This window comes from Aplidium turbinatum, chromosome 1 (genome assembly GCF_918807975.1).
Source record: "Aplidium turbinatum chromosome 1, kaAplTurb1.1, whole genome shotgun sequence".
NCBI classification, from domain to species: Eukaryota; Metazoa; Chordata; class Ascidiacea; order Aplousobranchia; family Polyclinidae; genus Aplidium; species Aplidium turbinatum.
The window spans coordinates 55,426,287-55,563,044 of record NC_137472.1 but is presented as its reverse complement, the minus strand read 5'-3'; the positions used below and the strand labels follow the sequence as shown (position 1 = coordinate 55,563,044).

The window sequence follows — 136,758 nt, the reverse complement described above, 5'->3', positions numbered from 1 at the left end:
AAATATAAAAATCGCAAGGTGATAAAACTCAATCTAAAATGTAGCTGATTCACTAGTGCTTTAAGTTCACCCAATTAAAATTTTCCAAAACAAACCGTTCTTTTGTAAAAGCGACTTAAGCAAAAAGGTGCTCATCTTACCCCACCCTCCCCTAATAGCTTAGTTAGTAAGTCTGATACTGTTGATTGTTGAAGTCAACCAATATATTAACGCAAAGCACAAGTTATATATTCTACATCTTAATTGTATCCTAAGGCTTGCTTCACGTCGTCTTTTGATTGTTACTAGGCCAGTAGGCTAAACGTTAAATAGCCGTTTGCTTGGGTTGTAATCAACGTGATTGATTCCAAATAGCGTTTATAAAACTCAGAAATGTGCATGGGATTACTTCCAGTTTTGTCTATGTAATAAACGACACGACGTTAAATCTATAGGGGATCAAAATTGCAAAAAAAAAATGTTTTTGCTGTAGGCTATCTCAAAAACTAGAACCAATTCGAAAAAAAAACAAGTGCATTTTCGGAATCAGGGGCCCGAAATACCCTAAAATGACATGCCGTGCCTTTAAAAAAAAAAAATTTGTTGGCCTGTGAATGATGAAATCTAATCTTCAAACTTTTCTGTTGAGCCCAACTGTTGATGGGCAGCACATGTGGGTGTGGTTGCCTGTGATTGGTGGAGTAATCTATAAATCAATCTAATTCTTCTCTAAGGTTAAAACAATGATAACATTACATATTATGCAGTGCATGCACGTAGGCCTACTATATAATGCTGCAGATTATATCTCCCAGATTGGTATTATAACTGTGCGTGTATTTTGCTATTTTATTTGTGTGCACATCGCCATATTTTGTACAGTGCTATAGAGCAATTTAACAATTTTGTAATTTGTTTGGCTAAAACGGAAATTTTTTGCTGGTTGACACAAAAGGCAATCATGAAAACACAATGCATAAACGATTTGAAGTATTAGGTTAATGCAGCAATATTATGGGGGGTCTGGGGGGCGAAGCCCCCCAGAAGTTTGATTAACTTTGACTCCTACGCCTTTGGGCCCACCTACTTTTAAAATGGTTCCTCCACCCCTGACGGCAGGCCTTCAATTATACACAATACGAATAAAATAGCACCATACAAATTTAGATACGACAACAAATGCATTTTTCTGCACCTCCTTCTGCTACGACAATGCGTTTGAAGATCATGTAGGTTGGAGCAGCCATGGCTGCTCCACTGTTACACAAAAGAGTCACTAATTTAGGCAAATATATCCAGTTGCTTGAAAAAATAAATGTAAAATGCATTGTCATCGAATTTGGACAATGTTGCATATGGTATTGAAATCTGGGCAGAATGTAAAGCTTTTCTTCAGCATCTGCAGGAAATTGAAAAAATGTTGCGTTTTTAGAAGTAGCCTATATTTGTAAAGACACGATTTGGGCAAAGTTTTTTCGCACCTCCAAAATGTTTTATTCTCCTACGCCTATGTTTAAAAGTAGGTAGCCAAGGCCTACATTGTTTCCTTAACCCGTTTGGAACTAATGTTAGCAATCGGCCAGATAACTTAGCCTACTGCAAAGAACAGTTTATTGATTTGGTGAATGATTGGGGAGCAAAACGTATTTTCTGTGAGGTGTGCTGCAATGACGTTTGGGTTGAAATGGCGCAGTCCTAACCTGATATCGCAAATATGACACTAAAACGGTAGGCACTTTTCCATCACCCACTCGTCGAAGAGTGCCTGCTTTTCAATGTGAAATTGCTTTGTGTTTTAGTCACAATTTCGACTTGCACTCAGTTCAGTTGCAGAAGAAAAAATAGTATTAGCAGAGGGTGGGAATCGAACCCACGAAATCGAAATTACTACTCCTCTGCCCTAACCATTAGGCAACGGTGGTTGTGGTGAAGCATTCAGTTAAATTTCTTTGTATCAAAATTTTTCGATCAGAATATCACGTGTCGAGTCACATGACTGAAATCAGCTGAATCGCGAATGAACATGTCACGCATGATTGCGTACCTTTTCGACGAGTGGGTACTGTTAAAGTGCCTACCCACTAAAACTGCTGATTCCATTTCCAACTACTTATGAATGTGAAACAGCATTTTTAACAGTAGGCCTACTTGCTATCAAAACAAAAACTTGAAACAGGTTAAATGTGATGCATGATATAAAAATGGCAGTACCGTAGCCTATAGGCTAGGCCTACAAAACGGAATCTAACATAGAAAGAGTGATAACAGCTAAGCAAGTGCACAAATCTCATTGGCGTGTAAATTTCTAATTGCATCTAACAAACGAATGATTAACCGTTTTTCTGCAAATTTGACTAATTTTTTGGTGGACCGCAAGTCATTAAACAATCGCAAGAGGACCTTTACACAATTTTTTTTTAAATGTTTGAGAACCACTGGGCTACACAAAGACTTGCTGGGTGTTAGTTGCTATTTGATAAGAGAAAAAAATTCTGTGATGAGAAATTAATGCACAACCCTGACAACAGCAGACCACTGCTGAGCGAAACGATTACTTCAATGACGAGAGAAAGCTCATGAATCTCAATTCTTTTGATTTTTGTGAGTTCGGATTGTTGATAGACGATGAATTTACAGTCAGGAGATAAACGTAGGCGGGCAGGAATTGAAAAAAAAAACACAAAACTCTTGTGGTTTTGATTTTCAATCGGTGTTCCATGGAAAACCAGCCAAACTAATAAATTTCTTGCGGAACACTTGACGACCTTTCACGTAACACTAAGGTTCCGCGAACACGTCTTGAAAATTATTGATTTAATGGCACTTATTTTTTGTCATACCGTATTTGAAATTTCGTGGTCATAACTTCCTAGGGTGGCACTCTTCTATTGTGTTGTGGCCAGTAGCGTTCACAGGGGGATTCAAGAGGTCATTTTTGGACCCGGGCTGGGGATGATTTTAGGGGCCCAGGGGAATTCCAAAGCGCGCAAAAATTTGAAAAGTCACCACGTTTGATTTGATATAGGCTAATGTGTTTTTCTTAGAAGTGTTGATTTGGGGCCCGATGAGGGTCTGATTGGTACCGGGCCTAAAATATCCTCTCAACGGCCCTGGTTATGGCTATGTGATGTTAACATCTGTATAGCCTACCAGTTATGCTCATTATTACCAACCATGGTTCAGCAGCCTACATATTAGGTGAAGGTTACGCATGGAAAGGTTTTTATTCATTTTGTCTGATTTATGCTGAGGATTTATGCATTATGCTGAGGAAAGACCAGTAGGTTATAAGTTATTAGTTTTCATACAGACTTCGAAAGAAATAAAAACAAACTGAACTGAACTAATAAGTAAGCTTTGTTATTTTGTGTTTGTTAAAATGCCGCTTCAAAGTGGCGTTCGGTCTTCAAGTTAGTTATTAGCCCAGCCCACATTATTTTCATTTCTGAAGGTGTTACTATTAATTGCATTTCCCAATGGTAGCCTATAGGCTACGCACCACAAGTGAACTTGCCTACTTTTCGCCACACTTCACACAATTCCGCCCCTATAGCTCAGTTGGTGAGCGCATGACTTCTGGAACGAAGAAAATTCAAGATCAAGCTGCATTCTCAACAAGCCCAATGTGAAAAACCACTCTGATATCGTGCTTTGCGTCAATAACATGATTTCTTGACGTAGACAATGACTCTGCTTTTGATAACTTCTACTGGATATCCACAAATCTCGATTTAGGCCATTATTGCCACGAGCAGGGCCTCCGAGAGAAATCAGCACTGGTCGGGAAACAATACGAAAAATGGGCCCCATAATGGTTTTTTAGCAAATGTATACAACTAATTTGTATCTTGTGTTGCATGTTCGTGTTAAACTGAAATTAGCCTACTTTCCTCAGCATGAAAAGAACTTCGTTCAATGTAAAAATCATCAAACTGGATTACACTTGCAGCAAAAATGCCATTTAGGCAAACTATTTTGTCTAGAAAGCTTTGCAAACACACAATAGGCCTACAGGCAACGAAAATAGTTCAACCAAGCATTTAATTCAGGAGTGTCCAAACTTTTTCCCACGCGAGCCAGATTTCATAAGAGTTCGCGGCCAACAGCCACAATAATTTTTCTCAAAACTGCAAGTTGAATTCATATGATTTTTGTGTGTTTGCAGGCCAAAAATAACACATGGTACTACAACAGGCGCGGGCCATACAAAAACGTCTCGTGGGCCGGAGTTGGCCTGCGGGCCGGACTTTGGACATCCCTAATTTAATTCAACCCTTTCTGGACTTTTTGCAATGCAAAGTTACGGATCATAGCATCAAATGATAAAATTTTGCGACGTCTGAATTGATGCACAACATGTATAGTTAGGCTTTTCAATCGGTTTTGAGTCATAGGCCTACTGGAGCGCAAACAATTCTTTACAAATTGCAGTAGCCTAATTGCTAAAACCACGTTTTCAAAGCGCAACCGTTGGAGGTAGCTACCGGAACACAAAAAAAAAATCATAACAAAAGTATTTGGAAAAACCTTTCGAAAGTTGCAATCAGTGATTCCTATTGTGTAGAGATTATGTGGTGGTTCGTTTTGGTTTGCAGCTGAAGTTTGCTGTGTGGCTTTCTGTCAAAAGTAGCCTACCAACTCATCCAAAATGTCTTGAAAAATGTCATTGTTGTAGCCTACAAATGGTTTAAATTTGTCCCACATGCCCGCAACTGCACAACAGACATAGGCCTACGATGAAATTTTTCATGGAACTTCAAACTCATCGACGATATGTTTGAGTTTGTTGATACATTTGTCAATTCCAACAATTATCGAATCCTTTACAATGTACGGTAGAATACATTTCCTTCGAATGATTCAGCTAGGTGGAGTTATAAAAGCGTTCTGTCCTCAGGAAAAGAAAATCATTTTCTTTTAAATTTATACAGTAATTGCCACTGCAACTTTAGCTTGGGAGTAATAGCCTACTCTTCTCAGCTTTCTCTTACTTAGATTACATCTTTCTTTAATTTCATTAAATTCATCAGTGAATCTTGTTTAGGACCATAATCCACATAATGCAAAGCAGCCACAAACTTAAAACTGCTAGTCGTAGGCTACTTTAGCATTGACTCAGCTTCCGATCAAGCTCTTGTTAGTTCCAACTTGATGCATGTAAGAAACGTCTTTAGAGCTTCAATTGCAAAAGGGTAATGTAAAGCATTGGGTTTGACTGCACCACGCCTTGATTACCCTCTCGAAGTCAACTTTCTTTGCAAGATGATTGGACAGCATACTTTACATTTTTCAGAATTTGTTCTCTGACTGGGCTATAACTTTAAAGATGCCACAAGCTTAGGGGCCTACAGATAATCAATTACTCCAAAATGATAAGATATTTGAACAACGCTGTCTGTAGGCAACATTATGCATTCCAACTAGATTTAGCCTAAGCAACAACATCCATAAACAAAAAACTCAAATAAAGAAAAAACTCACTACCTTCCAAAATCACATCATGAGAAGCATGACCAACAAAAAGCTACTTGACCATACGAAAACAGAAGATCTTTTAACTATGACAAAATTACATCCAATTGCAGCAATAAGTTAATAAAATCAAAAGTTTTAAAACTGTTGGGCCACACTAAAAGATCACAATTCGGAATCAGCAAAGTTTGCATAGAAGGAAAAAGAAAACGTGGCAGACAACCAAAACGATGGCAAGACAACATCCAATCATGGACCGGACTCAACTTGGCGACACTGAGCGAGCTGTCTCAAAATCGCCACTCTTGAAAGCAAATAACTCATGTTGATGAGCAATCTGCTGCAGGCGGAGATGATGACTGATGATGATCTATAAACAAAAACTATACAGGATTTACTTTCTTTAATCGTGCTTGGACTGATACCTTTAACTTTCCCAGATAACTTATGTTGGATACAACATCCTATGCCTGGCCAACGCAGATTTTGAAGTTAAGATTCAGCTGTCAAGCAAAAATAGTGCCCGCTTAGCTAAAACAGCACCAGTTTTCAAGTTGAAACTATTAGTACAATCGAAACCGTTCAGTGATACAGAAATCATTTCAGCTTCAGATTTTACGTCTTGAAGCTGTTCAACATTGCCTACCTTAACACGAAAATGATTTGTTCTTGATGAGAAGCATTGAGAGTGACATTTACAATGATTGAGAAATACTTGGAACTACGTACTTCATTTAAGAATTTTTTGATTATTTAGTTGGTACATTTTTACTTTAGTACTAAAAATGGGCCCCCTTCAAAAGTGCAAAAACAAAAAACTACTCGTTTTACCTTTACAATGTTTTGCTAGGGGGGAAACTGGCCCGACTTCCCCCCCTCTCGGAGCCACTGGCCACGAGCACGACCAATTCTATTGTCTGGATTTGCAAATATTAATATATTCTACTACTAGGCCTCATCAACATCATTATGTGGTTTCCTCGTATTGAGGGTTGGATACAATGCGCCATTGTTCTCGACCATGAGCTGTTCTCGACTAGGCCTAGGCTACAGCCTGCTATATCAATTACGCAAAAACGGATTTCTTTTGCAAAATTTTCAAAAGGTTCAATTAAAACATTTGTAAAATGTTGAGTCTAAATAACCTAATCTTTTAAGTAGAGAAACAAAAGTTTTATGGAATTTTGCTTGGTTGAGTTTTCTTCTTTTTGCTGCTTCTGACATTCTCATCTTTGTTCGGTACCCTCGATGGAGTAAAAATTCATCTTTCAAAATGTGAAACTTGAATCCTTTGGCTTGCAAAACGCACATCTGAAATATAAATAGGTTGCAAATAAATAAGTATCTTACATAGTAACGGTTTCAAAAAAACATATAAAATGGGTTTACCCTTAGGCCTATAGCACCATCAACAACAAGGCTTGTCAAAACCATGAAACGGCAAAGTTAGGACTCTTTTAGTTGCGTTAAAACCAGCAGATTTTTACGTCGGCTGTTGATGCAGCGGCATCAAGTGGATGCAATAATTTACTTGCTTTGGTTTGGAATCTTTATCCTCGGACTGACAAAGCCTTTGATAGGTTATTCCTCACAGTTTTACCTACTTGTAGAAGCTTTGAACCTATGACGCAGAACGGGTTATCGAGATTGACAGAGTGAAGATTCCATAGCTGTTGAAGTGTTGTTGTATGTGAGTTATTCCAACCACTACGTGCCGTTGAATAGAGAGCAGTCCTGAAAAGCGTTGCTCAAGCGCACACCCAGAGAGCCGTACTAGCGCCCCTTGATCTTGAGTCGGGCGCTTAAACCACTGAGCTAACGGAGCGGAGTCATTTCTCTTCTTGGATCATAATAATCAACACGTGCAGTAGGCTATTGGTTTTTGTCTTTCAGATTTAGCCTACTCGATACAAAAAGTCAAGAACAAATTTTATGCTCTGTAGCTAAGCATTTTGTGTATAAAAGTCAGACATTAATTTTAAAAAGGAAATCGTACAGTCTCAGAATAAGCTGCAATAACCAATCAGTCTATTTGTCCAATATAATGCCTAGGCTTAAGCAAGGCTACATTAAAAAAAAAACTAGAGCGAACCACATAGCTATATCCATATAAAAAGTAGCAATAGACTAAGTTGATACTGCACGCATGCATGCCGTGAAAAAATTCAAATACATTTACATCCAAAAAATACACTGTGATATTGTCAAGTTCTCAGGCCCATTGAAAGATTATGGATGGGCCTATACTATAACCCCGGGTAGGCTACAATAGTATTCCCTGGAACCTCTCTGTCAACACTACGAGCTAGGCTTTATTGAAAAAAAAGTTACTCACGTGTGCAAGACGATCCATGCCAAATGTCGTCACTCTTTCGTCATAAATAGGAGAGTACCGCGACGCGATAAAAAATGGTTCCCAGTCTTTTGCATAATCAACGGTATAAGACACACTTAACACATCGCCTGGGTTAGTTGAAGCACTAGTGATCCAATTCTCGTAGTCAATGGCCCTGTGACATCTTGGGCATGTTTCCTGCCACAGTTTGCAGCATGGTTAACAACTTATCTTACTATACTGTAGGCTATAGCCTATAGGTTAGTTGTCTCCTGAAATTCGAAAATTGTTGGGCATGAACAACCCCACGTGATGATGAGTCTACATTTTTTCTAATGTATGAAAAAATTTAGATTAAAAATATTGTTAATTGCACATGACATAATCTGCTTTTGAGTGTGAGCTACAAACTCGTAAGAAAGCAAATCGAGTAGCTCCATTGTGTTTTAAGTTAAGCTACTATGACTTCTTAGTTGTTATTTTTGTCTTTCTTGTGAAGCAGCAATCAATGTGGTAGGCTTTCCTCCACTTAGCCTATTGCAGCCAGTGCAGTGTCTCAGTAGAAGAGTCTGCGAGCTCCGCTGTGCACTTGCATCAGGTGCGAAAATGTGTTTTTGAGGTTCACCACAAATGCACACTGACAAAGTAGACAGCCACCAAAAAAGTATTTATACAAGAGAAACAAACAAGGTAAAGAAACACCATAAAGTAGAGTCTTTCATTTGTAGGTTTGTGTGAGAAGACGATTTTATATGTGTGGTGCTATAATGAGGCTCTATAGTCTATTCTATACAATATAGACTATGGAGGCTTACTTTATACATTATGGGAAAACTAATTGATTCTAACCCTACAAGTCTAAAGCACAAATTCAGGAGAAAAAAAAAACATGTTAGAAACTCTAGGCGTTTTCATTGAATGATGAATACATAAAATGACGTCATCACACCGAATACTATTAATTACAGATATCCTATTGAAGACTGAAGTTAAATTTTGCGATAAACTACAAACTTACCTGAAGAAATGGCCTTGCAATTTTTTCATCTACAGCTTTGATTAATTCACTAGTGTTGCTTAATAATGAACTATCTTGTCGTACCTCAAACACAGGGAGCACAAAGAGAGCCCTTGAATCTCTGAAAAACATTGGCAGTAAAATCTAATTTTTCTCATAATCTGAAAGTGCGTTTGCAGATCAAACTATCTTGTCCTATTTCGCTTGAATTAATTTGTGAATATTTTTGAATTACGAAATGATTAGACCTGTTTGAAATAGAATCACTTCGAAAATATCTTGAAACTAACGAAAATTTTGAAGCGAATTCTTTATGTCTTGATTTGGTTTTATTTTAAACATTTTCTCTTCCCAACAAAATTTGTTCCAAACCTTCATGAAAGTGACCAATTTAGCTATTGTGTTTGGAATAAATAAACCATTTCACGATAGCCTACATGAAAAAAAGTGTCAGGTAATCAATTTCTGTGCTTACCTCGCTTTTTCCAAGGTGTGTTTTCCCAATTTCTTTATAAATGTATTGAAACGGTCACGCAAATGTGACGTTGGTATCAAGTTGGAGTCCACGTGAAGTACGTAATGCGTCAAAACGCCACTCCTTGCAACGTTACGCATTACGTTGTGTGGGTAAGTTGTTGCTGTGTTTGAGCCTCTGCTTGGTTTTTGTCGCCTCATTCGTCTGATAATGTCTTTGCATGACAAATACACAAACGATCCCACGTTTGAAACGTTTGCTGGATTTGTTTTGGGATAAACGACATGGAATGTAACGCTACTTCTCAACACAGACCAACAAAGTCTGATCCCATCCACCGCGTCATCGACGAAACTGGCATCTAAGCCAGGAGCAAAAACGGACATTGAGATTGGGCCAGTCCATACGTCAGCTATTTCAAAGAGATGATACAGCTTGTCCACACTACCATGTAACACCAATGTTACGTCGTATGGATTAACGTCATGTATACCAAACCCTTCAGACTTGTAGAATCTGTGTACTGCAAACCGATCTTGAATCAACTCCCCAGCTTCACCAGCCATTACACGATCAGTTCTGGGCATGCCAGCGTTAGTGTTTACGGTGGGATTCCACAGATACACTCCTTCTAAATAGATACGGATTACTTGTGACGCAACAAGGAACAAGATGATTAGACCAACTTTGTTGGCTTTCGACATCTGTAAAAAAAATAATACAGAGTTTAATGCAAGTGCTTTTTCAACTCTGAGCAGATTTATTTGATTGATTGAATCTTTATCCTCGGACTAGGAAAGCTTCTTGCAGAGCTTAGCCTAATCCTGGCAGTTTCGCATACTTGTATAGGCTTTAAATCACTGACGCAGTCCCGGTCACCGAGATTGAAAGGGTAAAGTTTCCGATTGTTGAAGTCATGTTGCTGGGGAATTATTCCATCCATTAGATGCCCCTGAATGGAGATCAGTCCTTAACGTGCGTTGCTCAAGCGCACACCCCGAGAGTCGAACCAGCGCCGCTTGATCTTGAAGCTTCTTTGTTTCAGAAGTGACGCGCTAACCAACTGAGCTATCAATGCGGTCCCTATATATTTTTGATAAGATCAAACTAAAGCTCGCATTCATCTAAAGATCTTGCAATATTTTTAGTTAGCCTAGCCTACATATGTAAGTAACTATTTTTATTTAATAGTCACACAAGTCAAGCTTGCAACTTTTTCTGAAGAGCACAAATAGTATGAATTGGCATAGATTTTCTTTCAGTTTTTATGTTTTATTTCCGACCGACAAAGCGAAAAATATTACTTACCATAACATAACATAGGTCTGAAAAAGGTAAAAGCAGCTTTATAAGCTTCATTGTCACTTGGCAAATTTTTAAACCGGTTTCCGTGTGACCCAAGAGCCTTGTGGCCCAACAAAATGTGTCTCAAGTGGGACAAACATAGCCAAAGGCGGTCCACTGGGTATAATGTCACAAAGTTTAGTCTCACTTTTGACGTAAAATGAAAAGGTTACTTTGGTTTACATTTCAGTTGTCAGCTATGGCCCCCTACATCGATTGCCACCTTGATTACTTTCTGTTAGTGTAGGCTAAGAGTGAGAATTTTTACAAATAAGTTCATCAACGTAGAGATATTTATGTGCTTAGTCGGTTTAGCATAGCTCAGAGGTGTCCAAACTTTTTTCGAGGCGATCCAGGTTTGATAATGCGGAAGTTCCCGCAGCCAACAGCATCTGACAATTTTGCTTTGAGTAGGCTAAATAAAGATGCATATATTGGAACATTGTATCATTTAATGACATTTTCATGCAACAAAGCGAAGTGCAGATCTATATCAGCTCCAACAGATAGCCCTGGTCACAGGGGCGCGGGAAGTAGGGGTGCTAAAGGGGCTGCAGCCCCCCTAAAGCAAATTCAGCCCCCCCTGGAATTTTCAATAATTTTTTCAGCCCCCCTACAAAATTCTGACAATTTATGGTTCAGAAAATTGTTCGAACAATAATTGTTACAACGAACCAAGTTGCTGTTAGGCCTACGTGTGGTCGCGCTCATCATTCGCAATAAAGAGTGGTCAATCACAGGAAACTATACCTCGCAGTAGTGGTGCTAGCCACCCTCCGTACTAACACGGCGGTCCATCGTTTATTGGACATCATTCTGCAATATTTACATTTCAAACGTACTTCTGAACATTACAATAATGCATGATATTGCTTTGTCATATCTGACCGACATGACAGAAGATAGTGCAATGAAAGGAGACGCACGTGCAAAGATATTCATCTTGGTAAAACAAGCAAGCACGATGCGGCTTTATTTTGCGATTACCTGCAGCGGTGAAGTTTTTCAGCCTGCAGAAGCCGTCGCAAGAAAACTCCAAAATAAGAAGATCTTTGCTTCTTCAGCTTTAGAATCAATCACCATTATCAACGAATGGATCAAAAATGTCAGAAAAGATGAATCCCTTTCCAAGCTTATGGAAGTAGCGAACGTCTTTGCGTCTGTCAATAACCTGAAGACGCCAAAGGATCCCCGAGTGAGCAAAACTCCAGCAAGATTTCGAAACACAGAGGAATCGGATGCTTTGTCGTCTGTGGGAGAAGGAGCGTGGAAACAGCAATGCATCGAAGCCTTTGATTTGGTTCAAGCTGAGCTTGATCGAAGTTTCGACCAGGCGAATCTGCTTACAGCAGCCAACACAGAGAAGACCCTTTTGAGCTGTGCAAACGGTGAGGAAGGATCTGATACTGAGATCAGCTTACCCGATGCCATCAGAAAAGATCGCCTAAAAACGGAACTTACATTGCTCAGCGATGTTGTAAGTGGAAAAACCACAAACTCCGTTCAAAAGGTTGCTGAGATATAATCGCAACTAAACCCTCAAGCTCAAACACTAGATCTTTTCAAAGAAACGCGAAAATTCGTGAAGCTCTGCCTTTGCCTCTCGGTTTCAGCTGCATCATCAAAACGTTTTTTTGCTGCTCTAAGACGCCTGAACATGTGGTTAAGAAGCTCAATGACACAAAAAAGACTTACTCATCTTGCGTTGGTGTATGTCCACCAAAACATTTTGGACACTGTCGATATTAAAAAACTCATGACACAGTTCATAGAGAAAACACCTGAGCGAAAATGAATATTCGGAAAAAACGTGTGAGAGCTCATTTCCACAAACTGTCGTTTTCATACCACTTTCTAATTAATATGTTAGTTTTAATTTCTTGAACAGCTGGTTTGTTATTTGTCGTTCTTCATTTGTTACAATTTACAATGTGTGTGTTTATGGTGCCGTGTTTTTTTACACATGAGGTGATTGAATGCCCACGACCAATTGCAAATGTTCTCCCACATAAGGGGCGAAGCCCCCCCGAACCTGTCAACACTACGGCAGCTTCAGCCCCCCCCTAGAGAAAAATAGTTCCCGCGCCACTGCCTGGTCAGACCATAAATTGCATTAGGCTAGTAGGCTACTCTTGATAAAAAACATGTCAAGTTATCGAACGCTCCCTCTCCCAATAAGAAAATCTTGAAGACGCCTCTGAACGTACCCTCAATACGCGTAGTTTATTGGGTTGAGTAAGCTAAACGTCGTCTACGTAAAACATTATATGCGACCTTGAGTGTTATATCACAGTTTTTTTGTTTTCAATACAAAATCTATCCAAAAGAGTAAACTAGTTGCTGCAAATAAAAAAAATATCATCAATGCCAGTTAATTATGGCAGGCTAGTCTTACACAGTATGATTTACTGGTTTCTATTAGCAAATGAACGCTTTTTCAATTCGTTTCAAAAAAATTTCGAATGCCCTCCCCACCTTGATAAAATTCTGCGTACGCCACTGACTACGGGACTTATTTGATTTAACTAAAATGCAAAGTTGCGGAACCAAACTCTGAATCCACTCCGAAACGTTTGTGAAAAATAAAACTTCAAATCCACTCCATTTTCTGAAAATCGGGCATACTCCAGCCCTACTCCGACTCCACTCCATGCTCCACTTTAGTAACCTCCAGGCAATTAGTTTATTTCGCATAATGAGACAACATTGATTTTAATATTTCTCCCCGGCTTTTGTCGGAGAGAAAAATGCTGTCTTGATTAATTTAAAAAAAAAATGCAAGTTGAATTTGCATGATTTCTGTGTCTGCGTGCCAAACATTACATATTGTTCAACAACAGGTGCGGACCTTATAAAAACGTATCGCGGGCCGATCTTTGGACATCCCTGGTATAGCTTAAGCTACATCAGGGCGGATCAAACAAAAAGCCTTAAGAGGAGGGGGTAATTGCAACAAAACACAATGAAGTGTACGTCTACAGTAATCTGGCCTTGCAAATACACCCTGAATAAAAGTACTTTTTGTGTTTTAGGGGGGCAATTGCTTCAATTGACCGTCCTCTCTCCCCTGGATCCGCCATTGAGCTGCATAGCAACTTATTCTACCCTTACAACCGGTTAACCTATTTTAGTTTGAACTCAATGGTGCACAATAGGCTATACAGACTATACATTTGTTTACTTTAGAATACTACCTTATGTACAAACCTGAAGGAAATATTTCCATATGAACATCACATTTATATTTATTTCTTTTCAGCGGCAGCAGGCTAGGTAATGAAGCGCAATATGGCTAGATAATAAGAATCATTGGACTTGATAACGTATTGCTACCGAAAATATGCTGAAGATATTTGATACGTATTGAAGGCCTACAACGTTTTATTAACCACAAACCAGTGCTTCTAACTGAATGCATTCTCACTGAAAGTGAAATTTTTGTAACCATAGCCTACAATGTAACCAACAAAGCATGAAAACAATAAAGTTGCACAATAACGTACCTGCTTATATCTGCGTGACGGAAAGATAGCATTTTAACACCAGTTTTCTATTCTATTTCACCTATCTGTACCAATTATCTCAAACTGAGCAGGTAAGCTATAATATGAATTAAACTGTATTCGCCAATACTTTTTAGCCGGAGGCAAAAAAGCTTTTTAACTATTTGTTGGTAGATGGCGCCAAGTGGTTTCAATTATTTAAAATGTCAATAATGTTAAAAGTCAATTCTTCTCATTGATGCTGGTTGCATGGGTTGGTTGGTTTTAAATCTTGATCCTCGGACTGACAAAGCCTTGATTGGTTATTCCTGGTAGTTTCGCATACTTGTAGAGGCTCCTGACTCTTGAGGGCGGGTTACTGAGATTGACAGAGTGAAGTTTCCGATTGTTGAAGTGTTATTGCTGAGGAATTATTCCATCCATTAGGTCCCGCTGAATGGAGAGCAGTCCTTAGAATGCGTTGCTCAAGCGCATGGGATTTCTCTTTATGGGCTGTATGGGATTTCTCTTTATGGGCTTTCTTATTAGCCACCTTTGCGTCAATGTTTGTAGCCTATTTGTAATACCAGCCAACTCAGCTCTTCACGATTGTGTAGTTGGCTATAGTCCATGTAGTTAGAAGGTTTGATCAGCATAGAATCATCGATAAATTGCTTGAGTAATGTGACAGTGACAACAAAATGGTTTTGTTGAATTCTTTATTATGCATCAATTATTATGCAAACTACAATTAATAGATGAATGGCGGAGTGGCACCCCCTCTACTATAGCCCTTGATTTCTCTCATGACTGTGAACAGTAGGCTAGCATACGCCTTTCTAGATAGAAATGCCTACGGCCCTTTTTAGGGCTATGGCCTGCTGAACCGAACTGATAAATACTGTAGATGCAAAAACCTTCTTTGGGATCACAAATGTTTACGTAAACGTATCTACTAGGATAATTGCTGCAAAGAATGTTCAGTTCAGTTGTTCTTATTTCTGACCATCACAGCAAAAACAATACATGTCAACATAGCAAAGGTCGAGAAAAAAGTAGAAGCGATGTTTCAGTTTTAATGTTATTATTTTTTTTTTTTAATTAAGCAGTCGCCATTGAGCTATTAAAGGAACGTTAATTGTTGTTTATTGTGATGAAACACTTAAAAATGGATTATGTTAAATTGAATCTGTGAGTATTGTTGGGGACAGAGCCAAGGTAATTCCTATGTGCGTCTGGTCAATATTACTAGTTAGTCTTTCTGTATGTTTTCCGGAAGCTTCTGTGACTCTCACTAAGGGTGAAACAATGCAACTTCAAAATACAAGTGTAATTGCTTGTCAAGTAAATTTTTTTGCAAACATACCAAATTGTCAAAGGCAATAAAATAAATCAATAAGCGTACCGGTATAAATTACTCAAACAGCGATGGTAGTTCATGTAACAGTTCACTAACGCAAGACAGATCAGCGAGTTTGACAGAGAGAAGTTTCTGTTATCTGTGAATTAATCCATTCGCTCGGTTCTCCTGAATGAAGAGCAGTCCTTGAAGTGCGTTGCTCAAGCCTACATATCGAGAGTCGAACCAGCACAGTTTGGCCTAAAAGCAGGGGTTCTTAACCGGAAGTGCTCGCACCCCTTAAGGGAGCAAGAGCTGTTCCTAGAGGGCGGGGATGCTAAATTATTAAATTTAATTACAAAAGAATAATCAAGGAATTAAGATTTTTCTGCCTTTTTCACATCAAAACAAAAATTGACTGGATTCTTGACATACGCGCACAACCTACCACGATTTGGTGCCATCATCAACAAGAAACAACAGCTAAAAAGTCACTGAGCTTGTTGCTTAACCACAAAATAAGGAAATTCTTTTGCATGTTTCACATATCTAACGAAATAAATGTAGATTCTGAGCCAACTGATACTGACAATTGGTAATGCAGAATTTGACGTCGTGCCTGTCTTTTGCTATCTTTGTGACATGATAAGGCAATCGGGAGGCTGTGTGTATGCCATCGCAATATGGGTGCAATTGGCCTGGAAGAGTTTTCGTGAACTCATCCCTTTCCTTATGGACAAGAATATTTTCTTCGATAACCGCGGTTGTGGAAAGATCAAAGGAAAACGATTTCATGGAAAGAAGCGTTTCACAATCCTCAATAACCTCAAGGATCATCTTACCTTACAACCACAACAATTTTTAATACAGTCAAATACCGAGATAAATTGAAAGAAATAGTCATGAACGCCTAAGCCTGGAACAAGTACTGTATGTTAGACGAAAAGGAAGATCTGTGGGCGGGTGTATATTATGAATGTGAGGAGTATTCCACTGCATGCAAGTGAAACCTGGCCCATCACTGTTGAAGAACGAAATCGGCTACATTGCAACGGTAATGCAATGGTACGATGGATCTGTTCCAAATGCCTTTCTGACCAAGTGACGATAGAAGAACTGAGATCCAGGTATGGCATCCATCAGCTTGAAGATGTCTTGAGATGGAGAAGGCTGCGTTGGTACGGACACGTGCAACGCGTGGAAGAAGTCGTGTGGCCAAAGAAAATTCAGTCGCTTGACGTCATTGGGAATAACCCTCGAGGACTTCCAATAAAGCATTGTGAGATCTCTTATCCCGATGGACCCTCAGGACCGATGACAAGAAGAAATGTTATAAAGCAGAATAGAAGATTGTTGGCCACCAACCGAGAACTGGTTGTTGGTTTCAAAGTGGTGCCAACAAGAAAAACGGTTAACAACCACTGCCTTAAGGTAGCCTATCATTGTTAGTATCGTCAGGTGCTTAACCAACTGAGCAATCAGGGTGAGTAAAATTAGCAGTCGGATTTATGTAAAGCGAACACATGATGCAAGAACAGGAGTAGACATTGCTGTAAGAGTATGAAACATTTTGGGGTGCAAATAAAAATTTTCCGAATTTTTGTTTGCAAACATATTTTTATTGACGCAACAATTTACGATTCTTTACAATTTTCCCGAATAGCTACAGTAGACATTTTTGCCAAGGTTCACGATGTTCTTTAATGTGATTGAGCCCAATCGCATCATCACAAATGTCACCAAATTGTTACTTTGCCATAGGACAGCAAAATCGTATTTGAAAATCAGGACACTCTCCGCCAACTTGCTCTGCATTGAGGCAATCAAATCCCCACAGATGACTGTATCGTACGTTCATCCCAGACCGTCTGTAGTCCTTTCCATCTGTGGTACGCACATCTATACTCGATGGACTTGAGCAAATCTCCCCAACGTTTTCAGATCTCAAAGTGACCAAACCCTCATGATCTCCATCTCCATTTGGATTGTCACGATTGTAAAATCGCGTCCATCTATTTCGCCCACCACACCTTGGTTCTAAATGAACAAGTTAAAAGTTAGGAAATAATGAACCAAATAGTCTATCATACGCAGAGACTGATTGATTGATTGAATCTTTATCCTCGGACTGGGAAAGCTTCTTGCAGAGCTTAATCCTGGCAGTTTATCATGCTTTTAGAGGCTTTGAATCACTGACGTAGGCCTGGTCACCGAGATTTACAGAGTGAAGTTATGGATTGCTGAAGTCTTTGTTGCCAGGGAATTATTCCATCCATTAGATGCCGCTGAATGGAAAGCAGTCCTTCACGTGAGTTGTTCAAGCGCACACCCCGAGAGTCGAACCAGCGCCGCTTGATCTTGAAGCTTCTTCGTTCCAGAAGTCACGCGCTAACCAACTGAGCTATCGGGACTGCCATTAAGAGGAAATGTTGGGCCCGGTATCAATGAGATTCTTGGACCCAAAATCAAGATACTTTCAAGAAAAACGTTGTTCATCCAAAGAATTCGGTGTAGTTTCTTTAAACTCTGGAACCTCTTGGAAAGGCCACGGACCGGGTCCAAAATGTCCAAATTAAATAAACTCCTGGACCCCTCAGTCAACGCCAGTGATCATACGTCTAATATCCAATTACTATTAGTAAAATAGTTTTAAAAAACTTAAGGCAAGCCAGTAATCGATGGAATTTGCGTCGTGGCAGACTTAGCCTACCTGTTGGGATCAAATACTTATCTGGCGCATCTCAAAATATTGCCTTTTTTAACATAGCAAATGCAGTAAAGAAAGTTTTTTGAAGGAAACTAATGAATTATACTAAGAGAAAGATAAAACAGCAGAGCATGTGACACATTGATTTTTTCTAGACTAGCTTTTCTTTGTAAGGTACAAACTTTGTAATGTCATCATTTTAAAAATGTAATTCCACTGAAAATCTACTTGTTCAATCACAATCGACCGCACTATAAGAGTTATATCATTTAGCCTCCTCGCTCGCTACAGCTTACCTGGAGGACAACAAAATCGGACTTGAAAATCTGGACATCTTCCTCTGCTTCCTTGACGACTGTGATCGCAAGTTAGACCAAAGGATGGACCAATTTTGACCAATCTATATGCGCTTCTAAAGTCTAGAAAATTGTCCAGCCTTGCATCTATCCGGCTTGGTCTATCGCATATCTGGCTTGGGAACTCTCTATGCAATGATGCTAGTGGTTCAGCATCTCCTCCTCCACTGGGTGAATCTCGGTTGAAGAAAGGTGTCCACTTTCCAGGAGGACATTGTGTATCTGCAACAAATCATGAATCTGGGCAATAAATTTGTTATCATTCTCATCCTTGATAGAAAATAGGCTACTTAACTGGGCTTAATTGTTACCAGCAGCGGATCTATGAAACTCTTGAGAGATCCCAAAGTTTTGTCGAAGTAACTGTTGTAAAAGAGAACAAGTGATGAACAAATAAGTCTCCAAATCTAAAATGTTTAGATGTAGCCTAAGCATTGTCAATTTGTATTACTTAATTATATCACTAAAGTTATTCGACAAAAACCACAATTCAACAAACTTTTTCGCTTTCATTTGTAAACAATCATTTCAGCACATTCTGCATTTTATTTGTCAAGCGTAGGCTAAATTAAGCCGATATGTTAAAAAAGGTTATGTGGCATAGAACTAGGCGTATAGTCTACCTCACATTCATTTTAGATATTCATTAAGCTACTGAGCTAGATTATTACCTTGTCTATATGAAGCTTGAAATCCATTTCGAACAACACTAATACCGCTAAAAAATCGAAGTTGTATGCGATTTGAAATGCTGATATAAAGACGATTGGTCGCTTCGTGCAGTCTTATACCATCTATATTATCTTCAGAAATCTTTAAAAGAGTGAAAGCGAAGATGTAAATAACATAGAAGTTTAACTTTAGTCTAACATTCCCAAAGAGAGTGTCAAACGTGCTTTCAATTGAAAGTATAACAGAATAGCGTATCCTATCTGATAGCTTTGTGTTACCATGATTTTATGTACGGTATCATGTTATAAATGCTTTTGTGTTATGATGTCAAAACCAGGGCCTGTGGAGTCGGAGTAGAGGGATTTTGGCGTGTCCGAAGTCGGAATTGGAGTCGGCCGATTTATTATAGACCGAGGAGTCGGAATCCTATATTTTTTGCCTAACCACAACCTTAGTCAAAACAAGTGTAACATTTTGTGCTCTTGTAGAATATGTGAAATACATGCAGCAACTTGGTGCCCTATCGTAAACCTATCTCTCTCTGTAGGTATCATGGCTGATACAGCCCTCGATGTACAATGATGTTCCAGTTTGATCGATCTCGTGCGTCTTGCCAAATTTTAGTAGGGTTTTTGATATGTGATTGAAAATTGTGCAAAAATGTGAATCTTTGAGCTCCTCTTGACCGTTTTCCTAGTATTTTTCCGCTTAAAGATAAATCTTCAAGTTCGCCTTTCCTTATGATGCGTAAACCCATAACCAGTCATGAAGAAAAAAACAATGCGAATATATTATTCTCTAACACGATGAATAGATTGGTTTATCATTAATTGTTATAGGTCTAACAGGACATCCACATGTCAAAAAAATGGTTAAACGTAATAAAAAGGCTTTAGAATCGCAGTGCTATTATATGCATAAGCAATTCTTACTTCCAAGTAATCACAGCATCGTTCGGTGTCTACTGTAGCTATGCTGAGTAGTATTTGACTTCCATACGGGACTTCGACAGTGAAGTAACAATTTAAATTATTACTATAAGGTCCAGGCCAACCAGGAGATGTCAATGGTTTTGGAACATAATTGTCTTCATTGTAGTTGGTGAATAGAACGCTACTTCCACAGTTAGCTGAAACAACAACAATTAATTTAATTAAAAATTAGGGTACGGTACGCAATGTTTGTGTGAGTTCTAGCGCTTTCATGATACTTTAGGGCAGGGCTACTCAACTGGCGGACCGCGGTCCGAATCCGGACCTTCTGGGTGTTGATGGTGGACCTTGAGCGTTTCGAAGAATAACCTCATTGCCACGTTTCAGGGCTTCTTTAAACAGATTTCTACTGGGAGGAAGCAATTTTTGCTGTGATTATCCTAGTTTTTGGGGGGCTTCGAATTCCAGCCTCTCCAACACTTTCTCAGAAATCCAATTCGAGTTTTATTTTACCTAAAAAAAATGGTTTGGTACAGATAGTTTAACTTTCGTAGTTGCGTGGGAAATAACTTATTCACTGGACCGCTAAGAATACCCAACTTGTCAAACTGGACCTTTGTTAAATCTCTTATTAGATGATGCATATTGTGTTCATTCAAGCAACTACAGTATACCGTAAACTTGTGTTTTAAATTCTTTTGCCTCGCTTCTTTGATTGCTTCTTTTATATTTAATTTGTTACCTTTTCTTTTGTTGAGGGTGGCTGCTCGACTAGAAGACTTTCCAGGTCACTTCGCAGCCACTCGTTGCAGTATCCACACGTTCTACGTATCGTTTGTTTTATCTGACTTTGCTGAATGTGCGTATTTATACTCGCAACAAAAAAGTAAATGTCACTCAATCAATCAAAATTAGTTGAGTAACCCTGCTTTAGAATTAATAAACCTACGGAGCTAGGCTAGAAAGTAGACGCCTTCTGGTTGGCTAGCGCTTAAAGCAATCTAGCGTTTTTAGATTGCAACGTTCACATCTCCGAATTGAGCAAAGCATGCAAAACACGAGTTCATTTTGTCAGCCACCATGTAGCTTCCAGGGAAACGGAAAAGTCAGTTGCCGTTAGTGGCTGCAACTACCGACAGGGCCTATGAGAGGGGGGTACGGAAGGTACGGCGTACCCTTGAGGGCCCAGGCCTGTGATTGTTGGGGGGCCCGGAATTGTGATTTTATAGTTTACGCCCAAAAATGTTTGGTTAAAACCACCCTAAATGACTAAATTCAAGCATAAAAGTTGTTATTCTTTAGTCCTGGGGGGGGGGGGGGCCGTAATGTAGCAAGAGGGCCCGGAAAGGTAACTAAGTGCATTGTGCGCAAAGTAGGAGCCCAAAGTGGTGATTTAATGCTTAACTTTAAAAATGTTCTGTTAAAAGCACCCTAAATTAAATCATAAAAGTTGGTTATTCTCCTGTCCGGGGGGCAGCATAGCAAAAGCAAGGTTGAGATTGCCTAACCCGCCAGTTTTTTTTTTAAAAGCCTGGGTGTTTTTGGGCTTTTTGTGTTTTTTAAAAACTATTTGAAAAAGGTAGTTTCACGCTTATTTTACTTCAAAATGAATTTAAGACTCTGTTACATCCAAATGCCTTGGAGAAAAAAAAACTGACCAGAGTGTTGGTCCATTACATCAGAGTTATAACAGTAATAGCACATTATACTGTTATGTAGTTGTTAAACTGGCTGTATGTGGGTCCACGTCTTTTAGGTGCAGACAATTAGGCGCCGGTCAAATAGGCGCGCACACTGTGGTGTCAGGATATTTAGGTGCGGAGCATTGTGGCGCCCGGTCATTTAGGTGCTATTCTTAGTAAAGTCTACAATCTACATTGTGTTTTTTAGGTGGGTTATTTCATTATTCGCAGTGTTTAATTGCGCATTTTCCATATTTATTAATTGTTGAATAAAATCTTCATCCTTACACCTCATGTACCTTTTCAAACAAAAGGGCTTGCTAAGTGGGTTCTTTGCTGTACTTGCATTATTGCATAGTCAGTATAGTCAGGCACTGCACACCAAAATTTTTACCACCCGCTTGAATATAGGCTACGGTATGTTTTTTTATATATTTTTGGTGTAGTTATTATTTGACTTAACTAAAAGTGAACTCAGTCATGTTCGGAAACTTGAATATAATTTATTGATAAAGCTTTCGCCGGCGCAACCTGGACTAACAACACATAAATGCCGAACTCGCAAAAAACAGTAGGCTATATTTTTTCTGTTCAATGTAACATTTTGTGTGAAAAGCATTGCCCTACCTACCAAACTGATATAATATAACCTGAAGACTTTACTAAGAAAGCACCTATATGACCGGGCGCCACACTGCTCCGCACGTAAATATTGTGACGTCACAGTGTGCGTGCCTATTTGACCGGCTCTTAACTGTCCGCATCTAAAATACATGCTCCCCTGTATGCAGAGATTAGAGGCCAAAGAAACTTTTCTACTTGCTTGCCACCCGTCCCACTCAAGATTGACCAATCACCATCCAGTGTTGAAGTTAGTTGTAACATCACAATATTCAGTATCATATATAGTATTATTGTGTTCAAGAACCTTTGCTTTAAGTTACATTATGTGGTACAGTAATTACTGTACTGTCCAATACTCATTCTTAAGTCTTACCTACATTGTGTGCAGTGTAAATGTTTTTCTTGTAACTACCCTAACTTTTTTGATTTTGTTTATTACATTCCTAACCGTTGTATCATATTTCCAACTGTTTACACCTTCACTATTAGGGTTTGTATGCTGCAGTGAACTGTTATTGCCTGCTTATCAGCTTAGTGCTGTATTCTACACTGTTTAGCTGTACTTGCAGAATGTCTGGTATGTATATATTGTGTTTTGGTCTTCATCTTTTGCTATTTTATGTAACATACAAGTGCATTTTTCTGCTTTTGTCTTCAACATGTGCATCTTCTTTTTTTAAAAGTAAGAGGAGACATAATTCACATCAGGTCAATTTTCTCAGTTGGTGTAGCACAGCAATGTTGTCCTAGTTTCACACTTGATTCAAGTTTTTGGTATTTTTACTCATTTTTATCAGCACTGTGTTACTTACTGTGTAGTGTGTATTCACAACCTATGATATTCTTTCTTTTTCATGCTTGGCATTTCTATAGTGTAAGGACAATTTCAAGTTAACCTAAACCTTACATTACGTCATTATTCAGATGCAAAGGAATAAAATTTAATTTAGAATAGGCCAATCTCATACTCTGTTCCTATAAACTTGTATTTTATGATGCTCAGTCTTATCTTATCTGGCAGCAGGGCAGGGTAGGCCTATATCATATGAGGTAAGTGACATATTTATCTTTCATATTCAATATTATTGTGCATAGCCTATTAAAATTAAATACCGTAATAGTTTTATTGCAGCCTGATACTATTATATCGCACAGATGTCTAATTTTGCAGTAAAATGTTGTACGGTGTGCAATACGTCTAAGCAAACATCACGCGCTTTGCCGAAGGGGGCCCGGAGTGAGGGGGGGGCCCGGAATGACTCTTCGTACCCTTGGTGAAAACTTCTCTCAGAGGCCCTGACTACCGAATGTAGAAGCAGCTTATTTTTTGTTGAAGATTGTACTTCAAATTAAAAGTTTTTAGTCGACACAGGAGCAGAAATCAGCGTTCTGCCAGCTACATGAAAAGATCAACGTAACGGAACAGCAAAACCATCTTTGACAGCGGCAAGCGGCAGTACAATGAAGACCTACGGTACTAATCCAAGCTGACACTCTTGGCAGGTGCAGGTAAGTGACGTCCAAGGATGTACGTGGGCAACAAGCGTCTACAGCATAACGACAGCGCGATGGTAAGATGGACCTGCTTGGTCAAACCTGAAGACAACATCCAGTTTAAGAATCTTCTTTCCAGGCTCACAACAACACAAATTGGTGAAGTTTTCCAATTTGGCAGACTGAGATGGCTTGAACAAGTTAAACGCAGCTCCAGCTGGATCTCACAGGTCGGATGCGTCAACATTGCAGCATAGCGAAGTCAAGGTAGACCAAAACTGACTTGGGAAGAACTTGTAAAACGTGACCTGTAGCCCGGAATATGGACTTTACCAACCAAATAGATAGCGAGATGTTGAAAGGAAGACTTCGTTCTCAGACAGAGTGTGTGCGGCTCTGGCATTCCACACCACTTGCCTCCAGACACCGCACACATTGCCTTCAACAACCACGCGCGTTGCGATGCGGAACTCGGCCGCTCACCGGAGCCATTTTACTTTAAAGAGAAGAGACGTGGCAAGCACACCACACTTGTGACAATAATTTTTAAAATGCATTATTCGAAACTAGCCTACCATGAAATTTGTAAGTGTTTTTTTTCAAATGTAACAAAAACCTAAGTAACACAACCCATCCATGATACTGCTTCAGCAATATCACCTTCAGCGTAATGTGCCGTAAATCCTCGTCGTCCAACATTTCCATCACTAACGAACAGAACATTCACAGTTGCAGTAATAACATATCTCCTTCCGAATGTGGAATGTCCTTCAAGCCTTCCTAGCAGAAGTGTTCCGTTTTGATAAACCTGAATCAAGTGTAGCACAAATGTAACTTGTAGTTGGTTTAGTTCTAGTAGAAAGAGTAAAGTTTAAAATTTTAGCTAAGTGAGAAACTACTTCTGAAAGACGAGTTCGATTACACTTACAGGGTCGGATCATACCAGCGATAGTAGACTACCAATGGTGTTCAGTTTTGTATCGGTTAGAGGTTACTGTAAAGTAGTGAGGAAAAATTAGATATGCAATCACATTCTGAACATGACACAAAAGTATAAAGTAGCCTACAGCAGTTGCTGAAAAGTGTTGGTTGTTGCAAGACGACCAGAATAATACCCTGACGTTACTGTAATTAAGTTAGGGCTACCATATGTCCTCTTATAAGAGAATTCGTCCACTTTTTTCAAGAAAAATGAATGGTCCTCCGAGGACACTCAAAAATGCTCAAATATTTTCTTTTTTGGCATATTGAGTTTTCTTGCTTATATTTTCAACAGGATTTTCATGTTTTGTGACTTTTCACCGACGGCTTGTGTTTGATTTCCAAAAATTTTCTGCAGGCCTACTATTAGTAGGCCTACCATGTTGATTTATAGATTCAACACCAACACCAACGAATCAAGGACTTCACCAAAAACCGTAACCCGATGAATAGAAAACAAGTATGAGAGCATAAAATTTAATTCCATAAAATTCTTCTCAGTGGCGATAGATGAGAGCACAGACACGACAGATGCAGCTTAGCTGGCAACATTTGTGTGTCGAGTAAACATTTTAATGTTGAAAAACTTGTTCTGCTGATAGGAACCATACATGAACCATATGAGCCCATATTTTGAAGGCACTACGTCAACCCCTTGAAATCATAAATCAAAGCTGGTGTTAGTAGGCTATGGTTCGCCAAAACCTTGTAGTTTGGTTTTGGCCCGCAATTAGAAAAAGGTTGTCGACCACTGGTGTAAACAGTCTTAGACGTGCATTGCAACATATTAAGTGCCATTGTTTTGCGGTTATCGTAAGTAATGGCGGTCAGCGGTAAATGAGAGCAGAGCAGCAAGTCCACTTGTGCATCAAATTCTTGTAAAATGGAAAGTTGTGACGAAATTAGAATTGAGCAAATCAAAAACGATTAAAAAAGATATTAAACATATGACTTCAACACGAAAAAAAATTTTTTTTTTGTGGATATAGAAGTTTGGTTCTTGGCTGCCTCAAGCTGATCTGCCTGTCTTGACTTTCCTCTTGCTGATCTTGGAGCAGTCTAGGAGGTGGCGGGTAAAGCTCGAGAACTAGTTTAAAGGTACGATCTATTTCATATTGATTCAACGCTTATAGACGTTGCTGATTACTGATTACTAACTTGAGTTTGACTCGTTTCTTGTTTGAAGCAAATCGGAAAGAATGTCCAAAAGTGCAATGTGCATAACATAGCCTACTGCAAAACGAAATCGTGGCATGGATACTTAGCTTACACAGATGGAAATAGAACGTATTTAATAGTTTTAATTGTATTTTGTAGAAGGTATTTTTTATAGATGCAAAGGATTTCATTTTCTTGATATTTTTAATAGAACGGTAGCCTATACTAATAATTATATGCACAAGATGGCTTATGAACAAAGTGGTACTGCTTGTTGTAGAATAATTAATAATTCATCTTTGCAATTATTGTAATCTAGGCTCATTTTCCAATTGGTAAAAAATCGATTCATCAAAAATCCGATAATTTCGGTCCATGTTGTAACCTATATCCTTTTCTAACCTTGAAAAAAAATCAATGAACTGTTTTCCGAGGAATAGCCGAATGAGTAAGTTATGCCTGCAAGGCTGTAAGTAGATATTTCAGTCTTCATAAATAACTTTATGTTGTTTGCTTCATATAAAAGAAATGAAATAAAATAGTGATAAAAAAGATACTTTTTTTAGACAATGTTTGTTTACACTTGATAAAGTGTGTTTCTATATAGCGTTGTTTCAATTGGAAGGATATGTTGCTCAAGAGCATCAGAGTAAAAAATAACTTACTTCAACATAATCGAAGCCTTCCTCTAAGTCCCACGGTCCAAACGAGAGGTCTATTCTTCCGCCATTTCTAGCAACATGGGTCCAATTATAGACTACGTCATTGGCGTAAACGTTTGAGACCGTTGGAAGAGTAAAAGTTCCTGAAGGTTGGCTCAATGACAATAATGAGTGTTTACAACCTATTTTCGAAAAAAGTTGAAGTGTTTTGATCTGAGGTCTTAATTAATTTGATTTGTTTTTATTTTTGGCTATCATAACAAAAACAACACTTGCCAAACATGGCAGCAGAAGTACAGAAAATGCTAACATTGATTAATGCTCTGGAATGATCAAAACCTGGAGTATACTACTTAACAAGAAAGGGAATATAAAGTTTGTATTGAAAATTTAATGAGGCTGTTCAGTGTTCACCAGGCATTTAGTTAAATAACATGGTGCAAATTAAGCTAAACTATCACACGATGTGTAAAGTGACAATCTGCTTTTGTATAATGCAAAAAGCAGGTGTGTGCAACGTGCGGCCGCGGGCCAAATGCGGCCCGCGAAGAAAAATTGTGCGGCCCGCAAAGATGTGCCAATTTTGAATTGTGTGGGGCCCGCGAAACGTGTTTATGATTTAGTTAAGTCTAGTACATGTGAACAATTCGTTGTGGAGTAGATTATTATAGATTTCGCATCTTCTGTTAACCATTTTAGAAATCTCCCACCGGCCACCGCTAATCCATTGTGTTTAATTATTTGGAACTTAAAAATGTATGGTCACATAAAAGGCTTTATGAACAAATTACGACTTTGGAAAGCTCACATACACAAAGGAAATCTTTTCCACTTTCCAACTTTGAGAGAGTATGGAATGCATCCTGAGAATAAAACTAAATTTGAAAAATTGTTGTACGAATTTTTGGCTCGTTTCAAGGACTTCAAATCTCATGAATATTTGTTTGGTAGGCTATATTCTTTTCGCCATTCGACACAGTCATTGACAAAGCATCTGCTGATATCCAACTTGAACTGATTGATCTTCAAGAGAAAACGGATTTGAAAGCAAAGTATTTAGAAATGAATCTTGGCGATTTTTACCGAAAACATCTCAACCAAGATGACTTTCCACATTGGAAAAAATCCATGGCTTCAAAAATGGCTCTTTTTGGCTCAACGTATTTGTGCGAACAATATTTTTCTAAAATGGGCGTCATGAAATCTCTCTATCGATCGGTTCTGAGAGACGAACACTTGGAAAATGGACTTCGAATTGCGAACACTTCCATTAAAGTAAATTTGGAAAAAGCCGTCGGGAAAAGAAGCCAGCTGCAAACTTCTCAATGAACTCGTTTAAAAGGACGGTGTGACAATAAACTTGAATAGCAGTTTTCTTCAGAAATTTATGCGTCTTAACTTATTATTTCTGCAAGGAGATAACCCCTAATAATGCCATAAGAATAACATGAATAACAAAAAAACTACTTTTTTGAGCCTGCAACTACTGGAAATCATATGTTAAATAAACGTGCGGCCCGCGGTTTCACCCAGTTATTTATATCTGGCCCTCCTGTAATAAAGGTTGCACACCCCTGGCAAAAAGGATCCGTGACATCATCTCTTGATTGTGCATTTTTGTTTAATAAACCGAGAAGCTGCTGACGCCTTCGCTGCAAGATAATTTGTGGGCTGCCTAACGCGGTTAAAGTTCCAAAGATTGCTGATACAGATGTACAGTTGTAAACGCTACAGATCTATCATAGCTGGTTAGTTTTGGGTGGTAGTAGTCTATGCATCACCATATTTATCAATACTCACCAGACACTCCACATGGGTGTCTGAAGATTAATATCAACAAGATTGTAGCTGCTGATCCTATAAGGCGTTTTTCCATCTTCTGCAGGCAATTCCCTAGCGAGTAATGATAGCCTCCAAAGTAGCTATGGTTTACCTATAGTATTTGGCTTACTGAACTTTTAAACTGTTTTTCGACATTATCATGAGCATAAAAACTTGATCTTTACAAAATAGTGATGTTTTTTCTCATACAGGCAATGGTAGCCTGCTATCTGCTGGAAACAATTGTAGTTATTTGTGTGCTTTTTTGCAGGATTAAACTTGCGCAGCTTATGCGAGTAAGAGATAAAGTGCCTTAGGCGGGGTTTACACCAAGCATACAAAACTGTCTATACATATAGAATAGCTATAGCCTATGGCAGCAGCCTAATTCGGAAAGTAACTAGTAAACAAGCTGTCTACAATAAGTAACAATACTGTCTACACTCTACAAGTCTACAGCATACAAAAACGTCACACGAAAAATAGGGCACTTTTTCTTTCTTTTACAATAGGCTACACACCAGGAATCCAATTTATATTTTGTTTCTTAGAGACAAATTTATAGCCTATCAACAAAAATAACTTACATGTTTTCTGAAAGTAAAACTTGCTCAAAAGTCAGGGAAGGTCGTCCAGGTAACGTACGGAGATACTGACATAACGTAGATTGCTAGATTTGAACTTGGATGATATAATTGTTGTGGAACTGCAATTTCTTAATGGGAAAGGTATTTTTAGATCCAATGGTGGTACAAGAAAGAGTAAACAAAACTAATCGTATAAAACTGCTTTTTTAGACTGGGCAAGCTACGGTATCATTTAGGCAGCAACACCAGACCTGCTATCAACTATAGTGGCCTAATGCATAGCTTATTGACATTTATTAGAGCTGGGGCTTATTAGGCCTTGATATTGTTTAGACTCCAGTGAAACAAATTTATAAGCCTTCCTATACTCAAAAACCAACAGCCTACAACACCAAAACCAAAAAAACGTACGAACCATGACGTAGGTACTCAACAGAGGCCATGTCATCGTGCGTGCTGGAGTCTAAACTGGAGGCGAACATGTTTTCATGACTTTGACATACCATATTGAAAAGATATGTATAAAAAGTTGAAGTGAACGTTTTTCACCTTAAATATTTGTCTTATATGAAAAAGTTTGCTAGAAAATCAATTTTTAATTGTATATTCATTCGCCATTTGCGCAAGCATACTAAAACGATGCAGAGTTGCCAGGTGTGAAAACCCCAACAGATATCTGTGTGCTTTAATCGGTACTGTCCCGTTGTTCTGTTATTGAATTTGCAGAATTGTTTTAACATACCCTTCTTTGAACAGGAAAAATCTACAAGAACTATCTTTACTTTTCAAAAGCGCAGAAAAGTCTTAGTTTTTAAAATACTTTTTTTTTCTTTCAATTTTAAAGTAATTCCTATGTGATGAAACTTTACTAAACGTTTCATTTAGCAGCTTTATCTGCGGTTTTTATAATTTATATATTGAACAATTTTTTTAATTTTACTCAGCTTTGTTTTGAAAATTGCACTCCTTTTCATGGCATTTCCTTTAAAAAGTTAATTGTTTTAAACTTCTGGCAACACTGATATTGTGTTCAATAATTGAATTAGGTTTTGCGGTGGTTTTTAAGGTGCTTGCTGTTGAAATGTTATTTAGGGTAGGATATTTGGATAAATGAAATGTTGATTTATTGAAATACTGGCCATGCAAACAAATATTGAGTACCGAGGCTGAAGGCTAGCTAGCGAATGCCGGTAGCCGCGTCGGTTTTGGTAAAATAATGTTAGGCTACTTGAGGGCACACCCAGAAGTGTTATGAAATTGTGTGAAAAGTAACTTACTGTACGGTACCTTTGAGAATGATGGGAATTGTTGAGGCTAGCTTTGTTTTTTTTTCCAAATTGGTGTAGCTGTTTTTATTTTTAGTAGAGTTGTAGTATATTAAACGCATGATTGCAGGGTCAGCCTTCAGCTCTTGAGCCTAAAATTGCTTGCATGGTCAGTATTTCAAGGTCGCCATGGCTCAGACAAATCTAGAAATCCTATGCAGCATTTTGAAATTCTACTTTAAAAAAATAATTGCTTAGTCTGGCTAGACTTGTGCAGGCTAATACTTTGCTACACTGTAGAACAGTACAGCAAAAATGTGGCATGAAGGCACCCAGGAATTAAGAGACACTCTTATTTTCGAACCTGGTTTTAAAATTTTGTTGCCGTCTAAAATACCCGATTGTTCTATACTGTGCATGTAGTATAAATAGGAATGGTCTAATGTGGTATAAGAAGGAATAGTCTAACAAACGCTTTTAAGTTTGTGTGCATTAATAAAAATTTAGTCTCCAATTTTGAGACCAGCAAAGTTTTTTAAAAAAAAGCAAAACGTTAACATGTTTAGATTGTTCTTATAAAAACTATGCATTTAAATTGTGCTGCTTAAAGTTTGATAAGTTGAATTTGGTCAGTTCATGCGGTCTCAAAGCATCATTTGTGACCTTAATTTTGTCAAACTTGTGCCATTGCAAAGTGTAGCCTATAGTTAGGGGTCTGCTACTATTCGGTGAGTCTGATTCGGTGAGTCCGATTCGGTTTGTCTGATTCGGTGAGTTCCTAACTTCTAACCCCTAACCTTAAGCCCTAAACCCTAACCCTAAAACGGCAATGATAATTAGGCTACGGTACCCGATAATTTAAAAAAAAAATTGAAAAAATCCCCCGTTAAGGGATCGGACTCACCGAATCGGACTAACCGAATCGGACTCACCGAATCGGACTCACTGAAACGGGCCATTCCGATAGTTAGTGCAGGCATAGTTTTCATTACATCTTCATGTATATTTCACAGTATGTTAAGAGGTTATTTGATATTTAATTAAGATGGGTAGAAAATGTTGTGTGACTAATTGCCATGGAAATTATGATGAGGCAAACAAAGAAACAACTTTTCGTTTACCTCGAAATCCTGAAGAGAAATATACCATATATATGTGTGACTAATTGCCATGGAAATTATGATGAGGCAAACAAAGAAACAACTTTTCGTTTACCTCGAAATCCTGAAGAGAAATATACCATATATATGCATATACCAGGTGACACAGTTTGCCAATGGGTACTTTATGGTTATATCATGTTTCATGAAGTTGTTAACCACTGTTGCAGAACCTCGTTATGTCGTGTTTTTCACTTTATATCAGATCAATACCAGTTATCTGTGAACAAAAAGTATGCAGCTACATTGGCCAATATTATGTTTAAAAATTATTGTTGTCTATTTTCACCTGTATCAGAAAAGGAAGTAAAACAAAAGATTTTAAAACTTATGCATTAAAAACTTGTTTTTGTTTGTTTTTCTTTGTTGTTGAGACTTCTGTAAGGACTGTTATAGAACTTCTTTAAATGTCCATTTTCATTCCTGAGAAGTCCTTGCACTGATATTATTTAAAGTTGTCGTAACAGATAATTTTTTCGTTCATTATCTGAGCTAAAGTAGCACCACATTAGTTGCGCAACCAGGGGGGCTTGGTTTAGCCCCCCCCCACTTTACTAGAATTCTGGTTGCGCTACTGGCCACAGTCCTTTCATGTAGTAGTTTTGACCATGTAGGTACATTGTATTTTTGTGAATCAGCTCTATACAAAATAATAACTTCAAAGTTAAAACCTTACACATCTATTGTAATTGTTTTTATTATTGTAACACACACGGGAACAACTATTCATTGGAATAGACTATGTCAAGCATATGAAATGCCATGGATGAAAATGTATTTTACATTTTGAAATTTGAAAGCAAAATTGTCATTATAATCGTTTTAGGTTTAAATATACTGTGTTTGCAATGCAATATGGCAATGAAAATGTTCGCCTCCAGTTTAGACTCCAGCACGCACGTTGGTTTGGCCTCTGTTAAGTACGCCATGGTACGAACCAATGAAGCATTTGCTTTGGTGCATTGGTTACAAAAACTATAAATGGCACATCTGCGGTGACCAAAAAGTTGTTGGGCTGTTACTTGGTTTGCAGTTAGGTTTTCTTTGTGAAACAGACGAGCGAACAAACAACACTATAGCTTACAATAAAATTGTATCGCCAGCCATGCAAATTTTAACCCAAGCGATTTTAATGTGCAGCATGAGCAGGGGTTCCGAGAGCAGTGGCTCCGAGAGGGGGGGAAGTCGGGCCAGTTTCCCCCCTAGCAAAACATTGTAAAGGAAAAACGAGTAGTTTTTTGTTTTTGCACTTTTGAAGGGGGCCCATTTTTAGTACTTAAGTAAAAATGTACCAACTAAATAACCAACAAATTCTTAAATGAAGTGCGTAGTTCCAAGTATTTCTCAATCATTGTAAATGTCACTCTCGATGCTTCTCATCAAGAACAAATCATTTTTGAGTTAAGGTATGCGATGTTGAACAGCTTCAAGACGTAAAATCTGAAGCTGAAATGATTTCTGTATCACTGAACAGTTTCGATTGTATTGATAGTTTCAATTTGAAAACTGGTGCTGTTTTAGCTAAGCGGGAACTATTTTTGCTTGACAACTGAACCTTAACTTCAAAATCTGCGTTGACCAGGCATAGGATGTTGTATCAAACATAAGTTATCTGGGATAATTAAAGGTATCAGTCCAAGCACGATTAAAGAAAGTAAATCCCGTATATTTTTTGTTTATAAATCATCTTCATCATCAGTCATCATCTCCGCCTGCAGCAGATTGCGCATCAACATGAGTTATTTGCTTCCAAGAGTGGCGATTTTGAGCCAGCTCGCCCAGTGTCGCCAAGTTGAGTCCGGTCCATGATTGGATGTTGTCTTGCCATCGTTTTGGTTGTCTGCCACGTTTTCTTTTTCCTTCTACTTTGCCTTCTGTGCAAACTTTGCTGATTCCGAATTGTAATCTTTTAGTGTGGCCGAACAGTTTTAAAACTTTTGATTTTATTATTGCTGCACTTGGATGTAATTTTGTCATAGTTAAAAGATTTGCTGTTGTCGTGTGGTCAAGTAGCCTTTTATTGGTCATGCTTCTCATGATGTGATGTTGGAAGGTAGTGAGTTTTTTCTTTTTGAGTGTTTTGTTTATGGATGTTGTTGCTTAGACTGAATTTAGTTGGAATTCATAATGTTGCCTACAGACAGCTTTGTTCAAATGGGTTATCATTTTGGAGTAATTGATTGTGTGTATGTGTAAGCTTAGTGGCATCTTTAAAGTTATAGCCCAGTTATAGCTTAAAGTTATAGCCACATATTATGTGTAAGCTTGTGGCATCTTTAAAGTTATAGCCCAGTCAGAGGAAAAAATCTGAAAAGTCTAAAGTAAGCTGTTCTATCATCTTGCAAAGAAAATTGACTTCGAGAGGATAATCATTAATCAAGGCGTGGAGCAGTCAAACCCAATGCTTTACATTACCCTTTTGCAATTGAAGCTCTAAAAGACGTTTCTTCCCAGCAAACATTGTACTTCGGCTAAATGCATCAAGTTGGAACCAACAAGAGCTTGCTCGAAGCTGAGTCAATGCTAAGGTAGTCTACAACTAGCAGTTTTAAATTTGTGACTGCTTTGCATTATGTGAATTACGGTCCTAAGCAAGATTCACTGATGAATTTAATGACATTAAAGGAAGATGTAATCTAATGCGGGGTTCACACTGACAAGCATAAGCGCAAATCATAAAGCGTGTCAAAAAAACGATGGTTCACACTGAAAAAAAAGTGTTCACACTGAGAGCGTGAAGCGTGACCGAATCGCGCCACCGGTTTGGAGATCTCGATTTCAAGCGTGAAAACAGAAGTTGAATTATTTCAACTTTTCCCTTTCGCGCTTGACATGAGAAGTTGAGAACTCGATCTGTTCGACTTTCGAGTCGAGGTTTGGAAGAGGTCGGCTGATTGTACTCGCTTAGGGCTAGGCTATAGTTTGTCAGCAGTTTTGGCTCTGTAGATATTTTGTAACACATTATTATCAGCAGTCAGTTCAAATTCTAGCCAGCAGCAAGATGTAATTGATTTAACATACTGGCATTTAAAGATCAAAGCCTAGGAAAAAATACTAGGCCTATAATATTGCTGTAACATAAACCAGGGTCAGATCTCACTAGAATACTTAAGTGAGAGTGAGACTAAATAGTTGACAAATAATTCCAAATTTACAGAAAAACCAGATTGTTTTTGTTTTAAAACTAATCAAAGATACCGTAAGTTAACCTTTTTTTTCCAAACAACCTCATTGCAAAAAGATCAATAAGGCTAATACAGTTTACAACTTTATACGGTATATAATTGGCAAATAAATGAAAGCGTAGTTCAGGTTTAGATGCATTATACTGAATTAGAATATGTAGGCTACAGTATTGTACGTAGGCTATGCTGTTTTATTAGCCCTAAATCTATGAAGGCCGAGTGGTTATATTTGACTTGGCCTGCTACAATACAGGGCAGTACCGTACCGGTATAACACAATGTACCGGTATTCGATATAGGCTAGGTCTATGATTTAAAAGTAAAATTTAGTATGGTACCTACTTTAACAAACAAACCTAAGTCATGACATAGACTAGGCTATGTCAATGGTACATGATCAAGTGGTATTAATTTTTTTATATTGCAGTTAATATTGCTTCAATTAAAAAATAAAACATATACAATTAAATAAAAAACTGGTAGAACTTAAAATGTTGCTGCCCTGTACGATGAAAAGCATAATAGATACAAAGATAGGAGCTACCGGTAGGAAGTTGAAGAAAAAGCTACGGAAAGAAATGAAAAAAGATATAGGCCATCCGGGTAATTATTAATTTATATTCTGACTTAAAAAATATTAAATAATGATTGATAACAAAACAACTTACGGTAGGTAGAAAACGTTGCTGACATGGTAAAAAAACGTTTCTGCTGTTGCTGATGTCAGTGAGCTGAAGAGAAATCTAGTTCTAGTGTGAAAACATGTGTTGTTCATATTTTTGTAAACTGTAATGTTTTGGTTTTTCACTGTGTGTTTTACTACTTTTGTGTCATCATACTAATCTCAGGTGTACGACTGTACGTAATGCTTATTTACAGGGTAGCAACTGAGCTATCTAAACAAACTTTGTGTTGTTTTATTTATGTATTTGATGATCAGGGATGTTGATGATGAATAAACACATGGATTGAAATTAGCAATACGAAGTAAAGGCGTGGCTATATTTACAGCACTAGTGTTACCAGATAAGAAATTTTTCCATAATTTAGTAAAGTTTAAAGTAGCTGAAGACAAAAACTTGTGATTTATGAGATTTTGAAATCTTGGGCAAAACTCTTAGCTTAAACCTATCCTTGGCAACACTTTTTACAAAACAATGCTTTTTGATTGCAACCATGGTAATCCATGGTTTTGTCTTCAACCACTTTAAACTTTACTAAATTATGGAAAAATTTCTTATCTGGTAACACTAGTACTGTAAATATAATCACTTCGAATAAGTACTGTTACTGTAAGCTCACAGATACTACAACTATGTTGTGAGTGAGGATTTTAGTTTCTAAAATGATGATATGGGAGAAAATAATTAATACCATACCTAAAATTACAGAAATTGAAAAGTTGTTTGTGTAAGTCCTGTGCAGATAAGTCTTTTAAATTGATATTTTTCACAAAACTTGCACAAGAAAGATCACAACAGCTTTGTTGGAAATGCTTTCAATTTCTTGCTTTTAATGGAAGAATCTTCACAAAGTATGAAGTAGAGAGTGTGGTTATACTTAGTGAGTGACTTTATAGTATTGTTTCAACAATGTCACTGTGAAGCTGAATATATGCAATGACAATTACTCTTAAGTGCAAGCGCATGAGCTATATGAATGCAAAATCTGATTGTGGTCGAGCTGTTGGTTACCTTCAAAACAAAACTTTTCCTTTATATATACATGTTATGTTACCAAATATAAATCAAATATAGTTATTACTATCTAAACCCTTGACAGCCTGTTTTACCTAAAGGAGGATCATCAGAATGTCCTTATTCAAATAGAATCTCTTCTTGTTACTAAATATATTAATTATTGTGGAGATTCATCTGCTAAAATTAAGAAATTTCATGCTTAAAATTAGTAAAAGTTAATTACAAATGCTTATTTTATTTGCAGCTGTAGAACTGAAAGACCTGGATGACAAGTTCAGTGAGACTGTGAAAGCATAAATTTGTAATGACTTTCTGTCTTAAAGCATAAATTCCTTTGAAGACTTCACTGAGGGGTAATTATTACCTAGAATCAGAAAATGCAAGGTGATGATGTGAGAGTCCTGCTGGGGGTATTTAAGAAAGACCAAAAAGTTCACACAAAAATAAAATACAAGTAAGAAAAAGAAAATTTTTGTCTTGTCTGATAAGCGGATAATGCAAGTAACATCAGGACATGAAAAAGCATTGCATTGTAAGAACTATAACAGATGTCGAGCTAATTGTGTCTCTTGTCCTTGATATTAAAAATATTAAATATCTTCAAATTAGGTATACTGTTAGGTTACTTAGGTAGGTATACAAATACATATATACTGTATTAGGTATACAGGTATACATAATATACATAAAATTAATTGTATTAGGTATACATAATTAGGTATACATATATACTGTACAAACGTTTACATCCAAGGTCGACCAAGCGTGTTATTTATATATTGTTATTTAAGTGTTGAAGGTTTTTGACATAAATCAAGGAACTTCAGTACTTTTTTGTGGTTCTTTTTTATGCGGCCTGCATCATAACTTATATTTTTTTTTCAGGAATGTTTGCTCTCCATGTTAAAAGAAAACGCGTCAGCAATAGGGACAGCACTGTCTACTGCTACATACAATACAGATGAAGAAGCATTGTTTGGTCAATTGATTAACCACGCCAAACTTTGAATTTGACAAACACGCCTCTGATATGTGCATGTAACACAGTGTTTAGTATGTATGCACCATTCAACAGAAAAGCACATAAGTGTGATTTAACTTGTCTTGTCGGATTTTTTAATATTTGTGTTAATCACATAAAGTTTGCAGGTGATATTTGTTACTCTTCCCCCAGTTTACATGGTCCCAAACAAATATCTTCTAAACTACTGTGTCGGTTAATCGGTTATGCCTCCAGACATGGCATTGTTTGTAATTGTAAAAAATCTTTTGGGTGTTATTTTCTCAACATTTCAAACTTTCTTGAATCACACTCGCTTGAGCCTGAGAAATTTCTCTTTGTTGGGTCGGTTAAGTGTTTAGGTGTGTATACAATATACATGTAACTGTTTGTCTAATGAACTGGATATTTTGCGGCAAATGCGCTCACTTTGCTGCATTGCCAACAAATGAAAATCGCTATTTTATAAATGTTCAACGACTGTTAACCATACTCTGTTTTACTCATACTGTACGTCTTTTTATGCTTTGTAACTGTTGCATAAATATCGTCTTTTTTGTTTTAATCGTTTACGAGTAACTTATAATGATTAGTTTAGAACGCTACATAATCTGTCACGATATGTGAGCGCACGTGAAAATCAAATTAATTGTGTTTTTCTTCTTGATCAAATGATCACCCTGCTTGCCATCAGTTTGTTGCAAATTGCAATGTGACTGGTTTGAAAAGTGATAAAAGATTGGAGGGGAGTTTGGCACTAAAATTGTATTGTATGTATTGTAGTAATTTGAAGTAAGCCTTGGCTTAGACAATATGGTTTGCACTGACGTTATTCAGTTCATTTGAGATTATTTGAACATCGTAAAGAAGCTATTATATGCAACCCAGACAGCCGCTCTATTTGACCGAAATCGTACCCAAATTGGTAAAGATTTGGACCAGATAAAGTGGCTGTCTGGGAGGGCTGTGGAGTCTTGCGAAAAATATGCGACTCCTCGTTTTATAACTAGCCAACTCCGGCTTCAGAGTTTCCATTTTTTTTATAATTTTTATCGTTTTCCATTTTTGTAAAATTTAATTTCATCAAAGTTATGATCGAAATTGATACAGCGACTTTTACAAATTTAACAAAAACAAGCACTTCTATTTTCGGGTGAAGTTTTAGACCCAAATACGGCGAACAAGAAACAGGGATATCTATAACTACGGGATTTGAAACTCTGTGGAACTGAAAACCATTTTATACACCAGTAGGGTCACTTTTCTTTGTGCGCTGCTGTGATAAATAATCACATAAATTGACCTCAAAGGGCAGCAAGTGGTAGGCTAAACGAACAACTAAAAGTGTAACAATCAATTCACCTGCTGTAAATTGTAAGAATTATACACTTGCCTGCATGGTTTGTTTATTTGTTTGTGTTCCATTAGTGCAGTCATGTTGTATTTTGTTTGATGCTTAAAAACTTTCCAGAATGACTAGCTATTGGTTTTAGTTCTGATAACATCGTAAACGTATTGGTTTCGTATTGGATTGGTCTGTGAACAAGTTGATGATACAATAGCACATTTCACTGATTGCTGAACACTCCTCATTTACTTCTGATCCGATTTGCAGTACGCAAAATGCTAAAGAACAACAGTAGGCGGTTTTTGGACTCATTGCATTTATTCATTTTTTGGATTCATCGTTTTTTTTTCTAGCAGCGTAAATGCACTTTTATAAATCAATTAAATTTTAATGTGAGTGTACATTTCGTATTATTATTGTAAAATCGAATTTTGTATATCTTTCAGTCAGTATTGTATTTTGTTAATCTTTCTGTAGTCGTAGTAATGTGATGACCCTACTGATGTATAGCACTGGATAGAGTTTCCAATCCCGTAGTTATAGATATCCCTGACAAGAAGTTATATTCTTTTAAAAAGAGTCTAAACAAAAATTTTGTTTTTCGTTATTTTGTATCAAGTCGGAGTGAGCCTTTTAAATTACTCCATTCCGGACACGCCAAAATTCCTCCGATTCCACAGCCCTGGTTACATTACATATGTTGTTCTGTATATTGTTTGCAATTATTTGAATTTGTATATCTAGTTTACTTTGATATGTGTGGCTGATAAAGTGCTTATTGTCTGCAAATGTGTGGACTGTGCATTCACAATGATGTGTGGACTTACATATATGCACTGTACCGTCATTTTCATGCTTATACCAGATTAGATTATTTCTTGCTATAGTAATCGTTCGTTGTGTTACTTGGTTCAATCAGTGTTTAGACTTAGAACGTTTACTGCCACTGGTATGATTGATATCACTTATCATTATTATGAATATTTCTAGTCGTTAGAGTAGAGTAAGTTTAAGATGATTGGTGTAGGTTCTTTTTCAAAGGATTCAATATTGCAGTGTATGTTCAAGTCTTGGTTTCATCATATGCCTAAGCCTTATGCTAGGCCTATTTGCCCATTGTAGATACGAATGTAGCTACACTATCTGCGGCTTGATTTTTCTTTTTTTTACGTTGTAGTTATCGTCAATTTTCGTTTTCCTCAACTTCGAAGCCTTATTACAATAATACAATATACTGGTACACCGTAGTTGCTTGCTTTGGTACATCCGTGCTTGGTTTGGTAGTTTTTAGAGCAAAGAATTAAGAGCCCGACGCGTGTAGCTGTAGCCTATATTGCCAGTCTTACATGACTGTTGATGTTTGCAGAGCATCTGATGTCAGCCACAGCCTGTACTTTTTGGAAAGTTGTGATGCGGAGATATGTTAAGGCAAGACCGTCTTGGTTAAGGGCAAACCATAAAAGTTGTAAGAGAAGCGGGGAAGTTAACACAAGATTCCAAATGAAATTTCACAAATGGTCCACTTGGTCCACCAATTGTATTTTCTAACATCGCTGAAATAAAAGTAACCTGCGCTTGCAATTTGTTTTTATTCTGACCACATAAGTTAATATATGGCAAACATAGCAGAGGTCCAAAAAAGGGTAGAAGCGACAAAGCGGAGCTGACACGTTTTGTCAAGAAAGCAGATCATCTAAGGTACCTACTACTACTCATTCTAAACTACGGTAACGATGGAAGCATTCCTCCATTATGTCACAAAATTTTGTTCTCCCAGGACCCAGGTCATCCCTTCTTTGAAATATGGGTGCACCAACCATCTAAATGTTTTGTGAAAAATTTATTAAAAATACCGTAGGCTACCGTCTTCAGTTTGTTTTGTTGGTTAATCAGCCAGGAAGTGAAGTAGGCCTACTTGTAAAGAACAATAAACAAACTTTTTTTAAAGTAGCCCAGGTCTATGCCAGAAGAAAAACTTCATTGTTATTTGCAAGTAGTCTTGCATAGGCTACTTTTCAAAAAAAAAATACCAAATTTTCTTGTTGACGAAGCATCCGAGCGGATTTAAATGCAATGTCGGGCTTTGTTATAACTTTGAAAGTTTGTCAACGGATATATGAACAAGCTTACTCACTCAATGGCTTCCACACGCTTAACGTCTTATTTCTATGGAAACCAATGTGAACATGTCAGCGCAAATCATAAAGCCGAAACACGCCAGACATGAAAACACGCCCACCCGCTATATGCTAAATGCTAGACAAGCTCAGTGTGAACCCCGCATAAGTAAGAGAAAGATGAGAAGAGTAGGCTACTACTCGCAAGCTAAAGTTGCAGTGGCGATTATAAAGTTAAAAGAAAATGATTTTCTTTTCATGAGGACAGAACGCTTTTATAACTCCACTTAACTAGCTGAATCATTCGAAGGAAATGTATTCTACCGTACATTGCAAAGGATTCGATAGTTGTTGTAATTGACAAATGTATCAACAAACTCAACCATATCGTCGATGAGTTTGAAGTTCCATGAAACTTTCATCGTATGTCTGTTGTGCAGTTGCGGGCATGTAGGACAAATTTAAACCATTTGTAGGCTACAACAACGACATTTTTCAAGACATTTTGGATGAGTTGGTACTTTTGACAGAAAGCCACACAGCAAACTTCAGCTGCAAACCAGAAAGAACCACCCCATAATCTCTACACAAGGAATTATTAATTGCAAATTTCGAATGGTTTTTCCAAATACTTTTGTTATGATTTTTTTTGTGTTCCGGTAGCTAGCTCCAACGGTTGCGCTTTGAGAACGTGGTTTTAGCAATTACTGAAATTTTTAAAGAATTGTTTGCGCTCCAGTATAGGCCTATGACTCAAAACCGATTGAAAAGCCTAACTATACATGTTGTGCATCAATTCAGACGTCGCAAAATTTTATCATTTGATGCTGTGATCCGTAACTTTGCATTGCAAAAAGTCCAGAAAGGGTTGAATTAAATCAGGGATGTCCAAAGTCCGGCCCACGGGCCAACTCCGGTCCACGAGACGTTTTTGTATGGCCCGCGCCTGTTGTTGTACAATGTGTTACTTTGGCCTGCAGACACACAAAAATCATATAAATTCAACTTGCAGTTTTCAGAAAAATTATTGTGGCTGTTGGCCGCGAACACTTATTATCAAATCTGGCTCGCGTGGAAAAAAGTTTGGACACTCCTGAATTAAATGTTTGGTTGAACTATTTTCGTTGCCTGTAGGCCTATTGTATGTTTACAAAGCTTTCTAGACAAAATAGTTTGCCTCAATGGCATTTTTGCTGCAAGTGTAATCCAGTGATTATATATTGATGATTTTTACATTGAAGGAAGTTCTTTTCATGCTGAGGAAAGTAGGCTAATTTCAGCTTAACACGAACATGCAACACAAGATACAAATTAGTTGTATATTTGCTAAAAAATATTATGGGGCCCATTTTACGTATTGCTTCCCGACCAGAGCTGACTTCTCTCGGAGGCCCTGTCCGAGAGAGGAGGAAGTCGGGCAACTTAGGCTACCTCCTAGCATAACATTGTAAAGTAAAAACGAGTAGTTTTTCACTTTTGCCGGGGCTCATTTTTATCAACAAAACTTAAGATGATTCAAACTAACAATGACGGTAGTTCAAAAGGATCAAGTGCTCTGTCAATTTCCCTAATATAGGGTAATTTAATGTAGGCTATATACTTGTAAAATAGGCTATTTCAACTTACCCTACTAAAATTGGTTGTTTTCAATATCTTTTGGCAAAAACAGATTTCTTATCCGTTTGAACAGATAACGCATGGCGCAGTCATACCCAATTACCCATGGCTTTTCATTACCCTTTGTACTTGACGCTTTAAAAACCAAGAGCTAGATCGGAGGCTGAGTCAATGCTAAAGTAGCTACAGGGCCTGTGACGCGACAATTTATCGAAAGACAATTTATCGAACGACAGTTCATCGAACGACAGTTTATCGAAAGACAGTTTATCGAACGACAATTCATCGAAACGACAGTTTATCGAAACGACAGTTCATCGAAACGACAGTTCATCGAACGACAGTTTATCGAAACGACAGTTCATCGAACGACAATTCATCGAAGGGGCTAGGGGCTAGAGGCTAAGGGTTAGGGGCTATAGGGGCTAGGGGTTAGGGTTAGGGTTAGAATTAGGGGTTGGGGGTTAAGGGTTAGGAGTAGGGGTTAGGAGTAGGGGTTAGGAGTAGGGGTTAGGAGTAGGGGTTAGGAGTAGGGGTTAGGGGTTGGAGGTTAGGGGTAGGGTTAGGGTTAGGGGTTGGGGGTTAAGGGGTTGGGGGTTAAGAGGTAAGGTTAAGGGTAGGGTAGGGTAAGGGTTAGGGGTTAGTGGTTAGGAGTTAGTGGTTAGTGGTTAGGGGTTGGGGGTTAAGGGTTAGGGGTAGGGTTACGGTTAGGGGTTAGGGGTTAGTGGTTAGGGGTTAGTGGTTAGTGGTTAGGGGTTAGGGGTTGGGGGTTAGGGGTTAGGTTTTCGATTAACTGTCGTTCCAGGCCCGTAGCCAGCCGGGGGCCAGGGGAGCCTCGCCCCCCCTGAAAAAAGTTTTGCCCCCCCTGGCAAAATCCCAACATTCAAGAGCAACAGCTACAATTATAATAATTTTGCCCATTTAAATTTTTTCGGCCCCCCCTAAAAAAAAGTTGCCCCCCCCCTTGCTCTGCGGTCTGGCTACGGCCCTGTGTCGTTCGATAAATTGTCGTTCGATAAACTGTCGTTTCGATAAACTGTCGTTTCGATAAATTGTCGTTCGATGAATTTATTGTCGTTCGATAAACTGTCGTTTCGATAAACTGTCGTTCGATAAACTGTCGTTCGATAAGCTGTCGTTCGATAAACTCTCGTAGTACCTACAGGGCCGTAGCAACAAAGAACGTGGCCCCCTCCGAACATAAGTCCGGGGCTCCATCTAACACAGAAACTGGAATGTAGTATTCATTTTACACAACATGTAGGGTTCATATTATGTGTACACAGTAGAGGGCATAGTTCCGCTAACCGCTAATTAGCGAAGCTAACGCTTTGGTTAGCGGATTAGCATTTTCGCTAATATTTAGAAATTTTAGCGGACTCGTTAGCGAAAGTAAATTTATTGGAAATCCGCTGATTTCTTTGTTGAAAGCTAACTTTTACATTAGCTGCGCCCACAAATGTGTACACATAGGTCTACAGTGACAGTGTGGACATATATTCCATAATTACGCAAAGCGCTTCTTTCGAGCCTTGTTCTGCGCAAATTGTAATGGGTCATAGTCCAGGGATCTGGCAATCTTGTTTTCGATGGTAGGCTAATTGCAAGAGTAGAAAGCCTGTCATCTGTCATGGTTGAGCGCAGGATATTCTTGATCAGTTTCATTCTGCTGAAGGTCCTTTCAACACTGGCGACAGTAACTGGTGTGGTCGGTCAGAAGAATTTTGGTGCAAATGCAAAGATTCGGATATATCTACTAAAGGCTGTTCTAAAGGCTTGTTACGTTAAAAAAATGCTTGCCGTGACAAGACCTCTCTCTTTCTCGATGACATAAATAAAACGATTCAATTCCAGTATTAGTTCGTTGGCATCAATGTCTCTCATTTTTCTCTTAAATTTTTTGCAGTGATTGTCCACTGTCCAGTTCTATTGTCCTCCATGTTAGCTCAGTGGTTACGTGCCCGCTCAAGACTACGCGGCGCAAGTTCGACTCTCGGGGTGTGCGCTTGAACAACCCATTTCAGGACTGCTCTCCATTCAGCGGCACTTAGTGAATGGAATATTTTTCTGGCAACAACACTTCAATAAACGGAAGCTTCACTTTGCCAATCTCGGTAACCGGCCCTGCGTCAAGAGCCTCCACAAGTATGCGAAACTACCAGGAGTAATCAATCAAGGCTTTGTCAGTCCGAGGATAAAGATTCAAAACCAACCAACCCAACCATTTTCTCTGAGACACTTCTTCAGGCTGCCAGCGTTGTACAGAAATTCAAACAACTTGTACCACTCCACGAGTTCGTCAAAGCGCGAAGAAACAGAAGACACGGCCTGATCAGTAAGAACAATAAAAAAATTGCGATTTGAATTTTTCTTCAGCAGAAAGCCGACTCGAATCATCAGCACATTCGTAACCAAACATTCTCTTCCTACGTCACACCGTATTTTTTGAAAACACCTGCTCAATACCAATAAGCTCTGCTATTTCGCGTGCATTTGTGACCACGTGGTTATATCCTGTATTTCGATAGTCTTCCAAAAACTTCGGCGGAGGGGCCCTCATTCCTTGCGGGGCCCCTTCCGATCGGAGGGCGGTTTCTACGCCTCTGAGTAGCTACTTGAGTACTTCAGCAGTTTCAAATTGGTGCTTCTCTGCATTGTGAGGAGTAGTAGATACAGTTCTAAAAGGGATTTACACCAGTAGTCCACTAACCTATTTATACAGCGAAAGGACTGTTCAATAGACAATCAGCTGATAAATTAAATGAAATTAAACAAAGAAGTAGGCTAATCAAAATAAGAGAAAGCTGGGAAGAGTAGGCTTAATAATTGCACGCTAAAGTTGTAGCAACTGTGAAATTAAAAGATAAAGAAGATTTTCCTTTTCTGGGGACGGAATGCTTTAATAACTCTGCTTTACCAGCTGAATCATTCAAATGAAATGTAGGCTATTCTACCGTAGGCAATGGATTGCAATGGATTCGCTAGTTGTTGTTGGTACTGACAAATGTTTCAACATACTCAAACATATCCTTGATAAGTTTGAAGCTCTATGGAAATTCCATCGTATGTCTGATGTGCAGTTACAGGCTGCACGACAATGACATTTCTCTTGACATTTTGGATGAGTTGGTACTTTTGAAGGAAAGCGACACAGCAAACTTCAACTGCAAAGCTGAATGCGCCACCCTACGATTTTTACGCAAGGAAATCATTGATTGCAACTTGCGAAACGTTTTTCCAAATATTTTTGTTGCTTTGAGGATTTTTTATGTACCGGTCTACCTAACTACAAACTTTCAACAGATGTTAGTGGAGAAGATAGTTTTAGCACGCTGAAATTTCTAAAGAATTTTTTACGCTCTACCATGATTCCAAACCGATTGAACAACCTCGGCATGCTGTGCATCAATTCAGGCGTTGAAAAATCTTTATCATTTAATGTTGTGATCCGTATCTTTGCATTGCACAAGATCCGGAAAGAATTGGATGCTTTGTTAAGCTACTTTCTTTGCCTGTGTTGTGTGTTTTCAATTTTTTCTAGACGAAATAGTTAGTAACAATTGCATTTTTCGGAAAGTAGGCCGAGTAATTTTTGCAGATATTCGTGTCGATAGAAGGCTTTTTGATATCGATAAGTTGTTAAAATCGGAGCTTTTAAAAGACTTCAATTTCACGCTGAGAAAAGTAGATTAAATTCAGACTAAAACTTAAGACGAAAATGCAACGCATCATAGGCTTACAAATTTGTTGCTTTTACTTTTGCTGAAAAATGTTTTGGGCCCATTTTTCGTATTATTTTCCGACAAGTCCTGATTTCTCTCGGAGACCCTGAACATGAGCCCTTAGTTGATGCAAGCAAAAATTGCTTACTTTCCGCTCCACATAAAACTTGGTTTGTTTAAAATTTTGTGAAAGCCATGGATAAACAGGGTGATGACTTTAAATATATTTGCGAGTTGTTTGCTAACCAATCAGGTGCAAGATTGAAGTAGGGAACATTTGTTGGACACGAAATAAAAAAGTTATTAAGAAATGAAATCTTTAAAACCAGATTAACGTCAACAGAACTTGAGGCCTGGAATGTGTTTATAATGGATGTACAAACTTTTTTGGGAAATACAGAGCACCTAACTATAATTATACATAAAATGTTAGCCAAATGTTAAGACACAGGCTACCTGTGAAGTGATGGAGGCTCGAATGTCACTAAAAATATATTTTTTGCATTTCCATTTTTTTCCAAAAAGCAATGCAGGTGTCAGCGACGAACAAGAAAAATGATTTCATCAGAACAGCAAAAGATAAAAGAATGTGGCCAAGGAAACGCCGCTTTTGAGCTATGATGGCTAACTTTTCTTGGTCTCTTCGAAGAAACACTTACGAAGACCATCACAGGAAGCGAAGATGTCAACAGATCTTTTAAACTGTTCTCTTCAATTTATTTGTTGACATCTCGGCAAACTGAACTCTGAAAATGGCTGAGATTTATGCAGGGCCGTTGACAGGATTTCTCGGGCCCGGTACCAATTTATTTTCGGGCCCCCTTCGGCCTTCATCGACTATGTTATGAAAATAAAGGTTGTTTACAAACTTTTATTGATGTCGTTTAAGCATGGTCATTTAACAAATCTTGCGCAATCTTAAAATTTCTTGAACCGCAAAACTTACTATCTCTATCTAGCGGCTGCTTTTTTGAACTTTTATTTGTCACATGGCGCTAGAGTATTCTAGGCTCACCAGAAGAGAATTTACAGCAAAGGTAGTGCAGACAGTCAGAAAGTTTCCAATTTGATTTGGGAAAGGTGTTTGGGCCTCGATCAAACATTTGCTGATTGCTGCAATCTGAAAAGCGGTTTTGTGCAGTTTTTAGTGCAGTGCAATGCAATTTTTAGTGCAGAAACAGGGATAGCAATCTTCTTACCTGTGCCATTTCAGTTTGAGTTTAAACAAATATTACCGGTAAACTGTTTATGTTGAAATTCGTGTTTCGGGTAATATTCATGGTTAGGGAAATCACTATACTAGACTAAACTAAATTCTTACTTTACTGTTTGGTGGCTGAAGTGGCTATTTGACCACCAGAAAGCTGAAGTAAAGTGCTGTGTTAAGCCCTTTGTGGGCCCCCAGGGCCAAAATAATTTTGAGCCCCTTATTGGCAAGCAGACTTATGATAATGTAGTGTGTATGTTAACTGCACTGATATGGAAAGGTGGTTCACTTCACTAGACTTTCTCACCAGTTGAGAAAACAATACAAATGTAAATAAGAGCAAACACAGGTCTATCAAGTCATAGCTACACCTTTGCTTGCAATGAAAGCCAAAAGTGTTAACGATTTCCAAACATACTGGCAACGGTCATGAAGCGTATGGGTCATTCAACCCAGATCTTATATTATATCACACAGTAGAAGCTGGTATCAAAATTTGACATGCTTATCACATTGAGTTCATACAATTTTTTACATCGGACAAGACTTGACAAAATTATGAGAATTTCAAATTGGTTACCTACATTTAGAAGCAATTTTTTCCAAAAATTACAATTGGCATTTGAAATTTCACTAACCTATTATTTTTAAATGTATATATAGCCATAACATAGCAAAACAGTTTAGAAGTGCAAAAAAAAGTGAATTCACAAATGCTTTAACAAACAACATTTTAACACTTTCACCAAGTGGTAATTATGTTTTGCCTTATAGGATCGCCGAGGTGGAGGCTGACTTGGTGACCTCATAAGGTCTTTCGCTTCTTTCCTATCTCACTTTTATGTAATGTACCAGTGCATTTGATGTGATATTTTGTGAAAAAAAAAATAAACCAGTGATTGATTGATTAAACCACTCAGTGCACTCACCTATACAATACTTTCAAAAAGCTAACAAGTACCCAATCAAAATGCTAACATGAAAACTCAAGTGTACTCAAATGTGCATAATCAGGAACTTAAGTACGATAAAAACAATAGTTTACCAATCTAGTGATATACTTTCAATTCACAACAGAACAGTGTTAATCCATAACAGCACAGAATGGCGTACCGTACATGGTTTATTAACTAGGCCTACTCACACAAGATACACTATTATTAGAAACCTGTTGTTAATCATGCTATATTTCACTAAAACATTTTTTTTATTAATTGCTTTATTTTTGGAACATTGTGGTTGTTGAATTTAAGAAGCACAATTATTATGAGCAGCGGTTGCTGTAATCTAACTGTTGAATTAACTTTTCTACATGTCATTATTTTTTCATATACAAACACCATTGGTCATGCTAAAAACAGTTGTTATTGAAATGGTGCATAAGTGCTGACTTATGTAGATGAAGTTTAATAACTTCATCACATGTTGCAACTACTTCACAGGAATCACAGCATACATAAGAAAATTACTATGATCTTTAACAAAACGGAGCAATATTTACAGTGTAACACTAGTTAATAGGTTTCTAGGTACGGTCTAACAGCTTCATCACTCACTGACAACTTTGCAGTACTCAGAAAGCCTTCATAGGTTACTGGTGCTTAATGAAATGTTATAATGCTTACTGCACAATACCGGCTAACTACAACCTAGTTAAACTTTTATAACTTCATAAACAATCATCAACCCAGCAGTGTACAGAACACAGCAGAAATATAACTAATAGTAAACACAGGTCTATCAAGTTATAGCTTCATCTTTGCTTGGAATGAAAGAAATGAAACATAAAGCAGCAACGATTTGAAATCACAAACAAAATACTGGCAACTGTCATAAAATACTTATTATACTGGTATCTAAATGTAATACGTATGCTGGTTACACTTGCTGATAGCTACCTCTGTAAAGTCAGGGATATTTATAATTGCGGGATTGTAAATGCTAAAAATGAAATGCTAATTAATCTATGAGAAATGCTATTTTGTTTACTGTTCACAATGTTTTAGCAATAAACAAAATATGACTGCACAAATGGAATAGGCTACAATTAAGACAAACATTTTTATGGCCTACAGTTAAAGGCAGGTTAATTGATTATATACCTATTACACTACTCAATGTTCGCTAATTACTTGCTGACCTTTGACTTTGAGGTCAGTTTTTGAATTGTTTGTCTTACTTTTGGTGGTCGTTCTTAAGCTTGTGGCCTGCTGATCACTTTATCTGGTTCTTACCACAGCAATTAAAGACATGGGTAAAGATGGCATTAAATGCTTCATGGTTTCTGGTACATTCAAGGTTTAACATTTGGCTCAACATAACTTTTAAAAAAAAAAACTATGCAAAGACCTTGGAGAAAAACATTCCCTTGTTTGGAACATCTGCAAAACTTTTACAGCACGTCTGCACCATTGCTAATCATAGTAAACGAATGTATTCCAATTGCAATAACGGCAAAGCAAAGTTTGCTTGGTTCTGACAAACCTCCATGGTCAGCCATTTTAAAGAATTCCTCTTTGAGAGTTTTGTTTATCTGAAATGTTCAAAGCAAGAATGTCGCTAGTTCAAACAAGACATCTTCTTTATGAAATGCTGAATGAAATCTTGGTACATAGCAAGGTTACACCATTCTAGAACTAGATTACCGGTTGTAAACCAGTATTATTCACTTTGAAGTAAAGCTTAAGAAAACAAAACACCCTGTAAAACCAAAACGTTAAGCTAAAAGTGCAACAGCCTTAATGCAGCTTCTGACACTTCAAAAAATACTTTTACCTTGCAAGTTATACCGGTAGATGTAGAAAAAATATTTTATTGTTAAATGGGATATCAATAGACCAACCATACTTTAAGCTAGTCCAGTATTACAAAAAGTATTTCATGTGTCTTGTTTACTTATTGGCAGACTTCAAAATCAATCGTACCTGACTCTTAAAGTTTATGCTAACGAGAAGCTAACCTACAAAACATGAACGCTTTCACCTTATGCTAAAGAAAGGTTTCAATCTATGCTTTTGCAAAATTTAGACAAGGCATTGCAATTAAGTTATGCAAATGTCTTATATAATTTGCCCATTTATGACAATCATTTTAAAATGAGCTGTCTACTTCGTGGTTTAACCTATAACAGTAGTACACAAAGTATGGTGACCCTACCACTACCAGTGTATAAAGCGGTTTCAGTTCAACAGTTGCCAATTCCAAAGTTTTACCACAAAATACGAAAAAATAAACAACCAAAATAATTAAAACACATTTATCTTAAACACACCTTTGTAGGAATTGGGCCTGTCTTGATTTCAAGTATTCAATTGCAACCAACCTGTTTTATTTCAAATGCAGGTAATTTTACTAATGTTGTCACATTTTAACTTAAGATAATGTGGTTTTTAGAGATGTTTTGGTATAAGGGCCCAGCATCTCATTGGTACCGGTACCGGGCCTAAATTATCTTGTCAATGAACAAGTAGGCTACACGCAGTAAACTTTAACAACTAAAAAACAGATTGTTACTGAAACGCAAAAGTCAATTACCTGTGGGCCCCCTGAAATTCTATCACAAAATAACGACCAAGATAATGTGGTGATTTTAGAGATATTTTGATATAAGGGCCCAGGCCCAGCATCTCATTGGTACCGGACCTAAATTATCTTCTCAATGGAAGTACACACAGTAAACTTTAGCAGCTAAAAAACATGTTGTCACTGACACGCAAAAGTCAATTACTAGTAGGCCCCCTGAGATGGTGGGCCCAGTACCCAGAAGGGGGCCCAGTACTTTACCATCTGACGGCTAAAATAGCAGTTTTAACCTCTGATGGCAATTCCTTCAGATCTGATTATATTAAGATCTTGATTATGTTTGAAGTCGCGGGGAATTTTTAAAATCCGGGCCCCTCAAATATTCCGGGCCCGGGTCCAAAAGTACCACCTAGACCCCCCTGTCAACGCCCCTGGATTTATGCAAATATACCTAAACTTAGGTCCCTTAATACGGTTGTAGGTATTTATGATATTGTAATGATTATTTGGTTGGCATTAACAAAAAAGCTATGTGAACTTAGGCCTACTTGGATTCAAACAAGGCTATGTTAAACCATCACAAAATTTCTGCTCCAACCGAAACTCAGTTTATTCTACAACAAACGAATTTTAAACTATAGTAAAAATGGTAAAGTTTTCAATAATGGTAAGTGTTTAATATTTTTAAAAAATTAAATAACTCTGACGTGATACAGCAAAACCGAGTTCAGATGCGGAATCAGCATTTTAAATTACATCCGGAATGGATATTCATATCTCAGTACTCGAAATGTCATATTTCTTGTGGCATAGTAGGCTGTTACATAACAAGCTATATTAATTCATAGATATTATTATTAAATTATTACTGTATTATTTATCTGCATCAGACAAAGCTGCTCATATCCAAAGCAACAAAATAATACACAAACTGCAAATGCACAAAGGTCACAAAGAACCGATTTTGATGTTGTCAGTTTGAACATAATAATAATAAATAAAATGACCTGCGTTTTTCTGGTGACTATATATGAGCTGGTGACTTTATACCACCTGTTGTTAGTACTGATACCCAGCTTTTATTTCCAACGTTTTGTCAGTCAGCACGACTGACTTCATCAGAAAGGCTGAAACAAGTAAACACTAAGGTACCTGTTTAGCAGCAAAATAAGCCAGTTACACCGTGGACTAAGTTTCAACGGAGAAGAACCAAAGAATGCAGAATATTATATAGCTATGTGGTTGTGGCCTGTTGATTGATTGTTGGAATCTTTATCCTCAAACTAGAAATTTTCTTTGAGAGCTTAATCCTGGCAGCTTCGAATATGCTACTTGTAGAGGCTTTGAATCACTCACGCAAGGCCGATTACCGAGATGCGACCAGGACTGCCGGCCGGCGTACCGAAAGCGCCGCCGCGATTTCAAAGGCGATCAAGAAGAATTCTTGGCTCTCAATTAAGGAAAATCAGTCAGTTTATTGCTCAGTTTGTTGTTCTGCAGTGAAACGAAATCAAAACTTGGTCAGGAAAGTTGAAAATAAAAATTCTCAGCAAAAAGAAAATTGTCAGTTTTAGAAACAGTAAATTTCCTAGCTGCCAGTGAAAAATACGGTAACCTACTCAGTCTCGAACCATTCGGAAGTTTAAAGAAAGGAAATTCGTCAACCTCAAGTCTTTAGTACCCTACCCAATCAACACGGAATACTTTAATACCCAATCCTTACCCTAGCTAACCTTTCCCACCTAGCTAACCCTCATCAAGCACCGGGATTCGCAATTCCAGCCCGGGCTTGTTACCCCCATCTTTACCCTGAAGATCACACTAATTTTTGGTTTAAGAAGAAAGAAGATCAAAAAAAAGACTTTAAAAACTGTAATTATTTGTGTTTTGTTGTTTTATAGTAATTTTCATAAATAAATTCAATTCCAGTTGCAACACTTAAAAACCAAAAAATCCTAGCCTAATTTTTGAACATCTTTGCACAAATATTGCCACTCAGTTGTTATCAATTCGAATAATTTTAGTTATATTGTGTAACCAACTTGTGTGCTTTCTAAATTTTTGTAAAAATAAGCTAATTGACCCATCTATTTTACCCAAATTATCACCCATTTCGACCATTTTTTTTTATCATAGCCTTTTAGCTTTAATTGTGCGAAAATCCTAGTGTTGCCAGTGATCTTTCAATATAATTTTATTTCTTTCTTCTTAATCTTACATTAGACGTTGTTCATATTTTCTTTTCACTTGGAATCTCTCATCCTTGAACTGAACCGATTGTTTTCTACTAGTTTTGCAACCCTTTGACTTGTCTATTTTATTGTTGTCCTGTATTTTAGCCGTAAAGTATCTCGCATGGTCACTCTGCCAGCTGGCATAAAGTTTAATGGTGACATCACAATCGAAAATTCAAACACCTTTTTCAATCTGTCGCACTAATTTGTAATCAAACTTTGTTTTCTTTTCAACTTTAACCGACATTTCCATTGTAGTATTACTCATTAACGTAGAATCAACGTAAATTGTTTTATTTTATTTGTCAATTCTTTAGCAAATCTCTGATTCAACCCTCAATTTGATTGCAATCTGCCACTTGTTATTTAAATTGTTAGTTAACTCTCCAAAACATAGAAACGTCGCTTTAAACTTTAAACAATTAATTTGATTGCAATCTGTCACTTGTTATTTAAATTGTTAGCTAACTCTCCAAAACATAGAAACGTCGCTTTAAACTTTAAACAATTTGTAATAACCAGCTTTTTAGAACTATTTTATTTAAACCATGTCTCGCTTTTCAAGTCGTACAGGTTTGAAGACTTCTAGAGGTAACCTGGCCGGTGTTGGTTTCTCCTTCCCACCTTCTCAGTCCACTGGCTTAGGCTGGCCGACGAGGAAGCAGGTTCCTGTGAGTGGTCACTCACTCAACCCAGATGGTGAAGCCTCCCCGGTAGACTCACTGCTTTTTGCGAACTCGTCACTTCGTCACGGTGACGAGGGTCCGATCCGCAATTCCACACCACATCGTGGCCACCCCACCCATTTCGAGTCACCCTTCCAGAGGTCGAATAGACTGCAGTCCGTCTGCCCTATTCGCCTCACCCTCCCAAATCTATTCCCCCTTCTCTGTCCTTTCTCCACTTGCAGGAGGGCATCTCAACCTTACCGAGATGTGCAGGCGTATCAGGACTAGTGATGCAAGCCGCGCCGCGCCGCGTACGCGGCCGCTTTTGACTTTTTCGCCGCGTGCCGCGCCGCGCCGCGTGGAAGGTTGAAATGACAAAGCCGCGCCGCGCCGCTTGCCGCGTAAACTTTCAAGAAATTAATTTTTCGTAAACGTAAACTTTCAAGAAATTAAACTTTCGTAAACGTAAACTTTCAACTTTTCAAGAATCAGCTATGAAACTTCAAATTTAAATTGGAAACACGGATCAGTTATTTTTCCCTTCGGAAACCCTAAGATGGAAAGCTATGCAAATTGCAAATGGCTTGCAGTTGACAGGGTTTTAGGGCTTGCTTGTCAGGGAAGCTGTACGAATGTTTTTGGTTAGTAGCCTAGCTGATAAGCTCAGTTACCAGGCTATAGGCCTAGCGCAACTACCGCATTATTTACTATATCAGTTAGCCCAGTGAGTTCAGGCTATACGTTTTACTCTTGTGTGTGTAGTTCATATAGCCACTGGCATTATAATTGCATTATTGCTTACAAAAAGTGTTCAGAAGTCCTGATACTGGATCCAGGAACATTCTATTTGTCTTAGTTTGTATTATGTCTTAGAACTTAGATGCATTGCTGATAAGAGAATATGATCTGGTTAGCCTGGCCAATTAGTGCACAACTGTATTGGTACTAGGTTACCAGTTATATGCCATGGATGCTTTTTCCTACAATTGACTTTCTAAACAATAACTCGTTAAAATATTTTTTTTTAATTTTGTAATTTGCGGTGTGCGGTGCGGTGCAGTGTCAAAGTTCCAGATAAATTGCGGTGTGCGGTGCGGTGCGCGGATAGATGAGTCAGTTGCGGTGCGGTGTGCGGATAAAAATTTTGGGTTCGCTGCATCTCTAATCAGGACCATATGCGAGCATTTCATGGTTCGCGCGCCGAGTTCCTGATCACCTGCAGCAGGTGCTGCCGTGTTCTCCCTCGAGCTTACAAGCTGGATGGGGCCCAAGAGCACTGGCGATCCTGCCCCGAGGGCCTTCAATTGCCAACCTGCCTTCCCTGGCCGAGCAATGACCCGACACCCTCGGAGAGCCAAACCAGACCCCCTATGATGACCAAGCCTGGGCTTTCCTACGCCCCTGTTGTCAGGCGTGGAAGGCGCCGGCCCTCGACTGCAGGCGCATCGGTCGAGGGGTCATCCCCTCTTCTCCCTTCCTCTGTCATCCGTTCTCAAGTCTTTTGGCGCCAAGGCATAGACAGCACTTCCACTTCGCCCCCCCCACCTGAACTTTTCCATTCTATTCTAACTCATCCAGGCAAAACTTCACTCAGCCCTGCTGATACTGACAGCTTGCCTGATTTAGATGTGTTGTTTCTTCCTCGTCTGTCTTCGGCCGGACCTGGGTCGGAAAGTGAGGACTCTTCCGACTCGTCTGACTCGTCGAACAGCGAATCTCTTTCCTCTTCTTCCACTTCCTCGCCTGATAGCTCAACCACGGACGGTTACGGCCCTACTGTCAGAGCGAATCCTCTTCTACATGTACCCCTGCGCAAGCCGACCTCCACCGGATCCGTGGCAGTGGACTCGCTCGGTTTATCCAAGCCGGCTTCGCGCCCTTTTTCTTTTCCTTCTCTGCCACTGACGGCCACCACCGGAGCTGAAACTAGAGACTTAATCAGCTCTTCCAAGCCGCCCATGCAAACCTTTTCATCTAAGTCTCTTCAACATCCATCTCACTCCTCTTTATCCTTTAATCCTGTTTCCATCTGTCCTATACAACCTTGTTCCTCGACGCTGTCTGCTGAAGCCCAACCTTTTACCCCACCTACCCAAACCACCCACTCTAAATTCCTGCCAACTATCTCTTCCCAAACCTTGACTCGACCCCGAAGTGACACCATGACATGCAACCAAGCCACGATTGACCCCGGACTCCCACAGACTACCCCAGGGATGTCCATCACACCCAACAATCAACGATCCATCCAACACCCTGTTGAACCGGTCAGGGAAAGTAAGACGAAGAGCTCCAGGCGGGCTCTTCGCAGTTTAGTGAACCTTACTTTAGCGGGTGGCATAAATTTCGACCAGTTCTGCATCGAATTGGAAGAGTGGACCGCTGGCACTTCGCCGCCCAAGAGGACACGTCCTCGCAAACCACGCTTCAATCGTGGCGCCCGGGCTCGCGCGGCTCGCCGTCGTTCGAACGGGGGTTCTCCTCGGTCGGACGGTGGGGGTTCGCGCGGGAACGGAGCCCGATATCGTAGCGGCGTGGGGTTGCGAGCCGCCTTCTCGCGGGACGCGAAGGGAACGGTCCGCCGGATCGTTGAAGGAAAAAACTGTGACCGTCGTTGCGAAATCCCACCTCAAGAAATTGAAGAGAGATTTCGACGCGACATGACCGCTCCTGAAGCTGGGAGTTGCTCGCAGATGCCCGAGTGGATGAACGCCCACCGCTACGAGCATGATAATGTAAACCTCTCCCCCGTCGATGACGGTGAAGGTCCCATTACGGCCCGGGAGGTGGAGGCGGTCCTCCAGTCGCTAGATGTCGGTTCCGCCCCTGGTTCTGACGGATTGTCCTACGGTTTCTGGAAGATCCTGGACCCAAGAGGGGGACTCTTGGCCAGCCTTTTCGAGACCTGCCGGATCAACCGTCGTGTACCGGACCAGTGGAGAACCAGCAGGATCACTCTCATATGTAAAGACCCTGAGGGTGACCTGCACGACGTCAGCAACTGGCGGCCCATCTCCATCTGCCGAAACATATACAAGATTTACGCCGCCGTATTGGCCCGGCGCCTGCAGCGATGGGCGGTGGAGGGGAATGTTATCAGCCGAGAGCAAAAGGGATTCATGCCCACGGAAGGCGTCTATGAGCATGTGTTCATGCTCGACACCATCCTCTCGGATGCACAGTCACGCAAAAGGCCTGTGTCGGTTGCGTTTCTGGACATCCGAAACGCCTTTGGCAGTGTCCGGCACGAGTGCATAGCCGAGGTCCTGCGTCATTTCGACGCCCCCACAGACCTTATTGAATGCATCTCCGACATATACGTCGCTAACACCTGCACCGTCCGCTGCGGCAATGGTGAAACCGACCGTATCCCTGTGGGGCGGGGAGTGCGTCAGGGCTGCCCGTTGTCTGGGCTGCTATTCAATTTGGTCATCGAGGTGCTCCTCAGGGGCGTCCGTGACAAAACGGATTGCGGCTACAACCTTCCTGCCAAAGAAGACGACATTAAAGTGCGTTGTATGGCTTATGCGGACGACATCTGTCTCGTTTCTTCCGATCGCGAGCAGATGATCTCTCTCCTATCTTCTACCGATCCCTTCTCTTCCTGGTCCGGGCTACGGTTCAACCCACGCAAGTGTGGCACCCTATCCTATGGGAAAGTGTCGGCGTCCCGTCTGCGGGTCGACCCGAAACCTTTCTCCCTTGCTGGGGAGGAAATTCGGGTCATCCCCAAAGGCGAGACGTACAAATACCTCGGCGCTCGAACCGGCTACGCCTCGGACGCATCCCTAACCCAACCCTTCATCTCCACTCTGGAGAAGCACATTTCTTTATTAATGAAATCCTTTCTTACCCCAAGCCAGAAACTCCTGGCACTCACCTCTATCATTCTCCCGTCCGCGTCATACCATCTGCGAGTGCGGCGCTTCAGACAGTATGAGCTTCTGAAGCTTGACCGACTGGTATTGCGGTGTTTGAAGGTGGCGTGGCGTCTTCCCAAGTGGGCGTGCAGCGCGTTCTTCTACTGTAAGCCTGCATTAGGAGGTTTGGGCATTCTGAACTTGTGTCGCGAAAGTGACACGCTTTCGGTAGCTCATGCTTTCAAGATGCTGACGTCACCTGACAACATTGTCTCTGCCGCCGCTCTCGGGCAGCTTAGGCGTCATGCCTGTCTGAGGCTCGGCACTCCGGATCCCACGCCTGGTCACCTGGCCAGTTATCTAAACAGTGAACCTCCTCCCGACGGCGCCCGCTCTAGACCGTGCCCTACAGGCGAGAGCCTGTGGGGCCGTGTCCCGGCGGCCACCCGTCGTCTGAACGTACGCTGGTCCGCCCGCCCGGATGGCGGCCTTGAGTTGGCCGCGGGGAGCTCCACAATCACCCCTCCCTTAAGGAAAAAAGTGGTGCCGACCCTCCATCAACACAATGACTTGTGGTGGAGGAGACAGTGGGAATCCAAACCTGACCAAGGCAAGACGGTCAGTGCCCACTGCCTGTCCGGGTTCTCAAATTCCTGGACCCGGAGCTCCTGGATCACGCGGACCGAGTATTTGCGTACAAGGCCAGATTGAACCTATTGCCACTCAAATCCAAACCAAGCCATGGCCGTCCTTACCTACCTGCCATGTGTCGTGCGTGTGGGAAAGCGGAAGAGACTCTCCCTCACATATTGAATCACTGCCCTACCGTGATGACTGTCGTCACGGAACGTCACAATTCAATATTGAGGGAGATCGCGGGGCACGTGCCTGCCGAATGGCAACCCGGGCTTGCCATAGATAGTACGGTTCCACAGCACGTGGAAGCGGGCGGTGCCGATCTGCGTCCTGACATCGTCTTGCAACGCCCTGACGGTGTCACGGTCGTATGTGACGTCACATGCCCGTTCGACTACGGCGCGGATTCTCTTCGAAAAGCCGCCGACAGGAAACACGACAAGTACGGCGAGTTATGTGTCAACATAAAGGAAGACAGGAAGCGCCCTTGCAGGGACGTCCTGTCACTTCCGTTCGTCGTAGGCTCCCTCGGGAGCTATGCCCCGACGAGCTCTGACGGCCTTGGGCGTTCCTGCTCGTGGGGTAGCAGAGGTGGCTAGAAAAGTGGCCTCCCTCTCAATCGAAGGATCCTTCCGCGTCTGGAAAGCTTGGAACGCCGGGCTCACTCGTGGAGGGGCTACGTCATAGAAAAGACGACATCAGCGATCAGAAACTTATTCCCTAATAACGTTGCAGTAAGTATCCGAGCGCGCAAGACAGCAAACCGTTTGGACGTTATAACTTTATAACAATATTGTGTTAAAATTGATCACCCCATATCACCACCTTATTTCTATAAACTAGCGCCATTTCTTTTATATGATACTCCAGTCTCATCAAAAACAAACATTCTAAAGTAAAAAGGAAGGAAATAAAATACCTCTTGTACATTGTGACTTGAGACTGGTTTAATAGTAATTAAGCAATTTCAATCACCACTAGATTCTCTATGTATTAATCAATCAACTGTTTCGAACTGTCATACGCTGTTTTTGCCTTGTAACGCTGTTCTTGCCCGCTCGGATCAACCTCGCTCCGCTTTCAACGCATCGATCAACACGATCCCCTGATCAACTCGATGCAGCCTCAAAATTTCTACCTCAAATTTATATTTTTTACCGGTAATGTAGCCTATCAGTGCCTCTGGTTTCGATCGCTAGCCTCCCCGACCCAGCTGGGCGAACCTGCCTCAACGTCTGGTCAGTGCACATCCGTGCTCGCCGAATGAAGGCTTACTCTTCTCCAGTGAGTATTAATTACACTCCCACCTATATTTTTGTTTTTTGTTTTATTGATTAATCGAGCCTCTGCTCCACAATTTTATTGAATATTTCGTCTGCCACGAGAGCCAAATTATCCCTAAATGGTTCTACTCTCTTCCTCGTGGGAGACCCCAATTTTATCCGCTCTGCCTGCTGGCAGACCGGGTATAAGAGTCAAAGTACCTGCGCGAGGACGCGTGAAGGAGACGTGGGCGCCACCCGGCGGTCAATTACTGCCGGTTCCAGCGTCCACACGCGACGGGTCGCCCGACTCGTCGCAGGGCTCCTTTCTGGACTATGCAGAAAGAACCTGTCTCCCTGGCCCGCTCCGCCATTCTAAATTTGCGGACGGGCCATATAATGTTTCGATCCACACTCTCCCTCCACAGGTACCTCGACTCCCCAGCCTGGCCCTCGCGACCTAAGCTGGTGGACTTAACCATCCGGGTGCATCGTCACCCCATAAATCACGCCGCTCCCCGCCTCCGCGGGGTGTGGCAGGCCGGTTTCTTAAAGTCTTCGACCTGGCTATGTTTGTTTGTACTCTCTCGCCGTGTCAATCTTTTGTACCGTGAGTTACTGATGCGAATAAAACAGTTCAACAACATACACTGAGAACCAGCGCCGCTTGACCTTAAGGCTTAAAGTAGCATTGTTCGTATGGTCAAACACTTAACCAACTGAACTAACCATCGTGGCGGAGAAAAATGTCCAGTCTGTTTTACAAGAACAGGAATAGACATAGCCATAAGTAATGAAACATTTTGGGGGTGCAAATAAAATTTGTCCAATTTTTTTTCTGTGCATATACATTTTTACTAACGGAGCAATTTACGGTTTTTTACAATTTTCTCAAATAACTAGACATTTCTGCCAAGATTCGCGATGTTTTTTTTGTAGCGGGGGTGCGACCGTCCCCTCCCTTTTCACCCCCAACTCCTACGACTATGAGAATAGATACCGGCCAGATTCGTCGAGTAGTTTGCTGGACATGGAAGTGTTTTCATATTGAATATTAATCTCAACCGCATCATCACTTTGCCATTGGACAGCAAAATCGTATTTGAAAATCAGGACACGCTTCGCCAACTTGCTCCGCATTGAGGCAATCAAATCCCCACAGATGACTGTATCGTACATTCATCCCAGATCGTCTGTAGCCCTTTCCATCTGTGGTACGCACATCTATACTCGATGGACTTGAGCAAATCTCCCCAACGTTTTCAGATCTCAAAGTGACCAAACCCTCATGATCTCCATCTCCACTTGGATTGTCGCGATCGTAAAATCGCGTCCATCCATGACGTCCACCACACCTTGGCTCTAAAATTAAATGAATAAGTTATAAGTTAGTTAATAATGAACCAAATAGTCTATAATCTATATCATTCGCTGAGACCGCGGTTGAGAGGAGAATTTGGGCCCAGTATCAATGAAATTATTGGGCTCAAAATTAAGACACTTTTAAGCAAAACGCTCAATATCCAAAGAATACGGTGTAGTTTTTTTAACTCCGGAACCTCTAGGAAAGGCTACGGGACCGGGTCCAAAAGCACTTCCTGGGCCCCTCAGCCAACGCTAGTGATCATACGTCTAACATCCAACTACTATTAGTAAAATAGTTTTAAAAAACTTAGGGCAAGGCCGTAGGCTATAACCGATGGAATTTGAGTCGTGATAGATTTTTAGCCTACCTGTTGGGATCAAATGCTTATCTGGCGCATCTCAGAAACTGGCTTTTTCGAAGTAGCAAATGCAGTAAAGAAAGTTTTTTGAAGCTAAAGCAAATGCCTTACATTTTGAAATTGTAATCATACTACACCTGCCCCAACATAGAACACTACATGTATGATGATAAATTCCCTTTGCAGATCTATTGCAAAATTTACGTGCTTAATTATCAGCGCCTCATTAACGTTAGCTTAGCTCAAAGAAAACAATTATAGTAGTAGTGATATACTGTAGCCTACAGTAAATACTGCATAGTATAATGAGCATAGGTCAAATAGTAATTGCTTTTTTCTAAAGAAAAAATATGGCGTATTGTGGGTTTCTACTGCCACGTGTGGATAAGTAAAAACATCACCCCATTTTCGATAAAGGAAGCTAATGAATTATACTCAGAGAAAGATAAAACAGCAGAGCATGTGACACATTGATTTTTTCTAGACTATCTTTTCTTTGTAAGGTACAAACTTTGTAATGTCATCATTTTCAAAACGAAATTCCATTGAAAATCTAGTTGTTCAATTACAATCGACCGCACTACAAGAGTTATATCATTTTGCCGCCTCGCTCGCTGCAGCTTACTTGGAGGACAACAAAATCGGACTTGAAAATCTGGACATCTTCCTCTGCTTCCTTGACGACTGTGATCGCAAGTTAGACCAAAAGATGGACCAATTTTGACCAATCTATGTGCGCTTCTGTAGTCTAGAAAATTGTCCAGCCTTGCATCTATCCGGCTTGGTCTATCGCATATCTGGCCTGGAAACTCTCTATGCAATGATTCTAGTGATTCAGCATCTGCTCCTCCACCAGGTGAATCTCGGTTGAAGAAAGGTGTCCACTTTCCAGGAGGACATTGTGTATCTGCAACAAATATAAATCTAGGCAATAAATTTGTTATCATTCTCATCCTTGATAGAGAATACTTAACTGGGCCTAATTGTTACCAGTAGCGAATCTATGAAACTCTTGAGAGGTCCCAAAGTTTTGTCAAAGTAAATGTTGTAAAAGAGAACAAGTTATAAACAAATAAGTCTCCAAATCTAAAATGTTTACATGTAGCGTAAGCATAGTCAGTTCATATTAGCCTACCCAAGGCCACCTAAAGATACGGCCTGATTTGTCACATTTTGCAGAAATTTCCCGGTTTTTCTAACTTTGGGCGAACGTTTAAATAAATTTTTCTAAAAATTAGATTTTTACGCTTTCTTTATTCTATTCTCCAGACGCCACAATAGGTTTTAACATTCTCACATGTTGAAAAACAAAGAAAATTTGATTTCGAAGATTTTAGTCAGACTGTTAATTTTCAATAACAGTCTGATTTTGCGTTTTTAACTTACTTTTTCTCATTTGCTACTGCTTCCCCAAGGCAACAAAAAAGTTTTATGTCATTAGAAAACCGCAAAAAGTAAAAACATCTCAAAAAATGTCAGTCAAGCACTAGCAGTAGCTGTAATCAAAATCTGCAAAATGTGACAAATCAGGCCACATCTCCAGGTGGCCATGGCCTACCTAATTATATCACTAAAGTTATTCGACAAAGACTACAATTCAACTAACTTTTTTGAAAACCTTATAGCTTTGTAAACAATCATTTCAGCCAATCCTGCTGTCACAGACAGTTTCAAACAAATGATTACAAAAGGTTCCGGCATATTTGTCAAGCGTACCAGGATAAACCCTAAATATTTTTGAAAGTCAAAAATAACTGACGGAAGACTATAGCCCACTTTCATTTTGCAGCATCAAGTTTTGTAAGCTAGTTGCATAGATATGGCCAGGGGTGTCCAAAGTCCGGCCTATGGGCCAAATTCGGCTCGCGAGACGTTTTTGCACAGTCGTGCTTATCGTTGTACAAGGTGTTATTTTTGGCACGCAGACACAAAGAAATCATACTAATTCAACTTGCCTTTTTTAGAAAATTCATCCAGACAGTATTTTCTCACAGACAAGAAAAATGTGAGGCGAGAAAAAATTAGAATCATTTTTGCGTAATTTGCGAAATCAACTATTAATGAGTGATAAGAGTCGACGTACATTCATTTTCGAATTTCTTGCCAGCAAATTCAACGATCGCTTTCAAGATTTTGTCGCCAGTGTAAAAGACTTACTGCTATTTACTTCTTTTTGTTTGAACCCTGAACGATAAACCTTGATCAATTCCCTCCCCACTTCCCAAAATATTTTAAATGAAAATTTCACGCTCTGTTATAGCATCATTTGACAAAAATTTTATTGTTGATTAAGGCTGAAAGTAGTCTCAGAATGCGCGATTTTAAGATATTTTTTCAAAAATTTCTCGGGAAGCCCTCCCATACTCCCTTGTGGGTGCTCCGCTTTCAGTGACTCGTTGCCGGGTCGGGGATGACAATTAAACCAAACTGCCCAAAATCCAACGCTCCAAATCAGTCCACAAATTTGAGTGCCCAATAACCAAGCTTCAAGAAGAATACCTCACGGCCCACCAATGCAACAACTTCCGCATAGTTTGGCTAAATGAAAATTGCTTGGACGTATAATACAATATTGCTATATAATTATGCATTCTCTTTAACTTAAAGCAAGATTGTCAAGGGCTGTTGGCCCGCGAACACTTTCGCATTACCAAATCTGGCCCGCCTGGGTAAATTTTTGGATACCCTTGGATTAGGCAATTACCTTGTCTGTATGAAGCGTTAAATCCATTTTGAACAACGCTATGATCGCTGAAGAAACGAAGTTGCACGCGATTTGAAACGCTGATATGAAGATAATTCGTTACTCCACGCAGCTTTATACCATCCACATCATCTTCAGAAATCTTTAAAACAGCGAAAACGAAGATATAGACAACCATTAGGCTACAAGAACTTTAAACACTCCTAACTAACGAGAATATCAAAAGTGCTTTCAATTAAAAAAAAGTCTAACTGGGTTAAGGTGTATCTGTTAGTTTGATGTAATGTTGATTCTATGTATTATATTCTAAAAAGTTTTTGTCTTGCAATGTCAAAACAAATGTAACATTAATTATTGTGTTCTAGAATGTGTCACATAGACATAGCCTACAGCTACATGCATTACGCTACTACAGCTACATGCATTACGCAACTGCAAGTCAGGAACCAACCAACTACAAAGGAACAATGCAAAAAGGAATAATGCAAAAACATCATTTTCGAAGACGAGGTATAGATTTGTTCATGACCGATAATGTAGGACAAATAAAAGACATATTCTGTAAGTCACTAATAGGATATGGCATAACATGATAAAAAGGGCTTATAATTGTAGTGCTATTATATGCATAAGCAATTCTTACTTCCAAGTAATCACAGCACCGTTCGGTGTCTACTGTAGCTATGCTAAGTTGTACTTGACTTCCATACGGGACTTCGACGGTGAAGAAACAGTTTAAATTATTACTATAAGGTCCAGGCCAACCAGGAGATGTCAATGGTTTTGGAACATAATTGTCTCCATTGTAATTGGTGAATAGAACGCTACTTCCACAGTTAGCTGAAACAACAACAATTTTGTTAATCAACTATTAGGGTACGCATGCTGTGTGAGTTCTTGTGCTTTTATAGTCCTTCAAGGTAGGCTATAGAAATCAATAAGATGCAAGTAGGATAAGTCGTGTCATGTGATAATAATTTTAAAAATGTAGCATTTGAAAACAAACACGATATTTGTAGGTCCTTTTTTAAATAGAGGAGCCTATATTCCTGTTTCGCTTTGCCCATGTTACCGCTAGAGCAATACCTACCTTTAGCATATTTTGCGGTAAATCCTCGTCGTACTACACTTCCATCTGTTGTGAACCGAACTTCCATGGTGCCAGTGACAACATACCTCCTTTCGAATGTGCTGTGTCCTTCGAGCATTCCCAGAGGAATCCCATTTTGAAACACCTAAATTAAGCAGCTTAGTCTATTGCACAAATGTAGCTTATGGTTAGTTTAATTCTAGCACACACAGAAAAGATAAAAATTACAGCTAAGTGGGCAATTACCTTTGAGAGACTTGAGTTCGAATACAGGTCAGGTCATACCAGCGATGTTTAAAATAGCAGCCACTTATGGCCAAAACGGTCAATTCCTTAAGGAATCTGCTTTCAAGCAATTAAGACCAACACTTTGGATTAGGCTTCTGTTTCTTGACACTGTTGTAGACACTATTAATTATACGTAAGCTAGGAATGTGCGTTTCTATGTGGTGTTATTTTAATCGCAGGTAAGTGGGCTATATGTTGCTTTAGAGCATCAGAGTAAAAAATAACTTAGCCTACTTCAACAAAATCAAAGCCTTCTTCCAAATCCCACGGTTCAAATGAGAGGTCGATTCTTTCCCCATCCCCAGCAACATGTCTCCAAACACAGTTTAAGTTATTGACGTAGCCGTTTGAGACCGTTGGAGAAGTAAAAGTTCCTGATGGTTTGTCCAATACTATTGGTCCTGTACAGTGTGGGGAATTTTTTGGCAAAGCTTCTGAAAAATACAAAGCCGATGATTCACACAAAAAACAAATGTTTAAATGATGGTAATTGTTTTTATTTCTAGTTCAATAACTTGAAGTGAATGTACAGAGGCTTTCGCAGTAAGCTAATTTCTACATAAATTGGTCCACTAATTCGATTGAATTTATTTTTCTTTGTCAGAATGCAGAAGAAATGATATTGTGAAAAATAAATACAGTAACAAAACCAACAAAAGGAAAAGGTGGCAAAACCATAATGGTTTAAGACGTGCATGAAAAGATCTAATTCTAGGGTATACGCATCGATCAATATAGTTAAACACGACCACCTAATTCTGCAACAATGGCTGATAGGGATGTAGCTTAAAGCTAAGTGTATACGCTACGAGCGAAGTGGTTAGTTTCAGCTCGCAGTAATCTATGCACACCACATTCATCAATACTCACCTGACACTCCAAATGGGAGTCTAAACAGCAAGATCAATAAGATTGTAACTCCTGATCCTATTTGACGTTGTTTCATCTTCTGCAGGCAATTCTCCAACGAGTTGTGATAAAAAGTAGCTATGGCTTACCAAGTGCTTGGCTTAGGCTACTGAACTCTTGAATTGTTTTGTTGCATTATTACATTTAACACAAAAATTTGATTTTTTTGCAAAGTGGTGATGTTTTCCTTGTACAAGCAATGATACTGTCTGCTGGATAGGCTACAATTCTGGTTATGCGATTGCTTTTTTACAGATTATGCCTAGGCCTACGCAGGTTCTGCACGTAAGAGATAAATTGCCTTAGGCTAGGCTTTAAAAATTTGATTAAATGCAGTCCAATCAAGAAATCAAATTACGAGACAAACAGACAGTTGTTGTATGATAGAAATTACCTCATTGTTAAACTATTTTCAATAAGATAAGAGAGATGTTTATTGACTGCTGCAAAAAAAATATGTAGGCCGCGATAAATCAAAACACAATATACAGTAAGACTGTTGAAAAGATTGAAATTAAAAAAGATAAGAAAATGATAATAGCATTACAGCAACAGGAGGCTGCGAAGTGACCATTCAAGGTCTTCAAGTCAAGCAACCGCCCTTAAACTCATCAATAATAATTACTGTACAATTGGCTAATTGAGACAAGCAAATAAAATTAATAAATAACAGCGAAGCTGTCAAAGATGATAAGAAACTAAAAATTTAGGTAAGCCAACTTAGCCTATGTTATAATTGCAAGTGTGATTAGTAATTTAGCATTTGCCTAATATGTGTCAATAATTTTCTTTTTATACATTCTTTTAAAAGTTGTGGAGGATTTGCGAATTTCAACTGGTATATTATTTCAATTTTTGCGCCAGACTAATTTGATAGAGCGTTGCAGTTTAGTGGTTGTGTATCGATAACAATAGCAATCTAGGTTAGTCGAGTTTCGAGTACCGTAATCAGGTTATTAATTTCGTTGCATTAACTAATGATTTTTTAAAGTAGTTTTGAAAAGTGCCGGGTAATGAATTAAAACTAAACTGGTGCATAAATTTAGCAATTTCAAAGTTGTACAGTTCTTTTAAATTTAGGATATCGAGTTGTTTATAAAACGGTGTGACATGGTCAGCCCATTTGCCTTTCGCAGCAGCATTGACTGCCTTATTTTGCAAAGCACGAAGCTTTCCTATATGTATTTTGTACGACGGCCCCCAAATTGTCAATTCGAATATAAGGTAGGAATTGGTACAGCTGAAGCATGCATAGCTTTGGTTGATTAACAATGTTTCAATTCAGAGAGTATACCAACAGATTTGTAGAGTTTTGAAGATAGAGCATCAATATGAAAAGAAAAAGAAAGATTCTTGTCAATAGGCTTAGAACAACTGAAGAGGATCTCCACACGGATAACCTCATTATTTTCACTTTGCTATAGTTATAGGAGATATCTATACCTACCGTTTCGACCTTCCGGTCTCCTCAGTGCAGTAGGTCCTCCTATCTCCGGTCTTTACAGTGTAACAAAAGCATGCTTTTTAATATATTTTTATAAATTACAGAAACATGAAATCTAGATAGCATTTTATTTTCATTGTAGCATATTCTTTACATATTAAAGTCATTAAAATAATGTAAAAAATAGAAGCCTATCTTTTCTAAGGTTGAGTTGCATAACGAAAAAACGACTTATATCATCGTTATTATTCCGAGTGTGACCGACTCTGACTGCTCCACACGACAAGTCGAAAGACTGGCTGCTCTCCAGTAGCTTTTTCTGTGTAGTTCGAGGAAACTGCGCCAATTTGTGATGGTGAAAGAATAAGTTTCTTTAGCAGCGGTCGCGTCACACAAACGCTCATGCACGGAAATCTATGCATTGTTTGACAACAATTTAATGATGTCGCAATACGTTGCTCTACCGTCTCTTATGTCATAGCGCATTATCTCAACGTCGACAAACACTTAGAATTTAAATCGTTGCCACACCGCTTCCTAGTGTCGGTTCTCATCGCAAATATATTCCAATCAAGACAGCAGAGTCGAAACAAAAAACATGCAACCAACTTTGGCTTTCTTGAAAACTAACTCTGTAGCTCTAATGCCTTGACGACTTCAACTCTACAACATGACTTCAATTTTGCAACTTGTTCATAACAGGGCTGGGAATGGTTTTAAACAACTCCGAAGGCAGAATATGTAGCCTAAATACGAATATATCTGTGTCAAATAAGCAAGGGAATCCTCAACGGGTGCCATCGGATTCATCACAAATTGCTTTGAATGTGACTCAATATACAGTACAAATCGGCTATAATGGTAATTATCTTTTGTGGCATGTGTTACGAAGGCCCGTATTTAAACTATCGATGATAGTGACACTTTTTCAAAGGTTTCTTCAGGTGTTACTTTCGGCGAGTTCTACTGTGTCATGATCGGTTGAAGCTTTGTTCCGACTGCTACATTCCATCAAAGAGTGCGTTTGCGCAATTCAAGCAAAAATAGCTTCTTAACTAATGCCCCTTTCTTCAACTTTCTGGGCCTTATGTCAACTTTCAACCCCTTATGTCAACTGAGGATGGCTGCACTTAAGGAGTGCACCTAAGGCTGCACCTTTTGTTGCTTACAAAGTAACGATACGATTTGAGAGAGTAACATTTTTGCATCGAATATTTTGTTTATGTCATCGCTGGCACTAGAGAAGCTGGCTAACGAGTAACTCACACAATGAATCACGATGCTAATTTAGTACAAAAATACTTTATTTGCATAAAATACCAAGTTGAAACAAACTGAGCAAAACGGGATCAAACATTTGTCGGATAAAAACTACCAACGTTTCTACATTGTGGTTACTTGATGGCAAAATACAGCTATAGCAATTTTTGAAAATTTAGGATCAATTTTCTTATAAAATATCAAAAGAAAAATGATCCTAAATTTCCAAAAATCGCTATAACTGCATTTTGCCATCAAGTAAATATTTTTTCGCCGAAGTAATTTAAAGAAATATAAAAATACCATACAAAGCAAAATCACAAAGCATATTTATCATTAGTACAAAAATATGAAATAAATGTGTGAATTGTACCAGCACAGTATTTTACACAATACAGCACGCTACACTCTTACAGAACACATGATAAAAAGAAAAACCTAACATTGGCATCGTAACAAACAGATGCTATGGTTGAGCTAAAGTAAATCATCGATTGAAAGAACATTCGCATTCAGGAACTGATACTAATTCTAACCCATAAAGTCATCTTACAAATGCTCTACATTACGCACCAACATAAATAAATGATAAGAAAGCTTTAAATCCTCATCAACCACCTAGAAGTAGCATTATGACAAAATTTACAACAAAAGTAGCTATAGAAATTAATAGGTTATCACTGCGCTAATCTGTGCATTTGTAATTCATCTTGAAAATCGTTCACCAACAGTTAAATATTTTTGGACGAAAGGAAAAAAATAGAAAATTATAAAGTCTATTATATTAACCCAGCTAGTAGCTAGGCTAATCACTTCTGAGTGAGCATCTTTATAAACATTGTGACACTTTTAAAATTAACAGAGTTGTTTTAGTATCAGACAAGCTGTTTAAATATCACTGTTACTAAAACAATATTTTAAGCAAAAGTTCAAGAGCTACATTTGCAACTATTTTACATGAGAACAACGCTGTAGTGTATATATTGGTACAGCAATGCATTTGCAATTATTCATGACGTCAGAACAAGAACACAGTCAAAACTGGTTTGTATGAAATTACTTATTTTAATCCCTAAGAAAAGCTCTTTTTTGTTAAAGTCTCAATATAAATAAAAAATGGTTGAGAGCGAAACAGATAATCAGCAACTCCAGAAAGCAAAGCAGCACAAGAAGCACTAAGTCACAGTCGATGGTCTTCAATTACAGTGGAACGTTGTCTTTCACATAGCGGCCGATTTTTCTCCAGTTGAGCGGCAACAAGGTGGCGCCTGAGAAAGACGATAAATAAAATATTGTTTTTCTCGGCAGCCGAGTGTAGCAAGAACTCAGCGATAGACAAGTGTTTCGCCCATGAGGCTGGGCTCATCAGTACGGCACCACTAGGTGTTGCCGCATAGGTCAGCAAACTTTTTAAGAAATCATAAACATTTGAAAGTGAAAGGCAAGTTGTGTCTCTGTCGACGTTTGTCTTAGATCACAGCCGGCCATAATCGAGGGACTTAAACGGGTAATTGTCAAATTATCTATTGTCAAAGTCACAGCATTTTAAGAAAATAAACATCAAGATAACATCATGTTATTAGTGCAGGAACGGCAAAAGAACTCGCAAAGGAACAGTTTGTGAAAAAATTAACGCTCGTAAGGATTTCTGTATCAAGAAGTTGAAGATACTATTACGAAAGCAAAATCAGTGCTTATTTTATCTTAAAAAAAAACAAAAACGGTTAGAACCACAGTCATGTGTGCAAATTAGCAGATTAAAAACAGTCAAACTCAAAGAACTCTCTCTCAAACCTGCAGTGAAGAATACGAGAAGCAAAGTCCAAGCAAGATTGTATTCTATTTCCAATTGAGCCATACTTGAGGGCCATGTATTGTAATAAGCAGAGGTGAGAAGTAAAGGCAACTCTGGCCAACAGGTAGCGTCTTTCTCGCAGGTTGTATTGTCTCTTATTTCGGCTCTGTAAATAAACTTCAATTAGCAACAAAAAGAACAAGAAGGGAAACCATCTTGACTTTCCAGCTATCAAAAATGTAAAAACAGCAGCTTTTCTCACTCGATATCTGTTGCTTGGAAAAAGATATACAATACGTCATACTTTAGAATTCCAACCCCATTTGAGCCAGAATCTTGGCTTGGTTATTTGCTCACAACAAAGTACTTCACGCGTTTCTTAGCCCTGAAAAGCCATACATGTCGCCTCGAGACCAGCAAAAGGTTGCCAAATTTTGCATTTAAATAGTGCCGTTAAATAACAAGATTTTGCAGAAAAAAGTTGCAGTTCTCGACCCGAAATTACTTAAAAATTTAGTTTGGTAAAGCGCAGGGTCGTAAATAACCCGTTTTTTTTTTTAAATAAAACCCAGCCCACCCAAGTTTTTATGGGCAAAAATGGAATTTATCATGTAAAAATAGACGAAAAAGTTTTTTTGCGGATTTTTTTTCATTGGTTTAAGAATAATTTGACTATTATTTATGCAATACATATTCATGTTAAAAATCATGCTCCCAGTCAATAAGTTGCTGGATGCTAATGGATGGGAGGAAGGAAGTTTTCTTAGAAAGGCACTAGATCTAAAGGTGGATGGGAAGAGGAAACACGGTCGTCCAAGAAGAACGTGGAAACAACAAGTGAAGGATGAATTTAAAAAAGTCGGACTGAAGGAGGAAGATGCAAGGGACAGAGTGAAATGGAGAAAAGGGATTAAAACAATTGCTGCGCGGAAACAATCGGCCACCCCCACTAGTGGGGAACAAACTGACGATGGATTATGATGATGATGCTAAGCCTGCTAGATGTAACACGAATTTGAATAATTTAGCATTCGTAGCAGCAAAACTAATGCTAGAAAAGATTACAATCCCGATGATCACCCAAACTTTGCAGTTTTCATTTGATTAGTTGTTGAAAATACCACTTTTGAAATTTTTTAGAAAAGGCTTTTTCTCGTCACAGCTGTTGCCATAAGTTAAAAAAAAAAAACACAAAAAAAGCGATAAGTTTCGGAACTTACAAAGTAGGAGCAGCTTGTGGCACGGCAGGAATATTGACGAAGCTAACGCTGCTCATCACCGGGAAATTTTCAACGAATGACGGATCGTTTACGCTGCACGCTTGACCGCCTGCACACTTCATTTGCCAAGTCGAGCGTGTCCAGCTACAAAAAGTTTTTAATTTACTTATCTAACTCTCCAATTTAATTAAGGTCATGGTTTTAATTAATGAAGGAGCCACGACAGACAACTCGTTTAAAGATAAAGACCAGGCATCTTGGAAGCAAAATAAAAAGATCGATGAATGATCTTACCTCACGATGAATGATCTTACCTCAGGATGAATGATCTTACCTCACGTTGACTCCTACAATTTCCATGATTGGGAAACCAAGGATCCGTCCAGTCAAAGAAGTGAGAAACACAATTTCAGCATGAGCTGGAATGTCATCACAGCGTCCAGGGATGTCGGATAGATTGTTGCCGGCGTCTGATAAAGATTCACTGACAAGAAACATAGAAACGTTGTGCTTAAAAAGAACGACAGGCGATGAAAAAGAAATATTTTCTAAAGAGCACAGAATAAGAATATATCAGCAACTTAGTAAAGCCTGAACCAACCCAATAACGCCTAATCCATTCAGGTAAAACCTAAATCAACCCACTTTAAACCTAAAGCTCGTGGATCAAAACTTATGTTAGTTTAAGTAAAGCTTAAATTAACTTAAAAAAATTGTCCAGATTCAAACAGAAACCAATTAAAATAAAACTTAAACTAGTCTCCAATAAGCAAAACCTGAACTAGACCCATGAAAATCTAACTTACACAAACAGAACCTAAACCAATATGATTTTCCCAACCCATGTTGGTTTTTCATCGCTTCGCGTGTCTCGTTGTTACTCAGTAGTCAGTTAGCTACAGTAATTACTTTCAAAAAAGTTGAAATGTATTGTATTTCTGAATTTTTTTTTCAGATTCCTGATGAGGGCTTAAGTTAAGCCGAAAACGCGAGATAAACTATGTGTAAATTTAGGTAAAATCCTTCAACAGAAACATTACCAAACACCCAAATTGGTTCAACTAACCTTGCATTCAAAGACAACCAGTCCCCTGAATCTGTTGAGTTACTTGGAGCTCCAAAACGAGAAACTAGAGTGGCAGCAGCAATCAACTCGCGCTGTTTGTTCTCCACCAACTGCCGCAAGGTGTCGCAACTAGTGCTATTAAGGAAATCGGTGAGAGCGAGTCGAAGGTGGCAACCAGAAATGGCGTCTTGTCCGAATGAAGGGGCCACCGTGCTGCTATCCGCGCACAAACCAGTGCTTCCTGAAACACACACGGATGACAATTTAATGAATTTAATTTTTGTTGTATATAAGCTAATATCCGGATTTTGAAGACTTAGACGAAGTGGAGAAGGCAAAGAAGCCAATTTTCGTGTCCAAATTCAAGTGTGCCATCGAGCATCTGTCATAAACTAATGTAAAAATATTCACATCTACAAAAAACTGTTTTGGTAAATCAATAGTTTTCTCTGAAGTTTTCTCCAAACTGCTTCTTCAAAGCACATTCGTTCTTACGAAACAAAAAGAGTGGAGGAAATTTCTAGTCGGCAAAATTTGCCGTTTTTTATCGTTTTCACATTCAAGATTGGAATCCAGTCATTCAGCTAGCGCCATTTGATCTTGCAAACAGAATAAGAAAACATTGGAAATAAGATCAGTAAAGAAATCAACACAGATCGCAGCTTTTGTAAAGCTTTTTCAGTCGAAGATGTCTCCTTTGTGCTGAGAGTGCTTAAAAGTGTATGTGTTCGATTAAAGACGGCTTCCTAGCTTCCTAGGATTTACATTACATAGCAACTATTTTTTTAATTCCGATTGTGAAATTGTTGGTTGAAAATACAGAAAAGCTTGCAAAAGATAAGCCTACTTTAAATATTTGTCTATACTTTTCGTTATTTAACTAATTTTCGAAAATCTGTGATCATGAGATAAAGCCTACTTTAAATATTTGTCTATACTTTTCGTTATTTAACTAATTTTCGAAAATCTGTGATCATGAGATAAAAATTCTGGGAAATCTCAATTCGGAATTAATCACAGAGTTAGTGCCGAAATCTCAACCCTTCCGCAAACCACTTACTAATTCCAAAATAAAGTTTAATTAGTTACACCACGGGAACAACAATTGTAAAATAAAGTTTACTTAGTTACACCACGGGAACAACAATTGTAAAATAAAGTTTAATTAGTTACACCACGGGAACAACAATTGTAAAATAAAGTTTAATTAGTTACACCAGGGGAACAACAATTGTCAACTAGAGTTAGCTTTATGTGGCGTGTTCACTTAACGACTGAAAAAAGTTTAAAACTAAAATTACACATTATTTTAAACTTCAAACGATGGAAACACTTGAAAGATAAATGATGTACGTTGAGATCTCATCAAACAAATTTTTTATTAGTGCAGTTTCTGCGAAAAATGGATACGCTCGTCTATATTTGAGAAGCCAACAAGTACCAGAGTTTGTGAAATAGAGACGGTGGTTTAAAAATCAGTGGCAATGTGTAAAATGTCAAATGAAGTCTAGACTGTAAAACTATTAAAACAAATGACTTATATTCAGAAATAACGTCATGTTTAAGAAAGGGGAAAGCATATTAACACGAAAAACCATTTATGGCGAACTTTCATTGAATAATTCAAGCGATATTGATAAGCTTTAAAACAGTCTTAATGTTTGAAAAGTAAATTTTCATCACAAAAATAAGTTTCTCAATTGAATCAAATTGAAATTGGCACGGATATAGAACAGCAATGCCAAGTCACAAAATAATCAAAACTTTTCGTTTTCTATGCAGCAAATTATACAAAGTGATGATTACAGCAACCTCTTCCATCCGACTTCACGTGCAGCTTTAACCAAAGTCACCTTAGAGATGCAGGTTCTATAGCTGCATTGCAATACCATTTACTGCATTACCTCAAGTTCTACAAGTTCAGTTAAATTAAGATACCTTCTTCAAAAGCTAAACAAACGGATATTAAACTGTACGTGTGAAGTGGAAAGTTCACCATGTTATGTGTGTACAACAACATATAAGTCATTCCTGAATACCAACTGACCTATCATCAAACTAGAAGCTACCGGTACCCTTTCTACAAACATATCATCATGTTATGTCAAACGCTTAGTAACAAAGTAGCTACCACGGCATTATTTTTCAGTAAGTTGGAAAAAATACCACATTAAAGCTGTTACTGTTGTCAACTGGATTTCTTGGCATCAAACGATGACGCAGTGAATGACATAAAAAAAAGATATAGGTTTTCCATCACGCAGCCAAAAGGGTAAAACCAGAATGAGTAATGACTTTGCAAGTTTTAAAAGTTCTCTGCGGTAAGTGGCTCGACAACTATACACGGGATACGACAATGATAAATACAATAGACCACTTTAGAAAGCGAAAATTTACACCGGCTGCCTCTCGTCGTGGATGAAAGCCACAAGACATCAATAATTTTTATTCATGAAAGAAGATCACTTGTTGTTTTTTAACAGTTTTATGTGCCAAGTTAATTTACAGATTTTAAGAGCTATCTCTTCAGGTCGTTCGTATGAAAGGTCTCTTCAGGTGAGATTCAACGATGGCCAAAAACGTCTATGGTGCAGTCACACAAGCATACCACGCTGCTACAAAATGGCGACTGGATGACAATGAGCTAAAAACGTGAGCGTTGGAAATTACCAGCATAGAAGCAGAAGTCGCTTGATTAAAACAAAAACTCCCGTTTTTCTGACAATATGCTACTGTTTTCATCAACGGTGGCGTAATTAAGATGAAATGCTCTAAGTATAATTGCTGGTTAGAAAAGTGACTTTACAGATTTTCAATAACATAATAATAATCTACGAGTTCTTTACCGTTTTAGCAATCAGCGCGGCATGTGATGAGAAAATTACATGGTAACTACCATGAGAAAATGACCAACATCTAGGTTAACGCTTTCCAGAAACCAAGGTGCATTTTGATCACTTCTGTTTAATCTTTTGAAACATTTTTTTACTTGAACTTCGTCACTAATTTTTTTTCATGTCAACAAATTCAACTCTCACTTTTATGTCACTGAAATCATTATGACAAATAGTAAAAAAAAATAACACCATGTGTGGCAAAGCAAAATAAGAACAAGAAAAAATCAGCTCATTACCTTTTAACACTTTCATTATATAAGTTAAAAATATAAAACCCTAACCTTGGACCTTTTTTTTATTCTCTAATGACATTCTCACCAGGGTTGCCATATTGGAGTTTTTCATGCCAAATGGCGAGAAAATTAGCTTTTTTTAATGCGTTTTGCTGACTATTTCTGGTTTGGTATGTTTTAGATGTTTTTTTTTTAAATTTAAGTTTAAAAAAACTCTGTTTTATCTTTATACGATATTTATAAAAAATCAAAACGAAATGACAATCCATTTTTCCTTACCCTGACAATGCTTTCCATCAGAGTTGCCAGTTCCGAAAATTTTTCCGTGGAATTGGGCTAGTTTTGTTTAGAGTCGTGGGAAATTTTAGCAGTCAAATGTTTTTTTGTTTGGTTTCGTTATATTTTACGCGACTTTGTCACATTTCGGGCTTGTTTAATCGCTTGTGACCATTGGGCTACTTCTCAGGGCTGGAAATTTTAAATATTGGGCATTTTTTCGTGATTTGGTAGTTGTTTAGGTACATTTGGCATTTTTTGAAATTTGACTCTGGCAACCCTGATTTGCATGTGAAATAAACTTCTAAGTTCACAACCCAGTCGATGAAGAGAAGATACACTTTCAGAAATTTTTCGCTGTAAACTTGTCAATCAAGAGAATCAAAAGATAAAATCGTTTAGTGAATGAACGTGACAGTAGCAAGCGCACCTTTGACGATAACGCTTGATGATGAACCATCATGGTAAAAAATGCGTCACGATGAAACTTTTCAAAATATCCAAATAAAAACTATCTTACAAACTCTAGATAATTTTCACTAAACACAAATAAGCAACTGTGAGATGTCATGACAGAAAGAGTCGAAATTGAAAATAGTTTCACGATACTTCAGAAAATATACAGCAACATTGCCGTGTGATGTGTTACCGGAAACAAATCCTTTTTTTGTGCGCAATGATTTTTGTTCGAAGTTTTTTTTCACACTCACTTAAGAGATAGCTTTTGTGTAATCACTGTAAATCTAATATTCCTACATGAAAGCATTCCTTTTTTTTAAATTTATCTGGGGAAAATTTGAATGTTTTCTAAAATTTAACACCATGACCTTCAAATTTTTTCTTACAAATCTATCAAATATAACAACGTATTCTATCTACATTCTATTTTGGCTGGAATCATGCTGGTGTGCATGAAAACAATAACTATAAATGCAGCTTGTTGGATAGGAAGATTGGCTCTGAATTCTTGAAATTGATAAAAATAAATAAACAAAGACAAAGGGTGCAATCCAGATCCAAAAAGTTAAAACAAAATTTTAGAGTGGTGGAAATACAACTGTGGAACGGGTCAGAAGCTCAAGAAAGTTGAAATCAATTTAGATTTATAGACAATAAACATGCTCTATATTTTAGGCAAAACCCTATACAGTATAAAGGTTGGTATGAGCCAGCATCAAAATCAGGAAAAAGGTCACAAGTTGAATGCTCTGAATAAATCGATTCGGCAACATAAAATTGATTTGCAAGTGGTGTTTATAAGTTTAAAGGTCTATGCAATTGAAGTCCGAATCAGGTAAGATGTTGATTGATTGAATTTTTATCCTCGGACTGGGAAAGCTTCTTGCAGAGCTTAATCCTGGCAGTTTCGCATACTTGTAGTAGTAGAGGCTTCTTTAAACTTAAGCCCAAATACTGGCCAAAAAGATCCGTTCACCTGCAATTTCAACAAGGCCAAATACCAGTTCAGTTGTTGGAGAACTGGTATGAAAATTTAATTCATAAACAAAAGTCTCTTTTTTCCTAGAAATGTAAACGCCACACACTTCATCCAACGAATGCCATTGATGAGGTAATGCCATGACAAAAAATAAATTCGACTTAAAGAAAACTCAAGTGCTCACCAATGACGAACACTAATCCATTGTGACGTAAAATAAAAAATTACAGACCCTGTTTCATCGTAATAGTAAACCACAAAAGCACAAAATTACGGGTTGTTTTTATGACGTGTGTGAAAAAGATTTTAAATTACAAAAGTTGACCTGGACCAAAGAATCTGTTCCTTGAACGCAAAGTTTTTTCTTTTCTTTAATTTTGTGAAAAAAATCTTTCATCCAGCATGGTTGAATTAAGGATCGTTTGCACTACAAGCAAATCATGAAAAGTTCCACCACGAAAAGTTTCAAATGGTGGCAGTGGTGCGAACGTACCAGTTGACAACGTTATTTTTAAGAAATTAGAAGAATAACCAAAGTAACGAAATAAAAAAATAATAAAGTTTAACGGAGCAAGACGTTGTTTCAGCTGCCGACATGTAATGAACTTTATCGAAGTTATTTGCCTATTCTCATGAAGTCACCGTCTCAGGGCAAAATCGATTGGGTCCTAATTCTGTATAATGGATTGTTGAGTAATTAGCTTTCTTACACAACAAACATGTGATGGCGAGATAGGAGGGAAAAAATTAAATGAAATCCAATTTAGCAGTCTACAGGCAACATGAGATCATTAATAATGCAAATCGTCGGGGTCACAAACCACTGCAGCAAAAAATCGACCCTTGTTGTGGATTTGTCCAAAAGCCAACAGATTACAAATCTACCCAAATTACAAAAACAAGAACAATGAATCTCAAGTCACAGAACAATCAAGAGGAAAGTATTTGGCAGACACAGAGGATATGAAGAGAGGTTGAAAGCAAGCCAGGGTAGATCGGTGATAGGTCACTCTTAAACTGAGTGTAATAATATCCATTACCACGACACGATTTCAAAACTTCTAGTACTGTTTCCACGCAAACTTAAGTTTTGTCATTTATGTCAATCATTTTTGTCGCACAAACTGTTTAAATAAGAAATCAAAATTAATAAATTGTAATTAAATGCTTAGATTGTGCAATTCCTGTTTCGAAAAGAGTTTGTTGAAGAAGATATCATAAAGATAGTAAATAAGTAAACACTTGACATGTTGAACGAAATATGGCAAAAACTGACTACAGTAGAGTTATGGACGCTCGAGTTAGATATGACCTAGTTACGAGAATTCAGTTACAAAGAATCTGAAAAGAGAAAAAAAAACGGTGCTTTTGCACTTAAACATAGTTTCGATCAATTAACATAAAGAAACACAAAATAATGTTCAATCTCTAGCACAATACTGCCAGATTTTTTTGTAAAATTAATGGCTTAAAACTAGAAAAAACTTTTTTAACATTTAACCCTATTCGGCCTAAGAAGAGAACAGTATATGTCGAATGTACAGTGAATGAACATCTCCTCAAAAAAAAATCCACTTAGGCAAATGCACTTTATGAGAAAACATTCTTAGGATGGGCAATGGGCATTGTCAAGGTGTTGTTTTTTTAGGGGGGGGGGGGGTATTTTCCGGGATATAGGCTACTTCACGAGGGGAATATTTCCTAGGGGATTTTTTATCGATTACCTGATATGTCCGTTAAAAAAAAACAAAAATTTGAGTGTATACATGAAAAAAACAACTACCGTAAAGTGTACTCTGCATGTAAAAGAACTAACATTTCAAAAAATCTTAACAACTTTTTTCAAATCAAGAGCCCTCTCTAAAACAAGATATTAAGCAATAAATTGTGTTCCCAATATGTCAAACATCAGAATATTGCTCAAAAATAGCTTGATCTGAATTAGTAAAAGTTTGCTGTTTACTCAAAAGAAAAACTTATTATATAATTTGTCTATTTCAGCTAACAACTACAGTACATAGCATGCCAACAAGAAACAAACATTCAGTGCGTCTAAAAAATGGCAGGTGTTCGGAAATGTTTTACGACAAACAGCGCGTATGAAATAAAAAGACAACTCGACATGGTGATTTTATATTGCTGAGTTTTTATAACTTTAAGTACACAAGATCTAGCCTAATGAACAAGTTATCCTGCTATTACACTGCTTCACAGATTTGCAGGAAAAGGTGCAGTGAAATTCAGCCACAATATTAGACCCCACTGTTGAGAGCCTCAGCACGACTCTTCAAAGGGCGCCAGTTTGGCACCCCTTAAGAGCATGCGGCGGGGTCCATAGCAGAACACTGAGAACAGTTGATGGTACGCTGAAGGTACATTAAAGATTGGCTTTTTGCCTTTCTGTCTACTTAATCTAAACCAGGGGTGTCTATCTGTCTAACCTTTTTGGCCAAAGGGCCACATGTAGTTTACGAATGGTTGCGCGGGCCACTTGAGTATTTACTGCTAATTTGTAATCTTAAAAGTGACTGTCTGATAATTTCTAATTAAAACCCTCACACCCAAATTCTAATCTTAGAAATGTGTTTGTACATTTTATGGGTTGTATAAGAAGAGTGAAGTTAGTTTTAAAGTGGTTTAAGGTGTTTAGTTGAAAGCAAGCCAGCAGCAAAGCGTAAAAAATGTCAAATTGGCAATTGACCCTTCTGATGTTGCCGGAACAGCGGAGTTGCGCGTCCCGTAATGTATTGTCCAGCTGTCCCTAGGTTCATCCACGAAAAACTTGCTCGCACAAGTAAGTGCTGCCGAATAATGATGTCACGAAAACTGCCAATCTATGAATCCTCTGATCTTTTTCTTAAGAAACAATTTTTTTTGTAAAATTCTAGCAATAGAAAGTTTTGAACTTCTCTCGCTAAAAGCAAGAAATATTGCTGATTGACTGACTCTTGAAGCACCAGCACTATTGTGTGGAAAAGGGTGGACGTAACAATGTGGAAAATGTGATGCGTAACAATGTGCATTGTGATACAATAAAATTAACTTGAACAGTTGCGCACCCCATGCACTAGGGATTATAGAGTAATAGAGAAAGAAAGCAAACAATAAATGCCAATTTATCGGAATGTAAGTTCGCCATAAATCACGTTGGCGATTGAGTTGATATGTCATTTCGAAAAATATCACGCGGGCCACTCAGAACCTTCTCGCGGGCCACGGGTTGGACGCCCCTGATGTAAACCTTTAACCACCGAGAGTAAGAGTGGACAGGACAAAAACGTTATACTGGTTGCAAGTGAACTCTGGTTACTGGTTCTACCCTGCGCCTGGATAATATTGAAATTTGAAACCCAAAATTCAACTGCATACTAAAAACCAAAAGAGATTTTTAACAAATATGATCCACAAACCACGAGTAACTTGGAACTTAAAAATAAAATAGACGGAACGACAGAAATTTTAACGTTTGATGTCGTTGGCAGTCGCAGTCCGATGACTTCATTAATGACATCACAAAGTACTTGATTTGCAAATAGGAAGAAGTACGTACAGTCACAAATGAAGCGGTCTGACAAACGTATGAAAATAACTCTTTAAAACTCGTGTAAAAATTGATTAAACTAAATAGGTATGCTCGATTTCATTATACTGATCACGTTTTGAAAAGCTTGCAGGCCAAGAAGTTGAATGAAGTATTTAAGAATCAGAAAACAAGTAACACTCATTTGAACCGAAAGTAAAGCGTCGTCTGAATGGTGGATATGTATCTTATTTGAATACACTTACGATGACGTCACACGTCCAACTCGTTTTCTAACTAAACGTGATGGAACTGACTGCAGTGAAAACCTTTTGTAACTAGGTATTTACAGACAAATTCGTCAATTGACCACTTGTCAAAAGATACTTCTTGCAATTCATTTAGTACGAAATTAGATGGTTTATTAATTTCTACCTGACTGCAACTACACCATTTCAAATATAGTCCGTGGAAATTTATACTCAGTAGATGAATTCTGCACGTTTTAGTCGTAACAAATAGCCCGCTAACGAGGTAATTAATAACCGATTGTGTTATGATCGTTAAGTGGAATGAGAAAATAGGAAATTGGTTGATATGGCTAATTAACAAGTGAATAAAGCGAGACAAGGTTTAAAAAATATATATAAAACAAGAAGTAATAACAATAAAACCACTACATATTATAGTATTGATTTCCTGGTATAACTAAATCAATGAGCAAAATAGACGCTTTCTCTTGAGATTTTATTGAGGTACTTATGAAAAGCAATAACTAAAATTTAGCTAATTGGGGTAACTTAGTCTTTGTTTTTTCGAATAAGAATAAGTTGGTTTCTTCAAAGAAATAGTACACGGTGACAATTTCGTGCATTTCATTAAAGAAAAGGTACTGAAAAAAGAACAATACACATAAAAGAAATCTAAAATATATTGACAAGTGGATAACTCTGATGGCATAAGATTGATAAGCAGTGTCAATACTGAAACTCTTTTACACAATGTGTGATGCAGCTACGCGATTGGTACACGGCACATCATCATAAAACTTAGGTTAAAAGCCCAAGAACAAGATGACATTTTGTAAAGTGAAAATAAAAAGCGAATCAAATGTGTTTGCGTATGGACGTAGGCTACACGTGGGCAGCAAATGCTGCGGATGGCAAACAACAAAATTAGCTAAAATTTGCCTAAAAATTTGTTATCGGTTAATTATATCAAAGGCTATCAAACCGAGTGGCAGATTGTAGTTAAGGTATATCGCAACAAGACCATTTAGTTTGGTCATGAATTTAATGAGCCGCTTCAATATAAAAGTCATCGCTGCACTGGTTCCGCAGTAATAAAAATCGGGAGAAACTTGTATTATAATTCTTTTGGAAAAAATTTCCATCGTTCAAGTTTTCGAAGAAATCATTTACAATCAGCCAGACGTTGCTACGCGACGTGAAACTAGACAGAAACTATACGAAGCCAAATATTTAAAACAGTTTTTAATTAACAATATATCGCAGATGGCCTCCGCAAATGTTTCCACAATATTTCAAAAGTTTCCAAACATAAGTGGAGGCTATCTGCCAGCAGCGGCAAGACTGGTCGATGATGATGATAATAAAGATCAAAATCATCATTGAGTATTGCTTTTAACGTGCAGCTTACGGGTGTTTTTACACTCGTAGGCCCCACTCTGGATGACTGGCGGATAGCTGCACGCATGGCAGATTTTGAATCGGATCTCCACTTCTCACGGTCACAAAGGTCGGATTCCAATAAATTCCACTCCCAGCGGTCTTTTTGATGTTATCTTTTTCCAAGTTAATCTTTTACAGAATAAAATCGATGTACGGTCAATGGCGGGACTAAAGTTAACGCCACAGCTAATAGCACGACCATGAATCGTTTTAGCAAACCTCAACGTGTTGACATCCACTTCATGAATCAGAAAGTCTGCGTGTCTTGGATGATAAGATTTAACATTGGCTGCTCTCCGGCATCCTCCAGTTGTAGTCCGAAAAAAACATTTCTATCATCCTCCAGCCTTTATTCCCACTTCAAGTGGGTAACCGGTGCAAGTTGCAGTTCTCCACACCACTCTATCAGCACTCTTCATTTACTACTATGGTTTCAGGATCTTCTACCACACTGTCTTTCCATTTAGACACATCCAGCGACCAGCAATAATCCTGTTTCCTTTGCTTATTATTGTTTTATAGCAAACATAGGCAAACTACGACCCGCGGGGTTAAGTCGGCAGGTTGAGTTTTCTAATTAGACCCGCCACAACTGCTTTGAACATTCCATCCCGATTTCTTTAGAAATAATTTCTTTCGAAATGAGTGCATCAAACAACTGAATATACGACAGAAGGGCAGAGAGCTCAAAGCGGACTGCACAAATATTTTTTAAATTAAAGTCGTATCAACTGCTGCATGCCTTATTTGCAAAAAAAACATTGCAGTTTTAAAAGAACACAGTATCCACCGCCATTTTGACGTAAATCCACCTAATTATATAGCAAAATCAGTTCTTTTATAAATTATGCAAAGAAATTAAATCGCTGTGCAAATATCAGCACTCAAGGAGTGCTAATTAGCAACAGCTGGACAGGTCAACAACGAGAGGCTACTGCCCAAAGATTGGCAAAAATTCCTGATTTGACAAAATACTCTAACGAAAGCCAAAACACGTTCTCCGATGGAAAGTTTTTCAAGCAATGCATAGAAACAGCATTATGTTCTAACTAGAAATCACCGTGAAATTACTTGTGACTCTTTTATTGCATAACAACACGAATAGTTCGTAATATTCTGCAGTTCAAAATTTATAACTTTTCTCCAAATACTGTACTTCACTTCTGGGTTGTTTTTTTTTCGCTGAGACTTTTCGGTCATTTGTCCGAAATGACTTGAAAAAATTTGGTCATTTTTTCTGATGAAAATATTTCCTTTCAAGTAGCTGATAGTAGTTGTAGCTTCAAGTATTGATGTGATGGGAGTAGCTGACGCGGACATTTTGACCGAATTGACTATATATTTTTTCGGACATTTTGACAGAATTGACTATATATTTTTTCGGACATTTTGACCGAATTGACTATATATTTTTCGGACATTTTGCTAAAAAATCGGTCAATGACCGAAAAAAAACCCAGTTTCATTTAACATTTCTTAACAGTGGCGGAAACTGATTAACTTTCAGAGTGACGCAAGCTACAAAGGTAGATAACGCACAATTGATAGCGTAGCAAACACTTGATAAAAAGTAACTTAATTAATTTTTCTTACTTCTACTTTTACGTTTTTCCGTCTCGAATAAAATAAAATTTCGGAAATGGTTGTTGCATTATTGGGTGTCTCGCTCACGGCAGCCGCGCCTACAAACGTGCCCTCCTATTGGTACAACGCCAACAAAAGACAACGTACGTTTGTAAGTGTACTGAACTTTTAAAAGCAAGGCTCACCGCTCACTTGTGCGCAACAGAAGCCAAACCGCACTTGTAAGCAAGGGTCACTTTTTACCGCAAAACCAACAGAAATAACACCACAGAGAACAGCGCTTGACGCTGATAATCTTTTGACTTTCGGAAAAAAAACACAAATCTTGCTGAAGAAAATTCATATGTCTGTTCACATGTAGCCTCTAGAGATGTAAAAAAACGGTTTTTTTTGTTTTAAAAAAAACGAGCTTGTTTTTTATTCGTTTTTTTTTTGTTTTTTTACCTATTTTGACATTAAATGTCACAATATGCAGCAATTAGGGTAAACTCATTGCAATAACGTCTCTTTCAACAAACAAACAGTCTCATAACTCGTATAACTTATTTCAAATCAGACTATTATGTCTGGTGTATTGTTTCATTGCAATTTTGTAGATCTCAAGTCTCTCAACACACGAGCCATAAAGATTTCTCATTGTCTCAAATAGTAGTAACAATGTCCTATGGTTGGCACATCCCAAGTATTGTCTGTAATTTGGTCCAGCCAGTTGTTAAATGCAGCACCACACTCGTGTACAGTTTCGAAGCCACCTGGGATTTTGGTTAATGGGCATGTTAGGACCAGGTGATCAGTGTTTTGTTTCTCTGCTTCACAAAGGCACTTTTGACCAGCACACCACACCTTTTCCAGTACAACATCAAGAGGTGGTTCCAGTTGATGTGCATTTGGTACAAACTTGATGAAAACCACACAAGCGGTTCTCGAGTTATATGAGAAATAATCTTAGCCACTAGGTGGCTTCATAAACAAGGAGCAATAGAAAACGGCAATATCTCAAGAACCGCTCCACATATTTGGATAATTTTTAGTTCTACCCCCATGTTTTCTGGGTGGGCTATCTGTTTATGAACATTAAAACTTTGGCTACTACTTTTTGAGATAAAAAGAAATTAACCTCTTGTCGTTACGCACCGATAAAATCATGATGCGTAACTTTAAAATTTTTTTTTTTATTTGGGTAGAGAAAGATTGATGAAAAGTTTGGCAAAAGCAGTGTAGTGCTAAAGTCCCAACTTTTAGCCCAAATCACATTTAAATGCAGTGAAAGACGGAAACATTTTGATGTTTTTTATTTTTCCTGAAGAGGTTCAATACTCCTTTGTGATGTCATAGTCATGTTTGTTTTCCCTTAATCACACCATTGTGCTGTCATAGACATGTTTAAAAGAAGTATGTTGCACTTAATCCATCCAATTTAAACTACTGTACTGTAGTTTGCAGGACTTTGAGACTTTCGCACTTTTCTGTTTTTGCCAAACTTTTTGTCAATCTTTCCTCTACCAAAAAAAATCTTTTTTAAAGTTGCGCATCATGGTTTTATTGGTGCGTAACGACAAGAGGTCAATTTCTTTTTATCTCAAAAAGTAGTTGGCCTAGTTCCCAAATAAAACAAGTTTTCATCTTTGATGTTTGTTTTATAATATCCTGCACTGCGGGAAAATGGGTAAAACTTTATACTTGTCAGGAAAAGTATTATGAAGCATTTATTCACTATGCTATGTGAACACTGAGCAGTGCTGAAAAACTCCACTTTAAAGTGAAAATTTCTTTATTCAGGGTTGGTAGTTACTAGCAATATATAGTCAACATGGGTGGTGGGCATTTGAAAGGAACATTACCCTAAACCTTTTCTGACAAATACACTTACTTTTGACAGCTAAAAATATCAGTGATAAGATCTCTTGCATTATGTCACAAATGATCTGCAAGAGGCATCAATGACAAAGTGTCTAAGACGTTACAAGTTACAACACACGAAAAGAATACTTATGTTTCAACATTTATAAAGCATATACAGTACATCGTTTTTAAGCTATCAGTTAAAAAACATGTTTAAACATGCCATTTTCAATAGCTTGCATTAGTAAATTACCACAAACAAGGTAATGTGTGTTCTGAATACTGCCGTCTTGTTTTTTCCAAAATTTCGTCAACCCATTGAGTGTGTACAAGAATAACCAGTAGCCTACTGGTATACTAACATCGTAGGCAAACTTCCAAAAAAGGAAAAAGAGATTAACTCATCTACATTAGGCTATGTCATGTATCAAATTGCATTAATCCAATATTTGTCAGGTCTACTGCCACAAACATGCCTGAAAATGAAGAAGAAAGCGAAACAACGTAGTACTATGCAAAAAACATATGCTGCTGCCATGCACATTGCACAAACACTTAGTAATTTCAGCACAACCATAAAACCATTTTTACCAGTTTAATGTTTTTCAAGAGCACTATAATGAAACTAAGCTGAAAATTGTAAAAAATTTGCAACTTTTCCAGAAAAATATGAAAAAAAACAAAAAAAAACAAAAAACGAGTGTTTTTTTTGGCCCAAGTTTTTTTTTAAAAAAACACGTTTTTTTTAAAAAAAAAACGTTCGTTTTTTTTGCATTTACATCTCTACTAGCCTCCCTCATATGTCATGGGCAATAACCTTTTGTGAATAACGTTTGATGGGCAATGGGCATTGCAAAGAAGAAACTTTCTGTGATAGGCTCTCACATATTAGTGTTGTGTAGGCTACTTCTTTAGTTTTTAATCTTATGAGAAACATAATGAATGCTAAAACTTCAATGATACATGATATCAATAACTGGTAACCAAAAATTAAAACAGAAATATGTCTTACAAGAAAAAACGACAAACCAAGCCTGTACAATGTGGGTGAATCGTCCGGAAGTTTTACTTGCGTAATGCTCTCACGAAATGTGGTGAAATTGTACTGAAAGCGACAGATTGCATGGACAAACACAGGCGAATGAAGACACGTAGACAAACGTAGCGATGAAATCGTTTTTGGCCAAGAGCAAATAATGCGATTTAAAGAAATATGCGACCCAACAATTGAGACGAAAAGTGATGCCATGTGCAATAAGAGACATCTCAAATACGGACTATTAAACTCTGAAAACAAATGGACGGGATAGACAGAAAAATAGACGTCGCAAAACATTTTTGCTTCAAATTAATTATGACAAGCTTATTATTGTATTTGAAACGGTCCCAATACATTCTATTTCACCGAACACAGTTACTTTATCATATGACTTGTTTTATTGGCTGCTTTTATTTTAAGCGCGCAGGAGCATGATTCGTCATCTTCGTGTGACGTTATATTTATCCAACGATTGTTATTCGTCGTTGTCGTCGTCTTATCGTATTCTTTAGCATTTGGGGTCGAAGGTTTACCTTACCACACCATAAATGGTAATGTTATCGAATATATAGTATATATAACACATAATATATAATTATAATATATTAATAGATAAATATATATATCAAATATAGTTGCTAGTCAGCTAAAAACCTTTACACAGCTTGTTTTACCCTAATTAAGATCATCAGAAGGTTCTTGTAGTATGTATCAGTGGCTGAAAAGCAGCAACCCTAATGTCATTTTTGACAAGCAGACTTTCTGTTTCGTTTAGTGGCATTTTAAAAAATGGTCCAATCCTCCCAATATTGGAATCTCAACAACGGAACAAGAAATATTGGGAAAAACACAGCATGGCGTTTCACACATAAACTAGCTTTCGTTTTCTGTAGAAGTACAACCGACGAGTCAAATAGACTGATTGAAATCAAATAAAGAGGAATGGATTATACATTGTACAACAGTAGGCTATAGAATAGCCATAAAAGACAATATCAGCCACGAAAACTTTGTCACCATTGCACTGATCCCACATATTACGAAATAAGGAACTGTCCTGGGTTTGCACAGCAGCAGACACAAGCTAAGTATTGCACACTATGCACAGTTGCAAGTAAGGTTGTCGCACATCCAAGCTTTACGCTCGGTAGTTGAAGGTGCGGACGGGAATGCATGCTCTTGAGCGGTGTCGAACTGACGTCGTTTCGAGTGGCGTACTTGCCGATGCAAGTAAGTGGATTAAATCTGGATACGCCAAGGCTGAGGAGCAACACATGCTTGCTAAGGTACTATCCAGGTTGCAAAATCTGTCTTTTTACGCTAGTTTAACGTCTGCAGACGTTGAATCGGTGTGACAAGAAGGAATTTTACTGGGAGAATCGTCAGGAAGCACACATCGGATTGTACACATCAAGTGATGTCTCAATGCAACGCAAGCAAGTGGAAAGATGTTTTATTTTGCATCACGTTACGCAGATTTACACAGATACACTTAAATACAAATCTACATAAACAACTCAAATAAAACTTTTTAAATCTTAATATATGATGGAAATTTAAAAAATTCTTTAAAAAAAACTCTCGAAAAATGCGTCAGCATGTAAACAGACATTGTAGGGTCAGTACCAAACTAGTCCTTCAGCACGAAATAATCACGCACGCAAAGTGAGTTCCATTTAGCCTGCTCTTGCATGTCAACAGAGGTGTAAATTTAGACGTCTTCACATAGCCACAAAAAGTCAACAAATGTTTAAAAAATGGTGACGACAGCCGGTGTTGCCAAATAGCTGATGCATTTCCAAAAAACGATTATATAATTCTGCTACGTCATACCATCACGCTAGCACAGGACAAACTTCTGAGCCAGAAAATCAGTTCTCTGCACGCTGGTTCAACGTCTCAAGGCGTCTAGTGTTAAAAAGAACTTATATTTTTTGATGGAATAAACTTGACTAGGCTAACAAATAAACAGTAGACACCTGGAACAGGGACCTTAAGTAGGGGATACGTATTGTAGCCTCTAAGGGTCTCGGTATTCGGTCGACCACGAAAACCCTCAATGTACTTAGATTACGATTACTTACACAAATATATTACGATTATGCAACACTTGCTTTGATATTACAATGATATTTTTACACAAACTTTGTGCTTTTCAGTCTGGAGTGTCGTTAGTATACAGTTACGTGCAAAGTCAAATTTACCTTACAATTTTCATTTTATGTATAGCCTATTGCAGATATGTAATTCCTGATGAGAACACACGTACGTGTCGAAAACGTTAGAGTTTGTTTTTAATTATGTTATATTTGTGTATGTAATACATCATGTTAAACCCGCTGAAGTTACTTTGTTTTATTTCTCTATGGTTCAACAAAGCAAACTCTCTACCAAAGCTTTATGAACTAAAATAATGTAACAAAGCCCCCTATAGCCTATTCAACATATTAAACGTGAAATGATAAATAATGCCAAGCAAGTGAGCAATAAACAAACATATGCTATTGAGTATTGAATAAATAACGTTTAACACCTTACACTATTTCTAAATGGCAATGTATCTTCGTCTAAAGGATAATTCACTCTTTAAAGTCACGTAATGTATGAGAGTGTGTGTTTTCATAGTTGTCAGATGTTTTCTAAAAACTAATGGCAAAAAAACGCATATAAAAATGACAGCGGGCATCCCAACAAAACTAACTGTTCGGTAGCATACCCAACAGGTAGTTCCTTGCTGTCCCAAAACAAGCAAAAAGATTTTAATAGAAGTACCAGTAGCCGTGATATAAGTATTTAGTGTTCACTGAGCAGTACGTTGCTCTCACTGCTAAAGAATGCATGACACAGCAAATGTCATTTCTAAACAGTAGGAAAGTACTGGTGAAAGACGAGTAGCCTAAAAAAATCAAAACAATTGAGTGTCCACTTCACAAAGGATAGTCTTTGTAGACTTGTAGAGTTATTGAGAAGTCTTTTTATCGCATATTTAGAACACTACAGACTAGTATTTAATGAACATAAATAAACAAGCTGAACTATGAAGAAAAAATCTTCAAAATTTGGCCCAAGTTCTGAAATTCAACATTTCAAAATGGTGCTATTTTTTTGGAATCCCCTGATGGTGTGCAGCGCATAGAATTTACACGTCTCGGCACTTCAAACAGTTTGTTTATGTCTAGAACCAAGTAAATCCCGAGAAAGGGAATCCAATATATCAAGTATCCACTACACATCAGGGCTTCTCTCATAGGATGATCAACAGCTTTTCAAAATAACCATAAACAGACATAACTCTCGGCAACGACACTACATTTAACATTATAAAACAAAAAACAAAAAGCGAACGTTTTCGGCTAGTGATACAGCCCTTTTCAAGCCTATAAGAAATCTGTTTTATTTAAAAGAAATACTAAAGAATCATACAGTATCACAGCAAAAATATGGTCAAATCTAAACATTTGAGAAACTGCTTAACTAGCTCACACAAAATGATAACTGAAAAATTACGCAACACAACGGGTCAAGTATTTGAGAGGAAAAATTAATTAATTGTTCAGAAACACCTCTCAAATACTTGACCCGTTGTGTTGCGTAATTTTTCAGTTATCATTTTGTGTGAACTAGTTAAGTAGTTTCTCAAATGTTTAGATTTGACCATATTTTTGATGTGATACTGTATGATTCTTTAGTATTTCTTTTAAATACAACGTCTTTCTTATAGGCTTGAAAAGGGCTGTATGGCTAGCCGAAAACGTTCGCTTATTGTTTTTTTATTTTTATAATGTTAAATGTAATGTTGTTGCTGAGTTATGTCTGTATATGATTTAAAAAAGTTATCTCTCTACCTAAATTGTTTTTGCAAAATAAACTAACAACTTATGTAGGCTAATCATCAAAAAATTAATCAAAACAATAAATTTATCACTCTATCCATGGATTAACAATGATCTTTTTCCAAACTCTACGTAAGTTTTTGTTTCCTAAACATGACAAAATAAAATTCCTTATTACTAAGTAAAAATTTGCAATTAAAATCTCCAGAAAATGCTGGCATAACAAACACTAACATACATTTTCTATCTTTGCACGTGTGATGTGAATACAGTCGGAGAGCTCTCCCATTTCAGGTTATATCGGAGTGACTTGGACGTTAACGTACATTTGGGATGGAACGGTGATGACTGCGAGAACTGGCAATATCATGTAACCATAAACTGGCGTTTCATCTAAACGTTGCGCTCTGATAAGCCTCACCTCAATACATGCAGCAACGTGTACACAAACACAGGCACACCTGAGAGCCAACACCTTCACTGTGACCAATCATAATTAAAATCTTTATCCATTAAAAATGACACTTTTGATACAGCAGATTTTAATAAACATCTAAAATTCTAAATAGTCGCAAATTTACGCTTTTCCATTTTAAGGTCTGTCAATCAGAAGTTAGGAGAAGCGGCGACACTGCTATTAAAACAGGTCGGCCATTTGCGGAAAAGATTTATTATGATTTTGTTAATTAAAAAATGATTATGATACCACATTTGCTTTTCTATCAAAAAAGTCAATTTCAATATACTTAAATTACCGACTTGACCGCAGACGAAAGCTCTAAAATTGCAGTCAATTGCTTTTAATGCTGGATTTGAGAGTTCAGTAACCTTCGGGCTATGACAGTGTTGTGCATGATAATAAAAGACGACTGTGATAACTGACATTATATTTGGTGTTGGGTGTAATTCAGTTAGCGGCAATAACTTTCGCTTTTGAACTCGCCTTTCGATGATGATATCTGTGACAACGGAGAAGGGTGTAACTATTTGGTAATTCTTAAAACATAAAAATGACAGCACGTCTAGCTGCTGTTTAGAGAGTAATTGGAAACTTTTAAAACCGAGAAGAATACTCATACTGTTTAAAACTCAGTAAAAATGGAAAGATCTTCCAACAAAAATTCAAAGACAACGAGATACAACAAAAAGGGCGTTGTGCCAGAAAAAAGTACTTGTCACAAAACAGTGTCATTGTGAAAAAGAGCGTATTTTAGTCTGAAGTGTTTAGTCATTCTTAAGTACGGATTAGGTTATCACCTGAAAATCAAAATGTGCCCAATATTTTTTTATTTTAGCTTTCAGCGTATATAAGCTAGCGATTTGCAACAAAACGTACGTTATCATAGCAAAAAGATTTTGTAAAGATCAGTGATATTTAATCGAACGTAGCCTACACCGTTCAAGTGCTATGACGAAGAAAGTGCTGGTACCAGTTTTATTAGCACTCATCTCAGGATGGTTTGTACCAAGCACGGATGGAATTTCAATATACAGTGAGTGAGTCTTCTTGTCTTTGCTAAAGGTTGTTGTTTATTAACTGCGGGCACTATATGAAAAATTAATGCATCACTGGTCAAGCTACGCGCATTAATAGCAACAAGCGGAAGGTATAACATGTCCAATATATTTTCTGCAACTTATCGTTCCCACAAAACTTTTTATGATTAAATAACCAATGAAATGATTTATTCGTGTTATTGATGAACTAATAGCTTTTGCTAGTCTGCAACGCACAGGACACGCACAAGTTGCAATGTAAAAATGACGTTCGTTCGCAAAAAAGCAATCGATTTTTAGTCTTATATAACTTAAATATGATTGAAAATTCAACGAAGCATCTGTCGTCACAAACCCCTTTCTTGTTTATAACCGACTGAGACAACACGCTTAGTAAATCTAAGGTCCTGATAGCATGCACGTTGATGAGTTTAACATATTTTTCCAGTTTTAATAAGTTTGAATCAATTTTAGACATGGCCACTGACATTATTATTTTCTATAAAAAATGGTAAAAAAATCTATTTAATGTGAATGTTTCATTAATGTAAAGTATTTTTGTGATATCAAAATTGTTAAAACTAATAATAACATGTTGTGGCTCATTAAATGATGTGTTGTGTTGACGGAATTACGTTATCGCATTGTACATGCAACAACTTGATAGTGGAACATTGATTAGCATGTACTAGCATATGTCAGTCAAACTTACTGCAGTTTTATTAGAAAAAACGTTTATCTTTAGTCATATAGTTTTGCTCATGCGTAATTAATCCTTGAACACATGTTGTGCATTATGATAGTTTGCTATGAAGAGTCTAATTTAGTTTTCATAACTTCAAGATAGGTTGGACACACAATGAGAATCGTTTGAGCACGAAAGAAAAAATAAAGAACGAAGAATCTGTTGAAAAGCTAGTAGCTAAGCGTAAAAAATTGTCAAATTGGGAATTGACCCTTCCAATGCTCAGGAAAAGTGGAGCTGCGCGTTCCTAGTTTGACGCAGTAAAAATTGGAGTGGCCCAGATGCTTCGCAATTCAACATGTATTCACAATCACACGGTTTGATACGGATTTTGAACTTTTCTGATAGCCAGCCTTATATGAGAACCCGAGAAGACTGGTTTGAGTTGACAAACAACCTAGAACGCTTGTGTTTTCACAAAACAGAATTAAAAAGTTAAGCACTGGTGTTGAGTATTGTCCTTGGGCGTTACAAGGCGTAACTAATCCTTTAAAAGTCTAAACAACAAACATAGTTTTGTCTGAACTCATGCAAGTTTAATGACATCAGATCAGATCAAACCACTAACAGATTTGTAAAGATATGCAAAGTAAAGAATGTCAGAAACAAACGAGCGTGCAGCTCTAAACATTCAGCCTAAAAGAGCATAGAAATTGCGTAGTGGACCAAACTATACATCCTAAAATAAGTAGAGTAAACACCACCAGGTCAGTGGCGAATCGGACTGCCATAAAGAATGTGTACGCCAAATTGCAACGTGAAACCATCGTGTAGTGGCTCGTTTAATAACCAGCTTCCTAAAGGTGCGTCTACACGACGACTGTTTTCTTGCTTAAGCTAGCCAAACTTCTTGTTTCTTTAAGTTAATCGCAGTTTGTGCCGCTTACTTTTAAGAAAATGGGCGAGTAAGCGAGCCGTCGAGAAAAAATACGCTCCAGAGCGAAAAACTGGGCGCTTAAGTGAGTTCTCTTGCTTAGAAATGTTTTTCCCGCCAAAATCTCAGGTCTCCTCTCAGCTCAGTATCCAGACAGGGCAGGGCGGTATCGTTAAGGATTTCGTTAAGTTTTGATCCCAAGAACCCGTTCTTATTAATGTTGCGGGCTGAACTGGCGGTGACCGTACTCGAAATAGCCCATAGAAAGCACAATATTTTCCAATTTCAAATCCAAAACAGGATCTCAGCAGAAAACCATTGCCATTGTACACTGGGTAATAAAAATAGCGGAGGAATGATCTTGCTGGTTGTTACCAGTCACCCACACTGACACGAAATTCTGTTTCCAACATTTCAACCTCACTGAGGTGTCTGAATGCTTCAATAAGCAGTAAATTGCTGGTTTGCATCCTTCGCTTTTTGCAGCATTTTTTACACAACTTCTAGGAAGCCATGACTGAAAGACTGCAACAACTTCAAATGGTTAAAGAACAGTCAGTTGCTTGGTCTACTCTGCTGCGCGAACTGCTATGCTTTGGCGCAAACTTTTTAAAACGTGACGTCATTGGAGATTAGATACTCACGTGACCGCGATTCAAGCGAGCAAAATCTTCGTCGAGGTTGCCAGTGTAGACGAAACGAGCTTAATCACTAGCTTAAGCAAGAATTTCTAAGCAAGAACACTTTCTCGTGTAGACGCACCTTAACGCATTTCGCTATGGGCTCTAAACTAGAACAACTTTCCACCAAGACCAGAGCTTTTTATAATGCATGTAAAACTTCAACAATCAAAATTATCTTTGGCAACACAAGATTGCGTCTTCTACAACTCAAATTCATGTCACACAAAAAGTTATCAGACAATACCAGAAAATGGGAAACCGACGTGAAAAAACAATGAACAGATAAGTAGTGCAGACCTTGATGAGGGGGCGTGCTCGTATCTACATTTGCAACCGGTGATTATACAATGTTGACCACTACAGCAAATCAAAAGAGGATTAAATCACTGAATATTCTAATTTGCTTTGTCAATTTCTTGGAAAAATTGCCGCTTTTCAACAAAAAAGCTTCACTCTTTTTGACCTTGTTGGCACCACACAATTATTAATGTCAAGAAACATTCCGTTATATCACGACTATGTTGCTAAAAAACAAAATATTAAGATGCGGTTATTTTACGTCAATTCTCTGCTGACGCAATTGTCATGGAATGCAATAACCTAGACGTTGAATCAATGTAAAAAAAACGGCTGCTTTGCTGTCCGGGAAGCGAAATTTTTTTTCCCACGAGATTTCTGTCTCATTTACATATTTTGGTAAAGGTTTGTATGAAAACCGTGTGAATGGAACATTTTCTCGTTAACACGGTTGGTTCAGTGGTTTCATCCTCTGCCTAGTGATCGTGAGAACGAGGGTTCGACGCCCGTCGAAGTCAAACTTTTTTTTCTTTAAATAAATTTTTGCGGCGCAGAATCATGCGCATTTCCAAGCAAAGTCGCTTCAAAGTTTAGAAAGTTGAAACGATGAAAAAACACAACTGTGGTTGGAAATATACAACTTTACCGCTTAAGTTGTTTAATTATGTTTGTAAAAATTATTTCGAATACTGTAAAATTATAAAGTTACCGAACTTGGCTGTAGTTTGGTAAACCAATGCTTTAGTTTACAACAATCTTAGTAAGCTATAAATATTTTTCTACCGAGAAGAATAAGAATGTGAAGTAAAAGGAAAAGTTTCGTATTGCGGTGTTAACGTGGCCAATACATACCGAGTTTCGTTCAAAATGTAAAGAAAACTCTAAAATCAATAAGAGCTACACAATTACGATTTTGATTCAGTTCACTTTGCATATAAGTAATCAGTTCAGTCCAGCTGTCAAAATATTAGTAAACTGATTTTCTAAATTGACAAGACCTGATGTGACGACGCAATCTCAGTAAGTGGAGGCTGGAGCATAAAAATTGAGTGAGACTGTTCTCAAGTCTCTAAGACTCCAACACACGTTATTCGGGAGAATGTAAACTAAAATATCAACATAGAAATTGCGGCCTAAGCCGAGTAATATAAGTTGCGTTTGTTAAAACTACCAACTTCTTTCGTCGACAGCTAAAATACGGTAATAAATATTAATTGTAGTCCCATCAGGTTACGTATAAATTATAATGGGCTAATTTGCGCCGTATCGCAGATATGCGTTGATCTCAGCGTTTTGCAAAGCAGACCGCGTCAGCGCAGCCGTACTGAGGCGCAATTATCTGGGACTCACACCTTTGCTGAGTGCCAAGCAGGAACAAGATTTCATGCCAATTTTAAAGTCTTTTGTATGACTCAACAGGGCATCGAACCCATGCATAGCGATTCAATGGCAGACACTCTCACCACTAAGCCACCGAATGGGCTTACACTGTAAGATAAAGCACAGATGACTAAGTAAAAGAGTTTAATGAAAATGCGTATTCCACTACACCAAAAAAACTTGAATAAACAGGTACAAACAAGTTTGGCAAGTTAAGCTGCGAGTTGTCTACTTTCATTATCGTCCACTCCGCATACTTTGGCATTTTTTAGTTTATGAGATAAAAGGTCAGTAAGAAAATGAACAATGCGCTTTTATCGCAACACTCAGTCGTATTCTCTGTTGTCATGACAAGAGATAATTGGTTTATGTTGTTATTGCTTAAGTTACTGTAAAACATTTTTTTGTATCTATTCTATTATTTGCAGTTATCGTAAATCAATCAATTATTGAACATATTCTTTGTTCAAATGTGACTTAAGACCATACGCGCGTCGTTAGTCTGTAGAAAAAAAGAAGCATATCGTTAACTATTTCGTGGTCCCTTGGTGGACAGTTACCAAAACAAGTCAAGATGCTGTTGGTAAAGAGGAAATTACAGATATTGGCTGCAAGTTTAAATACTTTCATCAAACTACGTCCATTCAAAAAAGCGTTTGAAAAACAACCAACTATTAATAAACGTCTACCGTGTGTAGAAATAGTTTACATAGACCGCATATCTATATACACACGAGTTTACTAATTAATAAGAAAATTTTACCTATCTCTAACCAGATCACAAGAGGTCACAATGCCTGATAAATATTTGACCTTTTATGTATACAATGTTTTATTCGGCTTGTAAAATTTCCCAGCTGCTGCATCATATATTCAACTATTCCGTTGCAAAGAGTTTCCACGGTGGAATTAGCCAACACACAGACCAAAAAATTCAAATCGTAGAGAAACCACGCACAAGTCAGCTCATTTGAACAAAGTAAAACATGAATTATATCTCCCCTCGTTAGTTGAGGCTTTCGTGGGAAAGTGATTAAGGTAAAACAAAATTCGTGCACAACTGGATATAAATATATTGATACAGTATACTGTATTCACACCGGTGCTTTGTATCACTCATAATTTGCTGTCTATTAAAAAAAGTCAATATTTTGCGACTCCGAAAGTCTTGCACACCACATGTGCTCTGCGAAATTAGCGTATAAATGACATTAGTAAGCAGATGCAATAGAACTATCCGTAGTCAATTAATGGTTTGTTTTTTTTCAAAGTTTTACAATAACACACCAAAAATTTTACTTATTGAAACAAAAAACAGGAAATCAAATACCTTTAGAGGTCACAAAATCAGCACTCCACTTTGCAGGGCTAGAAGCACTACACAAAAGTTTAAAACATTTCAGCAACAAACTTAATAAAATTAGTCAAGCTTAGTAAAAATTGAGTAAATCTTCTTCGGAAGATGTGATAAGATGTGATTAAGCAAAGCCGTCGTCGAATTACATTCGTGCCAATCTGAAGATGAACAAAGTTCGACTGAGACCGCAAATGGTCGAAGGTTAATTCTAGTCCTTCTTGCGTCACTTGTTGCTGAATGAACAAACAACGGGTTCGCCAAAAATCACAAATCTCAACAAGCAAAAATTGCCCTTTTTACGTTGTTTCAACGTTGTCAGACCTTGAAGCGTTGTAAAAAGAGCATTTATTCTAGTTGAAATGCATGTGCAAGGACGTGATGCTCCTATCGGTTTATAGCAACCAAAACAGGTTTCAAGATTTAAATCTTATACATGAGACAAGATGTAATGTTTATACTGAGGCTTAAAAATGAAAAATCAATCCTTTTAAACTTAGAAAAATGGCCATGCTTGGAGATAAAAACCCAAAGTCCAAATTGTTCTACGAATGAAAAGAATCAAAATATTTACCATGAAACTTCAGATAATGACCAAGATCAGCAAATAAAAACAATCAGGTTTGGTAACCAAATCATTTTTTGCTGCCAAACCCGATTATTTTTTACTAATTTTATTCGTTTGGTTGCATCCTGCAATACATAGATCTCAGTAAATTTAGGATCTGCAACTCTTCTAACATCGAGAAGTCAGAATGGAGGTTTACAGACATCAGAATCACTCGATTACTTGTAATGACCGAGATATCGGCAACTTTTGACGCTCCCGCAAAGGGGGAAACAGGCTGTAAAGGCTACTTTAATAATCGGAATGGCCCGTTTCGATGAGTCCGATTCGGTGAGTCCGATTCGGTAAGTCCGATCCCTATTCGGTGATTTTTTCAATTTTTTTTTTTAATTATTGGGTACCGTAGCCTAATTATCATTGCCGTTTTAAGGTTAGGGTTAGGGGTTAGAGGTTAGGAACTCACCGAATCGGACTCACCGAATAGTAGCAGACCCTTAATAATAGTGATTCAATTTACTCAAATTGCCTCACATGTAAATACACACAAGAATGCTTTCAACTGGTTAAATATAAAATATCCCAAAACGCTAGAACCGACATTTTCAAAACATAGGCTACATACAACCGGAATGGCCCGATTCGGTGAGTCCGATTCGGTGAGTTCCCTATTCGGTGAGAGCCTTTTTCGGTGAGAGCCCTATTCGGTGATTTTTTTTTTAAATTATTGCGCGCCGTAGCCTAATTATTATTGCCGTTATAGGGGATAGGGGTTAGGGGATAGGGGTTGGGGGTTTTGGGGAGGTTTGGGGATTTTGGTTTTTTTTGGGGGTTTGGGGTTTAGGGTTTTTTGGGGGTTTGGGTTTTTTTGGGGGTTTGGGGTTTTTTGGGGGTTTGGGGGTTTTGGGTTTTTTTGGGGGTTTTGGTTTTTTTTGGGGGTTTTGGGGGTTTTTTGGGTTTGAGGTTAGGGGGTTTGGGGTTAGGGGGTTTGAGGTTTTGGGGTTTTAATTAGGCTACGGTACCCGATAATTTTCAAAAAAAAATTCAAAAAAATCACCGAAAAAGGCTCTCACCGAATCGGACTCACCGAATCGGACTCACCGAATAGTAGCAGACCCACATACAACATAGCGCAGAAGTTTGTTGATAGAACAATGAAATCTTTAAATTACTTACGTAGGTAAATTGAATGTAATAAATTAAAATTTAAATTATTGAATTAAAAGCTCAAAAGAGGCTCACTCAACCGGAGAACGAAGATTATCATAATCAACGATAAAAACAGTTTAAAAATCCAAATTCGCGTTACAACTGCCAGCCAGTTGACATTAACAATGAAGGCACACAAAATCCAAAAATTCACAATCGTGCCGAAAGGGAAGAACTACGTCACCTAATCTACTAACAACTGATTCAACAAAATTTCACAGCACTAGCGCCTAACAGCACAGAAACTCAACAGCCGGCAGCCTCAAGCTAAACCAAAGAACCACTCACATTAAAGAACCACTCACTGTATGCAACACCATTCGTCATAACGTACTCCATGGACTTCTAAATAGTAGCACCTGGACTGGACACGCAGTGACCAACATGAGGCCAAACAGTTGGTACAACGGTTGACCAACAGTGGACCAACAGCCAAGTAACTAACCCTGTTGGCCCACTGTTGGCCAACTCTTGTACCAACTGTTAGGCCACATGTTGGCCACTGCGTGTCCAGTCCAGGTGCTACTATTTAGAAGTCCATGCGTACTCGCAGCATCAGGTTAAAACAGATCGTTAGAATCTACACTGTGAAGTAAGCAACGATCATGCTGCTAAAAGCGAAACTCAATCAATTAATAATGAAATTGAATGTGCGTCCAAACAATGTGTGTAGTGTCCGCTGTGTGTAGATAGTAGAATATAGACTGCATAGAAATACACTTGTTGGGAAAATGCAATAACGCTTGCACCAAATTAATCTTTTTTGAAGTAACAGTTCTGTAAATCGTTGTCCGAAATGAAACTGCAAAAACAACAGTAAAAAATGAAGGAATTGCAATGTATTTCATAATACAAATACGACATATCACAGACTTTGAAGGATAGGAAGTCATTACACTTTATTAACTTAGTATTTAACGCTAATAGTATTAGTTTTCTCCAATGCAACGGTTGTCACTTTTAGTTGATCACTTTATCTTACTGTTTGTTGATGTAGAATAGAACTACGAACGCCACCTAGCTGCTGCAAACTTTGGTACAATTTGGAAAATGAACAGCGGTGTCAAAAATAGAAATCATGTTGATTTAAAATGAAAAAGGCTGTAAATGGCCAATTTTCGATTACCTGGAGCTACTTTTTATTTTAACCTCGGTTAAAGGCAAAGCTAAACGAAAGTCAAACTAAACACCTAAATAAATAACAAAAAAATAAGTTTATAAGACAATATCATAAACCAGTCCTGGCAAAATAGGGTAATCCAACTAATTTAATAAAATAGATTGTGCGCCACAGTTACAACACATACATACGTTAAAAAGTCTCAAAAATGTAAATTTACGCAAGCTGTTCTGTCTCAGTGATACGCACGTTTTTCGTATTTCATTTTCAGTGCCAGATTATAAAAGATACGGACTGCAGCGTAGCCGTAACATTTCTGCATTCAGCGAGCTCAAAACAAGGAAATAATTTCCCTGCTTGATGCTAAAAAAAAGCCCAACGCCCGAAAAACAGTTGCAGTTACACCGAGGCCAGAAAAAAGAAACCTTGCTAAAAAAGCCAAGAAAGTGTAAAATATTACAAATAGCTGTTTTAGCAAGGTACAAGTAGAAAAGTGAGGAGTTGTGAATTCATAAGCAAGCGACAAGCTTTCATTTGTACATTGATCTTGATGCATTAATCGAGTTTGTTGAATAACCTTTCAACAAAGTTGTTAAAATTATTACACTACTTTGCAACACATCTTTTGTTATAAAAAAAACTGAAGTGTAAAAAACGGTTCTGGTCCCAGCGATCTTCCAAGAAAATATAGCAGAGCGTCGAAGTCCTGAGAAAGTTTTAACCAACAATTGAAACAATCTGTTTTTGTGACGTTTGTGTTAAGATTTGTAGCTCGAATGTGATTTACTGTTGTCTCATCTATCTATAAAAGTGTTATAAATATTCATCAACAGATCAGCTATTAATCGCTATTATTGCAAATATCATACGCTGTGCATTACCTTATGACTAAAACAAATCACTTTTCATAATCCGATACACATTGATTCATTTCCAGCAACCTTGTAATATTTTTTCAAGAAATTTTAAGAAACCCGCACCGTTTGTAAATTGTTGTTATGAAGTCATTGCACGAAGTTGTGTTTACGGTCTGTGGTAAGTACTAAGTATAATATCACTGCAACATCTTTGTGTAGGAATGTGGGAGATTCGATCAGTGCCAAAATATTAAAATGTGGTTTGACCATTTCAAACGTTTTTTATCAAAATTTAGCAATAACGACACATATCATGGGAATAAAAATAAATAAAATTATCATAAACATGCAGTGTGTAAGTTTCATTTCCAAAAACCTTTACCGTATTAAAATTTTCAATTTATGTTTTATCCAATAAAAATATTTCTAATAAAAAATAATAATAATAAATGTACTGGATAATAAATGCCCTGACCACGAAGGCATTAACTCGTGCAACAAAGAAAAATGGATTTGGCCTTTGTGGTAGTCCCAGCCAGCAAAATCCGTCCTCTTTACATTGATTCAACGTATGCAGAGTATTAGAGCAAAAGAGACGGATTTTTCTGGCCAGAGCAACGATTATTGAAACTGCCCATCGCTATCAGTCATTAAAAAGCCAAAACTACAAACCCACAGTGCAGATACTTCTGTTTGACATCTTTTTTGAGCCAAATAAAATAAGAAAATAATATTCAAGTTACCATACAAACTATTTGCTTGATTTACAGCTCTCCTACTTTTGAGGCAACAAGCCAACGCTCGGCCACAAACGACAGGAAATGCGAGACAAAGACCCCAGTGGGGTAACTGGGGACAATGGAGCACTTGCACAAGTACAGTTGGAATGGGAGTGCGCGCAAGAAGTCGACCGTGCCAAGGGACCTCTTGTGAAAGGCTGCCTGGAGATAATTATCAGTTGGAGCAATGCAATCGTAAAGGTGAGAAATCGATTCGACATCAGCAAGCGCACAATGGCTCCAAATTGGTACGCTCGTATCCAGGCTAATGCCATTGCCCAGTGGTTAAAGATTTAGATTAAGCGGACGGGATGACAACTTAAACTGGTCATACTTTTTGACTAGTTCAAGCGTGCCCTTTTAAGGGCGTAGTCAAATATACAGCCGCATTCTGGGGTTAGGTTTCGAACTGAAGCTCTTCCGAACGTCGTCCCACTGCACCATGAAACCGATAAAATCAGTGATGATGGTTTTGTAATAATTTGTGTAAATAAATTGGATTGAATTCTGACAAACAAAATGTCACAGTATATACCATTAAAATCACACTTTTTACAATTTATATCTTACTATTATACAGTAGAACATGTGAATAGTTTTTGCAATTGTTACATTTATACATATTTTTGACATGAATTTATATTTCTTATATTATTTGTGATATTCCCATTACACTATTATTTCATTTGATGTAACGTACAAATAATTTTATGCTACAACATCTCTGATAATGTTTATTATATTAATACGTAATATTATTAATACAAAAATCTACACAGTGTTTGCCAGTCAAAAATCTAGGCTTACCTCATCCTGTTCTAAAATAAATAATTTTCATAGAAAAAATAAAACTTAACTAAAAATTTTAACGCAGCTTCAGTTTAATGTCTTGATACGGTCAATATTCATCCGCACGAACAGTTTACTGCTTTACAACTAACCTTTGCAAACTTTCACCATATTCATTCATAATTAGATCATTGTGATTTGTGAGTAAATACTGTAGTTGTGCTTTTGCAAAATTTTGTTCCAAGTTAAATAGTCATCTCTTTGATAAAATTTTACGTTTTTATTTTTCAGAAGGGAATTCTCAGAATCAAAATTCTGAGTTTTTACAAAAGTGCAATAACGACGATAACATGCGGAATACCCTCTCGTGCAGGTTATACAGGGAAAACCCTTCTATGGCTTACGACATATTTCAAAGCTCTGGGTAAGTAAAAATGTGCTGAGCAGCGCCTCTACATCACTGTACTGAAATAAACTGTCTTGCATAGCGCTAGAGCGCATATATATAGCAATGGATGCATGTTATGGTCAAATATGTCAACTTTCCAAAAGGCAGACGTACACCATTATACACATTCTTAAACGTACGACCAATTTTGTAACATTTTCTGAAAAACTTCTTGAAAAGTGTATTTCTCATCTTTGCTTTAAAAAAAGGACATTTTATTTGAGTAGCCAAGGTAAATTAAATCCGGTTTCTTACGATTTCAAACATTGCTTAAAATGAGACAAATTTAGACCATTGCATGACTTCCGAATACGTGAGCAACTTGACTGTACTTTCAAGTAGTGTAAATATGGCTGCCACTATACTTAACAATAAAAACGCAAATGTCGCAATGAAATGTTGCAAGATTCCTATTTGGAAGAGAACAGGGAAACATCGTATGCTAACCTAATTTTCTTGTATTCGTTTATTTGCAGCTGCCTCTTTAGCCTTGCTGATGCCCAGAGTCAAGAGTCAGACGACTCCCAACAAGAAACCCAAAACGATCTTGTATTCGGGCGATCCCCTGATACGAGAGCGGGAGAAATCGGGTTGGCCTTTCAAACCCAGTTGGACACCGCTCCATTATCGTCCGGGCGGTTCTCCGATGAAGGGATCACACCACGAGCCCCCCAATCTGCTGCATCAGTGGTGGCTAGTGCTCTTTTAACCTCTCAATTATGCACAAGTAAGAATCAACAATAACTGTAAGTCTGGTCAGGAATATGATTTTGACTGGTGCTTAACTGCTTAATATACAGTATAAAGCGAATATCATACGCGATACTCGGTGAGGAAAAAATAGCGGTGCTCTTTTTGAGTGAGGTCTACCGCTATATGTGGTGTAATCTGCCGATGCATAGAAAAGCAAATGAAAAGTAGCGGTTAGTGATAACATGATAGAGTTGTGATAGGCCTAAAATATTTATTTTTATGTTATGATTGAATGGCTATGATATGATATGAGCAATGCAGCGATAGATCGCACGTCACAGCGGTAAAGGAAGATAGACCTTACGCTATAATAGCACCAAAAATCGTTATTACTATATATTTGTTTGCACTTTTTATGTTACCAGAAAAAAATTATCAGAATTAAAATTTCAAATTTACAACTATTATGAAGCAATTGTAAGCGGTCAACTATACAATACTATCTCAAATACCAGGTGCGTGCGAAGCGGTTATTCTTCAAGCCACAGGAATTTCACGTTTCGGATCAAATGTCCCCACAACGGTATCCGGTATACTACAGTTGCTTTCCTCAAACCCTATATTCCGCGACAACCGAGGAGCAATTTCAAATGAATACAGCTCTTGTCTTTCCGCTTGCGGGTATGAATTTTTGTTGGTGTAATCCTATCTTTGTAATGGAGCACAGGAAAAAATAACTGTGAAATTTCACAATGTAGATACAAACGATCTGTTTTAGCCTGATGCTGCGAGTTCGCTGTGGTAATAGCGGTTTGCGCTAGCTTTCGGAACACAGCTCCCTAGTCATGTGCTATGACGAATAGTCACAGTGCATGATTTGGTACTTCGCCATAGCATTTGACTAGGGAACTGTGTTCCTAAAGCTAGCGCAAACCGTTATTACCACAGCGAACGCACAGCATCAGGCCAAAACAGATCGTTAGTATCTACATTGTGAAGTAAGCAACGATCATGCTGCTACAAGCGAAACTCTATCTATTGCATAGTTGTGAGATGTCGAACGTAGAATGTGCGCTTTCTGTGAGATGTCAAATGTGCGCTTTCTGTGATGAAGACTAGCGTTCAAATTTCACGTCAATGGGTTTCTGGATAGAAACTAGTTACCATATCGTAAAATATGACCAATCTATAGTGTATTGATACGTTGCAAAAATGTTGCGTTTCCCTTAACTGCTATGGCTATTCGATTCCACTGCTAACAGAAACTGAAGGCAATGTACTTGGAAAAAAGCATTGCTCATAAAAAAATACATTTTCTTTAACAATTTTTCTTTAACTTTTAGAATAACTGGGCCTACCTACGGAGCACTGCGACTAAACCAGCTTAATAATGGCCAGGATAGAGCACTTCAAAACCCTGATCTTGAAGTCGTCTTATCTAATCAGGGACAGGGTACTGGTGCTCAAAGGAAAAAGAGAAGCATTCCCAGTCATATATGGGAGTTAATCTGGAGGAAAAATGAAAAGGCGACACGAAGAGGTAGCTCTCGTACCTTAAATATCCCAGCAGGATCATTGGCAGAGAGACTTTTAACGCAGGACATAGCCAACGCTAATTTGTCAAAAGAGGATGATGGTGGATCAGAGGAGGAGCAAGCAATGCTTGCAATGAGATTTCCTAACAATACGCCACAAGTTAACAGACAAAACTATGTGGTTGCGAAGCTGGAGGAACCGGTATATAAAAAATCACTCGCAACAAAACCACCTACATTAAACATGACCAACACCGGCAACAATGGTGATACCGTGGTGCCAACAAATTCGACCAACGGGTCTAATTCCAGCAACGAACATTTAAGAGAGAAAAGACAAATCCGTTTTCCTCGACCAAACAGATACAGATCTCCTTGTTTTGAACGAGAAGAACTATCGCGCAGCCCAAGAGTGTTGACCTTGGATGATACGGAGAGCGAACTCTTTTTTTATGAAGGAAGACAACAGGTAAAAAACTACAAAGTATATACCTAAAAACAACTACTAATACAATGGAAGGTTCAATGATCAATGTTCAATGATCAATGATGTTCAATGTTCAATGATCAATGTTCAATGTTCGATACGTCTTAACTCTGATACTATGCTTTTTACTAAAACATTAAAAATAACAATAACAACTGCTTTGTTAACTGTTAACAAATGTTATTGCTTTTAGCTAAAGATCGATGTGCAGTTGTGGTTTAGTATAAAAAATATGTTCTTTAAAAATGCAAAAAATTAGTCCCATATAACAATCATATCTTTGGGCCACGCTGCTTGGTGTTTAGTAGGTACAAACATAAATAGCCTTTGTTAAACACAATATAAACCAACTTTTGGCAGAGAGGTGATTTTTTAAAACCATAGACAAATAAAACCCATATCCCTGATAAAACCTAACAACCAGGCGGCATTTAGCATAATAGCATGAAAACAAACCATAAACGTTTTCGGCCATACTCAGTACTCATGTTAGCCCTTTTCAAGTAACCAACAGACTGACGTTCTTTATAAATTGAACTTACAGATCTGATCTATATATCAAAAGCTCTAAAAAAAGTTTTTTGACAGTTTCATTTTTGTTTCAGCAATTTCTTCGAAGGCGATGTGCTGGAAGATCTTTATTCTCCAACGCATTGTACCAAGCCCAGGAGCAAGTGACGCAAGCACGAACAGGGCAACTTGCTGTCTGCAAGCAAGGCTACCTCCGAAGATACGGACTACTGATCCAACAAGATCCAGAGGTAATTAAATTGCTACGACACGACAACAAAACTTTGTCACTGGGTTGGTAGACACGGGTTCGATACCATGCCTCGCTATATCAAACACCTTATAAAACGACACTGAACTTGCTCAACTTTGCTCTTGCTTTTTAACATTCGGCATTGAAGGAATGAACTGAGAATAAGATGTACTCGAGTGCGCCACCAAACGGTTGTACTAAACTGCCTGAAACTGTTGGCTTTATGAAGCGCTGAGAGCAACGCATATTTGCAATGGATGCAGCGCTATATAAAATACAATTATGATTATCATCTATACGACCTTGGTGGTAGTTCTAGATCAAGATGATAATAATGATCAGTGATTATAAACACTTTGTTTCTCATTCCCAAGGTAGGCTACTTTATAGAAAATGCCACTCAGACTAAGGGGTTTTGCGATTCATTTATGGATGGGCATAAATATTCATCCGAAATATAAACAACACCCAATCAAGTGGTTGTTGGAAAATTCTTAGCTTTCAAATGTTTTCAGATACCGCTGTGGCGGTCCAGTAGTTATATCAGCCAAGAATTTACCGCGATTGCCGTGTATTTTATTTAAATTCCGTAAAAAAACAGGGAGCTTCTGATCGGACCCCATGCGTCGCCTTCAGACCGCATATACCCGGTCTTCAAAACAGGCGTAATTTACCATTAATGGCAACGCGATTTTATCTTATGTTTCTTTTTCAGGGTGAATTTGCATTTAACGATGGTGAAAGGTTTTCAGTGAAGTTCAGGCCATTCAAGCTTGAATCACATTGTTCCCTGTCGACACTTCAATGAGATCATCGAAGAGAACGTTGCGAACCCAGACAAAGGCAACGCCAACGCGTACAAAAGCAAACCATGCCCAACTGATGTGCTGACGACTGGCAACTCAGATAAACTCAGATCAATACTACCCCTTTAAAACAAAGAGCAAAGACAATGAAAAGACAAAATTTTCATCGGTACGATAAAAAGGGCAGTGCACTCAGCGTCAACACAAAAGAGACAATTCAAATAGGGCAATGACTTTCGAACAGCTTTTTTATTGGTAGTAGTTCGAGGCTTGATACCCACCGAAATGTCCACCCCAGACAACAAATCAACCGTTTTTTACATTGATTCAACGTCTGCAGACGTTAAATCCATGTAAAAAAAAACAGTTGATTTGGTATCTGGGAAGATAACAATTGAAAATCGGTGTGGCATAGGTTTTATTTTATTTATTTATTTAGCAGTTCACCTCGACAACACAATAGTGTGGACAATTGAAGTCAACGCGTTTGCTGCAGTATTTGAATACAGTATTGCAGTTTTATTATGTAACACGTGTTGATGTTTTTTTTTTTGTGAAAAATTCAAATACAAGTGTTTTATTTTACCCTATCTGCACAAATGATGTAACATTGTACTGTTCAAACGATTGCTATGTAGTTCTTTAAAAGGAGTCATCAATACAACCGTGTCTCTTATTCGGGACCCGATAAAAGTTTGAAAATAGGAGTTTGAAACCAATGCAGGATACTTTTGCGATTGAAACATGATTGCGAGTCTTGACAATTTTCTTTTTGTAACTTCATGCACAATAGTGATATTTATAAATCCACCCTATCTATCCACCAGAAGCGAGGAGGAAAGACGACAGCACTGAAGATGACACAGCCTACAGTAGTTTTTGAAATGTTTATTGAACTTGTTTAGTATCTACATTTTGGGCTCGGTAAAAGTTGGTTCCATACTTGATTCAAGTGTCGCGTACGATAAAATAAGGTTCTTATTGTACCAAGCCTTCGGCACTAAGGAGAGTAGGTTGGCCAGTTCCTTTCTCTTGGCCGCCTTTCCTGCAGCAATTGTGCCACTCAAATTATTATTTATTACACTCTGGGTAGAGGTGAGCGGTGCTTATCAACAATAAGCGGTAAGCGGTGAACAGTGAGCAGTGCTTAAGCTAGGTTTGCATTATTGGAAGACCAACATCTTATCCGTTGCGCCATCCAACCGCTGCTTGGGCTCTATAGTTTTGGATAAACAAGACAACCCACTCCCACAATGCAACGCTTAACTCACCAGGTTGCCAAATGCTCAACTGCAGTGTCGAACTCGTGTCTATTGATCCATTGATGCCCATGACTCCACTGATGACGGGGTAGCCAAAGTTATATCCTGGGTTACCAGATCGAATAGTTAGTGCTGCTCCTGGAGTAGTGACATGTCGGAATGTGACAGCAAATGATTGAGTCAAAACGTTGTTCGGTTGTGTTCCTGAAACAAAATGACGTCATGATGAGGTGTCGTGTGCAGAGTCGAAGTTTGGACATTTGTAACTTTAGTTTCAGTTAAAGTCGATCGTTTTTTGGCGAACTTGAATTGAAAACCTTATTAACTGATCTTGCTAATGGGCACTACAACAACTAGTATTTCATTGTTAATGGGCACTACAACAACTAGTATTTCATTGCTAATGAGCACGACAACAATTAGTATTTCATTGCTAATGGGCAAGCTACAACAACTAGTATTTCATTATGTTTCTCGGCAGCCGATTTGTAGCAAGAATTGACAGCGATAGACACCGTGTTTCGCCCATGAGGCTGGGCTCGTCAGTATCGCACCACTAATTTTGCCACAAAGGTATTCGACCACCGCTGTTAATGAGCACTACAACAACTAGTATTTCATTGCTAATGGGCAAGCTACAACAACTAGTATTTCATTGCTAATGGGCACTACAACAACTAGTATTTCATTGTCAATGGGCACTACAACAACTAGTATTTCATTGCTAATGAGCACGACAACAACTAGTATTTCATTGCTAATGAGCACGACAACAATTAGTATTTCATTGCTAATGGGCAAGCTACAACAACTAGTATTTCATTATGTTTCTCGGCAGCCGATTTGTAGCAAGAATTGACAGCGATAGACACCGCGTTTCGCCCATGAGGCTGGGCTCGTCAGTATCGCACCACTAATTCTGCCACAAAGGTATTCGACCACCGCTGTTAATGAGCACTACAACAACTAGTATTTCATTGCTAATGAGCAAGCTACAACAACTAGTATTTCATTGCTAATGGGCACTACAACAACTAGTATTTCATTGCTAATGAGCACTACAACAATTAGTATTTCATTGTTAATGGGCACTACAACAATTAGTATTTCATTGTTAATGGGCACTACAACAATTAGTATTTCATTGTTAATGGGCAAGCTACAACAACTAGTATTTCATTGCTAATGAGCACGACAACAATTAGTATTTCATTGTTAATGGGCACTACAACAATTAGTATTTCATTGTTAATGGGCACTACAACAATTAGTATTTCATTGTTAATGGGCACAACTAGTATTCGGGAAAGCGTTTCAAACAAGAAATAAACAATTTGCAAATAGAGCATCCCGGAACGCAACAAAACGAGAAACGTACTTAACAATCATCATAAAGAGTTAACTTTGATCAGTAAATCAAAAATAAATAAATTAAAAGAAACAATAAGAATACCAACAACTGTAAAGAGATTAACAACAACCTTGCCAACTACTCAAAGATAAAAAAAAAAAGAGGAAAAGAGAAAAAGAGACCACACAAAAAAACAAACAAATCAAAGAGAAAAAGTTAACTTTTTACCAAAAGTGGAACTTATGTCTGTCAGAGGAACATCTGCCACAGTAATCTCGACTTGTACATCAGTGATTGACGATTGATTCCATAGCAACACATACGACACTTTCACGACAGCATTATTGCAAATGGATCCAACCAACACAGGAGCATTGGGAAGAGGACAGGCAACCGGAGCTGAAAAAATAAAACTAAATGTTAGAAATGTTCTTGTAATTTGTTTATGCACGCAACGTCTAGAGTCTAGGCCAGTGGTTCCCAACCTTTTAGTTGTCATGGACCCCTTTAAACAAATTATTAATTCTGCGGAACCCTACCTAAATTTTGCCTGAAACTCAATTAACATACTACGGTATTGACTATTGTAATAATTATGCTACTCAACTACTGTACTGTGTCATATTGCATTGCCGCTATGACTCCTGCGGCAAATATCAAGTTAAACAGTTGTTCAAATAAGAAAATGAATGAATTGTTCAAGAAATGACAGCAGTATTTGAATATTAAGGTGACCCAGTCTCCAACTGCAAGAAGTGGTGTCGTTCCCGCCACTATGAGGTAAACTTTGGTTGCACAGCATGCTTTCTATTACGTAACAGACGAGTCAATCCTGATTTGACTGTAATCGACATGCGTTGTGGTAGATGTAGTTTAAGGTCAATGTATTGTACACACTGTAGGCAGGAGCATAGATTTATTTTAATGCATACCGGTACAGTTTATTCTCGCGGGCTTGAGCATGACACATTTGCATTTAAAGAGAGAAATGAAAGTAAAAAGATCGCTTTTCGTTTTTTTCCAAAATTCATCCAGGTAATCACGGACCCCCAAATGTTTTCTCATGGACCCCAAGGGGTTCGCAGACCCCAGGTTAGGAACCACTAGACACTAGCTCTAGACACTCCTGGAAAACGCAAGTAGTACAGTAATTCAAAATCGAGCAAATCCAAAAGGGAAATATTAACTGCAGCTGACATGCAATGATACCCCGGTCATTGCAGTTTTAATCGTACTTAAATAGAGTAGATACAATTATGCAGAGTAGTAGGGCTCCTCCTATGGTCACAGAGCATGGAACTCAACATTAAAATAAACAGAAAAAAATCGATATTTTTTCACTACAAATTATTTAGGCTAAAACAAGTTTGAAAATAGATGCGCTGTAGCTGGGCACCAAGATGAGCAATCCCGGTGAGGCTAATCTGAAACAAATCAAGGCAGGGAGACTCTAACCAAAAACACAGGGGAGACTCTAACCAGATCTCTACCACATTATTAGTGACCTATCCTTAATGTTAAAGTTATTGCATCAGATTTCTACACGATTCTCACACATCCCATAGCACCCAGTAGCAAAATTGGTCCTTTTCACATACATTTAACTTTCGCAGATGATGAATCAACATAAAAAAAGTTCAACTTTTCTAACTGGGCAAGGCTTCTGAAGTCTGAAAAACGCTATCAAAATTCACAAATCCACAACTTTTTTGAAAGCCTAATAAAACGTAAAGTCAACGCAAGTAATCGTTGATAAAACGCTCATACATTGTGATCAAATAGAAAAGAATGCTTGAAGCAGTTCCCCGTTCATCGCAAAGCGTTCACCAAACAATCAGTGAAAATTCCTCTTTTCACGAATGAAACTTGAAACATTGCAAGAGAGTGATTCAGATCTTAAGTTTTGTTTCAAAGGTTTACGCAGAAAATTTTAGATTTTTTAGGAAGGTGTGAAGTGCGTACAGTTTTTACCTGTTTTAGAAGAAAAATTGTGAATATTGCGGAACTTACAGAGTGGTATCACAGGTAAGATACGCTAACACTACGGTAAAAAGATTATCGAAGATGTTAAACAAACAAACTGGTATAGTGCTACTTGCAGGCTTTTCATGTATGATCCAAACAAACTCTTAATGTGCGAAATGCTTTGAGCTTTGAGTAAGTACAAATAGCCAACCTGTAAGTAATAAAACGACAGACCATCGGCCTCCGGTTAGAAATCGTTCAGTTTTCAATTCATACCGAAACGGTAAGTGGCGAAAAAAAACGACTAAAACAAGTTCGAAAACCTGCACTAACATCAGAAGGCAGTGGGTGTAAATTAAGGACAGTGGGTATCACCTTATCATTTCTTGCGTTGTTCTGATTGCTTTAGAATAGATTACAAGATATTAAAGCAAAGAGCTACTTTATTTTCGACGTTTTGTCAGTCAAAGTGACTTGACTATTAATAACTTAAAGCCAAAGAACGCAAATTAAACTTAGAACCCCGTCGAACAGTTATTTAATCACTTATTGGAATCCAGGAAATTTAAACTTAAAACCCCGAGCAGCAGACATTTAATCACTTATTGGAATCCAGGAAACACTTCACTTCGAGATGAACAATGAGACAACCTACAAACAATGGGGAGCATCTTCAACCTTGCCAACCTGCTACGTGCAGCCTCCACAAAACATTCCAATGTACCAGCATTCTGTTCTGTCTGGTGCGAGCCATGGATTTCCAGGCCACACGTACATAGCGGTACCAAATGGACGATTGCATCACAATTCAATCGTGATACCACACACTGATGGACAAGTGCTTCCAAACGTGTTTCAGGTGCCAAAGAACTAGCCGTGCGTGCTTTGTTCGTACTCTTCCTTTGGCTTGCTTTCATAGAAATTGAGTGTAAAACGTTTTTTACATTAAGAACTAGGCTACTTGCAATCCAAGATCTACATGGCGTTTTATTTTGTGAATATATGAAGAACGAGACCTTTTGCTCATTTTTGTCTACATGGTCATCAGACGTAATGATCAATCGTGAAAATCAATGCAAGTTCAACAACTATTTGACTTTTGAACTTGATTATCACGATGGGCTCTGTTATATTTCATCTGGTTCCAGACCAACCTGCCAAACTCGCATTACAATCTGGCTCCGATTGGTCCACTGCCGGCAGTGTTGCCATCTGCACTCAGCGCCAACTCAAAACTGCCACAATTTAACAGTTTTTACCAAGAGTTCGAGAAAAAAAAGGTCAGTTTTTCCCTAGTCAAAACGATTTAGAGAGCAAATAAACTACTTAGTCTTCGCACTTTCATATCGTATTTCCTTCGCTAGTCTTAAAGTGGATGGGAAACGCCGCAACGAAATTTGAATCTTAAAAACTATACATAAATGAGACTGGCTTGAAAGATGTTTGATTAGGAACTCCACGTTTGGACTTAATTCTAAAAAGGTGCAAGACAATGCTTCTGGAGACATAATTTTTACCAGGGACGCTATTAAGCGACGCAGGTCCGGAGAATTTCAACGACTGCAAATTGTATTGGGTAGAAAACACGTGCTTCACTTCCAACCGTACATGGGCAGGAAACGCAGCCTTTTTGTCTAACCCAATTTAATTTACTATCATAGCATAATTTGCTTTGCAGCACGGCCATTCAGTGCCTCCACAATCACAAGCAATCTTTAGCAGCTCATCGGGAAGGTACCAGCCATCGCATATCTCGAGTCAGACTTCAAGGTGCGACTCTTTAACGCCACCGGACAGCTTCGTGGCAGCTATGAAGTCCTTTATGAACTCTTACGAGCCAACGGCTTGCTTTGAAGGCAAGAACCAAGACGACGATTGGGGAAAGGAAGCACAAGCGCTATTGGACGAAATAGCAAGTTTCGGTCAACAGCCAGAAGCATCGTAAGTAGCAATTTCAACTTGGTAGCCATACAACTGTACGCCGTGAACCTAAACCGTTCATCTATCTTGACGGAGTTTTAATCTGAGACATTTATCCAACTACGCTTCAATTAACTTGCAGTTGCTATTGCACGAGAGTTTTAACGGTTTAATTCCACAGAAAATCAAGCTATTGGCCAGAGCCAAAACTAAAGAAAAATCAAATTGGTCCAGAAGGCTCCACAATTCCTACTCATGATGACACATTCACTGCTGATTCATCAGAAGAAAGTCCATCCACCAGATCTTCCGACAACATCCAACAGCACATTTTAAAGATGAAGCCATCACCATATCCGGGAGGAAGCCCCGGATCATCTAAGCTCTCTTCAGCTGGAAGTCCTGGCAGTAGTGATGAAGACGCTGATGATGAGGCTACGTCAACCAGCAACAGGCAAGTAAAACGACGTAAATTAGAACGTAATGACGTGATTTTGCGTAGGTTGCGTCAGACAGCATTCATTTACTGTGTTATACGATTCAAGCCTAGAGTTGTGATGCATTCAAAACATACGAGCTTTTGTCATTTAAACGTTTGCCGTCTCGGTGCCAATGCCCTCGACGATGATTCTTTTTAGGATTATCCCCTTGTCTAAAACTGTTGCAACAAACGTCAAATTTACTTCTGATCTGTTACACTTCCATACTTTCAGTGCCAACACTACAACTACATCGGATTTTTATCAAAATCCAAGAGGAACAATCGGTCACCGTCTGAAGCGGTTCTCCTATGATTCAGATTCAAACAGGAGCTTGCGTTACCCGGAGAGTGGTTACATGTCCTCCTCTACAGATGGAGGGAACGTTGTCTCAAGACGCCGTGGTTCGTACACGGCCCTTTGTTGCGTCTAAAATCACTATTTATAACGTTCTATTATACATTGCAATATTGGTTTTAGAATGCATTATCGTATTATTCCACCTTTCTTCATATTGCTGCAGTAATAGCATTGAGCAGTAGGCACTGGTAAGTATGTAATCTTCGTCGCATTTTCATCGTGAGAATGAATTCTAATTAGTCGTCATCTCTTCCTCTAAGAGCGCACTACACTTTCTCATTTTAAAGTGGATCTTGAACAAAAAAAAAACAATAAAAAATACACGAAGCGAGGAATTAACAAAGTTCTAACATGTGGAAAATTGCACAAGTCTTGGTAATGTTTCCTCAACATCTACCTGTACTCTGCAGCCAGCCTTCCAAGGGCATCAAGAACATTTAAGGAGTTTGTAATTATGCGATAGCTTAACCAAAATAACACCCTCATACAGGTAGCCAATCGTCAACCACAGGAATGGACTCGGATGACGTCAGCCTGGGATCTTCAAGGTCAGCATCTCCTTCGAGTGTGCGGTACCAACACAATGTGAGAGAGTTCGGTGTTGTGTCCCCCACCAAAGTAGACCCCTACGTGAGTTCAATTTTGGCCGCCCCTTGGTTGAACACTGCCCGGGCACCAAGAGCAAGCCGGGTATCGAGCAGTTCCCCTCAGAAGTCTTGTACCAGCTTAGAACGGCCTTCCATCCAAAGATCTGGTACAGATGGCAGAGAGGTGTTTCAGAAGCACAAAAAGTGGATAACCGAAGAGATATTGGAGATGATTGCAGTTCGCGACAGATTGTACAAAAGGATGAAGAAACACCCAGCCCCTGATATTGTTGACATGTACAAGAAGGTAAGTTTGTTCAGCCACTTGTTTCACACCGCTTTGATGTAACTTATGCAAATTTTAGTACGGTTGTACTATACCGGTAATATTTAGCAAGTAGGCTTGCTTGCATGTTTTCTTGCAATAGACCTTGGAATAAATCCACCTCTTGTAGAATTTGGTTATTGTAGCTTGTTGCGAGATATTAAGTCTAACGGAGCTGACCAAGACCACGATGCCTTGGCATTCAAGACACGCCGTTGACTGCCATTAGGTAGCAATTGCAGAGTGACAGTTTTACACAATAAAACCAGGGATATCTATAACTACGGGATTGGAAACTCTATTCAGTGCTATACATCAGTAGGGTCATCACATTACTACGACTACAGAAAGATTAACAAAATAAAATACCGACTAAAAGATATACAAAATTCGATTTTACAATAATAATACAAAATACACTCCCATTGACACTTAATTGATGTATAAGAGTACATTTACGCTGCTAGAAAAAAACAATGAATCCAAAAAATAAATGAATGCAACGAGTCCAAAAACCTCCTACTATTGTTCTTTAGCATTTTGCGTACTGCAAATCGGATCAGAAGTAAATGAGGAGTGTTCAGCAATCAGTGAAATATGCTGTTGTATCATCAACTTGTTCACAGACCAATCCAGTACGAAACCAATTCGTTTACGATGTCATCAGAACTAAAACCAATAGTCATTCTGGAATTTTTTTAAGCAGCAAACAAAATACAACATGACTGCACTAATGGAATACAAACAAATAAACAAACCAGGCAAGCGTAGACCTTACAATTTACAGCAGGGGAATTGATTGTTACACTTTTGGTTGTTCGTTTAGTCTACTACGTGCTGCCCTTTGAGGTCAATTTATGTGATTATTTATCACAGCAGCGCACAAAGAAAAGTGACCCTACTGGTGTATAAAATGGTTTTCAGTTCCACAGAGTTTCCAATCCCGTAGTTATAGATATCCCTGAATAAAACAAAAAAAGGCCTACGCTGGAAGCTTGCATCTTAGTCTCACATTGATCAGGTTACATTGGACAAAACATATGATATAAAATTTACTACAGGTTCGCAACATGGTGGTGGGAATGACCAGAAACGCTAAAAGAGTTTACGAAAAGAAAATGGAAGACGCTCAGAATGAAAGAGCAGGGTTGCCATTCATACCACGAGAATATGACCATTCCCATCGCCGAACCTCAACATACACAAAGAGAAAGTGAGCCATTGCCAGTCAACTGAGAAGTCGCTTTGTCGCAACTTGAGCATTTTTTAGTGTTGTGCTCTGTTGTTTTCGCACTTTCGTTACTTTAGAATTACTTCCTACCTATTCAACTTTCAGAATTTTAACCAATTTCTCAAGCACGCCTACCATCAGTGAGATTTTTACTGCATTCGTTAAATATGTACCGATACTTTAACTAAATAATATATCGCATCTTGTTCAGTTTTTAATACGTTTCGTTTATGTTTTATTCGCTGCATGCTGCCGCTTTGTCGTAATAAACCTTTGTTTGACAACCTGGTGCTGTTGTTCCATCGTTAAAGAAGCTTCTTTCGGCCGGAGTAGGACCTTGGTTCGTTTTAACGAAATCAGAGGCATTCTCGCAGAAGTAGGTGACCTGCAAAGAAAATTTAATGCAAGTGTAAGATGAGAATAAAATGCGTTTGGTTGTCACGAACCCCAAGAACTCCACGAGGAAGAAACTGATTAGCGATTACTCTGTTACACTGTACTCATGACCTCTTGTCTTTCGACTCATGCCAAGAACACCTAAATGGGTTTGATGCATTGAATCTTTGTCGAGTTGGAAAAGCTTCTTTAAGAGCTTAATCCTGGCAGTTTCGCATACTTGTAGAGGCTTTGAACCACTGACGCAGGCCCGGTTGCCGCGATTGACGAAGTTTCCGCTAGGTGTTAAAATGTTGTTGCTGAAAAATTATTCCATTCACTAGATGCGGCTGAATGGGGAGCAGTCCTGAAATGCGTTGCTCAAGCGCACACCTCGAGAGCCAAAATAGCGCTGCTTGGAAGTCGAGTCGGGCGCGTAACCACTGAGCTAACAGATTTGAACAAATTGTCTTAAACGCATGTACTGCACTAAATGTTCATGTCGGACACTTGCGCTGACGACATCTCGTGATCAGTTAGCTTCCAACGCAGCAGCCTACTTTGGTTCAACCAACATTACAATTTAAAGTCTCAGCTTTTTGAATCGCTTCAGCCAAACATCCCTTTCGGATGGAACCAGACGGTTTTTGAATACAGAACTTCCAACCGGGCAGCACAACTGCAAAGGGAAATTGAAACCCGAGGTAATGTCTCGGACAAGCATAGTATCCCCACCATGATGCAACCCAACAATAGGAATTCGTGCAGACATCATGTGAAGTTACACTATAGCCTGGCTCCAAAACGTCACTTGGAGTCGTATGATATTTGCACAGGAACAAAATTCAGTCTCTCTTCCAGGCAAAATAATGAAGTAGAATATATAACTAATTAGAGAACAACTGCATCTCTTCCAGGCCTTCGAGTATGAAATGACGAGCTGACGAACCATACGTTAATAAAAGAAAGCTCTATCCGCTAAATGACTGGGACGACTGTTGGTTGGCCGAAATCTTGTGGAATACTTCTCAATTGGAGTCAACACGCATGCAAACATAACCTTTTCTATACGGCTCACTTTAATGAACAAATTGACAAACGCGGCAGAAAAACGAAAAAATTCAAAGAAATTGATTACTGGATTTGGTTGGATGATCCCGACAGGTCCTCCTATGACGTCAATAGTGTTGGTCAAGTAATATCCCACATCGAGAATGGTGTTGTTTGCGCATAGCGATGACGTCACGGTGACGTCACAATTCGCGTTGGAATCGATCTGAAAAGCCACGTTCGCACTGGGGAGGCATTGGCCAGACAAGGTCACCTGTAAAAAAAGAACTTTCAAAAATCGTGTTACTACAAAATATACAACGCATGTGGTTGTGGAAGTGGGTATCAAATTTAGTGCAGTTTGAAAGCGTTAGCTCACTTTCTTGCACATATGCTTCACCATGTGCAATTGGGCTGTGTATTATGAGCCAAATGCTGTGTGTGGTCTGTGTAAATTGGATGACGAATCAATTCAGTGGCTGCTCAACACATGCCCAAACATGTAAACAAGGGTGGTAAAAGGCAGAGCCCCTCGACATTTGAAGTGGTAAAGAAGAAAAAAGTTCATACGAAAAAGAGTAAATCTCTGTTGACATTTGCCACTGTGTGACTTCTTTCACTCTGATTTAAGTATATTCGATTTCAGCTACGCTTCACTGTTTGAAAACAGCGGCAAAATCGTTGACCAATAAACTCCAGCGATTATTCCGGTAGCCTTGACGTTTGAATATTCACAACGATATTAAAATAAAAAAGTTGTTTACAGTGTCACCTGAGGTAAAGTCAAGTATCCCACATCAGTTCCGTTAGGCGTATATTGGATTTGAACAGGATCACCATTCTGGTACGACACAGCAGGAGACAGTTGAACTGGCACGGTATCGTCGGCAAAAGTGAAAGTGTTGGGGTTTTCAGATAGGCGTAAACTAAACAGAGATATGAATTCAATCACTCTGTCGGTGGTTTCAACGACATTACAGCGTTTCAACGACATAACATCATGTAAACACCTGGATAACAGAAAAAGTCACTGTTGAGAAGGAGCGATCTTCCTGGCGTCAGCACTACCTGACTACTCACTATAGAACAGCGAGCATTGTGTTTCGCTAACCATACCAGTGTAGCCTCCACACTAGCCATCAAGACTTTTCCAAAAACATGTGTTTCTCCGCAGTCGAGTGTATCGCTCCTTCTCAACAGTGCATATCCTTGGAGACAGTTAGTTTGGTTTTTTTCCACAAAGGTAAGGATTCAGTTGATTGACAAAAGCAGCGGTTGAGAACTATGTGGCATGAACTAATGATGCGATATTGATGAGCCATGGACGAAACGCATATCTATCGCTGTCAATTCTTGCTACACTCGACTGCTGAGAAAAAGAAAAAGTCATTGGTAGTTTAAATTTAGCTGCCATTACCGCATTGCAAACTAAAGCATAATCGCAACATTGCAAATAACTAACACAGATGCTACTACTGTATATATCTTCTCTTGGTGTTGATGCAAAAGTAATTGGTGTGGAAGTTGGACACGTACAGAATTAAGCGAAGTATTGCCTTGGCGTTTTATGATTTTATGAATAGTGTGCAATCCAGTTCAATAAATTGCCGTTCTGTTTGTAAAAATTAAAATCAATTCTTCATTCAACGGCAGTTTATGGATGGAATAATTTACAGGCAACAACACTTCACGTTGTAGATGTCGGTGACTGCCCTACATCAGTGGTTCAAAACTTTTAAAATTATATGAAACTGCCAGAACTATGCTTGTAAGTAGCTTCCTCAGTTTGAGAATCAAGACCCCCTAAATAAATGCAACAAATTTCATATTAAAACGGTCAATAATCCTACAACTAACCTGAATAAAGGTTCAGTGTTGGCAACATTAACATCAATTCCATAAAACAAACCAAGCGCCGGAGTATTGAGATATTGAAAACACAAGAACTGGTGCCAGTCGGGAATCATATAGCGTAGACTTCCACATGTTTCAAATGGATCGGTTGTAAAGTTACCACCAAACGTACCGGGTAAGCAGGTGAACAGTGCTATCTCGTTTGTTGAACATTCCTAAGTTTGAAACAGCAAGGTTTAAGTTTTTAAGAAATCTTCAATGTCTTTTTCAAAGGCTATTGTTGATATCAAACAGTGCCTGGATCAAATTCTACGGATAACAAACTCATGTGATGTCAAAACCAACAATCAACTACTTGCTACCGAATGAACCTGGTGCTACAGGTCACTTACTATACTTTGTAGAATAATTTTTTTATTGCACACTTTTATAACGTTGGAAAAACAAATAATTTCAAGACCAACAAAAGCATTCTAAATATGAACTACAACATCTGTCATCATGAATGCAGACTTGAAGTGCTACACATGTAGCCTACTACTTCAATTTAAAATATTTAATGGAGCTATTTATAATTTTAAGATACTTTGCAAATACATTAAGCCACGATGTGGGTCTTTGCTGTCATGCTCAACTGTGAAAATTAAATTTGGTAGAAAATAAACTAATCGGAATTCAACAAAATGTAAATTACGTTGAATTTTAGTTTTCAGAAGTTAAGCGATCCATGTAATGCAATAATTGAGTGGCTTTAAATTTACTGTTTTGTGTGGAAAATATGAAAACGACAGAGTTGTCGAAGTCTGATCAAGACAAGTTGACAACAATTGTTAGATAACGCACTGAATCACAGCAGCAGTTGATATCGCACAGACCGTCAGTCAGATTACAAGGACAGGGGGCGATGTTGACGTATGCTGGGTTTGGGTACACCGTTTCTGCAAGAAAAAATATGGGATTAATAATGGCATTTGTTGGACAATGAATGGCATAGAACAGCAACGTAAAGTGTTTATCTAAATGCCACCGAAAGGATTCAAACAGCTATTGAATGTTTCTTTCAGCGTCTCACTTCAAAGAGTCTTCAACCCACTATTTAACTTGCGTAGATTGGGACCACGGGTAACGAGGCTTGAACGTTTCGTAAGTTCTTCTATAACACAGTACCTGTGGAGTGTGCATCCATCTCATTAGATTATATCAGAAGAAATTGTTACCATTTCTTCTATACAAAGTAAAGTACTAACCAGTTGCCGTTGTGGAGGAGTTGGTGATGACATTGGGAGCAACATCCACGGACACACGAGATGTTGCAGAAGACGTGCCGGAACAACAGGAAATCACAAGGAGCTGAACCAAACGAGTCTCAGTGGGAGCCTTTAAACTGGCATTAAACACCTGCAAACAAAACCGTCGTAAGCTTTTCAACCACGAAACAATTAAAGACGCACGCCAGTCGCCGATGGGTCTTAAATATATATTGTTTAATTATTCACAATATTGCACATATCGATCCATCAGATAAAAATTTAAAACAGATGCATGCGAATGATGTTTAAAAAAAAAGCCGACACAATGCTGTCGGGAAGAATATAGAAATCAGTGAAAACTATTTTGAAATACAGGAATTGACAAAAAACGATATTGACAACGTACGGTAAGTGTCTTGTGACCTTAATAACGTAGTTATACATATTTTAGAACAAACAAAAGCCTCACTCTTGCGTCATTTGTGTAGGTCCATGCAGGAGAAACAGGAATTACATCTGGAAATTCAAAAGATATTATAAATGGATTTTTTTTCATACATATGTCATGTCTACTTGTGAACAAGTAGACAACAAAGGTTCGTAGTGTATGCAAGTACACAAAGCCGACAGCCAAAGATGAAGATTTTCCAATATGTAAGCATTAAAGCTGCTAACGATGCGATCACTGATGTCAATTAAAAAAAAACGACTGAACAATTGAAAACCGACCGTACTCTGCTATAACTACTAACAAATTGATATTGTGTTTTGAGACACAACAGCGCTACATTAATAATTAGCAAAATAATGATATATCACTCACAGAAAATCAAAGCTTTTAAAAACGTTATCTTGGTAACAAGTTATCACCACTTCAAGACTAATTATGAAGAATAGCCTATAATTTCCAAAGTGATAAAGCGTTTTAAGAGCACATGCAAAATACAAGTATATATGCTGCTCTCGCATCAATCTGTCCCTCTATTTAAGAGTTTGTTACAACTAAAGTATAAATTATATAAACTTTAATAAAAATTTAAATATGAACCACAAGACCAAAATATTCAGGAAATCGTTATCACTCCTTAAAAAGCACAATCTGGATTATAAACATATTCACAGCTTGGACACACTGGGCCTAAGGGGGTAGTTCTACTTAGAAAAAAAATTCAAATTTATTTTATTTTATTGATATATATTGGAAATTTATCGTAGATTCCGAATATGCAGTCAGTTTTTACCTATTTGCCCTAATTAGGCTTCAAACGGAAGGTATTCTGAACGCACCTCAGTTTAAAATGTGAATAAAAATTTGCATTTTTGTGAGAATGTTATTTGCAAGATGTTTTGTATTTTCCCTTACAAAATCTAATAATGAATAAGCTAAATATTTTGTTCATGATGTATATTTTAGTTGTTGTGAATGGACATAGAAGAAAGAAAATCACATTTAAAGTCAAAGGCATAAATTTACCTAATTCTATTTTTCAAATGCGATTTACTCAAAATCATGTTTTTGTGCACTAAAAATGTTTCTTCTAGAAAACTACTTGTCAGAATTGGCTAAAAATTTTAACAGATGTACAGTAGGCCCTTACGGACATAATGATTGAGTTTTGTTTCAATATTCAGAGTAATAAATATTTTATTACCAAATCTTGAAGTCAAATTTGCTCTCGATGCATAGAAATTATGAAATTTTTTATATTTAAAAAAATAAAAGAGTTAAAAGAAATCCCCTCAGTCAATTTATGGCTAGGATACCCTACTAGATCACCATGCAGTTTGAAGTCCCTACCTCTAGCCATTTTCGAGTTTTTAGGGCTGCAATGGAGACAATCGGTTGATTTTATGTACAAATTCAAAATGGTATAAACCCTTAATGGATTTCCCCAGCCTAGCAAAGTAAATATTTTTGGATAGCTTGTTTCCTCCTTTTTCCAGCAATATATGGTTTGTTGGGGTTTGTGGGTGAACTTTTGTCTGTAGATTGTTATTTATGACAAGTACGAAAAATGCGATTCTAAGTAGAACTGCCCCCTTAATGAACGACTGAAAATATCAGTGCATGCAAAAAAACGAAAATGCTTCACTAGCCACTACTACACTACTTACTTAAAAGGCAAGGTGGATTGGCTTCAATAGCGGTCGCATTAGCTGCAAAGGACATTGACAAAGATGTGAAAAGATGTGATACACACAAACTAACTCATTTTGGTTTCCAACAAAAAACTCAACATTACTAGCATAAATCGATTCACTTTGTTAACTGCAAAAAAATGAGCACATCACATTAGAAAACAAAAAAAGAACAGTGAAAAGTATAGTATGCATGATATGGTTTTGATGGATTATACGATAATTCAGAACTATGAGTTGTAAAACGTTAAGAAATTTATATATATATCAATTTAATGATCAGAGTTGAGTAATCACGGACTTTATATGCGTGTGCTGATATTAAACATGGCTGTGAAGTCGGGGGGATTTTGGCGTGTCTGGATTCTTTTAAAAAGGCTGACTCCGACTTGATGCAAAACATTGAATAAAAATACTTTTGTATGCAACGTTTTTTCAAAGTATTGTTTCTTGTTCATTGTCAGTTTTTGTGAAAGTCGCTGTTTCAATTTCGATCACACATTAAGTGAAATTAAGTTTTCAAAAATGAAAAAACAAAAAAAAAAATTTTAAATCTGGCAACCCTAAAAAAATCAGGTAACACTAAAGCCTGAGTCGGCCAGTTATAAACCGAGGATTCGAAATCGTATGTTTTTTGCCCGACTCTACAGCCCTGATATTAAAGCAACAAGCAAAAAAAAAATAAGAAATTAAATTTACACAAAAGCAAAATATGGCACTCTCATACAAGTAATAAATAATATAACTACCTGCTGATATAGCCTCATTAAGAGCGCACGTTACCGATGTACCACTTAGTGAGCCCGATGACACAAGCAATTCAAAATATCCGAGCCTTACATTGAGATCAGATGGAGTTAAAACTGCAAAGAAAATTATGACAATTCAAAACAATTACTATCGATACACGATGACAGTCTACTAACGCAGTGGTTCTCAAAGTGGGGTCCGCAGTCATGTAGGGGTCCACGAAGCAATAACCTGGGGCCGCGAAGCACTTTCGAAAAAAAAGCTGTAAGTTTTGTTAAACAAACTTTTGGATGTGGTTGTAAAATCCAAGCTTGCAAACCCCATCGTCTCTTTCTCTTGCGCCAGACAGCCGCCTCTTCATGTCCTAGGCTATTCATTACTACAGATTGAGCGGTGGACAGCCTTTTTTGCTGATGACATAGGCCTAATAGAAATCTGCTTTACCAGTCTTGGAGAAAAGCCACTATAAGTTTCCATTCATGAAATTTGCCTTTAATTTCCCAACCAACAGGATCTTCAAAACTAGTTTCAACAATCGGTTTGGAACTAATGTTCGCAATCTTCCCTCGAAAGATTGCTTAAGTTAAAAACTGTTTGTTGTGGTTTAGTGAATGCAAAACCTATCTTCTGGGGTTGAGTTGCGACTTTTTGATTGAAAGGGCACAGTCTTATCATGTCTTATCATGATACCGCAAAGATGGCACTAAAACTACTGATTTCATTTCCAACAACTTACGAATGTGAAACAGCATTTCCAACATTACTTGCTATCAAAACAATAGCTCGAAACAGGTTGGATGTGATTAATGATATGAAGGTAAGCTACTTGCATAGTCCGGCACTGCACAGTGCACACTAATATGTTACAAAGTGAAATTCACTTTGTAACACAGCCGGAAGAACTGTCGCGTAATACAGCATTTCTGATAATTTTGACACACCAAATAGCTTCTAAATGACCCGGCACCACACATAAATATCCTGCCATCACAGTGTGCGCACCTATTTGGAGGGCCCCTAAACTGTCTGCACCAAAAAACGTGCTCCGTTCACTATGGTTCACTATTGGTGCTGCAACTGTGTGGTTTGCTGCTTCTTTAAAAAATTGGTGAAGAGTATGAGTGTGGATTGTGTCACACCTTCTTGCAAATCAGAATTTAATTCAAACAATTTATGCTGACATTACAGTTTGAAACAACAAAATAAAAACTACAACTTACCTAGTTGTCCATTGAGTGTTTGAAAATTAAATATCGTGACACATATTGTCATGAAATACACATTTAAAACACTAAACTTCATTATGCTAGGTAGCTAAGCAAGAGATGCATTTGTAAACATACATATAGACTCCTGAAACAGACAAAACAATTTTCAGTACAACAACGCTACATCATAAATAAAAATTGTGGTACCTATGTTCCCACAACAGGTATTAGTAAACCCAAAATGGAACTAAACAAAGAATTTATGACAAATTTGGCAAAAATGGTCAGCATATGGCAATAGCATTTTAACATGAAATGTGGATGTTCCCATCTATAACAGTCAGTAGTGACTAGCCACTAAGATGTTTTCTGCAGAAAATTTACGTACACACTGAAATTTAAGGCAGAAAATGATGCTTTAAAAAACATTTGCAACAAAAAAATGACCCATATAAAAATTGTTGGACTAACAGTGGTTCTCAACGGGGGCGGTACCGCCCCCTGGGGGGCGTTTTGGTTTTTCAGGGGGGCGGTATGATTACTTCGGATTAAGGGGGGCGTTTTGATTATTAGGGTGCATTCTGGTTTAACCTATCTATAACCCAGCGTCACGATTTCGTCAAAGAGCTCGTATCGTCGTGGTAGCATTTCCTACCTCATACCTGGTGGAAAAGGGATTCAGCTGTGTTGTTCTGCTACATACTAACCCACTTGACATATCCATAAGAGGTGATCTTCGAACGTTTCTCACTGGTTTTACACCGGATGTGGAGAAACTGGCACTTTCTCACCAAACCCAAGGGCCACTAGGCCTACTGTTTTCATGCTCGCAAATATATATTTGCTTTTCATCAAATATATACTAGTCTCTAAAACCCTTACAGCCTGTTTCACCCTAAAAGGGAATCATCAAAAGGCCCTTATTCTAATAGAAATAGAATTCTATCTGAATAAGGACCTTCTGATATTCCCCTTTTTAGGGTAAAACAGGCTGTAAGGGTTTTAGAGACTGGTAACTAGCCTATATTTGATGTAATTTGCTCTGCTTGGCTTTTTGCTTGGCATAGAGCACTTTTTGTAGTATTAATAGCACTTTTTGTTTTATTTTCGCTTTTCATAATTAATCATTTTTGTTGGGGGACGGTAAAATTTTGCCAGTTCATGAAGGGGGCGTTGGGCCAAAAAAGGTCGAGAAACACTGGACTAACACATTCAAAGGGCAATAAAATAAATTCAGGCAAAACATAGTGAACCAATTTCCATTTTTTTGCAGTAAAAATCACTTAAAATATCTATGTTTTTCATGAAATTAACAAAGTTGTACATATATATACATTATTATATAGTTATACAAACAATGAATAAATGATTGTGGCAGGATAATGGATATCTCTTATTGTGTTACAATATGTATATGATAAAACTTTGAACTACATTTTTACTAAACATCTGATGAACAATTAACATTGAACATCTGACAAAGCAAGTTACCTTACTAAATGTTTGACATGCTTTAAAAGAAAGGTGATGGCTTTTTTAGCTGATATTAAAATTGTATATATCATACAGGTGAAAATTGGAAAATATGCCAGCAAAACATTTGAGAAATCCTACATCTGATAATAATTGTATATACCTCCAACAACTCACACAAAAACATCGCAACAATTACCATGCCAAATCTTGAACAACCTATTGCACCAACCCAACACATAGCCAACATAAAATTTAAAAAAAAACGATGTATACACTATATAATAATATACATGGATTAAAATTTAAATCTAAGAAAAAAGAAAACATTTATCAAATTAGAGATCTTTGATTTCAATATGAGTGACAAAGGAAGATCATAATTTGAGATGTTTGTATAACACTACAACAATTATACAAAAACATTGTAAAGTATTATATATTATATATATATATATAATCTGTTTTCACTGCAGACAATGGCACACTGTGCATCTCATCATTCTCATCACTGCAATTGATGATGCAGAGTTATAAACAGTGAAATTATGAGTCATCAGTGATCATGAAGTAGGCTAGTTCATTAAAAGTCATTTCTCTATCCAGCTACCGTACTAGATTCAATTTGAATTATTGCATACAAATAACCACACTAACTGTTTGTATTAATTTTTCAGCCAATATATTTAGCAACAAACTTGCTACAGTATACCAGGAACTGAAACACAAATAAGTTTGCAAGCAAAAGTATCTTAACCAGTATGATATTCAATAATCATGAAATACATAAAATAACATAATTTCTTGTAAAAGTAGAACATTTAGCGTCAGCGCAGGTATGACCAACTTGTTTTCACTAATCAACAAATTCTGTATTTTCCGTTTAAGTGTATAATTCAAAAGAATACAATACGCATTATGCAAGAACAAAGTAAAATATTTCAAAAGATTAGTTTTGAATGCTATTCTAGAATAGTTCTATCTTGAACGCTCATCTACCAGTAAGCATCTGCAAATGTAGTTATATATACTCAACAATGACCTCTTCTGAACTATTTGTTGTAATGCACAACCAGGGCTGCGATTTTTGCCTTTTTCGGTGACGAGGTTACTCGACACGCGCCATCACTATTCGACAAACGCCGCGCCTTACGGAAAAAAAAAAAACGAAAAAAAAAAGAGAAAAATTAAAAGGAAAAAAAAACTGAGAGAGGACTAAACATCGTCAGGTCCAGGAACAATCGGAGGGGGGGGCGGCATCACGTGATTCAATCATAAGGGTGCTGACTTACGTAAACTTTCCTTCGCCAGGTACTTCAAAGCAAGGTCTAAAAGCGTTGCTTCACACGAGAAACTCCCAAGGCGTCAGTGCCGCCATTTTGAACACTGCAGGAGAATGCTTTGATCGAAGTTCCAACGCCTGGCATCAAACATTTCGCAACACACGTTTCGTGCTATTCGACACAACGGGTTTCTTTTATAGATGAAATAACCTAGGCTACGTTGAGTAGGCTACTTTTACTTGTCAACGTCTCGTCTATGCAAGTTTGTATTTATGTCTGACTTATGCACTTGTTGTTCCAAGAATGGAGAATTTTTTTGCAATGTGAATAAAGAATAGTAGACAGATAAACACGGTTGCAACTCGACTTTCTTCCACTAAAAGTGTTTCTGTAATTAGTGATTACGTAATGGGCGATTTTGCACTTGCATTCACAAAAGCACACAACCCAGTTAGCAAAACCCGTCGTTTTTACATTGATTCAACGTCTGCAGACCTTGAATCGAAAAAACGAGAAGCGAAAAATATACTAGAGTAGTCTATCACGACCGCACTGTTTGATTTGTTGTGATGTAATACCAAAAGTAGCGATACGCACGCTGTTACGTTAATTCACCTTAAATAACGCAAGGGGGAAAGTAAGTTAATTTTGGGTTACCTAGTAAGTTAACAGCACAAATCGATTCAAATTTCCTGGAGGGTTATATTGTGTAGGCTACCCAGACAGCAAAAAATCATCATTTTACATTGATTTAACGTCTACAGACGTAAAGTCAATGCAAAAATAACGAATTTTGATGCCTACGTATCAATGCCCAAGAAAAAATTTACGTTTGTTTTACGTTAATTCGACATCTAGCGACGTTGAATTATCATAAAATAACGTTAATTGTTCAACCAGGTACCGGTAACAAATTAATAGCTCACTGCGAGATGATTGCCTCGATTTACGTTTACACTAACATAATTTCGGCACAATTGGGACACTGCGAGCAAACACGAGTCTGTTTGATAAAGAACTAGCTGTCAGAATCGGAATTATCAGATGCTGTATCGGAGGATGAGGTTGTCGCGTCGTCACTAGAATACTTAGACGCAAACTTAAAGACGCAAAACTGCCTGTTCATGAACGTGCGATGCCATATGATTGGAAGCATTACTTTACTGCCAAAAAACCATTTATCGAATTTCGTACTACTTTTTTAACTTGACCCCGTAGCTTTTCTAATTCCAATTTGTTTCCATCATAAAATTCTTTACAAATTTTGCAAAATACCACACTAACTTTTCCTTCTGTTTGATAATAATCTATGCAGGTAAATTCTACTTTTTAACTGCATCTTCTTTCACCATAATTTATATTCGCAACGACATCGGTAAACAATAAGCATTCGATGATAAAATAACTTTTGCGTAACAATAAGCCGGTATTTATAAGGTTGCAAACTTTTTACAGTTCACAAGAGTATTGTCAGGGCATAAAATAGCTTGCGTGATGCTCTGGGCTACCGCCGTGTGACACGCGATGAAGAAACCCATAAAATTTCGTTTGATTAAACATTAAAGCATACGGCAATTGCCGCCGTAATCCAAGGTTTGTTGATTTGGCGACGGCAATGTTTTTGCCGTCGTAGATACAAGCTAATTTCGAGGGCTATATACATGTCCGGTAGGTACATAACTTAGCGCTTGATACTCCTTTGCAATCACTCAACCAGCGTGCGATTAAAAGCTTAAGTAAGTGACTCTGATATAGGGATGGGCAAAATAGAACAATTAGCTATTCTAGAATATTCTAGAATACTGAAACCGAATATAGAATACAGATATCTATTCTAGAATAATTGACAGTTTTTACCATCGACACATTTTAATGATTTTTATGACTTTACAAAAACAATGAACATCACAAAAATTGCTTATTGCAGTGTAACAAATTTAGGCTTTCTAAATTTTCACCAGTTCACCAGTTTTCACCAGTTCACCAGTTTTCACCAGTTTTCACCAGTTCACCAGTTTTCACCAAACGAGATCTCAAGTTGGTGGCAGTTAAACCTGCACTTGAAAAACATCTCTCTGAAGAAGCAGATGTAGCAGGTACACAAAAATATTTTGAAACTAACTGATAGAAACAATAAAATTGGTTTTTGTTTTGCTTTCCATCAAACAAGGGCGTTTTGAAGAGATGTAGTGGATGCTTTAAACCACTGGCGCCGACTTACGGGGTTACGTGTGTGGCGGGGTGGCAGCCACCCCGTTTAGGTTACATTATTTAATGCCAAATGTTAAGTGTCAAATGTTAAGTGTCAGAGCAGCAAATGTTAAGTGTCAGCAAATTGTTTGCCAAATGTTAAGTGTCAGAGCAGCAACGTAACAATAAAATTCACGACATACTTCCTGTGCTTTGTTTTAAAGTTGCTTTGTAAATTATCGAGCTACAAATCAGGTGTGAAAAAACAATTGCATCTACGAAACACGCTTAATAAAAATCAAACAAAAACATGCAGTTTGAAAGTTTTTAGGTTGCCATATTGTGCTATCCGCCACCCCGTGCAAAAATAAAAGTCGGCGCCTATGCTTTCAACAACGTGAGATAGGTAGGCCTATCTATTTTTGAAGCAGGGGAAGCCAAATTTGCTGATTCATCTTCACTACTGCAAGCAGCATCTTCAATCCCACAGCTCAACAAGTCGTCCATGTCACTGTACTGGCATACCGGTAGTACAGGCCCGTAGCCAGCTGGGGGCCAGGGGGGCCTCGCCCCCCCCTAAAAAAATTTGCCCCCCTGGCAAAATCCCAACATTCTTGAGCAACAGCTATAATTATAATGATTTTGCCCATTTAAATTTTTTGCTCCCCCCCCCCCCCCCCCTTGCTCTGCGGTAGCACAGTGAAAGCTAAGACAAAGCCAACTACCCGTACGTAGTGTTCAACTGTTTTATTTGCATCAACAGCGCACGGGTACAAAAGATTGACACGGCGAGAGAGCACAAACAAACATAGCCAGGTCGAAGGCAGCGGCGTTCTGCGGGGAGGGTCGCTAATTCGCACACCCTGTGGTTGACGTTGCCCTGCATACGAGAGTGGGTGGCTTAGCGATGGCAAGTCGACCCTTGTATTCTACCAGAAACAACTTAGGTTTGTGGTACCGAAATAGAGAAAAATCCTGAAAGCGGATTAACCTGTTTCGTGTCACACTTCCGCAAGACTGTGAGGACTACAAAGCGCTTGACAAGAAAGATCTCTTTAATGCGAACAATGAAACTCGTGCGTTTTTCCGACGCCGCATCGCACTGAATCGATAAACAATTCTACTTTCGCTGCAGCGAATTCGTTGCGATCAAACGGACTAGTACGAAGTAAATCGTTAAAGCGGTTTCAATTATCCGATTTCATACGCATTTTGAAACCGGTTAGACTCTACAACCGGTTATTCTATATTCGGTATTCTATTTTGCCCATCCCTACTCTGATACCACACAACCTGTGCGGTAACTCGCGGCCAAACGCTTATAATCTGACTCTTGTGACATCATATTACTATTCGACAAACAAACGCAGAATTTTTGGTCGTTCGACAAGAAAGAAAAAATCGCAGCCCTGTGCACAACATTGAAAAGTTACAAATAACAAGCTCATCTTAGGTAGTGGGAGCAGGTGACTACAGTTTTTTTTTGTTCAAAATTAATTTTACAACCACAGTTTTGCTCTGTTAAATGTTCATGCCTGACAATGTTGCATAAATTCATTTTACGTGGTACACATCACGTGCTTGACACAAATGACCTCAGTTAAAATCACAGATGTCTTGAGATCTGGAACATACGTCAAAAAAGACCTAAAATTAAATCAAGGTTGTTTTGATATTGTTTGGTAATTGGTCGATATACCACCAGCATGAATAACCAAAATAACAACACCCGCACTACTAAAACACCATATCACAAATGCAAGAACACACTCACATAAAATATTAAAACCATGATATGTTTGAATGACTACATTACATAGACTTCATTTTAGCCATTAGATCTTCCAATGAAACATCTTCTTTAGTTGTGTTAGGACAATCCCCTTTATTAGATTTAGATGGTAAAGTGTATGCCACTGTGATGCCTTCGGCTAATGACAACGTTTCTTCATTGTTTAACTCTTCATTGTTGGCAGATAGATCATCAACAATTTCGATTCCCCATTCGTTGACAGTAGTAACTTCAGGTTCTTCTTTTTTAAGTTCAATTTTGGGCTTCACTCTCACTTTTTCTTGCATTTGAAATCGTTCTTGGCACTTCCGGCACCAGCTATCATCACACTCAGCATTTGGCTTCATTTGCATCGTTGGAAAAAAATCAAGCAAAGCATTGTACCCGAGATAATGAGACACACTTCCAAACTTTAACAGATATTTAAGAGCATTTTGAACAAGAAGTCCAGCAACAACACCCATTGTGGTTGGCAGGCTGGCAGCACAGACACCTTCTCTTTTTAAAGTTTTTTCATCTGTATGAGTGGCTACAACTAAAGGTGGTGCACATGCAAAGCAAGCAGTTTCACCCGGCTTAATTAATTGAATATGACCAGATACAGCATTTTCACTTACACCTGATTCAAACCAAACCTGTACCAACTCATTACAAGCAGTATTAATGGCCATTCGCGCTTCAAAGTTGTCCACACAGCTTAGGACTAAATCTACAGGTTTTCCACTTATCTTTCCTCCGGTTTTAATTTTGTTCATAAAATGATCAAAATTTTCCATTGTCGTAATGTTATAATTGTGCACTTCAAATTCAACATCTGGATTGATGTTTTCAAGAGTGGCTTGGGCTGCTTCTACTTTGCTCAGTCCAGCTTGGTGTGGTTGAAAAAAGAGACGATTCATATTGGCTATCTCCACTTTGTCATAGTCAAACAGCATCAGCTTGCCAATGCCACATCTGGTCAGCATCTCAGCAGTCACACTTCCAACTCCACCCACTCCCACAACTGCCACAGAAAAATCTCTAATTGTCTCATAGTTGTCAACTATTCCCATTCGTTTCAATGCCATCAACCTGCTATATGGGTTTGAGTCTACAACTTCAGCACTCATTTTTTCAACTTTTAAACGATGCTGAGTAGGTTTATCTTGGTTCTTCAGTAATGCAACCTCTTGTTCAAGTTCTCTAACACGAGCCTTTAAAGCTTCCATTATAAATAGGTTTTAGGAATCAGTGACAAAACAAATAACTTGAAGAAAATTAATCTACAAAAACAGAGACCAAACTTTTTTAACAAACTACTTTGCAGGTAAATTTGATCACTAGAAAGCAAAGTCCTAAAGCACAACAAAAGATTAAAACTCACTTTTTTACTAGCATCAGTACTCAAAATTGTATATATACTGAAAAATTATAAATATATGCAATATATACACCAAAGAAATATATACAGAGTCTATTGACTTATAAAGATTAGAAACATGATGCATGCAAAAATCAGCGTACTGATTTCGTTACTTTAACTAGCCCTATATGGCATATAATACCTGCACTTTCTTAACTTGAAAATGTTTACACTTTTATAGCAAATTACAATCTCCCCTTTATTATTTTGACATATTTTGTTGATATATAAACTTAGGAGAGTTGATTTGTGGTAGGTACAAAATGTGAATATGGCGAGGTTTGTCACAGTCCGAAGCTGCAGTTCTTTTCATTCCGACTCTCTTCAGGAGCTTGTCTTCAGAATAAAGTTAAGCTAAATGTGTTGACCTATCTATTTATAAATAGAAAAAATAAAATAGAAGAATGTTCACAGACTCCCTGCTTATTTTTAGAAACAAAGGGCAAACGTCATGGTCAAGGCAGAGAGAACATTCTTTATGGCAGCATATGGTAAGTCTGGATCAAGAGCTTTAATGAATGATTACTTTTAATGATGCAGCAATAGGAAACATTTCTAGTCTAAAGTTAACGCACATTCTTTGTCAAGCAGATGTTGTCCAATTGCACAGTTACTAGATGTTTTTTGTAAATATGGAGAAAACAAAGTTACATTGAAGCAGATAGACTGAAATAAGTTATAATTGGTCAATGTAAAAAAAAGTTTGTAGTCATGCATAAAGAAAAATACAACCTGGAAAACTTACAGAACATCACATCTCTATGACTGGTCATTAACCATCTCAAACATCTTAATATTTATTGATAGTGAATTACGGTAGTACATAAAAGTGTCCGCCTCCATTCTCAACAATCCACCAGGACCAGCTTCTTACAGGCCTTGTACCTATATTTTGGTGTTCGATGCTCGACATCACAACAGTAGCTATATGAAATAGTCATATGAGTTTTCCCCCCCTTTCTGCCAGCAAACCAATTTATGAGTTCATTTGTAATTATGCAGCCATAAACTGAGCTATCGCTTTCGTTTCAGAGGCTTCAGTCTTTTAAATTGTATTTTCATAATTTCATTTTGTAATGCCAACAAAATAAAAAATGTTTCTAACTTTGTTTTCAGATTTGGAACTCAGTGACAGTGTCGGAAGAATGAAAATGGTAGGGGTTGGTTTTGAATCTTTATCCTTGGACTGACAAAGTGATTATTCCTGGTAGTTTCGCATACTTGTAAAGGCTCTTGATGCAGGGCCGGTTACTGAGATTGACAGAGTGAAGTTTACAGATTGTTGAAGTGTTGCTGCCGGAAAATTATTCCATTCACTGGGTGCCGCCGAATGGAGAGCAGTGCTTGGAATGCATTGCTCAAGCGCACACAGCGAGAGTCGAACCAGCGCCGCGTGATCTTGAGCCGGGTGCGTAACCACTGAGCTAATGGGGCGGACGGGGAACAAAGTCTTGAGGGGGAAAAATATCTTTGATGACTAGCCTAAAGCCAAATTTTCTTCAAAACATAAGTAGGTTACCGTAGCCCAGGGCTACTCAACTGGCGGACCGCGGTCCGAATCCGGACCTTCTGGGTGTTGAAAGTGGACTTCGGGCTAATTAAGGTACTCTAATCGCTGTCTTGAATGGCCTTTCTTTATTCTGAAACCTTTCGCAGCAAGCAAATAAACACCAACTATAGATAAACTTGTTATAATTTTTAGTATGTAGTCCTTTGGTTGACAGATCGTGGCTTGACAGAATTTTGCTTGTCATTTTTGTCTAGCCCAGTAAACCTATGGTCCAAACTCTGGCACTAGACCCGGTGTAGATTTTGTGCGGCCCGTGAACAATTTTTGTATGCAAAATCGGAAAGCATTCAAATGCATTGCATTAAAACAGAAAACCGAGTCCTTTTAGCCTATTTTAAAAGGTTTTACTCTTTGCGGCTCCTAAAATGCCCCCAAACCTTAATGCGGCCCTTTATGCTTTCACTTTTGTACCACCCTGGTCCAGCTTATAACATCCGATTTTTTTTACAGGTTTTTATAAATTACTTTGACAAACAGAGTAGCCTATAAATGGAAATATTAGTGAGGATTTTTTTAATTTGTTTCAATAAGGCTAGTTTCTGGGACAATCGTTACACGAACTGTTTATGGTAGCCTGCCGTAATC

General features: G+C 38.1%; 7 protein-coding genes and 1 long non-coding RNA gene across 9 annotated transcripts; 3 read left to right on the top strand and 5 right to left on the bottom strand.

The window, feature by feature from the left end:
• Positions 1 to 6,558: 6,558 nt before the first annotated feature.
• LOC145767431 (beta-1,4-glucuronyltransferase 1-like) lies at positions 6,559 to 14,205 on the bottom strand. The gene is made up of 5 exons (XM_082579254.1): positions 14,127 to 14,205; positions 9,280 to 9,983; positions 8,805 to 8,925; positions 7,787 to 7,984; positions 6,559 to 6,762 (listed from the first exon to the last, which is right to left on the bottom strand). Exons 2-5 carry the CDS (start codon positions 9,981 to 9,983, stop codon positions 6,559 to 6,561), a joined length of 1,227 nt encoding a protein of 408 aa, XP_082435380.1. The 5' UTR covers positions 14,127 to 14,205.
• A 1,211-nt stretch (positions 14,206 to 15,416) lies between these two features.
• Positions 15,417 to 29,498, bottom strand: LOC145783366 (scavenger receptor cysteine-rich domain-containing protein DMBT1-like). 2 transcript variants are annotated; one of them, XM_082595221.1, is made up of 8 exons: positions 29,121 to 29,498; positions 28,513 to 28,645; positions 26,716 to 26,894; positions 24,572 to 24,719; positions 20,112 to 20,308; positions 19,179 to 19,320; positions 18,448 to 18,729; positions 15,417 to 17,481 (listed from the first exon to the last, which is right to left on the bottom strand). In XM_082595221.1, the coding sequence occupies exons 2-8, from the start codon at positions 28,586 to 28,588 to the stop codon at positions 17,192 to 17,194; spliced, it is 1,314 nt and encodes a 437-aa protein (XP_082451347.1). In that variant the 5' UTR covers positions 28,589 to 28,645; positions 29,121 to 29,498; the 3' UTR covers positions 15,417 to 17,191. The 2 variants fall into 2 exon arrangements, with proteins under 2 accessions (XP_082451347.1, XP_082451354.1); XM_082595228.1 differs by having other exon boundaries at positions 26,716 to 26,855.
• A 5,663-nt stretch (positions 29,499 to 35,161) lies between these two features.
• LOC145783381 (uncharacterized) lies at positions 35,162 to 40,019 on the top strand. The gene is made up of 3 exons (XR_014290926.1): positions 35,162 to 35,333; positions 36,675 to 36,884; positions 37,316 to 40,019. It is a non-coding gene; the product is annotated as an uncharacterized LOC145783381 (long non-coding RNA).
• Positions 40,020 to 60,432: 20,413 nt separating this feature from the next.
• On the bottom strand, positions 60,433 to 66,444 carry LOC145783356 (scavenger receptor cysteine-rich domain-containing protein DMBT1-like). The gene is made up of 7 exons (XM_082595209.1): positions 66,300 to 66,444; positions 65,664 to 65,863; positions 65,142 to 65,286; positions 64,695 to 64,891; positions 64,052 to 64,193; positions 61,973 to 62,254; positions 60,433 to 60,985 (listed from the first exon to the last, which is right to left on the bottom strand). Exons 1-7 carry the CDS (start codon positions 66,373 to 66,375, stop codon positions 60,696 to 60,698), a joined length of 1,332 nt encoding a protein of 443 aa, XP_082451335.1. The 5' UTR covers positions 66,376 to 66,444; the 3' UTR covers positions 60,433 to 60,695.
• Positions 66,445 to 69,132: 2,688 nt separating this feature from the next.
• LOC145783336 (tectonic-2-like) lies at positions 69,133 to 128,593 on the bottom strand. Its single transcript, XM_082595190.1, has 17 exons — positions 126,476 to 128,593; positions 125,255 to 125,368; positions 124,482 to 124,523; positions 122,836 to 122,882; positions 122,364 to 122,514; positions 121,960 to 122,054; positions 121,120 to 121,331; positions 120,035 to 120,188; positions 119,351 to 119,536; positions 118,123 to 118,222; positions 111,199 to 111,369; positions 109,629 to 109,823; positions 73,124 to 73,364; positions 72,392 to 72,541; positions 72,058 to 72,201; positions 70,837 to 71,003; positions 69,133 to 70,310 (listed from the first exon to the last, which is right to left on the bottom strand). The coding sequence occupies exons 1-17, from the start codon at positions 126,555 to 126,557 to the stop codon at positions 70,243 to 70,245; spliced, it is 2,319 nt and encodes a 772-aa protein (XP_082451316.1). The 5' UTR covers positions 126,558 to 128,593; the 3' UTR covers positions 69,133 to 70,242.
• Positions 92,885 to 108,817, top strand: LOC145776921 (uncharacterized). Its single transcript, XM_082588159.1, has 8 exons — positions 92,885 to 92,969; positions 102,828 to 103,037; positions 103,917 to 104,049; positions 104,550 to 104,800; positions 105,282 to 105,447; positions 106,110 to 106,770; positions 107,394 to 107,549; positions 108,267 to 108,817. Exons 1-8 carry the CDS (start codon positions 92,885 to 92,887, stop codon positions 108,357 to 108,359), a joined length of 1,755 nt encoding a protein of 584 aa, XP_082444285.1. The 3' UTR covers positions 108,360 to 108,817.
• Positions 112,880 to 118,064, top strand: LOC145783346 (uncharacterized). Its single transcript, XM_082595198.1, has 8 exons — positions 112,880 to 112,995; positions 113,552 to 113,794; positions 114,084 to 114,215; positions 114,614 to 114,876; positions 115,037 to 115,309; positions 115,569 to 115,738; positions 116,185 to 116,588; positions 117,668 to 118,064. The coding sequence occupies exons 2-8, from the start codon at positions 113,570 to 113,572 to the stop codon at positions 117,821 to 117,823; spliced, it is 1,623 nt and encodes a 540-aa protein (XP_082451324.1). The 5' UTR covers positions 112,880 to 112,995; positions 113,552 to 113,569; the 3' UTR covers positions 117,824 to 118,064.
• A 4,081-nt stretch (positions 128,594 to 132,674) lies between the features above and the next one.
• Positions 132,675 to 134,526, bottom strand: LOC145775749 (ubiquitin-like modifier-activating enzyme 5). Its single transcript, XM_082587112.1, has one exon. It carries the CDS (start codon positions 134,407 to 134,409, stop codon positions 133,222 to 133,224), a length of 1,188 nt encoding a protein of 395 aa, XP_082443238.1. The 5' UTR covers positions 134,410 to 134,526; the 3' UTR covers positions 132,675 to 133,221.
• Between the last annotated feature and the right edge of the window lie 2,232 nt (positions 134,527 to 136,758).

Coding starts and splice junctions, on each gene's coding strand:
- LOC145767431 (XM_082579254.1), bottom strand. CDS start 9,983: ATGTCGAAAGCCAACAAAGTTGGTCTAATCATCTTGTTCCTTGTTGCG. Junction 8,926..9,279: donor CACACCTTGGAAAAAGCGAG/GTAAGCACAGAA, acceptor AATGTTTTTCAG/AGATTCAAGGGCTCTCTTTG. Junction 7,985..8,804: donor TTGCAAGGCCATTTCTTCAG/GTAAGTTTGTAG, acceptor AAACTGTGGCAG/GAAACATGCCCAAGATGTCA.
- LOC145783366 (XM_082595221.1), bottom strand. CDS start 28,588: ATGGAAAAACGCCTTATAGGATCAGCAGCTACAATCTTGTTGATATTA. Junction 20,309..24,571: donor TACGGCACATTACGCTGAAG/GTGATATTGCTG, acceptor TTGTTGTTTCAG/CTAACTGTGGAAGTAGCGTT. Junction 19,321..20,111: donor GATGCTGTGATTACTTGGAA/GTAAGAATTGCT, acceptor ACTCTTTTAAAG/ATTTCTGAAGATAATATAGA.
- LOC145783356 (XM_082595209.1), bottom strand. CDS start 66,375: ATGAAACAACGTCAAATAGGATCAGGAGTTACAATCTTATTGATCTTG. Junction 64,194..64,694: donor GGTGCTGTGATTACTTGGAA/GTAAGAATTGCT, acceptor GCTGTTTTAAAG/ATTTCTGAAGATGATGTGGA. Junction 60,986..61,972: donor CCGATTTTGTTGTCCTCCAA/GTAAGCTGCAGC, acceptor ATTTAATTTTAG/AGCCAAGGTGTGGTGGACGT.
- LOC145776921 (XM_082588159.1), top strand. CDS start 92,885: ATGACGAAGAAAGTGCTGGTACCAGTTTTATTAGCACTCATCTCAGGA. Junction 92,970..102,827: donor GGATGGAATTTCAATATACA/GTGAGTGAGTCT, acceptor CTTGATTTACAG/CTCTCCTACTTTTGAGGCAA. Junction 104,050..104,549: donor GACATATTTCAAAGCTCTGG/GTAAGTAAAAAT, acceptor GTTTATTTGCAG/CTGCCTCTTTAGCCTTGCTG.
- LOC145783346 (XM_082595198.1), top strand. CDS start 113,570: ATGAACAATGAGACAACCTACAAACAATGGGGAGCATCTTCAACCTTG. Junction 114,216..114,613: donor AAGAGTTCGAGAAAAAAAAG/GTCAGTTTTTCC, acceptor TTTGCTTTGCAG/CACGGCCATTCAGTGCCTCC. Junction 115,739..116,184: donor CGTTGTCTCAAGACGCCGTG/GTTCGTACACGG, acceptor ACCCTCATACAG/GTAGCCAATCGTCAACCACA.
- LOC145783336 (XM_082595190.1), bottom strand. CDS start 126,557: ATGAAGTTTAGTGTTTTAAATGTGTATTTCATGACAATATGTGTCACG. Junction 109,824..111,198: donor AGACATAAGTTCCACTTTTG/GTAAAAAGTTAA, acceptor ATTTTGTTTCAG/GAACACAACCGAACAACGTT. Junction 70,311..70,836: donor TCTCGTATTCTTCACTGCAG/GTTTGAGAGAGA, acceptor CGTCTTTCTCAG/GCGCCACCTTGTTGCCGCTC.
- LOC145775749 (XM_082587112.1), bottom strand. CDS start 134,409: ATGGAAGCTTTAAAGGCTCGTGTTAGAGAACTTGAACAAGAGGTTGCA.